The 136,993-nt window shown below is 55.0% G+C and overlaps 6 protein-coding genes across 16 annotated transcripts; all 6 read left to right on the top strand.

Moving 5' to 3' along the window:
* The first annotated feature begins 41,490 nt into the window (after positions 1-41,490).
* EEIG1 (estrogen-induced osteoclastogenesis regulator 1) lies at positions 41,491-75,964 on the top strand. Of its 3 annotated transcripts, none has more exons than XM_069476834.1 (11): positions 41,491-42,365; positions 64,747-64,867; positions 65,090-65,119; positions 67,259-67,375; positions 69,083-69,129; positions 69,241-69,398; positions 71,190-71,294; positions 71,382-71,577; positions 72,042-72,163; positions 72,261-72,330; positions 73,315-75,964. In XM_069476834.1, exons 1-11 carry the CDS (start codon positions 42,220-42,222, stop codon positions 73,358-73,360), a joined length of 1,158 nt encoding a protein of 385 aa, XP_069332935.1. In that variant the 5' UTR covers positions 41,491-42,219; the 3' UTR covers positions 73,361-75,964. The 3 variants fall into 3 exon arrangements, with proteins under 3 accessions (XP_069332935.1, XP_069332936.1, XP_069332937.1); XM_069476835.1 differs by lacking the exon at positions 41,491-42,365 and adding an exon at positions 55,098-55,602; XM_069476836.1 differs by lacking the exon at positions 41,491-42,365 and adding an exon at positions 55,098-55,626.
* A 2,188-nt stretch (positions 75,965-78,152) lies between these two features.
* Positions 78,153-80,894, top strand: DPM2 (dolichyl-phosphate mannosyltransferase subunit 2, regulatory). The gene is made up of 4 exons (XM_069474711.1): positions 78,153-78,187; positions 78,481-78,570; positions 79,342-79,444; positions 80,202-80,894. Exons 1-4 carry the CDS (start codon positions 78,185-78,187, stop codon positions 80,258-80,260), a joined length of 255 nt encoding a protein of 84 aa, XP_069330812.1. The 5' UTR covers positions 78,153-78,184; the 3' UTR covers positions 80,261-80,894.
* Positions 80,895-83,498: 2,604 nt separating this feature from the next.
* On the top strand, positions 83,499-91,189 carry PIP5KL1 (phosphatidylinositol-4-phosphate 5-kinase like 1). Its single transcript, XM_069474710.1, has 10 exons — positions 83,499-83,528; positions 84,297-84,500; positions 85,664-85,714; positions 85,924-86,078; positions 86,380-86,504; positions 86,879-86,913; positions 87,003-87,058; positions 88,190-88,302; positions 88,599-88,752; positions 90,922-91,189. The coding sequence occupies exons 1-10, from the start codon at positions 83,499-83,501 to the stop codon at positions 91,187-91,189; spliced, it is 1,191 nt and encodes a 396-aa protein (XP_069330811.1).
* A 669-nt stretch (positions 91,190-91,858) lies between these two features.
* On the top strand, positions 91,859-103,977 carry ST6GALNAC4 (ST6 N-acetylgalactosaminide alpha-2,6-sialyltransferase 4). Of its 3 annotated transcripts, XM_069474707.1 has the most exons (6): positions 94,720-94,950; positions 95,305-95,387; positions 96,881-97,063; positions 99,631-100,043; positions 102,216-102,323; positions 103,297-103,977. In XM_069474707.1, exons 2-6 carry the CDS (start codon positions 95,376-95,378, stop codon positions 103,484-103,486), a joined length of 906 nt encoding a protein of 301 aa, XP_069330808.1. In that variant the 5' UTR covers positions 94,720-94,950; positions 95,305-95,375; the 3' UTR covers positions 103,487-103,977. The 3 variants fall into 3 exon arrangements, with proteins under 3 accessions (XP_069330809.1, XP_069330808.1, XP_069330810.1); XM_069474708.1 differs by lacking the exons at positions 94,720-94,950; positions 95,305-95,387 and adding an exon at positions 91,859-91,870 and having other exon boundaries at positions 103,297-103,854; XM_069474709.1 differs by lacking the exon at positions 95,305-95,387.
* Positions 103,978-110,377: 6,400 nt separating this feature from the next.
* On the top strand, positions 110,378-122,168 carry ST6GALNAC6 (ST6 N-acetylgalactosaminide alpha-2,6-sialyltransferase 6). 6 transcript variants are annotated; one of them, XM_069474706.1, is made up of 7 exons: positions 110,378-110,392; positions 111,446-111,500; positions 113,198-113,288; positions 114,854-115,033; positions 116,808-117,214; positions 119,921-120,028; positions 120,703-120,968. In XM_069474706.1, exons 2-7 carry the CDS (start codon positions 111,475-111,477, stop codon positions 120,890-120,892), a joined length of 1,002 nt encoding a protein of 333 aa, XP_069330807.1. In that variant the 5' UTR covers positions 110,378-110,392; positions 111,446-111,474; the 3' UTR covers positions 120,893-120,968. The 6 variants fall into 6 exon arrangements, with proteins under 6 accessions (XP_069330807.1, XP_069330801.1, XP_069330805.1 ...); XM_069474700.1 differs by lacking the exon at positions 110,378-110,392 and having other exon boundaries at positions 111,463-111,630; positions 120,707-122,168; XM_069474704.1 differs by lacking the exons at positions 110,378-110,392; positions 111,446-111,500 and adding an exon at positions 112,088-112,241 and having other exon boundaries at positions 114,916-115,033; positions 120,707-122,168.
* A 4,815-nt stretch (positions 122,169-126,983) lies between these two features.
* On the top strand, positions 126,984-136,488 carry AK1 (adenylate kinase 1). Of its 2 annotated transcripts, XM_069474699.1 has the most exons (7): positions 126,984-127,027; positions 129,853-129,891; positions 131,455-131,490; positions 131,651-131,814; positions 132,541-132,657; positions 135,702-135,893; positions 136,150-136,488. In XM_069474699.1, exons 2-7 carry the CDS (start codon positions 129,885-129,887, stop codon positions 136,216-136,218), a joined length of 585 nt encoding a protein of 194 aa, XP_069330800.1. In that variant the 5' UTR covers positions 126,984-127,027; positions 129,853-129,884; the 3' UTR covers positions 136,219-136,488. The 2 variants fall into 2 exon arrangements, with proteins under 2 accessions (XP_069330800.1, XP_069330799.1); XM_069474698.1 differs by lacking the exons at positions 126,984-127,027; positions 129,853-129,891 and adding an exon at positions 131,087-131,141.
* The last annotated feature ends 505 nt before the right edge of the window (positions 136,489-136,993 follow it).

Raw genomic sequence — 136,993 nt, 5'->3', positions numbered from 1 at the left:
TATTCCTGGATAGGATATACTATAATTTGTTTATCCATGCAATCACATATCAATGTTTTAGTTGTGTCAATGGAAAAAAAGCCAAACTCTGTAAAATAATTTTAAAGAGATTTACTTTGAACCAAATTTGAGGACCATGACCCAGAGCCACGCCCAAGAAGCCTTGAGCAAGTGGACTCGCTGTGGCTGGGTTACAGTTTGGTTTTGTACATTTCAGGGAGACAGGGGTTACAGGTAAAGTCATAAATCAATATATGGGAGGCATACATTGGTTTGGCCCAAAAAGGTGGGCCATCTCGAAGTGGGGGACAGGGCTTAGAGGTTATAGGTGGGTTTAAAGATTCTTTGACTCGTAATTGGTTAAAGACATGAAGCTTTTTCTAAAGGCTTGGAATGTTTTAACATAGGAGCTGTTTATCAGAGATAGGCACATATATTTGTTGTGTAAATTGAGGACCTGTAGGTGTGTCTTGCATACCCTTAGGCCTGTCAATGGGTTACAAAGGATGTCCCCAAGAAGGGAGGGAAGCATGATAAGGCATGTCTGACCTCCTTCCTCCTGGCAGGCAATTTAGTTTTAGGATATTCCTTTGGCCACCAGGGGGTCCATTTAGTCAGCCAGTGTCGGGGGTGAGCCTTAAAATTTTACTTTAGTTCACAGTTGTTTCCATTATTTAGTGGTTATGAACCATTGTGTACAAGTCTTTATGGGGATACTGCTTTCGTTCCTCTTGGATAAATACCTAGGAGTGGAATGGTTGGATCATATGATTAGTGTATACTGAACTTCTTAGGAAACTGCCATTTTCCAAACTGGTTGTACTGTTCCCGGTGAGTGATCATCCTTGGTCCTTGTACTCAGAGACAAAGGATTGAAACCAAAGCAGAAAAGCAAAGTGAAATAAGTTTATTAAGCAAGTATACCTCTAGACCTGGAGGGGGGTGTCAAGGAAGATTAGCAAGCAATAGTACACTCCAGAAGGGGGCAGGAGTGGGCTCAGGTCCCAGCAGACAGTGGCCCTGGGGTCTCTTCGGGTTCCTCTTTTTCTTGCTTCTGACTTCCTCATTCTTGTGTTGCTGTGCCCCTCCCACTGAGAATGTTCTCTCCTCCCATCTGTCGGGGTGGGGGGAGGAGATTTTTACTTTATTTATTCAGACTCAGATGAATTGGCTTCCGAAATCCACGGGGGGCGGGGTGGCAGGGGGAGAGCAAGCTCTAATGCTAATTTATGGTAATGATGATATGATGAAGTCAGAGTCATTTGCGGACACTCTTGTCCCCCAACTGTGCAGGGGTCTCCAGTGGGACTTTCCCTCCATGGGAGCAAGCAAGGTATCTCTGCAATGGGTACAACTGCAGCTTAACCACTGCTTTTGTTTTCATTGACTGGTAACCTTAATTTTGTTCCTATTGCTTCGTGCCACCTGAATTCTTTTTGAGCCACCCGTGTTCCCTACCCTAATCTCCTGCCTCAGTCCCGTTTTACATTCTCACCAACAGTGTGTGTGAGTTCTAGTGGCTCCACGTCTTGCCAACATTTGGTGCGGTTGGTCTTCTTAACGGTAACCATCGCTCACAGGTGTGAAGTAGTATCTCATTGTGGTTTTAATTTAAGACTAATGGTGGCAGAGCATCTTTTTATTTGCTTATTTGCCATGTGTATATCTTCTTTGATGAAGTGTCTATTCTATTTAAATTACCTTTTTCTTATTAAGTGTCAAGAATTCTTTTTAGGGCGGGCGAGGTGGCTCACGCTTGTAATCCTAGCACTCTGGGAGGCCAAGGTGGGCAGATCGTTTGAGCTCAGGAGTTCGAGACCAGCCTGAGCAAGAATGAGCCCCCGTCTCTACTAAAAATAGAAAGAAATTAGCTGGACAACTAAAAATATATAGAAAAAATTAGCCGGGCATGGTGGCGCATGCCTGTAGTCCCAGCTACTCGGGAGGCTAAGGCAGTAGGATGGCTTAAGCCCAGGAGTTTGAGGTTGCTGTGAGCTGGGCTGACGCCACAGCACTTTAGCTGGAGCAACAGAGTGAGACTCTGTCTCAAAAAAAAAAAAAAAAAAAAAAGGCTGGGCGAGGTGGCTCACGCCTGTAGTCCCAGCTTCTTGGGAGGCTGAGGAGGCGGGAGGATAGCTGCAGCTGAGCAGTTCCACACCAGCCTGAGCACAGTGAGACCCCGTCTCCCGTCTCTAAAAAAGACTCAAAAAAAAAAAAAAAAAAAAGAAAGAAAGAAAAAGAATTCTTTTTATATCCTCTGTCACATATATTTTTCACAAATATTGTCTCCCAAACTGTGCTTGCCTTTCCATTTTTTGTGTGTGGTTTTTTTTTTTTTGGAGACAGAGTCCTGTTCTGTTGCCCGGGCTAGAGTGCCGTGGCATCAGCCTAGCTCACAGCAACCTCAAACTCCTGGGCTCAAGCGATCCTCTTGCCTCAGCCTCCCAGAGTGCTGGGATCACAGGTGTGAACCACTGTGCCTGGCCTGCCTTTCTGTTTTTCCAGCAAGCTCCACAGATGAATACACACAGAGTCCGAGAACCTCTCCTCAATGACTAACATCGCAGATTCAAACGATGAGGAGGGGGGCTTGTCCGTGGGACGGACAGAGCTAAAAGCAGGACCTGCAGGCATAACTGGAGATGAGGGTGGGGGCAACACTCCTCAGACTCTGTAAGAAGAGGTGTGAATTGGTGCAATAGTGCAGTAGGCCTATTTGCTAATGACTTACCAAAAAAATCTTTATTTTTATTTTATTTCTTTTTTTTTGACTCAAGTAAGTTCAGTTCTAGAAATTTTTCCTGAAAAAAATAAACAAGAGCAGTAAGTTGTCTGTCCCAAGATCTTTGGTCCTGGGGTTGTGCTGAGGGGAGGGGCTGCAGATGCGCTTGGCTGGCTGTCCTTGGGACCTTGGTCCCCTGCCCATAGGTGACTCAGAGCCCTTTTGCCGTCAAGCATGGGTGGAAGGAGCAAAGGGACCGGGGGAGGCCAGTGGGGCTGGAATTCGACCTGTCCCCAGCAGGGTGGGTGGAGGAAGGTGCAGTGCAGGGCTCATCCTGCTGCACCCAGAGTCCATGTCTACTCAGCCTGACTTGGCCTTGGGAGGGCTCCAGGATTCAGGCTGTAACTAGACACCACCTGTGCAAACTGGGAACTGGGGACAGGGTGACACAGCTTCCTAGGAACTAAGAAAAGACAGCCCTTTGCTCTCTAAGCACTCATAGTTTCCTGGGACTTAGGAAGGTGGGGCCTTGGCCAAGGCCTGGCCAGGACTCCTGGAGCCGGGTGCGGGAGGGAAGCCAGGAGCCTGGAGACCTGGGTTCTAGATGAGACCCCGCCTTGCTGTGCCACTTAAGGAAAGCCCCTTCCCCTTCCTAGGCCCCAGTTTCCTCAGCTGGACAGTGAAGGAGGTGGCCTTCCAGTGGGGATTGAAAGCATGCGTACTGGAATCAGCCAGACCTGAGTCCCATTTCTAGCTCCATCACTTTCTGTGACTTGGCATGTTATTTTTGTACTTCAGTTTCTTTCTTAACTTAAAGCCCTGCAATGGCTCTTCATTGTTTTTTTTTTTTTTTTTGAGACAGAGTCTCGCTCTGTTGCCCGGGCTAGAGTGCCGTGGCATCAGCAACTTCAAACTCCTGGGCTCAAGCAATCCTTCTGCCTCAGCCTCCCACGTAGCTGGGACTACAGGGATGTGCCACCATGCCCAGCTAATTTTTTGTGTATATATTTTTCGTTGTCCATATAATTTCTTTCTATTTTTAGTAGAGACGGGGTCTCACTCTTGCTCAGGCTGGTCTCGAACTCCTGAGCTCAAAAGATCCTCCCGCCTCGGCCTCCCAGAGTGCTAGGATTACAGGCGTGAGCCAGTGCATCCAGCCAGCTCTTTATTGTACTTTGGAGAAAGGCTGTGTATAATCTGCCCCTTCTCCCTTCTCCAGCTCCAGTGCCTGCCACCCTCCCCTCATTCATCACACTCCAGCCACGCCGCCTTTCGGTGCAGGGTGGGGGTCCTAAGATTCTACCTCCAGCCCCAGGGCTTTATATATGCTCTTGCCCCACCTTGCATGCTCCTCCGCCTCTCTCCCTGGCTGGCTCCTATCCACTCATCACGGCTCAGAGGCTGCTTCCTCTGGGTAGCTGTCCATGACCCCAGATATAGTCATCCTACTGCTGACCCCTGTCACAGCACAACTGTGATCATGGAACAGTTATGTCTGTGCCCATCTTTTGTTTGATGTCTGTCTCCCCTGTGGCACTCTGAGCTCCCTGAGGGCAGAGTTGAGTCATTTTTTGGGGGGCTGTGCCTCCTGCCCCTTGCACAGGCCTGGCATAGAGGAGGTACCCCAGGACTTGTGTTGAACAAGGTAGTTTTGACACCATATTTCATTCGTTCTAAGGTGTGCTCCCCACTACCCATTGAAACATTTCTGCAATCAGTTCGTATTTCATGATTGTAGTGGCTAAGTAGCAACTGTGACTTATTTGTCAATGCCAGCACGTGCACATCAAAACTTGCAGCTTGGAAGGACACTGGAGACAATGATGGTGTACTCTGAACAAAAGCTGCAACTCCTGTGCCCTCAGTGACACAGGGGACAATATTGTCTGGAAAAACACAGACTCGATGACTATGAATGAAAAAGTGATCCAGAAAAGTCAGACTCTGCATGTGCAGAAGTTTTAAGAATACCTTCACTAAATTACTTTGATCACAGTTTCCTTTTTATGTGTGCACGGTTGTGACATATTAATATGTTAAAAATCTGCCTAAAGGCCGGGCGCGGTGGCTCACGCCTGTAATCCTAGCACTCTGGGAGGCCGAGGTGGGTGGATCGCTCGAGGTCAGGAGTTCGAGACCAGCCTGAGCAAGAGTGAGACCCCGTCTCTACTAAAAATAGAAAGAAATTATATGGACAACTAAAATATATATATACAAAAAATTAGCCGGGCATGGTGGTGCATGCCTGTAGTCCCAGCTACTCGGGAGGTTGAGGCAGGAGGATCACTTGAGCCCAGGAGTTTGAGGTTGCTGTGAGCTAGGCTGACGCCACGGCACTCACTCTAGCCCGGGCAACAGAGTGAGACTCTGTCTCAAAAAAAAAAAATAAAATTAAAAAAAAAAAAAAATCTGCCTAAGTTTAAAAGTATGCCTTCAATAAATATAAAATAAAATTCCTAAGTGGTAAAGGAAGCGCTGTGTCATATTTTAATTGGAAATGGGTTTTTTGGTTTTCTTCAGTGGCACAAAAATGAGTGATGCATCTTTCAACTGAAGGTGTTGGATTTGATTCAATACTGTAATGTAGTTCCTGCCTTAGGGGTTGTGGTGTGGGTCAGGGGAGAGGGCTGTGGAGGGTGCAGAGCTCTGGCCTGGGCATACAAGAAATGCTCTATAAATGGGCACCTTCCCCAGCCAGGAGTTTCTGGAATCGGGAGCTCAGAGAAGCCATGTAGCATGTCATTCTCAGTATGTCCTGTAGGTGGTGCTAGAGAACCACAGTCAGGTGCAGCCCTGGCACAGTCCTGAGCGTTTCAGTCTGGAGGGTGGGGACACCAAGACCTGAGAGAGGTCTTAGGAGTGTCCAGCCCTGGTGGCGAGCAGGCTCTTTCCCCACCCCAGGGAGAGGACATGGCTGATTTTGCCAGCTGGTCTAGCCCAGAGGTGGCTCTGGGTGCAGAGCGAGCTCAGGAACAGAAGTCAGGGGCCCCTCCCTGCCTGGGCCCCCTGCCCTTTCTGGGCCTCTGTCTGCCCCGCCATGCAGTGAGGTCATGGAAGCCTGCCCACCCTGAACCCTGACAGTCAAGGCTCTGAGGTGGCTGAAAGGCCTCGACCTGCCCAGAGGCAGTCAGGAGCCAGTGACAGCCCTCTCCCTGCCTGAACTTGCCACCTCTCCCTGACATCATGGTGTTGTCTTTATTGCCTGGATGGGGAAACTGAGGCTCAAAAGGATTAAGTGACTTTCCCAAGCCTACACAACTGTGAGTGGTTGGAGCCAGGAGCAAAAGCTGGAGCTCTCTGCTCCTTCTACCATAGCCTTGGGATGGAAGAGGGTGCAAAGCAGGGTGGGAGAGAATCCTCCCATGAAGAAAATGAGCTAAGAGAACGTCCTCATTAATATGATGGAGAGGCCGGGCACGGTGGCTCACGCCTGTAATCCTAGCACTCTGGGAGGCCGAGGCGGGTGGATCATTTGAGCTCAGGTGTTCGAGACCAGCCTGAGCAAGAGTGAGACCCCCATCTCTACTAAAAATAGAAAGAAATTATATGGACAACTAAAAATATATAGAAAAAATTAGCCGAGCATGGTGGCGCATGCCTGTAGTCCCAGCTACTCAGGAGGCTGAGGCAGAAGGATCGCTTGAGCCCAGGAGTTTGAGGTTGCTGTGAGCTAGGCTGATGCCACGGCACTCTAGCCTAGGCAACACAGTGAGCCTCTGTCTCAAAAAAGAAAAAAAAATATGATGGAGAAATCATACATGACTAATTTGTCTTCCTACTAAAACTACAGGAAAGAGTTGTTTTTTATTTTTTAAAGCCACTGCTTTCTTGGAAAGGAAACGAAAAGCACAAACCATTTAAGAAAAAATCGACAGACTATCAAAATTTAAGAATTTTGCTCTTCAAAAGCCATTGTTCAGAAAATGAACAGGAAGCCACAGACTGGAAGAAAGATATTTGCAATACATATCTCTGACAAAGGACTCACGTCTCGAATACCCAACAACTTCTACAACTCAATAAGACAAACAGCTCAATTTAAAAATGGCAAAATATTTGAACAATTACTTCTCAGAAGAAGATATACGAATAGCCAATAAACACATAAAAAGATGCTCCGCGTCATCAGGCATGAGGGAAGTACAAATTAAAACCACAATGAGAGACCACCGCGTGCCCACTAGCGTGGCTAGAATCAAAAAGACTAATAAGTCCATGGGTTGGTGAGTGTGTGAAGCAGCTGGAAGTCCCAGTGTTACTAGTGGGAATGTGGACTGGAACGCCCACTGGCTTAGTCCGGTTAGTGCTGCTATAACGGAATACCCGAGGCCGGGTAATTGGTAACGAAAAGACGTTTGTTGGCCCCTGGTTTTGCGGACCGTACAGGAAGCATGGCACCAGGGCTTGCTCTGGGTGAGGGCCTCAGGCTGCTCCCGCTCATGGTGGAAGGTGAGGGGGATCTCCCCTCAGGGTGAGAACAGAGAGAGAGAGAGAGAGAGAGAGAGAGAGGGGAGGTAACAGGCTCTCCTCACCAACCGGCTCTCTCTGGAACAGGGTGCGAAAACTCACTCACTCCCGGGAGGACAGCATCAAGCCACTCATGAGGGATCTGCCCCCACGACCCCAACACCTCCCGTTGGGCCCTACCTCCAACACTGGGGATCAGATTTCAACCTGAGACTTGGAGGGGCAAATAACCAAACCACAGCGGCCACTTAGAGAACAATTTTGCAGTTCTTATACAGGTAAACCCACACTGTAGAGCCAGCAAATCCATTCCTGGGTATTTACCTGAAGTGAATGAAAACACATGGCCACCTGAGGACTTGTTCAGGAATGTTCATAGCAGCTCTATTCACAGTAGGCAGAGACAACCCAAATGCCCATCGACAGGTGAATGGCAGAACAAACTGGGGTGTGTCTACACCACGCGGATGCCGTAGCGCACACCTCTCAGCAACAAAAAGGAGTGAACTACTGATCCACACAGCACACGAGGATCTCAAAATAGCAAAGCCGAGGGAAAAGGAAGGAGCCAGACCAAAAAAGCACCTGCCGTGCGATTCCTTTTATATAAAATTCCAGAAAAGTGCAGACTAACCTCTGGTGGAGTTCGGGAGTGGGGGGGTTCGGAAGGAAAGGTTACCAAGGGGTGAGAGGGGCTCGGGGGGTGTGGATGGTGGTTCCCCAGCAGTCATGTGTATCAAAATTGACCAAATTGTACACTTGAAATATGTGCAGCATATTGCTTATCGATTACAGGTCGATAAAGCTGTAATAAAAAGTAATTTTGGGCCGGGCGCGGTGGCTCACGCCTGTAATCCTAGCACTCTGGGAGGCCGAGGTGGGCGGATCGTTTGAGCTCAGGAGTTCGAGACCAGCCTGAGCAAGAGCGAGACCCCATCTCTACTAAAAATAGAAAGAAATTATATGGACAGCTAAAAATATATATAGAAAAAATTAGCCGGGCATGGTGGCACATGCCTGTAGTCCCAGCTACTCGGGAGGCTGAGATAGGAGGATCGCTTGAGCTCAGGAGTTTGAGGTTGCTATGAGCTAGGCTAAGGCCACGGCACTCACTCTAGCCTGGGCAACAGAGTGAGACTCTGTCTCAAAAAAAAAAAAAAAAAAAAGTAATTTTGAACTTCAGGAAAAACAGGATAAGAAAGGAAATGCAATGCTCACCTACGAATAATATTTATATAAGAAATGTCATGTAAACACTGGAGGGATTTTTAAGAATTGAGGTATGATATATTAATACATACATAAAGAAGTGTACATCTGAAATGTGGCCAGTGATTTAGCCCCAATGGTCATGTGACTTCTGGAGGAGAGGAAATGGGGTGGGGTGGGGGTGGGGAATCCTCCTGTATCCTACCAGGTGGTCGGTAGATAGTGCAGGGTTGACAGGTAGACGGGTAGGAAGCAAAGAATAACTAAAACAAAGGTCTCAGAAGATAGCAGCATGTGCTTGTTATTTAGAAATACGAGATGTGTAAGGCTGAGAAAAACAACTCAAAGAGCCAGAAGTGGTTGCTTCTGGGGAGACGGGGGAGGCAGACAGGAAACCACGGTGTTCTCTGCCTTTAGGACAAGTTTATTTCGCTCTCCCTGCAAGTACCATATTTCACCAATTCGAAGATGTTCATTTATTCACATTTTTACATCTGTAAAATTAGGATGCATCTGTCTACAATCAATGGCGACCACTGTAACTGGCATGTTTTCTCTGGTTGGTGCAGGAGTCGTGCTGCATCTTACAATTGGCGATGTCTTACATTCACTGGTGTATGGCACTGTTTCGATGAAATAAAAATTATTTTAAAGAAAAAATGAGCTAAATGGAACAACTGCTCTATATTGACCTCCTAGTTTGGGTCAAATATTCCCTTTTAGTATTGTAAACAATCCTGGATTATTGTTCAAAATTTTGAGAGGAGGAAGCTGGTTTAGGGGGGTTAAGTAATTTCCTTTTTTTTTTTTTTTTTTGAGACAAGGTCTCATTCTATCACCAGGGCTACAGTGCAGTGGCATCATTATAGCTCACTGCAACCTCCAACTCCTGGGCTCCAGTGATCCTCCTGCCTCAACCTCCTGAGTTCCTGGGACTACAGGTGTGTGCCACCACACCCCACCCTGCTAATTTTTGTATCTTTCGTAGAGACGAGTCTCGCTCTTGCTCAGGCTGGTCTTGAACTCCTGGCCTCAAGGGATCCTCCCGCCTCGGCCTCCCAGAGTGCTAGGACTACAGGCGTGAGCCACCGCGCACGGCTGTAATTTCCCTAAGGTTGCCCAGCCAGTAGGCGATAGACAGAAGTCAAACACCAGGGGCTGTCTGACTCCTGAGCTCGTGGCCTTCGTTTTGACAGTTTGAAAGAGCTTCACCCCTTTGGTTATAAGGCCCAGAGAGAAGCAGGGGTTTGCTCGAAGCCACACAGTGATACTGAAGCTGAATTGGGCCCAGACACGGGCCTTTAACACCCGTTTTAGTGTCTTTCCCTTCAACCTGGACTCTCCCTTCCTTACTGTCATCCTGACACTTAGGACACCACTGAGAGCTAGGACTGTAGCTGCTAAATGCAGGTGACACTTATGGGGCTCAGGCAGAGCCCAGGAGGTGGGCTCTGGGAGGGCAGGGCAGGGCCCTTGCCTGTGCTGCTCATGTGAAGCACCTGGTACCTGGCAGGGGCTCAGCAAACCTGGTTCACATGAAGGCAGCTGTGAGCGTCTGGTCAGCAGCTGGGGCAGGCGGCCTCGGGACGGGGCAACCACAGGTGCTTCCCCAGGGGGAGCCTGGGGCCACCAGTGTGGAGGGAAGTCGTGGGGAGAGGCCAGGGCCTGTCTAGAAGCTGTACCTGCCCAGCAACCTCCCTGTTTTTACTCTATGGGGTGTGTGTTTGCGATGTCTCGGGAAGCGCGCTGCTGACGGATATCCTGAAAGGGAGGGGGATAAAGCCATTCAAGCCATTCCATTGGCTTTGTCTCCTCTTTTGGCAAAGAATTGCTCCCACCTCCCAACACTTGAAAGAGTCCTTGTCACCATGAGGCTGGGCGAAGTGGCTCATGCCCATAATCCCAGCACGTTGGGAGGCCGAGGCAGGAGGATCACTTGAGGTCAGGAGTTTGAGACCAGCCTGAGCAACATAGCAAGACAGCGTCCCTACAAAAAATAGAAAAATCAGCAGGCCGTGGCGGTGCACGCCTGTAGTCCCAGCTACTTGGGAGGCTGTGGCAGGAAGATTGTTTGAGCCCAGGAGTTCAAGGCCCCAGTGAGCTGTGATGATACCACTGCACTTCAGCCTGGGCAACAGAGTGAGACCCTGTCTCTAAAAAAAAATAAGAAAGAAAGAAAGAAAGAAAGAAAGAAAGAAAGAAAAAAGAGTGCTTGTCACCATTTACAGAGCACCATCCCACCATCCCTAACAACCTGTGTAGCAGGTTCTATTTGGAGGCCCAGAGAGGTCAAGTCGGGCATCTGCAGTCACACAGCCCCAGAGCCTGACTCGGAGCCTGTGTGCTAACCCGTTACCGGCACTACCTCTCCGTGATGCTCATGCGTGTCCAGTGGTACACGCCCATCTGGGGCAGTGGCCCCTTCAAGGGAAACCCACATCCTGTTTCCAGTTCTGCCTCAAAGACACGAAGATGCGACATCGGAGCATCAGGAGCTAACCTCCCGTGGGAGGCCCTGCCGCTTTCCTTCCTCCCTCCTCTGCCCCTGTCAGAGGCCTCAGCCGCCCCCACCTGCACGTGGCCACGCACTGACTCCTGTGTCGCGCCTGCAGCCTTGCACACCTCCCGTCTCAGAGCCTCACCCTCCTCTGCTGTCATGGGGGGAGGATAAAGCTCTGTGGGGCCTGGGCGCTGATGCAGGCTCCGTGCCTGGCCCAGCACCTGCCGAGAATCCAGGAGGAGGCTCTGAGAGTCGGGGGACATGGCTGTGACCCCTGGTTCTGTCACTGACCAGCTGTGCAGCCTGAGGCAAGTCTCTGCCCCCATCCTCTGTGCGATGGGGTGGTGGCCCAGCCCCACCTTTCATTTACCGGAAGCAGGTCCCGGTGTGAGGCCGGTGTTACTACCGTCCACGGTCATCTTTACTCCTCCGCTTCCATGCCCTCCACTGCTGTCAGAAAGCCCATCTGGAAAACTCACACCCCGGGATGGCTCTGTCTGGAGGGTGCTAAGAATCCTCGAGGACCCCTGTGCCCACCCAAATCCAGTCCCTTCATCTGCCAAATGGGCACACACGGCTGTGGCCGGTTCACCGGAACACGGCGAGAAGTCACAGAGCTGATGCTTGTGAACTGCCCAGGGGAGACCTCCTTCCACAGGTGTGCAAGGGAAGCGAGCGAGGATGTCCCCTCATGCAGCCGGGTTTGGAATGGAGAGATGTTCTGCCAGTAGGTGCCCGCGGTGGCCAGCCTCCTAGAGCCCCACCGATCCTGGCCTCCGGGTAGTCAGGGGCTTGGCAAGCCCCTCCCTCTTTGTGACAGAGTTGGGACCAATGGCAAAGTGGTTTGTCATTTTTGTCCTGTCTCTTCTGAGGTTAGGTTATGAAAGACTGTGGCTTTCATCTTGGGCTCTTTCAGTGCTGTCTCTGGGGGAAGCAGCTGCCACATGGTGGGGACAGCAAGGACCCGAGGCTGGAGCCTTCAGCAAGACCCCCATCCCCATCAGGAGGCTGCAGCCCCAGCCCGCAGCTTGACTGCACACAGCCCGTGAGAGACCTTGAGCCAGACTACCTGGCTAAACTTGACCCTCAGAATCTCTAAGATAAGAAATAGTTGCTGTTCTAAGCTGCTAAGTTTTGGGGTCATTTGTTACACAGCAGTGCATAAGGAATACACGACTCCATTAAATACATTTTAGTATTATACATATGTGCTGTGGGATGCCAGACCAGGGTTAAAAAAATGAGGCAGATTCCTGTGTCCAAACATGGAAAGATTTCCAAGGTTTGCTGCTAAATGAAAGGAAACCTTACAGAACAACAAGCATAGTACGATGCTTCTCGTATAAAAATGTGATGTGCATACACAGGAAACAAATCTGAAGGAATATATCCAAAGTATTGATAGTGGTTATCTCTTGTTGCAGAAGCAGAGAGGGCTCACAGGGAACCTTTGTTCATTCTGTGATATTTGAAACTTTTACAATGTTTGTGTCTTCATTTGGTAAACTGGTGGAAAAACATGATAATCTCTAAACTGGCTGGGTGTGGTGGCTCACACTTGTAATCCTAGCACTTTGGGAGGCCACGGTGGGAGCATTACTTGAGGCCAGGAGTTCAAGACCAGCCTGGGCAACATAGTGAGACCCTGTCTCTACCAAAAAAAAAACAACAACAACAAATTAGCTGGGCAGGGTGGCATGTGCCTATAGTCCCAACTACTTGGGAGGCTGAGGTAGGAGGATCACTTGAGCCCAGGAATTCGAGGCTGTAGTCAGCTATGATGCCACTGCACTCTAGCCTGGATGACAGAGATCATGTCTCCAAAAATATATATGAGATAAACTGGCTTCATTCACCAATAACCCTTGAAATCTCGGTATTTAACAGATAAGCAGTTTATTTCTCACTCCTCTAAAGCCCAAGCAGTAGCAGGCAGGGTGGGTGGGAAGCGGTCCAGGGATGCCAGCTGATGGAGGCTCCGCTGTCTTCATAAGTGGCTTCCCAGCATCCCTGGGCATAGACACCCAGCTGGCAGATGGGGTGAGCAGGGGGTAGAGGATGAAGTGGGAGGTTTTTTATGGGTCAAGTCTGGAAATTGTGCCCGTCATTTCTGCCACCTTCCATTGGCTGGGGGCGTGTTACCCTCCGGCCATGGCTGCTGCCCCTCAGCCCCCCAGGTTGGCTCACTTCATGTCCACGCTCATCACCGCTCTCCCACCCTGGAGCCTCAGGCACAGGAATATCAGGGCGAGGCCCTCCTGCTGCCCCCAGAGGCCAAGGCCACCCAGAGGCAGGCAGTGCTGACCGGCACATTCTAGCTGGTTCACTCTCCTCGGATAGAGGCCCCGCCTGTCCGGTCAGGCAGGAACACAGCCTTCTGACCCAGTGTCCCTGCTGCCCTCCCCTCCCCGGCGCAGGGGCCATCACATGGGGTGGGGCTGTTTGAGGATGGACTCTGGGTCATGGAGCCCCAGGAATTGTTTGCAAACTGCCGTGTGCATCTGTGTGTGTCCGCGAGCCAGCAGCGCCAGACCCACCGAGGTGGAGAAGCGCGATTGCTGCTGTTCCTGCCCACCGCCCCCACCGCCCCCACCGCCCCGTGCTGAGGCCCTGCCCCACAGGAGCCCGTGGAACTCTCCAGCAACTCTAAGGAGGCCCCAGATGGGGAAACTGAGGCTCAGAGAAGGGACATCACTCATCCAAGGTCACACAGCTCCTGGGGGTAAGGCTAGGCAGGGGGTGCAAGCAGGTCTGCCTGATCCCAAAGCCATGTTCACTTGCTCCACATCATTCATTCAGGAAGTGTTTATTTTTTACCCCCGCCACTATGTTCCAGGCTCTGTGCTGGGGATAGAGCAAGGAGCAAAACCCCAACCTGACACGCCCTTCCCCTTTTACAGCTTATGTTCAGGGGTGGTGGAAGACAGAGCATAATAATAATAATAACTAACAACGGCAAACATACATGCAGATCACTTACAACATGCCAGGCGTAGGCCGGGCACTTTCTATTTTCTCTCAATCCACCCAGCAATCCTATGATGTGTATTCTCATCATGCCTCCCTCACAGACGGGGCAGCTGAGGCCCAGAGAGGTTAGAAAGCTTGTTCAAGGGCAGAGCTCATGTGTGGCAGAGACAGGATCCAAGCCAGAGTTCAAGGCTCTTCACCACCGCACTCAACTGCCTGTCTGACTAAAAACAGAAACAAAAACCACACAAAGAGACAAGATAATTTCAGATAATGGTCCACGCTCTGAAGAAAACAAAGCAGGGAGATGCGACGGAGTGCCAGGAGGTCCGGGGGCAGGGGATGGGTGGTCAGGGCCAGGCTGCCCCAGTTGAGGCATCTGAACTGAGGCCTGAATGAAAAGGAGCCAGCAGCCATGGGAAGATGTGGGGAAGGACACACCAGGCAGAGATCATGGCATGTGCAAATGTCCTGTGGCAGGCTTGGGCAGGAATGCTCAGGGGCCTAGAAACCAAGGGGGATGGGAAACACAAAGTGAGAAAGGAGAGTGGGTAGGGGACACGCTGGGGGCCTTGCAAGCCATAGTCAGGGTTTTGGATTCTACTTGACGAACGGGGAAATGCTATTGGAGGATTTAAGCAGGGGAGTGATAACTTTCAAATTGTGGTCCCTAAGTTCTGTTCTGAGAATTACCAAGTTTTGAATTTTTATTTCAATAACCTATACTGGACTGTGTGGAGGCCAACACCCCAGAGCCTGGCCCATGTTAGCGTTTCTGTTGGTATCTCAGCCAAATAAGGCTAAGCCAAGGGCCCCAGGTCAATGAGAAAATAACGGAAAAGGGAGGAGAATTGTATTAGTTATCTATGGCTGCATAACATATCGGTCCCCAGAATTCAGCAGCTTAAAAAAATAAATTTTTATCTCCTGATTTCTTTCTTTTTTTTTTTGAGATGGAATCTGTGTTACCTGGGCTAGAGTGCCGTGACGTCCGCCTAGCTCACAGCAACCTCAAACTCCTGGGCTAAAGCGATCCTACTGCCTCAGCCTCCCAGGTAGCTAGGACTACAGGTGCGCCACCACGCCCGGCCTATCTCCTGATTTCTGTGAGTCAGGAATGCAGATGCCCTTCAGCTGGGTCCTCAAGGTCTCTCACAAAATTGCAATCAAGGTGTCAGCAGCGGCTGGGGGCCCATCTCAAGGCTCAAACTGGGGAGGGTTTGCTTCCAAGTTTACCCACCTGACTGTTGGCCGGATTCTGTTCCTCATGGCCTGTTGGACCGAGGGGCTTAGCTCCTCGATGGCTGTTGGCCAAGCATCCCTTAGTTCCATACCACGGGGCCTCTCCATGGGGCAGTCGTGATGTGGCAGGTGGCTCCACAGAGCCAGCGAGCGAGAGAGCAAGCAAGACGGAAGCCAGGGTCCTTTTTGTAACTTAGTGACATCCCATTCCTTTTTTCTTAATAAACTTTTTATTTTGGAATAATGTGAGATTTATAGGAAAATTGCAAAGACGACGCAGAGTTCCTGTGTACCTACCGTCACCCCGTTCCCCCATGATTATCATCTTAATTTCCTGCGAAACATTTGTCCAGGGAAACTGTCACAGTTGGCACGTCACTATTAACTAGCGTCGTTCAGATTTCACTCATTCTCACGCTAAGGTCCTTCTGTTCCCGGGTCCAACCCAGGCTAACAATTGTGCCTTGTCACGTCTCCTTGATTTCTTCTGTCTGTGACCGACTCTGTCTTTCTTCAGACTTTCTCAAGTCATGACCTTGAGTTTCGAGGAGTACTGACCGAGTATTTTGTAGACTGTCCCTCAATTTGTGTGTGTCTTTATTTTGTAGCTTGGCTGTAGGTTTGGGGGAGGAATGCCCCAGAGGTGCGCGAAGCCCTCCACGGTCCATTACGTCAGGAGGCACGTGAGGTCCTGGTGACGTCGCCCGTAGTATTAACCTTCATCCCTCATCCCTTCATCAAGGTGGCGTCTGCCAGGCTTTTCCACCGTGAAGTTACTATTTTTACCCTTTCTATGCTCTGTTCTTTGGAAGCGAGTCATTAAGTGCAGCTCACACGCAATGTGGGGAGGAATTGAACTCTGCCTCCTGAGGATAGTATCGGAAGCCATTGGAATTCTCCTGTAAGGGTGATCTGTCCCTTTCTCCCATTCAGTCATCTACTCAGTCACTTGCTCACGTGGGCACAGACGCTGCGTATCCACTTTACACTCTGACTTGTGATCCAGCACGGCATCATATACCTTCTTGCTCAAATTATTCTGGCTTTGGCCACTGGGAGCTTTTTCAGGTTGGTGCCTGTTCCCTGTGTGACAAGCCCTTGTCCTTTTCTTTTTTGAGACAGGGTCTCACCCTTTTGCCCTGGCTACAAGTGCAGTGGTGTCATCATGGCTCACTGCAGCCTCCAACTCCTGGCCTCAAGCGATCCTTCCACCTCGGCCTCGCACAGTGCTGGGACTATAGGTGTGAGCCACCGAGCCCGGCCGTCGTTTTGTTCTTTGTGTACGTCTTTGCTTTCTGGCACTACAGGCTCCTCTTACACTTTCCCCATCAGCCTTAGAATCAGCCATTTCTTGAAAGAGCCCTGATTAATTCTATTAGAGACTGGTATTTAGAACCTAAAATCGGGGCGCTGGGTCTACTTATTGTTACTAGGATGTCACTGCTTCTAGGCCCCCTTGGCCATCCCGTGACTTTGCTGTACTCTGTTCATTAGAAGCTGGTCACTAGGTCCAGCCGCTCTTGAGGAGAGGGGATTACACGAAGGCAGGCATGCCAGGAGGTGGGGATCCTTGGGGGCCATCGTGAAGGCTGCTTGCCACAGTGACTTAAACCTACGTGGTGCGGTTGTGAAGGTCAGAAACAACCCTCACGTGTATCAGCAGGGGCCAGGCAGGAACATGAGGCGACTGTGAGCAGGGAAGAGGAGGCTCTTTCCCACTGATAAGCTGGGATCTCCAAGATCCCGTTAAATGGGAAGAGCCAGGGATGTGGGGAGAGACACTTAAATGAGAGGAGGACATGGAATATATAGTTGTAATTGCATAAACTATCCCTAGAAATAAATATACACAAGAAGCTCATAACGTCGATTTCTAGAAGAGAGAGGTGGGATCTGTATAGAGGAAAAAAGTGCCGTTGTACCAAGTGAAGGACAAAGCTGACAATTTCCCTGTGGTTTGGGAAGAGAAGAGCAGTTGGCAGCCAAACCCCTGGGGAGCACATGGGCTGGACTCGAATGGCGGGGGGCAACCTCACTTCTGCAAAACGCCGTCATCTGTCACACGTAGTTTGTGTGGTTGTTTGAACGCTGTTGCTTTTGTAGTTCGGTTTGTGTTTAATTTGTGGCCGTGTGGCATAGCTGTCAAGAACGCAGGACTCAGGAGCCCAACTGTGTGTGTCCAAATCCTGGCTCTGACACTTCCCAGCTGGGCCACCATGGGCAAACTGCTTGCCTCTCTGAGCCTCAGTTTCCTCTTCTGTAAAATGGGGACAATAACAGTCCCTGCCTCACCGGTGGTTGTGAGGATTTGGCGAGTTTATACATGTCAGGTGCACAGAGCAAGGGCTCAGTAAACGTAAGCTAGTGTCATTATCAAGTTCATCTATATGTAGGGAGCAGAATAGTTGAAATAAACAATGTCACTTTAGGGGCTCTAAGAGATTCAAGCAGCAGGAATGGCGGGCTCCCATGGTGCCTGCATCTCATGCCCAGCCCAGCACTGGCCGCCCACGGACTGGCATTGTCTGCCTGCTCCCTGCTGTCCCATCCCTCCCCTGGCCCAGACTGAGATGCGCGCTCTGCTCATCCCAGTATCCCCAGTGCCCAGCTGGGTGCCTGGCACAAGCAAGTGTTCAGTAAACGTTTGGAGAATGACTGAGTGCAAGCAGGCAGGAATGAACAGAAAGTCCAGCAGTGTACGTGCAACCATGTGATTGAACTTACCCTCGGGTGATCAGGGAAGGCTTCCAGGAGGAAGTGTGGGAAGGTTGTGTTGGGGGGGTGTTTTAGGCAGAGGGGACAGTGTGTACAAAGGTTTGCAGACCAAGTGGCATTCTGTTCCTTTGGGGAACTGAAAGCAGGTTAATCTGGGGAGGAGTCAGAGAGTGAGGGCGAGAGGTATCAGGGCAGGCAGGTGAGCAGGGTCCACATGGCTAAAGAGGAGGTTGGATTCAGCCCTGAACAGGTGTGGAGACAGGGCCCCGGGTGGGGCGGCAGAAGCTAGACTAAGACTAGGAGCGAAGGGACTCCTGCTGAGCTGGAGCCGCCCCCCTCCCCACCCCCCACTCCGAGCTGCATACTCACTGTGTTGGCTGTGGGAGTCGCTTCTCCTTTTTGGATCTCAGTTCTCTCATCTGTGAATGGGCACCAGGTTCTTAGGAGGGAGGACACCAGACTGGGGCACGTCGTGCAATCCCCCCCTGGCTTGCCGGTAGGCTGACAAATCGATACCGTCTGCTGCAGGGCCATCTGGCGGAAGGTATTAGATCCTTAAAATGTTCCTAACCTTCCACTCAGCCCTTCCTTTTCTCAGCACTTATCCTGAGATCATAGTTTAGGATTTGTGAGAAGATCGGGCTTCTAGGTTGTTCATCAATGACAGAACGACTGGAAACGGGCTAAATGCCCAGCTCAGGGAATGGAATGTCGTGCCAGAGGACTACATCTAGTGACACAAAGGTTTTCACATTATTTTTTTAAAAGTTTATTGTAAAAAAAAAAAGAAAAGAAAAAAAATCAAGCTTAATGTAAAACTTGAAAAAAAAAAGGAAAAAAGAAAAAAATCAAGCTTAATGCAAAACTTGAAAAAAAGAAAAAAGAAAAAAAGAAGTTTATTGTAAAAATAATACATCTTCCTTTTAAAATATTAAAACCCTATAGAAGAATATACAGTAAAAACTGAAAGGTCCTCCTTTACCTACCCATTTCTACTCTTGAAATTTAAACAGTTAGCAGTTTAGTAAATTGTCTTTCAGACTTATATCAATGCATACGCAAACACATAAACATATATACATACATATGTGTATTATACAACATATATGTAATATTATATACTTTATTGAGAACATGCATGGTTTTTTTTTTAATTTTTTAAAATTTTAATTAGAGATGAGATGAGATCTCGCTATGTTGCCCAGGCTAGTCTTGAACTCTTGGGCTCAAGCGCTCCTCCTGCCTCAGCCTCACAAAGTGCTGGGATTACAAGCGTGAGCCACTGCACTCAGCCATGGTTTCTTAGTGAAATATGATCTTATTACATGTATAATGCTAGGTCGTTACTGTAATGGCCCAATGCATCTTGCCTCCCAGCACCCAGGCCTTAGTGTAAGCCTTCTCATGTTGAATTTGGACCTGGCTTTGTGATGAACCTTGGTCAATGGGACTTTAGTTAAACATGATGCAAGCAGAGGTTTGCCAAGGGCTTGCACTTTGAGGCCTGTTTCCTTAAAATACAATATTCATTCTTGGGACCCAACTACCATGCTGCAAGGAAGGACGAGCTGTGGAATGATGAGGCCACATGGAGACAGGCCCTGGAGGATGAGGCCACCTTGGAGGTTCCAGCCCCAGCCAGGCTCCCAGATGAATGCACCGCATGAGTGACCCCTGCTGAAGCCACGTGAAGCTGAAGAGCAGGCCGGTTTTGGGGTAGTTTGTTACTCAGCAATAGATCATTGAAAGACATATTGTTCTGCAACTTTTTAAAAACCTTAACAATACATACATGTATCATGAACATCCCATTCTTTTGAATGACTCTGTGGTTTTCCATGGGATCAGGGAAGCATTATTTACTTATCCATTTCCTGCTGATGTCCATTAGGTGGCTTCCGATTCTTCACCATGACAAACAGTGCTACAGTAAACACCGCCTCGCATGAATATTCTTACCGATTTCATGGATATTATAGCGTTTCTTTAGGATAAATTCCCAGAAGTGGAATTGCTAGGTCAACGGGTATGCACTTCTAAAGTTTTCACATATTACCAAGTCATCCTCCAAAATGGTCCTGCCGTACTCCTGCGAGGAGTGGGCAAGTGGGCCCGAGCCCCGAGCCTTGTCCACGCCTGGTGTGAGCCACCGTGAAAAGCCATTTAAATAGCAGTATTGGCCAGAGTGAGCGTGAGAACGTGTTACTGAGAGTGGCCAGGGTGGGGGCCAGACTCTGGGGAAGATCTGCTGTGGCCGCAGGGAGCAGGGTCTGGGGCCCCCGCCCGCCGGCCTCAGTTCCTTCCTCTTCTGCCTGGGCAGCTGTGCTCAGCACATCCTTTCTAAGGCGCTTCCCCAGCAGATCCGCCTCCCGGACAGGCCCAGGTTCCTCCAGCCTTGACCCCCACTCACAGTGACCCTCTGCTCAGATGGCCCGGCCCTGCATCCTGTAAAGAGGGAGCCCACCAAGTTCACCTGGTGACTATGAGCAAACCTCTGACAGTCTCTGAGCCCATTTCTGCTTTCGAAAAAATGTAGATGAGAACCAACCATTGGACCATATTCCTTCAGTAAGCAGATATTTATTTACTTATTTATTGTTTCGTCAAACACTTGCCATCCTAGCCTATTGGCCCCCACGACCTGGTCAGGAGGCAGAGACCACTCAGGTAACCACACAGATATGTATTTAAAGGTGCTTATGTACGGGGCCATGCCACCCGAAGTCAAGTGCAAGTACATACACAGGAACCTGACTTAGCTGGAGGGCAGGGCAACTAGGTGGCCACCGAGCTGAGACGGAGGTCGGAAGGGTTGTGCAGGTGTTGAGCAGGGTGACTGCACCCCCAGTGCATGGAACAGCTTGTGCAAAGGCCATGAGGTGGGTGGGGCGGTCACATTCATTTCTGGGACTGAAAGAAGCCAAGTGCAAGGGAGTGAAGTGGAGAGAGGTCTGAGATGAGGCCCGAGGGTTCAGCAGGGCCATACCTTGGAGCCTTGTGGGCCATTGTAGGGACGCTGACCTTTAAACTAAGAGCACAGGGTAACCCTTGACAGAATAGTGAGATTAAATGAGATATATTACATAAAGTTCTTTTTTTTTTTTTTTTTTTTTGAGACAGAGTCTCACTCTGTTGCCCAGGCTAGAGTGAGTGCCGTGGCGTCAGCCTAGCTCACAGCAACCTCAAACTCCTGGGCTTAAGCGATCCTACTGCCTCAGCCTCCCGAGTAGCTGGGACTACAGGCATGCGCCACCATGCCCGGCTAATTTTTTTGTATATATATATTTTAGTTGTCCATATAATTTCTTTCTATTTTTTTAGTAGAGACGGGGTCTCACTCTTGCTCAGGCTGGTCTCGAACTCCTGACCTCGAGCGATCCACCCGCCTCGGCCTCCCAGAGTGCTAGGATTACAGGCGTGAGCCACCGCGCCCGGCCCATAAAGTTCTTAACTCATGGTTCGTGCTCAATAAATGTTGCTACTATTTTTATTATTAATTTTATTATTTTCTTACTTTCTCTACCCTCTAGGTGTCAGGTCAGAGAATCCCCTTTGATCGCCAAAGGCCCCGATCAGGCTGGGCCAGCTGTGTTCCGTGACTAGGAAGAATCTCAGAAATGGCCCCATTGTTTGCAGGAAATGGAGCACAAATCCAGAGAGCGTCCGCAACTCGCCTCAAGGTCCTCAGATAGGTAGTGCTGGGACTTGCACCCAGGGGTCTTTCACCCCATCCCCGCTGCTAAAAGCAAGTCCTCATAATCTCCATGCTCTGTCTGAAGCCCTCTATGGCTCCCCACTGCCTCCGAATGCCACAGCCCGGCATTCAAGGTCTCTGCTTGCGGTTCTCTCTCTCTCCCCAGACGTCAACCCACACTGAAGCAAGGAGACTGCTCCAGGTCCCCACCACACATTTACTGGTGCAGTTCCCTCACCGCCATGCTGGCAGTGGCAGTGTTCCTGCAGCCGGTGGTGCCACTTTTCTTCCTATCTTAGCTCCTATCACTGCTGTAACAAATTCCCACCAACTTAGTAGCTTAATACAACACAAATATATTATCTTATAGTTCTGGAGGATGGAAGTCCAAAATGGGTCTCACTGGGCTAAAATCAAAGTGTCGGCAGGGGCTGCGTTCCTTCTGGGGGCTCTAGGGGAGGATTCCTTTCCCTTCCTTTTCCAGCTCCTAGAGGCCACCTGCATTCCTGGGTGCGTGGCCCCTTCCTCCACCTTCAGAGCCACCAATGCAGGCCTGAGTCCTTCCCACGCGGCGTCTCTCGGTTCTTTCTTCTGTCTTCCTCTTCCGCATGGAAGGACCTGGGTGATTCCATTGGCTCACCCGGCTACTCTCCCTGTTTTAGGTCAGCTGATTAGCAACGTTAACTCCATCTGCTCCCTCCATTCCTCTTTGCCGTGAAGCTGATCACATGATCACAGGATCAGGTTGTGGACGTCTCTGGGCAAGGTAATTATTATTGTTCTTCTGCACCACGCCGCCCTCCCCCTCCCTCGCCAGGGCCTCAGCATCCTCGCCAGGCAGGTGCCCTCGGGCAGGTGGTGAGGAGGAAGGGAGGAAGTGCGTGCTGCCCACGCTTCTGGGGAGGAAGCAAGGGTTCCCAACCACACGCCTTTGGGGGGTGTTTCCAGTTTACAAAGGGATTCCACATTCTTGGGGGTTAGTGTTATTTGTTCTATTCCACATCTGAGAAAAGCACAGTGAGAGAGGTCAAGTGGCTGGACCACGGTCACAGGGCAAGGAATGGACGTGAACATTGCTGGGTCAGCCCCAGGCCTGACCCCAGCTCCCCTCTTCCTTCCCCAGCCCTGAAACAGCCCATCGTAATGACTTTCCAAGGCCACTCCAAGTGAGTCCTGTGGCCAATATGCCCTTGTTTCTGGCTTCTTGCCAAAAGTCATGGGGTCACACTTGAAAGACTTCCTCAAACCCTGCAAGTGGTGGCTCTGGAGGTTTCTGCTTGAATTAGAAGCTGGAGCTGTTTCCCATGTGCTGCCAGTGGGGCTGTACTACCTGCAGGTTTCCAGGGGAGCTATTTGTCATTATGTTTCAAAAGCCTTGACAATATGCACTCCTTTTACCCATGGATGAAACAGGAAGGAAGTTGACAAAGGTGCAGAAATGAATGCACTAGGTCGTACTTCACAGTATGGTGTGGAACAGCAAAATATCCAAGCTACCCAAGGTGTCCATCCGCAGGGCCTTAACTAAATAAAATGATGCAGCCAGTGTTGTAGCACTACATACTCCTTAAAAATGACAACGTAGCTCCCCATTTATGAGTATGCCAAAGTGTCCTGAAGCACACAAAAATTGCTCCACTTCATTAGTCACCAGGGAAATGAAAAATTAAAGCCACAATGAGATACTACTACACACCTATTAGAATAGCTCGAATTAAAAGGACTGACCAGCCGGGTGAGGTGGCTCATGCTTGTAATTCTAGCATTTTGAGAGACCAAGATGGGAGGATCGCTTGAGGCCAGGAGTTCAAGACCAGCTGGGGCAACATAGTGAAACCCCATCTCTACAAAACATAAAAAATTAGCTGGATGGGATGGTGCGGTGCCTGTAGTCCCAGCTACTGGGGAGGCTGAGGCAGGAGGATCCCTTGAGCCCAGGAGTTCAAGGCTGCAGTGAGCTATGATTGGGCCATTGCACTCCAGCCTGGGTGACAGAGCAAGACTCTGTCTCAAAAAACAAACAAACAAAAGACCGACCACATCAAATATTTGCAAGGATGTGAAGTCCCTGGAACTTGTATATGCTGCTGGGGGAAGGTATAAAATGGTATAACCACTTTAGGAAATAGTTCGGTAGTTAAACATAAGCTTACCGTATGATTCAGCTGTTCCACTCGGAGGTATTTACTCAAGAGGAATAATGGCCCCATACAGAAACTTGTATAGAAATGTTTATAGCAGCTTTATCTGTAATGGCCCCAAATTAGAAACAACTCAAATGTTCACCAGCAGGCGAGTGGCTAAATAACCTGTGGTGTCTCCTCACAATGGAGAACCACTTAGCCATAAAAAGGAGTGAACTGTCAATATACTCGACAACATGGGCGAATCTCAAAAATAATCATGCTAAGTGACAGAAACAAGACAAAAAATACGTGTGATTCCATTTATATAAAATTCTAGGAACTGCAAACTAATCATAGGGACAAAATGCAGGATCCGTTGTTGCCAGGGAAAGTGTGTGGCAGGAGGGATTGCCAAGGGGTGCAAGTAAACTTTTGGGGCGCAAGGCTCTCTCAGTTGTAGAGATGGATTCATGGTGCACACATATGTTGAAATGTATGTACTTCAAATATGTGTGGTTTATTCCAGGTCAATTATACCTTAATAAAGCTATTTTTGAGAAAAGATGGCCTCTGGATACATTGCAAAAAAAAAAAAAGCAAGTTCCAACGGTATATACAGTTGATTTCCTTTCTGGAAAAAAAAGTGTTTGTGCATGTGTTTTCTGGGTGATAGGATGCGGAGGTGAAGTAGGCTTTTTTCTTTCAAGTATTCTGCATTTGCGTAATGCTCTTTAAAAATCACATGTCTGAGTTTATATTTATAATAAATAAAGCAATTTCCATTCTGCAAGAGGAAAACAAAACAAGTGCTCTAAGCAGGGCCTGGGCCCTGCTGACCTCATGAGCCTCCGCTGCGGAGGCTCGTCCTGTCCAACCAGAGACAGGAGTTGACACAGTCGCAAGGGCTTCCTGTGCTGGGGCGGCTAGGCTCTTCCCAGGCTCGCAGCAGGCCCCAGGGCAGTGATGGGAGCAGCTGAGCAGATGCTTCCCGGAAGGCCCGGGGTCAGCCTCAGCTAGACCAGTAAATCACCCGCTGGTGCCGCCCCAGCCCGTGCTGGCTGCTGCGGGGGCTGAAGCGTTTCCTCTGCAGAAGCAGGGCCAACGTGGCAGGGACATGCACGCAGTCTGTTTGGATGAGAGTGGGGGGCTCATTCACGCTTAGCTTTAAGGGGGTGGGGGATTTACTCTCTGGAGAAAGAGGCGGCTGCTGCTGGAGAGGCAGGCGGTATCACCCAGCTTCCAACAGAGAACTGGACCCAAACAGAGAACTGGAAAACCAGCAGGACCCTTCAGAGTTCTTAGTGCCTCTCTGGGCATGTGGCTACCCTTGGTGGGTAGTTCATATGCCAGTGAAGACTACTTCTGAGTCCAAATTCCCAGGATAGAATCTGATTGGCCATCTTGGGTTAGGTGGCACCCAGTCAGCCAATGGGATAGAGTCAAGTACACTAAGATACCTTCTAAGGAATTCTCCAGGGGTTCTCAGAGAAGAGGCAGGTGTGGGCTGGGTGGCTCCCTAAAGGCTGGCCACTACACTCTACAAACAGAGAAAATCTGATTGGGTGGTTAAGCTGCCAGACAACACGGTGCCTCCCTATGTGGCAGCTGTCCTGAGGGTCCCGACCATGGAAAGCCAGCCTGGCCCAAGCCCCCTCCCAGGGAGAGGTTCCCCGCCCAGGTTCTGTGCCATAGCACATCCCTGGTAACAGCTGCTTGCACATGTGCCCCAGGGCAGCAAAGCTCTGCCCCAACAGCGTGATGGCAAAAGTTCTCTAAGGAATCTGACCTGGGTTACACAGGGAAGGCCAGGCTCTTATCTGCAGGAGCAGGGGTGGAAAAATACACACAGAGCCAGCCACCAAGCCAGGGCAATATGGATAGTGGTGCACGCATCAGCTCCTAAGCAGCTTGTCATCACTGTCATCAGAACTACAATCCGGCCGGGTGTGGTGGCTCACGCCTGTAATCCTAGCACTCTGGGAGGCCGAGGTGGGCGGATCGTTTGAGCTCAGGAGTTCGAGACCAGCCTGAGCAAGAGCGAGACCCCATCTCTACTAAAAATAGAAAGAAATTATATGGGCAGCTAAAAATATATATAGAAAAAATTAGCCGGGCATGGTGGTGCATGCCTGTAGTCCCAGCTACTCGGGAGGCTGAAGCAGGAGGATCCCTTGAGCTCAGGAGTTTGAGGTTGCTGTGAGCTAGGCTGACGCCACGGCACTCACTCTAGCCTGGGCTACAGAGTGAGACTCTGTCTCAAAAAAAAAAAAAAAAAAGAACTACAATCCCATGGCTGCAACACTGACATGAAAACAACCATGACAAAAAGCATGCTTGCGACATGCTAAGCAATTCTCGTGCAGGAGGATGCTGGTAGCAACAACCAGTGCCTGTGACAGATGGAAACCTAGAGACCCTCATCTAACCACTAGCATGTAACGCACACATAGCGCTCATCCAGCACCTTCTACAGACCAGGCATCCATTCCAAGTACATATGTAACCCTCCTAACAACCCTAACAATAAGAAAGATATCATTATCCCCATTTTGCAGATGGTGCAACAAAGGTGCAGAGAGATGCAGTAACTTGCCTTAGTTGCCAGAGACAAGATTCAAACCTGGGCAGCCTGGCTCTCACGTCATGCTCATATCCACCGCGCTACACTGTCCCCCCGGCACTGGCACATGTCTGATGCTGTTCCAGGTACCGGGACACAGACCAAGACCCAGGTCCTGTGGACCTTACTGCCTGGAAGGGGAAAAGACATAAATAACAATGGCCCACATAATGAGCTGTCATTGTTTTAAGTGCTGGAAGTTGGTACCCTAAGAGTATCTAGAAAGGGAGCATCTTTCCCTGGAGGGGTCCGGGAGGGCTTCCCAGCAGAAGTGACTTGATGCTGAGGTCTAATGAGTGAGAGGGAGTGGGCCAGAGTAAGCAGTGAGGACGGAGCATGTGACAGAAAGAGGCCCAGGTGAGAGGAAGCAGCATGGACAGCACATCCGGATCAGGTAAGCCCTGTGCCGAAGGTCACGGAAGGGCAATGGTAACAGGGCATGGTAAGGATGCCTCCCTGGCCTCCAGGTGACTGGCCACTCTCTCTGTGACCCCACCCCACCTCCCTACCAGCAATCACAGTTGAATGCCCTCAGCTCTCCCTGAGGTGGCAACAGGACAAAATCAGATATGGTGGATGTGTCCAGGAGACGTTCGCTACCAAGTGGCCCGGAAGGACGTTAATCACTTCAGTGCCCGGTTTGCAGGAGTCATGATGATTCAGGGAAAAGGCTGCTCGCTGGACTCTGAAGGGAATTCAGCCGCCCGGCCACCCACGTGTGTAGATGCTAATCAGAGGCCGCGGGCTCTGCTCACCTCCAAAGTGGGGCCCTGGCGGTTTACGCAGAACAGCTCTGGCTTCTCTCCAACGGCTTATTTTGGATATTCTTGGCTTTCCTAAATGAGTTAAAAGGCAAACACTGGGGTTTTTAAGAAGTTCTTTGGCCTCAGCCACCCGATGAATCTTCTTGGCAAAAAGTCAATTTCTGGACCCTGATGGTAGCAGCAGGACTGTCATCATGAGAGGCTGAGCCACTCTCATGGTTGGGCACTGCTTGGCGAGGCAAGGCGACCACTGGGGCTCATATCTACCAGCTGAGCAAAGACAGCAGTGACAATGGCAATGGCAAGGGTAGGAGAACCAGCCCCCTCCTACCTCTGGACAAAGCTGGCTTTTCCCTCCTGTAGGGAACATTAAAAATGTTCCTGCCCTTTGGCCCAGAGGTTCTACTTCTGGAAATTTCCCCAAGGCCCTCCCCCCAGTGCAGAGGGAGCATTTACAAGGGTGCTTACTGCAGTGTGGCTTAAAATAGTAAAATACTGCAAACACCCCAAACATATCCTGGTGGAACTGGGTAAATCCAGTGTGGATGTCCACACCACGGATGACTGTACACTGAGAAGAGAATGTTCTGACAAGGAGAAGCCTCCAAGAGTCACTGGTAGGTAAAATAAAACAGAACAATGTGTATCATGTTTTCCCATCTTTGTTTTTAACACAAATAACAAAAATCATTTGCATTTTTATACACTAGCAATGAACAATCTGAAAAGAAAATTAAGAAACAATTGTGTTTACCATAGCACCAAAACAAATAAAATACTTAGGAATCAAGCAGGGCGGTGAAAGCCTGCACGGTGGAAACTACAAGGCACTGCTGGAAGAAATTAAAGAAGACATGAATAAATGGAAACATATCCCATGTTCATGGATTGGAAGACGTAATATGGGTTAAGATGTTTTTGCTCTCCCAAGTGATCTACAGATTCAGTGCAATTTCTATGGAAATTTCAATGGCAGTTTTTTCAGAAATGAAAAAAATCCATCGTAAAATTTATATGGACTCCCAAGGGACCCTGAATAGCCAAAACAATCTAGAAAAAGAAGGACTAAGCTGGAGGATTCACTTTCCTGATTTGAAAACTTACTACAAAGTTACAGTAATCAAAGCAACGTGGTACTGGCACAAAGACAGATGTGCAGACTCATAGAGTAGAACATAGAGAGCCCATAAATAAACCCTCACTTATATGGTCAAATGTACAATGGTATCAAGATAATTCAATGGAGAAAGGACAATCTTTTCAACAAATGGTGCTGCAAAAAAATGCAAATGGTACATACAAAAGAATGAAGTTGGACCTTTGCCTACCTAATACCATATACTGTACAAAAATGAACTCAAATGGATGAAAGACCTAAATATAAGACCTAAAACTACTGAGAAAAAAGTTTCCCAACATTGGATTTGGCAATAATTTCTTGGCTATGACACCAAAAGCACAGGCAACAAAAGAAAAATTAGCCAAATTGAACCTCATGAAAATTTAGTGCATCCAAAGACAATATCAATAGTGTGAAAAGGTGACCCCTAGACTGATAGAAAATATTTGCAAATCATATATCTGAAAAGGGATTAATATCCAGGATATATAGAGAACTCTTAAAACTCAATAACAAAAGACAAACTACCTGATTCAAAAATGGCCAAAGGACTTGAATAGACATTTCTCCAAAGATGCTCAACATCATTTAATGTAAATCAAACTACAATGAGATACCGCCTCACACTCATTAGGATGGTTACTATAAAAAGAAAACAAAACCCAAATTACTAATGTTGGAGAGGAGGTGGAGAAATTGGAGCCCTTGTACCCTGTTGGTAAGAACGTGACATGGTGCAGCCACTGTGGAAAACAGCATGGCAGTTCCTCAAAATATTGAAAATAGAATTACCATATGATCCATCAATTCCATTTCTGGATATATTCACAAAAGCATTGAAATCAGGATCTCAAAGAGATATTTGAATATACATGTTCACAGCGACACTATTCACAATAGCTAAACCATGGAAGCAACCCAATTGTCCATGGATGGATGAACAGATGAGTAAAATGTGGTCTATACAAACAATGGAATATGATTCAGCCTTAAAAAGGAGGAAATTCTGACACATACTACAACATGGATGAACGTTGAAGACATCATGCTAAGTAAAATAAGCCAGTTACAAAACAACAAATACCACTTCTATGAGGTGCTTAGAGATGACAAAATCATAGAGACAGAAGGCAGAATGGCAGTTGCCAGGGGCTGGGGGAAGGGGAAATAGGAGTTAGTGTTTAATGGGTTTAATGGTTAACAGAGTTTCAGTTTTACATAATGAAAAAGGTTTAAGAAATGGAAGGTGGTGATGGTTGCACATTATGAATGTATTTAATACCACTGACCTATATACTTAAAAATGGTTAAGATGTAATTTTACGTTATATATATTCTACTACAACAAAAAAATTGAGAAAAAATTGTGACTGTAAGCTTTGAGAAAATCATCTGAAAGAATCTACACCACACCGTTAACAGAAGTTATCTCTTGGTGGGGGGGCATTATAGGGGACTTTCACTTTTTAAACTTTCTGTAGTATAAAATGATACAATGCTTGAACTTTACAATGATGAACATGTGCTACTTTTGATTTGAGATCTTTCTCCTTCTCCTTCTCCTTCTCCTTCGTCTTTTTTCTTTTTGAGACAGAGTCTTACTCTGTCACCCTGGCTAGCGTGCAGTTGCAGTAACATCGTCATAGCTCACTACAACCTCAGACTCCCCTGCTCAAGCAATACTTCTGCCCCAGCCTTCCCAGTATCTGGGACTACAGGCACGTGCCACCACACCTGGTTAGTTTTTCTATTTTATTTTATTTTTTGTAGAAATGGGGTCTCACTCTTGGTCAGGCTGGTCTTGAACTCCTGGCTTCAAGCAATCCTCCCACCTCGGCCTCTCAGAGTGCTGGGATTACAGGTGTAAGCCACCGTGCCCGGCCTTTCTTCTTTTTAATGTAAGCATTTATTGCTATAAAATTCCCTCTTAGCACTGCTTTGTCTGCATGCCATAAATTTGGATATGTTGTCTTCATTTTCATTTGTCTCAAGATATTTCCTAATTTCCCTTGTGATTTCTTCTTTGACCCATTGGTTGTTTAAGAGTGTGTTGTTTAATTTCATGTATTTGTGAATTTTCTAGTTTTCCTTCTGCTATTGATTTCTAGTTTTATTTTATTGTGGAGCATGTGCTATTTTTAAAACCAGAAAAGCAGTGATTAAAAGGGAAGAAGAATATCTTGATAACATGGTGGTTAAGAGTTCAGGCTCAGAATCCAAATTGTCTGGATTTGAAGTTTGTTCCATTATTTACTACCCATGTGACCCTGAGCATGATGGTGCCTCTCTGCCTCAGTTTCCTCACCTGTGAAATGGGACATACCATATGAGGATTAAAAAAAAAATCATAATCAAAAAACCTTAGATCAATGCCTGGGGTGCATATTAAGAATTCGGCAAAGTGTTAGCTGCAATGATGGTGAGGAGGAGGAAGAGGAGGGGACAGTGGCCATAGTACAGACTGGGGGTACGGCCTCAAGCACATGCATTGAGCTCCCTGCCCTCCTGGGTTAACACTTACCCTGCGGGAAGGGTTAGTGCCAGTAGGGTTCAGTCGTTCATTTGTTTGCTCTTTCATTCAACAGTCACTCACTGGGCCCTGTTATGCGCCAGGCCCTGGGTTGGGGGCAGACTTAACCCTGCTGTGCCTTTACTCCTTTATCCATGAAGTGGGCTGACGGTACCACGGGAGGCTGCTATTGCCATTTGAGGAAACCTTGCCAGCACAGTGTGCCCAGGTATGGCTCCCAGGGCAAGGCCCATACAGAAGCTGTTGTAGGAGTTTAGAGAATTGGGAACATCACAATCTTCTTTAAAGCCAATCTGTGCCTCTGTTTCCTGATCTCTAAAATGGGAATAATCAGCGAGGTGTGGTAGCTCACGCCTGTAATCCTAGCACTTTGGGAGGCCAAGGCAGGAGGAACCCTTGAGGCCAGGAGTTTGAGACCAGCCTGGGAAACATAGTGAGATTCTGTCTTTATAAAATAATAAAATTAGCCAGGCGTGGTGGCGATCTTGTTTAAAGCCCATCCCTGAGCAGGAGGATGGGCAAGACCGCTCTGCCTTGCGGCTGCATCACTAAACTATTGAAGTGTTGACTTCTCCTCTGTCCCACCCCCAATAAAACCCAAGGAACCATTGTTACCTCTTCTCGTACACACCCAGTGTCTACAACAGTGCCTGGGACATGGTGGGCATTCAGTTTTTGTTTCAGTGGAACAAGAATTATTCTAAGCACTTTACAAATATCCACTCATTCACTACTCATAACCACTCTGTGAAATAGGTAGTATGATTATTCCCCCCCCTTTTTATTTGAGACAAGGTCTCTCACTGTCACCCAGGCTGGAGTGTAGTGGCACAATCATTGTTAACTGCATCCTCAAACTTCTGGGCTCAAGTGATCCTTCTGCCTCAGTCTCCTGAGTAGCTGGGACTACAGATGCCTGCCACCTCACCTGGCTAATTTTATTATTTAGTAAAGACAGGGTCTCACTATGTTGCCCAGGCTGGTCTCCAACTCCTGGCCTCAGGGGATCCTCCTGCCTTGGGCTTCCCAAGCGCAAGGATTACAGGTGTGAGCCACCGAGGCTTGCTGATTATTCTCATTTTAGAGATTAGGGAACAGAGGCATAGAGTGGTTAAGTAGCTTATCCAGGCCGGGCGTGGTGGCTCACGCCTGTAATCCTAGCACTCTGGGAGGCCGAGGCGGGTGGATCGCTCGATGTCAGGAGTTTGAGACCAGCCTGAGCAAGAGCGAGACCCCCATCTCTACTAAAAATAGAAAGACATTATATGGACAACTAAAAATCTATATAGAAAAAAAAATTAGCCGGGCATAGTGGTGCATGCCTGTAGTCCCAGCTACTCGGGAGGCTGAGGCAGTAGGATTGCTTAAGCCGAGGAGTCTGAGGTTGCTGTGAGCTAAGCTGACGCCACGGCACTCACTCTAGCCTGGGCAACAAAGTGAGACTCTGTCTCAACAAAAAAAAAAAAAAAAAAAAAAAGTAGCTTATCCAAGGTCACACAGCCAAGAAGTGGCAGAGCCGGAATTTGAATCCTGGGCCATATTTGTTGAATGAAGCAAGGAAGGGAAAGGTGGGGTGTGGCGTTTTGAGTCTTTAGGTCTGAAATGCAGAATCGGAAAGCAGGGCCCTGAGCAGGCATCAACCCCTGCCCGTGGCTCCACAAGTGTGGACTGAGCTCTGGGAGGGTAGGACCTGAAGGCCAAACAGGACATTAAAATCCAGGGTTCCCAGCTCCCAGCCCTGAGTTAGGAGTTCAGGATGTATGGGAAATCTTTGACAGTGTTAAATTCCCTACTGCGGCTGCACATCCCTCGTGAGCAGAAAAGCCACACACAAAACAGTGTGACGTTAACAGCCAGCTTTTGATGAGCACTTCCCGGTTGCCAGGGAATTCAGGAAGCCCTTTACACGGCGCATTGCTACCTCATCATGTCCTCAGAAGAATTCCGTGAAACTTGTATGGCCACTAAATCCACTTTACAGCTGTAAAAACTGAGGCTCAGAGATGCCAAGCAACTGGCTCCAGGCCCCAGAGCTTGGGTGGCAGAGGCTGGGACTCATAGCCTGGCCGGATCTCCAGTTCCCGTTGCTTACCTGCACCCCCGCTGTCCCCACCCCACCAAGGTCTTCCCACTAAATGCCACCTCTGATGCTTTTCACATTTAAAAACAATAGCTGTTGGGAAGGGTGTGGAGAGAAGGTGGTTAATGAGCACAGGAATATGGTTAGGTAGAAGGAATGAGTTCTAGTGTCCAATAGCACAGTAGGGTGACTATTGATACAACAATTTATTGTATATTTCAGAATAGCTAGACGGGAAGAATTGTAATGTTCCCAACACAAAGAAAAGATAAGTGTTTGCAGTGATGGATGTCCCAGTTAACCTGATTTGATCATTCCACATTGTATGCATGTATCATAATATCACATGTACCCCCAAAATAGGACTATGATATAGCAATAAAAAACAAAACAAAACAATGGCCGTTGCTGACAGTAATACCAGGGACTGTGACTAAGAATTCAGAAAGTAGGCAGAGCTCAGCAAGGTCTAAAGGGCTATGTGCATGCAGGTACTTAAGAGGGCAGGGAGGTGACCTGGGAACACCTCTCTTTGGTAAACACAGCCCTGATCACCGGGTGAAAAGTGTTGGGCTCCTGCCAGGTTATGTAAGCTCCGTGCCAGCCTGCTGACGCCTGGCCTGCTGGCTGGGGGGTTTGAGAAGGTCCAGAAGACCAGGTCTAGGCTCAGGAGGTATCCTTTCAGGTGCTCAGCACACGGTCAGGCTGTCCAAGAAAGGCCTCAGATGAGCCTCTCCTCCACTCCCGTCAGGGTCAGCGAGGCCCCAGGGACGCTCCCCAGAAATGGAACTTCTGCTCACCCTTTGGGAAGCCCATCTGTCTCTCTTTGTGGCTTTGGTTTGACCCTGCACAGAAGGAATTCAGCGCGACTCCATTTTCCTAAGTGGCTCCGTGCCGTGCACTTTTCCCTCATAATTTATGTAACTGTGTAAAGAAGGTGTCATTATCCCCATTTTACAGGTGAGGACACTGAAGGGGAAAGAGGTTAATGACTTGCTTGAAGCAATAGGGCCAAGGAGTGTCAGGGCTGGGATTTGAACCCAGGTCACCTTTGGCAGGAGAAAGGCCCTAGGAACTGGGTGCTCCTGAAAGTATTTTGAGACCCAGGTGGCAGGTAGAGAAGGGAAAGGTGAGAGGGCTAAATTCCTGAATCCCACGGGGAGGCAAAGGCCATGTGGGGAGCTGGTCCGGAATAATCACACCACCCTCTTTCTAATACCTTCCATGGCTCCCCATTACTTTTAGGATAAAGCACATCATTTATATGGCCTACAAGGCCCTGTAGTAGGATGGGGCCTGTTTACCCTTTGAGCCTTGCCCTTGCCTCTGGCAGACCTTGGGCTCCTGCATTCTCTCCTGCCATGGGCCAGCGCAGACTGTCCCCTCTACCAACTGCCCTCTCTCCTGGCTGGCTTCTACCCGTGCCACTTGCTCAGGGAAGCCTGCCCTGACCACCCACACCAGGTCAGGCCTCTGTGTTCCCACTGCTCCCTGAACTCCTGCCTCCCTCCCCAACCAGGTGTATCACCACAACTGTCATTGCTTGGGCCACATCCATGTGCCCCTCATTGTAGCTCCAGTCCCAGAGCAGATGGTCGGATAAACCCCTGTGAATGTAAAATGAACAAATGAAGTGAATGAACGAAGTGCTGGGCAGATCTTGGAAGGCTGAGGTAGGAGGCAGACACAGCGCGAGGATGGGGAGGCTGCTGGGGGCTGACCTACAGGTTTCACGAAGGACAGTAACGCCAGGGCAGGGCCAGCTCCCAGGGGTCAGGGAACAGGCTGAAGAGTTTGGACATTGCCCTGTGAGCGATTCGTGGACATTGCCCTGTGAGCGATTCGGAGTCCTAGGCTGAGAGCACGTTGGAGCCAAAGGCCTGGTTTAAGAACGGAAAGTTGGCCTCAAAGCTGAAGAGAGAGACGGGTGCAGCTCTGGGAAAGCCACCCAGGGGTGTCTGTACGCAACATAAACAGGGTGAACACACTGTCACATTTTGACCTGGGAATCTGGCCTGATTTTGCAGTGCTAGGGCACACACTCTCAAATCAAATCTGTCCAACGACCCCAGGAGGCAGGGACCACTGTGGGCCCTACTGAACAGGACAAACTGAGGCTTGGAGAGATGGAGTGTCCCGCCCCAAGTTACACAGGGACTCTCCAGCCCCTGCCTACTAACAACAATGTATTGCAGCTTGCTCAGAAGTATAGACAATCTACACCTGCACTGTCCAATAGGCTGGTCATTAGCCATGTGTGGCTACTTAAATTTTAAATTAGAATTAAATGAAATTTAAAACTCAGTTCCTCAGTCACACTAGCCACATTTCAAGTGCTCAATAACCCCATGTGGCCAGTGGTTACCATATTGGACTGCAGATATGGAACATTTCTATCACTGAGGAAAGTTCTATTGGACAGTGCTGGTCTAGACCACAGAGGTGGACAGGTCCTCAGAGACTAATTCAATGCTCATCATTAACAGATAGGGATAGTGAGGCAGGGACTGAGTGGTTCAAAGTCACATAGTGAGTCAGTGGCAGAGGTGGAAGTCAAAACCTGACTCCCAATCCAGTGCTCTCTCCATTGAAGTAGATTGACTCCTATCTCTTAGCTGGGGCTTGGTAAGTGGCTTCTGTAAGGCAAAAAGGCATCATAAATTGTCTAAAGACAATTGATTAAGTGGAAGCATTACTTTAACATATATAACAGAGCTCGACATCCACAATATGTAATAAGCCACTACAAAGAAATAACAAAAAGATGACTACCCCAATTTAAAAATGGACAAAAGACAGAGAGAAAATTTACAGAAGAAATTTAAACAGCCAAAAAATATGAAAAGATACCAATGAAAGAAATGCAAGCACTGTGGGATAACTTTTTTTATTTTGGTCAAACAGATTGGTAAGGATGGAGAGAGTATGGGAAGGGGCTGCTTTCTTATACTGTTGGTGGAATACAAATCTGTCCAATTTTTCTGGAAGGCAGTTTGGCAGCATCTCTCACCAATAAATATGTAAATACCCTTTGACTCAGTAATCCCTGGGCCGGAACCCAGGGCCACCTGACTCCAGATCTCGTGTTCTGAACCATGACTACCCTCTGTGAGTGATGGTCAGGCTTGGGTTGGAAAGGGCAGAGTTGGCTGATCAACTTGTGGACCTGCCCGTGGGAGGCTTAAGCAGGACGGATTACTGTGGGCGAGTTCTTTGCAGCCTTTATCTTTTCGTGTGACTAGCTCAGATATTAACAAGGAGTCCAGCACAAATCGATATGCCCTTGGTCAGCTGCTTCGGTGGCTCAGCTGCCATTCCAGTTCTGCAAATAATCGGAGACCAGTCACCAGTGAATCAGCACTGACTGCCCTTGGCAAGCGGGGCTGGGAAGGCAGCTTGGCACAGCATGGCTGTGTGAAGCAGTCTCTGTTCTACAGGTCAGGTGACCGAGAGAGCGGGCCAGCTGGGTGGTTGCCCTCCGGGTGATTTGGGCAAGTGAAAAGTCCTCGCCTCTGCCTCAGTTTCCCCTTTCTTTCTCTGCTGTTTTTTTCTTTTCTTTCTTTCTTTTTTTTTTTTTTTTTGAGACAGAGTCTCACTCTGTTGCCCGGGCTAGAGTGAGTGCCGTGGCGTCAGCCTAGCTCACAGCAACCTCAAACTCCTGGGCTTAAGCGATCCTCCTGTCTCAGCCTCCCGATACTGTTTTTTTTTTTTTCTTTTTCTTTCTTTCCTTCTTCTTTTCCTTCTCCCCTTCTGCCTTCCCTCTTTTCCTTACAACGAATGCCAAGTGTGCACCAGGTATTGTGCTGGGCCCTGAAGAGACAGAAAACAGAAGTCCAAGCCCTCATTTTCTCTGCACACAGGTGTTTGGTAACATAGGGGCACAGAGCAGGGAGTGGGCACTGTACCCAATGGGGGAGTAGGGGAGAGGGGTTGCTGGAGCTAAAGCTAGACCTAGCGTAGGTGTCACCAGGTGGGCAGGGGGGTGAGCCCAGGACCTTTGGCCAGCAGGAGCCTGAAGGAGGCAGGCAGGGGGAGGCTGAGCAGTTGCTTCCAGAGGGGTCTGAATGCCAGGCTAAGAACCTTGGATTTTATCCAGAGGGTAACAGAGAAGCACAGAAGGGCTTTTGTTTATAATAGCCTTATAATTATATATTGTTAAACTATAAAACTAACCCGTCCTGTTATTAGAGTCAAACAATACCTAAGAATATTCTTTAAAGTAAAAATTTCCCTCCAAACCCTATCCTGAAATGGAAGCCTCTGGTGTAACAGTTTTGGATGTATCCTTCGAGATTCTCCTCTAGGCATGCACAAACATATCCATTTTTCTTCACCAAAATAAGCTCATCCTTTACATACTGTTCTGTGATTCGCTGTGCATGGGAAGGTGGCTGTCCCCCACCTTGGTACACACAAATCTCCAGCTTCCTTCTTAACAGGGCCACATTGTCCCTTCACTGGTGCCTCCCTTCATTGGACAAATACCTGAACCTCATTGTATACCAGGTGCTGTTCTGTGTGCCAGGGATGGAGCAGGGAACAAAACACAGGCCCTGCCCTCAAGTCCTCCCTCTTCCTATGTTGGACATTAGGCTGCTCCCAATATTTTCTTATAATATACTATGGTGCAGGGAACATTTTGTACATGAATCTTTGTACATGTGTGTGAATATTGCTATTGGGTAATTTCTGTTAAAGGGACTAGTGCACATTGAATTTTGACAATTTAATATTGGCAATATTGAGGAGGTTTAAAGTAGCGGGTTATATGGTTAAATTTACAGTCATCCCTCCATGCACATGTACATACATACATGCAACTACCAAGTATACATGCACTCAGCTATGCAGTCACATGTGCATTCCTTTGACAATCATTTATGGAACATCTATCATGTGGCAGGGCCTGGACTGGACATGGGGACACCATGCACCATGCAGAAGTGTCTGACCCTGTAAAGCTCATGCTCCAAGGGAGAGAGTGGTAAGTAAGCAGCATGACAAGAGTTGATTCGGGGCCTGGGAAGGTGAGGATTCTTCAAGGCCCTCCCGCTTTTCTCCAGCTGTGACTGTATTCCGGAGGCTGCAGTCACACTAAATCCCTGCATTCCTCTCTAGTCCTAATCCAGTGCTTATGCTCACTTACCCCCCAACTTCAAGAACCTTGTGGCATTCAATCAGATTCAAATACTGGGAATATTCAAAAGGTTCTAAATCTTTTCTGGGCTCTTTAGCCCTGACGACACTCAGTAGCCATTATGGTTGCTCAGCAAGTGCTGTGAGCGCTTCCTCTGAGATGGGTCCCTTCCTCTTCCCATCGCTCTGTCTCTGCCCTGGTCAAAGCCACCAGAGACTCCTGCTGGGATGCTGTGATAGTCTCCTCACCTGGCTGCCTGCTTCTGTTCTTGCCCTCGCACAATCCATCCATTCTCTACACAGCAGTCAGAAGGAGCTTTTAAAAAAAATGTATTTTAGACCTTGTCACTCCTCTGCCCATATCCTCCAGTGGTGTTCCTTTGGGCTGTAAACTAAGCTTCTCCAGGGCCCACAAGGGCCCACGTGAGCAGGCCCCTGCCTACCCTGGCGCCTCTCTCTGCACCAGCTACTCACTCATTCCAGTCACATGGAGTCCCCCAAACATGCTAGCTCATGCCTCTGCCCCCAGAGCTTCCTATGCCTGGGTCTTCCTTATTATTTAGGTCTTGGCTGAGATGACACCCCATAGAGGCCTTCCGTGACCACTCATCTGTATCACGACCCCCAACCCAATCATCTTCTCCCATATTTCCCTCGGTTTCCTTCTCCAGACCACCTGTCGGAAATTATTTTGTCTGGTATTGGGCTCCTTATATGTCGGGGGGACAGGCCATGCTTGGGAATTTGGGGGGGCTAGAGAAGTGTGAAAGTGCTGGCCTGGAGCCCCTGCTGACCACTCGCTCAGTCCCCCATGTCCTGCCAGGCCTGAGCCATTCACAGGTACAGCCTCTTGAAGTCCTCACAACATTCTAGAAAGGTTGATTTTTTTTTTTTTTTTTTGAGACAGTGTCTTATTCTGTCACCCAGGTTGGAGTGCAGTGGTGCAAACAGCCTCAAACTCCTAGGCTCAAGTCCTCCTCCCTCAGTTTCCTGAGTAGCTGGGAGCAGCTGCAGGTATGTGCCACCACTCATGACTAATTTTTTTTTTTTTTTTTGTATAGTCAGTGTCTTGCTATGTTGCCCAGGCTGGTCTTGAACTCCTGGCCTCAACTGATCCTCCTGCCTCAGCCTCCCAAAGTACTGGGATTACAGGTGTGAGCCATTGTGCCCAGCCAAGGTTGGTATTCTTATTCCCATCTTACAGGTGAAGACACTGTGGCTCAGAGATGGGAAAGTTTAGGGTGTGCCCTTCAAGATTCCTTTCTATGCATACAAAACTACACCCAAAAGTTTGTGTGGCACAGGTGGCAATGGTGAGTCAGCCAGAGTTTGAACTTAGCTCTGTTGGCTCCAGGGCAAGTGGTCCTGGCCATACCTGACAGAACACCCTCCCCATTTGGAAACCCTGAAACAACCCCATGCTGGCAATACACAGCAGAGCCAGGATTCTAGCTCAGACTCACCTCACCCAAATCTAGCATCCTATCTTGGCGCCATGCTCTCTCTCTTCCCTGGGCACCATCTGAGAAAGGGAAGGGAAATTTTCTGGGTTCCCAGGGCACAGGGCACAGGGAGATAAATACCTGACCTGAGCTAAACCTGGCAGTCAGGCCCACTCTGCTTCCTGTTGGAGTAGCCTGAGGTTATTCATGTCCACAGCTGAGAAGCCAGCCAGGCCTTGGGTTGTCCTCTGCTGGCTCCCTCCTCTGAAATTCCCTCCTGGGATCAGGCAGCCACAGGCTCTTCCCTCGTGGAGCAGGCCCAGCCAGGATTAGTGAGAACACACTCCACAGTGTGGGCAGCAAAGCTTAACACTCTTTGAGCCTGTGCTTCAGGGTCAAGACCCCAGTCAAATGTTTTAAGTCCTCTAGGCCTCAACTTCCCTATCCATAAAAGGGAACACATCGTAGCACTGGGAGCTGCTATTATCATTTTTCTCCAATCTAATTGTGTTTTCTAAATTATGGGGCAAACTGGAGAGAAGCTTAGATCGCCACATATGTTATGGCTGGGAAGCAGGAAAAAAATCAGAAATCAGACTCACAAGTCCAGACCTAGCTCATCCCCAAGTCCAGAGTCAAATCTGTCTCTCAATGCCTCAGACCTACCCTCTCTTTCCGCCCCCCCCAATGCTGAGGTCCTGCTGTCATCATCTCTTGCTTGGACCACCACGACAGGCCCCTCACCTGCCCCTCTCCTACCTTCTCCCCTCCTCATTACTTGCAGCCAGGGCAAGCTTCTTATGTCAAAAAGCAAATCCGACCAAGTCACTCTCCAGCTCAATGTGTCAGTGGTTTCCTCTTTACTCTGGTCTACAAGACTCTGCAAGATCCAGGCTTTCCAGCCCCACCTCTTGCTTCTCTTTCAAATCACCACAATGTAGCCAGTTGGCGGTGCCAGAAACTTTCTGTGGGCATCGTGCTCTCTAGCCACCAGGCCTCTGGCAGCTCCCTCTGCCTGGACCCTGCCTGACTCAGGGCATGCATCCTGTGGGTGGCTTGGGTCACCTTGTTTCAGAAGCCTCTGAGTCCCCTTCCTCTCACCCCTATGGCAAATGCCTCCTTTGAGCTCCCCCTGTCCCCTGTATGTCTCCTTTTATAGCTCCTACACACCAGGTTTGCCGCTGTGTGCCTGCCTGCTTCGCCACCTGGTCTTGAGCTTGGTGCGGTTGCAGAGGGCAAGCCCACCAGGTTCCCTGCTGGGTCCCAGCCTGGCTCAGAGCAGATTGCCCCTAAATAGTTGGATACTGGATGAATGAACTGCAATATGCCGAGGGGCCTGGGAGGTGTGAGGCTCCCGAAGTGGTCTCTGGGCCCACAGCAGTTAACCTAGTCATTGAGACTAACCTTAACTAGGCAAGAAACTAAACGACAACAAAAGGCTTAGATAACAGCTTGGAACAATACAAGCTGGGTCACAAGGCGTGTAATGAACTGGTCCAAGTCACCTCCTCGGCTAAGACTTCCAAGCACTCCTCAATGACTAGGAGAACTACAGATCTGGAGGCGAAAGACCTGCTTGGGTCTTGTCTCTGGCTGTCAGTTTTCTGAGAAATGGGACTCACTACCTTCCGGGCCTGATTTAATGTTTAACGAGCTCAAGTCTGGCGGGACCCTGGAAGGCCATTCCAGCCATAGTTTTCAAATTGTTTCTCCTCGTCATTGTTTCTTCTTTCCTTCTGCTCCCGCTCTCCTCTCTGCCCTGCCAGCCCCGGCTCCCCGCCCCGCGACCTCCCACTGCCTTCCCGGGGCCCCTCTCCCTTCCCCTCCGCTCCGCCCTACCCGAGGAGGCGGGCCTAGCCGCGCGGCGCACCAATCCGAGCGCCCTGAGCTGCCTCCACCTCCGCGAGTCCCGCCCCACGCCGCCGTCCGCCAATTGCGCTCCGCGCCCGCCCCGCCGGGTCGCCCAATCGCGGGAGGGCCGGGCCGCCGGCGCCCCGCCCCTGCCGCTCTCGGCGGCGGCTCCGCGGGCGGCCGCGCGGGGCCTCGGCATTCTCGGAGCGGCGCCGCGCAGCGTCGGGCTCAGGCGAGCGCGTCGGGGGCGCAGGCGAGGGCGCTGCTGCTCGCGGGGTGCTGGGTAGAGGCGGCGGGTGAGGCGGGCGCCACTGGCTGGGCCAGAGGGCTTCTCAGCTCCGCCGGGGCCCGCGGCGCGGGTCCCAGGACCGAGAAGGAGGCGGCGCCCCCGCTGCCCGGGGCCGGCCCGGTGCCCGCCCGGAGGAGGCCGGTGGCCGGACATTCCCGGCCCACGGTGTCCCGACGCAGCCCCCGAAGAGGCCCCCAGAGCTCCTGGCCGCCCCTGGGGTGCCCTCCGCCTCACCTGCGCGGGCCGCGGGGCACCCGTGCGGGGGCGTGTGCGCGGCGAGGGCGCCTCCCCCGGCCGCCAGCGGGGCGGGGGCGGGGCCGCCCGCCACCCTCAGTCTCACCGGTTCGCCCGCCGCGCCCGGCCGCGCGGTGTGAGCTCCCCGGGGACCGCGGCTCGGGATGCTGCCCGCCAGCGCGGCCGCTCGCGCGCAGCCCGCCGCCCTTGCCCTTGCCCCCCGGGCCATGCGCCTCTGTTTACATGCCGGTGAAGCCCCCGGCCGCTCCGAACCCCTCCGAGCCCCGACTCCCCGAGGGTGAAGCCGGCCGGCCCGCGAACTGGACTGGTCGCTCAGACCTGGGGCTCCGGACTCAGATACCCGCCCGCTCCGCCGCCTCCGCCACCATCTGGGCGGGATCCGGCTCTGGTGTTTTGAGGAGGGGGTGTGGTGTAGGGAAAGGAATCCTGGGGATTTCTGGCCCCCCTTTTTTTGGCCTTCGGGGCTTCAGACTCAGGGAACTCGCTCATGGCTTTCTTGATGAAGAAGAAGAAATTCAAATTCCAAACCACTTTCACCCTGGAGGAGCTGACTGCAGTCCCCTTTGTGAACGGGGTCCTCTTCTGCAAGGTCCGGCTGCTGGATGGCGGGGATTTTGTCAGCTTGTCGTCAAGGTAGGAGCTCGGGCAGTATCGCAGGAGAGGGGGATGATCAGCGAGATTTAGTCGCTTGGCAAGTGTGGAAGCACCCCTTGGGGCCAGGAGAATCCGGGGGATTATGTGTGTCTGGGGCAAGTTTGCACAAGGCAGGACCGGGCCTGAGGAAGGTGGCAGGGTGCCAGGCACCCGTCTGCAGGTGACCAGCTGAATACCTGGGGGTCTCCTCTTTCAGCAGCCGTCTTGGGGCCCTGCATGCTACCCGCAGTAGGCCCATTCTGCCCATTCTGCGGACTTGCACATAGAGCCTAGGGGGATTTGTGCTTTGGTCAAGGGGTGAGTAGGGGAGGGGTGTTCCAGGCCACCTTGCACTCTAGCTGGCCACTCGGGCTGTCACGATTTAGAGCCCAGACCTGCCACTGGTGCTCCGGTACTCCCTGGTGCTTGGGAAGGCTGGGTCCCAGGCATTCCCCAGTCTGGCTGGAGGGAGGTAGCTGGATTTTGGCTTTCCCAGCCCCCTCTGTGTGACTGTCCTCTTCTAGCTGGAGCTGGACTGCTTTGCATTGCAAATGCCCTTGTCCTGGAGGCTGCTGCCCTCTCTGAAAGAGGCTCCGTTGAGTTTGGTTTTGTGTTCATCCCCATGCTGGCAGATCCAGCTGCCCAGCTTATTGCTGAGTTCCCAGGCTGCCCCTCACTGACTGGGCCTGTCTGGAGAGAGCCCTGGCGTCCGACACATGGGGGTGGGAATTCTGGCTCTATTACTTGCTGGGCTTCTGTGTCCTCTTCTGGAAAACGGGCCTAATGCAGGTCTCTCTGTCAGAGTTGTGGAGAAGTTTCAAGTAGCTAGAATGCTGGCAAGGCCTGGGGCACCTTGCTTCCCTGACCTGCTCTGCCTTTCCTCCTCAGGCCTCCTTGTGGGCCCAGTTAGCCAGAGCTGCCTCACCGTTCTGCGTTGGGGTGTGTGTCACAGATGGACAAACTGAGGCCCAGAAAGAAGCGTCTTGCCAGGGACTTCGATGGAGGCAGTTAACTTAACTCGGCCAGTATGGAGACTTGTTGGATGAATCCAGAGGTCCAATGCTTTGCTGGGAGGAGGGGAAGGGAGGGAAGCCGCACAGCCTAACCCAGATTTAGGAATCTCCAGTGCGGACAGGGTGGGGTGCCTTTTCTGTGCACTGGCTCCCTGTTCTGCTGGGAGCTGCTTATCTGAGGAATTTGGACAAGGGCTGCCCCTTGTGGTGGGGATGGTGGGCCATCCTTGGTTGCCTGGGAAGCCTGTGATCCCATAGCCACCCACACAAAAACCTAAGGTTTCAGAGAGAGGGGGCTGTGCTCTGAGCTAGGGCCTGGAGTCGGCTGCTCACTAGCTGGGTGACATTGGGTGGGTTACCTAACCTCTCTGATCTCAAGAATCAGCTATAATTGGTGCCGTGCTCCATTTTACTAGCATCTCTCACTTAACCCTTTGACTATGTCATGGTGGTGGGGTGGCCCATAGGATTATTATCCCTACTTTACAGAGGTGGAAACAGGCTCAGAGAGGGAGTGATTTGCCTCATTTGATACAGTAGAGCCCAGATTCAAACTCAGGATGTGCTTTTTTTTTTTTGTTTTTTTTTTTAAATTGAGACCAGAGTCTCGGCTCTGTTGCCTGGGTTACAGCGCAGTGGTGTCATCCTAGCCCACTTCAAACTCTTCAACTTCAACTTCAAACTCTTGGGCTAGCAAGTTCAAACTCTTGGGCTCAAGGATCCTCCTGCCTCAGCCTCCAGAGAAACTGGGACTACTAGCACACGCCACCACATCTGGCTAATGTTTGTATTTTTTTGTAGAGACTGGGTTTCACTGTTGCCCAGGCTGGTCTCAAACTCCCGGCCTCAAGTGACCCTCCTGCCTAGTCCTCCTAAAGTGTTGGGATTATAGATGTGAGCCACTGTGCCTGGCTCAGGATGTGCTTTTAACAACTATCCCAGGCCGGGCGCGGTGGCTCACGCCTGTAATCCTAGCTCTCTGGGAGGCCGAGGTGGGCGGATCGTTTGAGCTCAGGAGTTCGAGACCAGCCTGAGCAAGAGCGAGACCCCATCTCTACTAAAAATAGAAAGAAATTATATGGACAGCTAAAAATATATATAGAAAAAATTAGCCGGGCATGGTGGTGCATGTCTGTAGTCCCAGCTACTCGGGAGGCTGAGACAGGAGGATCCCTTGAGCCCAGGAGTTTGAGGTTGCTGTGAGCTAGGCTGACGCCATGGCACTCACTCTAGCCTGGGCAACAGAGTGAGACTCTGTCTCAAAAAAAAAAAAAAAAAAACAACTATCCCGTTGTGCCTTTTCCTGAGCCTCTGTTTCCTCCTCTGTAGAATGGGGAAGTCATATCCACCTCTAGGGTTGCAAGGGGGATGGGATAATGTATGTACCAGGTCTGGCCCAGGCAAATTGCTACAGCAGTTATGGTTACTATGGGCAGAAATGCCCAGGCCCCTCCTGGGTCTTGTGTTGGACCAGGTTGAGTCAGCAGGGGGCCCACATGTGAGCTGGGAGTGAGGAACAGGGTCCTGGATCCCACCAAAGAATTGATATTGAGGCCTGGGCCGAGGTCTTGCCTGGCCTCCCAGGCCCTGGAGCCACTGTCACCACTGTACCTGTTGGCCTTTCCATTGTCCTAAATCTGCTCTGTCATCCAGGAAAGTCTGCAAAGTTCCAGGTCTTAGCCCATACTGGATTTCACCTCTTCCTTCCTGGTTTTCCCTTCTTCCTTCCTGGCAAGGGGACTCAGATTCCCTGAACCAAGCTGAGCCCAAACAGCCTTTCCCAGATCTCATCCTGGATGGAACCTGAGTGGGGCTGGGGAGGGAGGAACTGACATTGAGCCCCCCACCCCAACAAAGGTGGGCACTTACTAGGCACTGGGTACCTGTTTGCTGCTGTGCAGGTGTGGCTGGAGAGAATAGACAGTGACGTTGGAACTTGAAGCCAGCTTAGAGCTACTTTGGCTTTTGTTGGGCTTTTGCTCAGTAGATGGGGGTTTTGGGGTTTCTGGGTTCCTGCTGCCTCCACCTCCGCCCCACCCACTCTGGTCTGCAGCCTAGGAGCCCCACCTCACAGCCTGCCGCTCCAGACAGCCAAGGCCCCATTGTTTTCAAGTTGAGGTAGGGTCTGGGGGCATTGGACGTAGTTACACCCTGGACTCAGATCCAGTAGCTATCTCCCCCAACCCCAGGGACCCCTGAGATGGCCCAGAGTTCTGGGTGGCAGCATGGGCCCCACCCCTGCAGCACCCGCCCTCCTAGCTGGAATGTTTCCCTGTGTGTTGGGTGCCTTGGCAACACCTGGGTACACAGCTTGCTTGACCCAATTTGAGCAGGTAGAACAGGTGGTACGTTGGGCTGTTCCTTAGCCTCATCTTTCTGGGGCTTCCTTACGAATAGTAATCCTCGCCGAATAGTAATCCTCGCCGCTGCTGTGTTCTGAGTGGCCGTACTATGTGCCAGGCACCATGCTGAGTGTTTTGTGAATGGCATTTCCATTAATCCTCTTGGCTATCCGCAGAGGCATGTAGGCCAGAGAGGTGAAGCCACACACCAGAGGTCACCGGGTGGCAATTGGGAAGTTAAGGCTTTTGACATTATGGTTTTAAACCACCTTTGATTGTGCACTTCATGCCAGGGACTTGTTGAGCATCTAAATGTATGATCGTTAGAGTCCCTTCAACCACCCATCCATGGGCTGATGGTGATCCGCCACTCAAGATGAGGGACCGGGGTCAGGAGAGCAGAAGTGACTGGGCCCGTGCTGCTCAGCTAGGGAGTAGCAGAGATATGATTTGAATTTGGGCAAGTCCAGCTCCAAAGCCTGTCTTGCCTTGATGGCAGTGGGTTGGAAGCAGCCACAGAACCATGTGACACCCCCACACCTTTGAAGAAGGTTCCTGTCGGCATGTTGGGTGGGACAGGAAAGTCCAGAGCTGGATAATTTGGAGGCACTGTACTAGGCTTTGTGAGGTCCAAAGAAAAGGGTCCCCAGGGCCATAAGGTGAGATGGAGCTGAAGTCACTGCTGTGGATTTGGGGGTAGGCCTGGGCTGGCACTGGTGCATTGCAAGCATCGGCCAAGGTTCCTGCCCAGAGACCTCCCAGGTGGAAATATTCAAGTGGCACCTGAGAGGCTTTCCTGGGGGTCCTGGGAGGGATGCAGAGGTCCTAGTCAAGTTGGGGAACAGCCAGCTTGTCCAAGGCGGTCCTCCAGCAGGAAGAATCCCAAACATTCCGAGAGGTCTCTACTCCCAGCTGGCACCAGTCCTGTGGCCTGCCTCACACTCGTGGCTGGCAGTGCCAGGGGAAGGGAGCACAAGGGAGGCACTGACTTACCTCATAGCAAGTCCTCTCTGGAGGAGATGGGCAGAGAGCGTTTGCTCAGCCAGTGGATGGAGAAACTGGGGCCTGGGGCACAGAAGTGACTTCCCAGGGCCACTTCATAGGAGGAGCTAATGGCATAGCTAGGCAGACTCTGATCTGGCCCTGACCTCTGTCGCCTGTGCCTCAGTACCCTTCTTTGCATGAAGGATGCAGGCTGGGCCAGAAGGAGAGGATGTGTCCCCCTGGGGGCTCCTCCACTCCGGTGCAGGCTGTCCAAGAAGCAGACTGTGACTTGGAGAGGCCCCTCCCCTGGCCTTTCTTCTTTGGTAGACTGGAGTCCTCAGTTGGCTTTCAGTGGGATTTTTACTTTTTTTTGTTGGAAGAGCGTGTGGCTACTCACCACACAGGTGCTGTCTGCCTCTCACGGGCGGGCACAGCCTTGTGCCAACCGGGATGGGCAGCCTCAGGCCACGTGTGGGATTCCTTGAGCACGAAGAAGGCCTTGGGCAGGTTGGCTCTGCGACTGGAGGCCCTGTGCCAGGCCTGGTCCCCAGGGAGGCCAGGCTGCTGGGTCTTTCCTCACACTCCTTACACTTGGCCAGGGCCTCTGCTTCCCCAGTCCCTCACCCGTCCTCCTGGGAAAAGGCTGCACAATGCCACTTGAATCCGCCACCCTGTGAGGCCTGCTCTCAGGCACTGTGGAGCTCCAGGAGGGCAGGATGGCCGGAGGTAGACACACAGTTCTGTCTCTCGGGGGTATGTGGAGGTGCTGTGGGACGGACCCCCGAACTGGGTGGAGGACAGTGTACCTGGTGGGCACCATGGAAACTTCAGGGCCAGGCAGTTCTGGGCAGGTCCTCCTGGATCCCATTATACCCTGGCAGACCAGCTAGGGAGGCATTTCTGTTCAGGCATCCCCCACTGGCTCGACAGCTGTTGATTGAGTGCCCATCTCAGACTGGGCATGTTCTTGCCTTCCTGGAACTCACCATCTCAGGATAGGGAGGGCTTCCCTGAGGAAGTGACCCTTCCTGGGAGGAAGGCCAAGGGGGATTGGACTAGCAGAAGGTTGGGTCAGTAGAGTCCCCTGGCCAGGAGGCACTTGGTCCCAGTGGTCCCGGCGAGGGGCTGGTGTGGCTGGGTGTGGGGAGGAGCCAGGAGGAGAAGGAGAAAGTGAAGTGGTGGATGGCCAGCTGCTCTGTTCCTGGCTTGGGAGTCCTGTCGAGGGGCGGGGGAGTGACAGGCCTGGTTTGCCAACTAGGATTGATGGCTCTCGCTGCCTGGCGGAGAAGGTGCAAGGGAGCCTGACCCGAGCCAGTTGGAGTTGGCTGGTGGGCAGTGCTGGGCCCGCTTGGCTGGGCAGTGGCAGGCAGAGGAGTGGGCAGACAGGAGAGAGGGTTGGCAGGCAGAGTGGGCAGGTGGGTTTCGTCATCCCAAAGGTCTGGCATCATGCCTAGTACTTAGTAGGTGCCAGAAGATAGACATTCAGAAGGTGCACAGTGGCCAGATGTAGCCAGGGTTTGGTGACCCCTGGAGTGTTCCAGTAGTTTTTGATTGAGTAAAAATCCAGACTTTCCATTTCTTTTAAGTTGGAAGATCTGACAGCAGTGCTACGTGGCAGTGTTTGGCTCTAGGGCCGTGTAGCTGCCTCTTACGTGGGCTGCCTGCTCGAGACTCCTCCCCGACCCCACTGCATGCCCTGGATCCCTGGCGTGGCTGCCTTCCGTTTCCTCAGGCCAGCCTGGTCCCCAGGGCACCTGGAGAAGGCCTTCCGTGTGCAGGTGGGGGGCACAAGGAGGCCGGGTGGCCTGTGGAGAGAAGCCCCAGCAGGAGAAGCAGGCAGGGCCATGCTGGGAGGCCTCAGAGGCCAGCCTGGGCAGCAAGGCCGTGGCACCAGGCCAGCTGCTGGCTCCCTGCCACGTCAGATTGTGCTTCTGGTGGCCGTGGTGAGGCCTGAAGCTGCCCAGCGTGTGCCTGGCCTTGGTGTCTGCTCTTTGGACCTGGCTTTTGCTCTTAGCTAGTCACACCGTTGGCAGGTGCCACCCTGGCAGCCCCTGCCTGCCAGCCTGGCAGCGGCTCTGACGTGCGGTGATCTGGCTCCACAGGGCCAGCCTGTTCCCCGAGGCCTGTTCCTCGCTTCAGGCTCTGTCCTGGCAGGTGCTCTGGCCAGGGGTTCTTGGCGGCAGCCACGCCATGTGCCTGTGGGCCCTGCTTGCCCGGGGGTGGCTGGGAGGCCATGTGTGTCTTTGAACCTTGCTTGTTCAGTACCTGGGAGTCCTGACTCGCATGTGGGAGGCCCTGTTGGGCACTGGGATGGCCACCATTGTGTCTGCTAAGGGACCTCAGGGGCTGAGGACTTGGTGTGTGAAGACTGGTGATGGCCGTGTGGTGACCTTGCAGTCGCTCGCCTGTGGCTGGGGATGGGCAGTATTACCTGAGACAACCAGTTTAGAGTCATCCTTCTCACCAAGGGAGCCACAGTAAGTTTAAGGAGGGGAGAGGCACCAAATGTGCTTAGAAAGAGACCTGGATCTAATGTAGGGTGGGGAGGGTGGTGTAACTCTTCATTATCCACTTGCCTGGCAAGCGCTTTAGATGTGGGGACACAGGACTTGCCCCAGGGCTCCAGGTGTGCCCTGTGACCTGTCAGCCTCCCCCACCCCCAGCCTGCTGGCTCCCTGCAAGGTCAGACTGCTGTTGATGGCTCTGTAAGGCCTGAAGCTGCCCTGCCTATGCCTGGCCGTGGTGTCTGCAGAGGGCTGTGGTGGCAAACCCTTGGTTTTCACTCTGAGTCTCTTTTGGCACCCGGGGTTTGGAAAAGCTCTCACATGCAGGCCAGGAGCTGCCCACACCTCGACCCTGCCCAATCTCAACTGGGAGCCGCCAGCCCGCAGCCCCTCCAGCCAACTTGTTTTGGTGGTTGGGAGGAAGAGCTGACAGAGGGCTTTCTGCCTACTTGGTTTCTGTCCTGCCCTTCCCCTGCCCCCAGGTCTGGGGGAGATGGTCCCGTCCTGTCTCTGCCACTTGTTGCCTTTAGCAAGTGACTTCCCTGAGTCTCTGACCCTCCCTGTGAATCGGGGCTGCTGGTGCCTGCCTCGTGGTGTTCTTGGGAGGACATGGTGAGATGATGCCTCTCAGACGTCTAGCTCGGCTCTTGGCACACACGGTAGACACATTGTATCTGCTACAGTCTATCCTTCTGTCCCCTGGCTGAGTCATGACTGTGAGCTGAATGGTGCATCTAAGTTGCCCCTCCATAGCAGCTGGCATTGGTGCTCCCTGTGGGCCAGGACTGATGGGGTGCTGCTGGGACCTCTCTGCTCTCTGCAGGCATGGGAGCAGGTGAGAGCGCACCTTGTATCTGAGCTCAGGATCTCCAATGGGGTCTGCGTGCTTTCTTGTCCCTGTTGGCTTGAACCTGCCCTGCATGGGGGTGCTTGGCTATGAGCCAGTGAGAGCCAGAGTGCTCCTGCGCTGGGGAGGCTTCTGCCAAGGAAGGGGCCCTCTCCACGGCCAGCTCTGGGACCCACTTTGGCATGCAGAAGACCGCTGTCCTCAGAGGTGGAGGGCACTGGCTGGCAGGTTGCTGGTAGGTAGGGGCACAGGTGAGAGAGCCAGGGGCCCCTCCTGGCCTCATGTCAGCTTCTACCGCTCCTTGCCCTTCTGGTTTCTGTGCCTTTGTTCCTGCAGTTTCCTTTTCCTCAAGCTCCCTCCCCCACTTCTTGACTTGCTGAACTGCTGCTCAGCCCAAGAGCCACCTCCTCCAGGAAGTATTCCCTGGCCTCTTTTGGCCTCATACACCCTGTGTGGACCTTTATCTCAGGGCCCTGCAATCCCTGACCATGTCTAGCTCTTTCCTCAGACTGTGGGCCCTTTGTGGCCTCTGTTACATCATTGCATCTTAGTCCTGGGGCTTCCTGTGGTGGGTTGGTGCTGCCCTGGGGCTGGAACTTTTTACCCGGGCTCTGAACCTATGTGAGTCTTGGCACTGGACCTCGAGGCAGCCACCACCAGCTGCTGGACCGGGCCCTGACCTCTCGTACCCGAGGTATCAGTCTGTGTCAGGAGCCGCCCTCACCCGCACACCAGGCAGCTGGGCTCCGCCACGGGCTCAGAGGCTGCAATTGACAGGCAGCTGGGGGCACAGATGGCTTGGGTTGGGTGGACCCCTGCGGAGAGTATGGGTGCTCATAGTAGGGTGGGGAGGAAGGGGAGGGGGCTGGGGCCTGACTCTGTGCTCTGTAGTTGGACCTTGGCAGCTGCTTAATTGTTCCATGACCATGAAGGGCCTTGGCCTCTCAGCCTCAGCTTCCTCCTCCGTCAAATGGAGGCGCTCACACGGGCGCAGAAGGGCTACCTGAGATTAGAGCTCCCTGCTTAGCACAGGGCCAGGCATCTGGCAGCTAAAAACAGACTCAACCCGCCGAGAGAGGAGGTGCATAGCCTAGTGCTTGGGGAGGGTGGAAGTCTGGGTTCTCTTCGCATGCAAGGTGCCCTCACCTCCCACCACTTCCTCTTTGCGCGGCCGGACGCTCTGCAGACGTGGGGACAGCACACCTGCGGTCCCCGGCTCCTGCTTGTCTCCTCCCCCTTGTTGCTCCATGACAGTTTCCTGGGCATCTTCTGTGTGTGGGGCCCAGGCTGGGCCCTGGGGATGCAGCCCCCACCCCCCGAATGGCCCTCCCCAGTGGGGGAGGCACAGGAATCCAATCAGTGCTGTGGTCACAGGCCCTGAGGAGGTGATGCTGGGTTCAGTTCCAGGGGAGGAGTAGGGTTAGCGGGTGGCGGGTAGGAGAAGAGCAGCCCGGGGTGGAGGGATGGCAAGATCGAGTTCTAAGCAGGGAAGAGCCCTTGGAGTCGGGAGGAGGGCAGGGGGTGGGAGCCACAGCAGGGTGTGACTCCAAGTCATATTTGTATTTTAGAACCTCAGGGGCGGCAGTGTGGTTAACTGGGGCTCCAGGTTGCAGAAGGGCAGGTGACGGTCAGCTGAGAAGGGCGGCTTTCCACCCTGTCATCACGGAATGATTCAAAACAAAACTCGAGGCGTACTATGCGGTGGTGAGTGAACAGGCTGCTGCTCTCAAGGACCAGCCTCACAAGCATGACGCTGAGCAAAGCAAGTCAGAGCCGGGAGTGTATGATGCCATTTATATAAAGTTCAAGAACATCCTGATACAAGTCAGGGTGAGGGTCACGTCTGGAAGGGGTTTCTGGGGGCCTGTAAGGTTCTGCTTCTTGGGGCTGTTCTCATGGGTTTGTTCTCTCTAGCATCTGTGAGCTCTGCATGTCTCTGTGCCAGAAACAAGCCTTGCGATGCCCCACACCTTTGGGCAGTGCTGAGCGGACGCCAAAGTCCTCTAGACAAAAATGAGCCACCTTTTTGTGTGCCTGGAAGAGGTCCTTGGATCTTTTCCTGGATCTTTTTGGTGGGGCAGCCTGAACCATCTGACCTGATAAGCATCGCTCTTGTTTACAAGGCAGTAACTCATCTTGGCAGCTGCGGCAGTCTTCTCTGGCTACGGGTTTTCCTTCTGCCTCTGGCAACCCCCAGCAGGGCCTGCTAGACCGTGGGCTTGGCAGTTCAGAGGGAGGGAGGGGCTCCTGTGCCGCCAGACGACTGGATCTCTCTGATCCTTGCTTGCTTTGTCTGTGAAATGGAATAATGCCTGTTACACACCTGTCCTGGCCCATGGCATGGAGCACAGCTCCGTAAAGGCTGGCAGTGGTTGGCATTAATCCAGGGCCGTTATTGGAAAGGACCCTGGGGTGGGAGCAGAGAGGAAAGGTCCATGTTCCTCCTTTTCTCTTTCTCTTCTGTCTTCCTGTGGTTCACCCATTTAGGAGACATTTGTGTTAGAACCAGGCCACTGCCCTGATCAAGACAATTGTGGTCCCTGCCTGGGGCCCATGAGCCAGGGGAGACTGTTAGGCACGTCCATCCCTCAGAGAAGTGCTGAGCACAGCAGGGGAGGGGAGGCGTCACCACCCCTCCTACTGTGGCCCTGAACCCTTTCTTTGTGGATGAGCCTTTGACAGACCACGCTCTCCCCGAGTGCCCAGAGAAGGCCTGACCCTGAGCTGCAGCAGCTCCTAGAGGCTTTGTGTTGCATGTTACAGCTGGCCCATCTTAGATGCAAAGAAGACCAAGGACCAGGCTCCTTTGGATGTATCCTCAGTATTCCATACAGGCCTGACTCGTAGTAAGTGCTCAGTAAGTTTGTGTGGAGTGAGTGAATGACAGGCAGGGATTGGCCCAAGGTTGGTCTGTGAGTCTGCAGAGATTCAGGTGTCTGGGAAGGAGGTGGAGACCAGTGAGTCAGGGCCTTGTGGTCCTTCCTGACCCCGAGCCCTTGGTCCTGTGGTCCTGTGGAATCTTGGGGAGCTGCTGAAGATGGCTGGAAAAACAGGTCTGAATCTGTGCTGGGCTGGGAGGAAAAGTGGCTCTGGCCGAGCAGTTCCTCATTATCACCTGGTCACCTCAAAAGTCCAGGGAGCCACAAGTAATGGGAATGCCTGGGTGACAGATCCAGCAGTGGCAATGACCCCTGACCCTAGCTGGGCAGCCCCTTTCCTGGAGGTGGTATAAGAGGCTTAGGGGCAGCCCTTGTGGGTGTGTAGGCACTCATTCAGTCATCAGATGCTTATTGAGCACCTGCTGTGTGCCAGGTGCTCTCCTTGGGACAGGGAATGCAGCAGTGAGTGAAACAGAGGCCTTGCCTCCAGCAGCTCCATACCCTGTGAGACAGGAGCCTAAGACCTGGGCCCGCCAGAGGAAGCCCACAGCGTGTAGGGTGCCCTCGGGATAGGCTTGGATGGAGCTAGGGGTTCAGAGGACAGGCATCCCTGTGAGTCAAGCCTAGCCATTCCAGGAGCCGGTCCCCAGGGATGTGGATCCCCCTCCCCTCTCTTCCCTTTCTTCTCGGGTGAATCAGACACCATCTAGGTGTGAGTCAGCTAGGAGTGGCCCCAGGCATGCCTGAACCACCTGCCAAGCCGGGGTGTCCCAGTGAGGTTCAAGGCCTGGGGAAATGTCCTGATCCATGGGCCTGGGACAGAGAAGTGGGCGGGGGGCTGGGTCAGGGGCTTTGCCTGCCTGGCTTCCTGCTGGACCATCTGCCTAAGAGGGGAACTCAGGGTCCCTCTCTGCAGTTACTTCTGGAGGCCTAGTCCCTGCTACATTCAGCATGGGTTCCCCATGTATGTGCCAGGCCTTGTAGCAACCCAGTGAGACAGGGACAGGGTGGTGACTGAGGCCTAGAGAGGTCAAGTGTCCAGAGTGGCAGAGCCTGGCCTTGAGTGCTGGTCTCTCTGCTTCCCCATGCTCACAGGTGGGCCTGCTGGGAGTCTGGTGGGTACAGGAAGGGAAGTCCCCTGAGTAGAGCCAGCCCCACAGCTCTGTGTTTGTCATGGGTCCTCAGTGGGGAAGTTGCTGCCACAGCCTGGCGTGATGCCCACTGTGTCTTCTGGGTTTTTTTCTTTTTTGAGACAGAGTCTCACTATGTTGCCCAGGATAGAGTGCCATGGGGCCAGCCTCACTCACAGCAACCTCAAACTCCTGGGCTCAAGCAATCCTCCTGCCGCAGCCTCCCGAGTAGCTGGGACTACAGGCATGCTCCACCAAGCCCGGCTAATTTTTTCTATATATATTTTTAGCTGTCCATATAATTTCTTTTTATTTTTAATAGAGACGGGGTCTTGCTCTTGCTCAGGCTGGTCTCGAACTCCTGAGCTCAAACGATCCACCCGCCTCGGCCTCCCAGAGTGCTAGGATTACAGGTGTGAGCCGCGGCGCCCGGCCCCACTGTGTCTTCTTGCTTTGTATTTCTGGGGCCTCTGGCTTGGCCCAGCCCTGGCATGGGAGCCCAGCTTGTGGCTCTGGGGTCAGATCACAATCCTCTCCAGGCCAGGAGACCATGGACAGGTGACTTCTCTGCTCTGGTCCTCAGTTTCCTTGCCTGTGACAAGCGAGATGGGGATGATGGTCCCTGTTTCCTAGGGCTGGGCTGCGGACATGGGAGGTCCAGCAGGAGAGCTCTTGGCTCAGTGCCTGACATGCAGCAGGTGTTCAGGAGGCGGGGAGCTGACATTAGGAGTTTTTGCCGGGCCTGTTTGCTAGGGAGCATTTTCCCACTTCTCCTCCTGACCCTGGATTGACCTAACTTGGTCCCCGACACCAGCAGATCTTGATGGGTTTGGCCCAGAGCCACACCCACTGACTCCACACTTTGACCAAATTTGACCATCCTTCCCTTGGCAGAAGCCTGGACTCAAAGCTGCCTCTTCCCTGGTACCGAGACTGGCAGTGAAGGGTCAGCCCACAAAGCTCAGGGTCCCAGGTCGCCTCACACTTATGCCACGAACCCCTGAGCGTGGCTGGGCTGTCTTGGCAGATTTCGCAGGGGTCCTGCAGGGTCAGGAGGTGGGGGTGGGTTCCTACGGGGGGCCTGGGAGTGCAGACCACCCCTCATCTCCTGTGTGACCTGCAGCAAGTGCCTGGACTTCCCTGAGCATCCGTTTCCTGATCTGTGACATAAAGGAATGAAGTTAATGCTTGAGAAGCCCCTGGCACATGGGAGGGTACCTGGGAAACAGGAGCCAGGCTGGACTGCACTGGGTGGTGGGGGCACCTTTGCTCAGGTGTGAGGGATTGGACCAGCACTTGGTCAAAGCCAGCAGTTTACTTTGGACCCCATCAGTCACCTGCTCTCCACTTGTGCTATAAGGGCAAGAGAGAGTGGCCACTGGCATCAGCTGGGAATCACATTCACAGGTGTTTGCCTGGGCAACCTGACTCTGGGTGCAGAATGCGGAGCAGGGCAGCCACGTGCCTCTGTCCGTAAAACAGGGTGTCTGCACCTGCCTGTGGGGTTTTTGAAGATCATTCTCACGGATACTTGGCTGGTGAGTGGCAAGATTCCGACCCAGGTATGTCTGACTCCAGAAGCCCTGCTCCTAAACCCTGACACTTGCCCAGCAAGCCTGAGTGACCCAGCCAGTCCCCCACTGCTTTTCCATCTTGGAGTTTCCGGAGCCCCAGTGGGCTGTCCGCTCTGCTTGTTTGGGTCACTTGCTGACACCAGCCTCCACTCCCAGCCCACCCACCAATCCCTGAGCCCCTCGTAGGGCTCCCTTCGGCAGGGGAGCAAAGAAGGCATCTTAGGGCTGATGGGTGGCTACTCTGAGCACTCCAGTGCCGGGCAGTGTGGCTTGGCTTCTAGGAACTTCTTGCTGCCTCATCGTGGGAGGAGGGGCTGGCCATGTCAGAACTGTGAGCTGCTTCCCCTGCACACAGCCCTGAACCCCTGGCAGGAGCCAGGCGCTGCTGGACTGCCACGTTGGCTCTTCACCCCACAGCCCCTGGACGGACGCCGTGGCTGCTCCCCTGGGTGGGCCCCTCCCCAGGCGGCTGTACTCTCGTCTCTTCGGGGAAGCACAGGCAGATGTTGTCGATTTAAATTGTTTCCTTATTAGACTCTCTCTCTCCAGCCTGGGCTGGGTTTCATCAGCTGGGAGCCTTGATTGCATCACTGCAGCGCCAGCTCCTCCAGGAACCAGGCCAAGGACTGTTGGAGTGGGCGTGGCTGAGGAGGGGCAGGCAGGACGGCAGGGGGAGGGACCTACGAGGTGGAGTCTTGCTCTGGTCACCTCTTGTTTTAGGGGCTGAGTGGGAGGCATCAGGGTGCCAGCCCCCTCAGGCACCCAGGAACATATAGCGAGGGCTGGGAGGTCCCTGGGGTCCCACACAGTTCTCACGGCTACGTTGACTCTTAGCTGGGTGCCCAGCTCCCTACGTCAGAATCTCCTGGGTGCTTGTTTAAATGTCTTTCCAAGGCCTGCAGTAGTGGTTCTCAACCACTGGTTCTCAACCACTGGTTCTCAACCAGGGGTGATTGGGAGACATTTTGGGTTGTCACACCTAGGGGCGTGCTACTGGCAGGATGCTGCTAACCCCCACAGAGAGAAACCCTGTCCTGCAGAGTCCGTCGTCCTGGCGGGCCTGCTGGGAATCTTTGCTTGCATCTGGGAAGCCCTGTCCTGCTGGGCCTCACAGCCCTCTCTTGGCTGTGAGATCGAGCACCTGTTCCTAGCCAGGCTGGGGCTCCATGCTGGTGATGAGACACGTATCCATGAGCACATGCAACTGGGAAGGTGCAGTGCTGAGGGTGGGCGTGGGGTCATGCTGGAGCCCTGTCATGGGGGCTGGGCTGCCCCAGTAATACCCAGGATTCCCTTTTCCTGACTTTCTGCCCCTGTGACAGTTGGCCGCCAGCCAGGCCATACACCTTTGCTCTGACTCCAGGGAGAGGCCCAATTGGGCCCATTTGGTTCTGGTCAGTAGGGACCCTGTGGGCCTGGCAGCCTGTGGCCGGGAGGTGGCTTCCATGGCACTGACTGCTTGCCACCCGAGTAATGGAAACCGGGGACACCAAGGCTCTGGGATCTTGTTGTTGCACTTAGCCGGGCAGTGATGCTCGCCATGCCTGGGCCAGGTACTGGGGATGTGGCAGCAAGCTGGGCACGGGGCAACAGAGCTCAGACTCTGGGGCAGCTCCTGCTGGACGGTGGCTCATTTTGGCCTGGCCTGCCACCCTTCACAGGCTCTGAGGCCTCTTCAGTAGCCTTCAGCTGCTGGGAGCCTGGGGGGCAGTGTCCCTTCCTCCAGCGTGTCCATCTGCCTTCCTGCTTTTGAGGGGAGCAGACATAGGGAGGGGGTGAAGGTGTGGGCTTGGTGTCATGACCCCTTGGGACGGCATCCAGCTCTGTTGTTCTGTGACTTTGGACCTGTCCTGCCCCTCTCTGGACCTCAGTTTCTTTTTCTATAAAATGGGAATGATAATGGCACACACCTCTTAGGACTATAGTAGAATTCAGTTGGTCATGCATATAAAACATGTGTCCTGCAAAACAAGCTCGAAGAACAGGAACTGTTTTTAATAGGAGGTATTGATTAATTAAAGATGTACTGCGGGGGCCAGGGACGGGTTCAAGAGCAGGCCCTGGAGGAGGACACAGAGAAAGAAGGTCCTGCTTTATGCTAGCTCTGTCCTGGGCTCTGGGGAGGCAGTAGTGATTCAGACAGAGATGTGGTCCCCATCTGCATGGGGCTCCGAGGGTGAGACATGGTGGGGCACATGCTAGGCAGATGTGGCCACACGGATGCAGTGTTGACAGAGTTCTTTGCATCCCTCCTCCAGCTGAGCAGTGGAGAAAGGAGCGGTGGCACCACATAGCCACGGTGACAGCCCTGTGTGATGGGGAGATCAGTCTTTGTAGAAGAATTTGAGACTTACTGAGATGAGGCTTCCTGGTCACTTGAGTGGCCTCTTCGTCAGCCTGATCCTGCCCTCCGTCTTCTCTTGGCTCTTCCTGGGAGCCACCTCCTAGCTTCTGGGTCTCCCCTGTGCTGTTCCCACTACCTGGGACATCCTTCTCCCTGAATCTTCACCTAGCAAGCCTCAGCCTGCAGGTCCCAGCCCTGACGTCACTGTCTGGGGAGCCTTCTCTGACTCCGGCCCCCAGACCCCAGGTCAGGCCCCTTCTACTTCCACGGAGACTGGCAGCGATTGTCGGTCGTTTCCTGTGTCATGTCTGTCTCCGCCACTCCACTAGGGGCTGCCCCACGCCTGAGCCGGCGCCCACAGTAAGTCTTTGTGGAGGCTTCACGGAAGCTCTGGTCAGGATTTGGGACATAGGTCCCTGTGTCTCCCACACTACAAGGTGCGGCTGCCAGGACGGGGCCAGAGGTCACTGGGCTGGCTGGTCTCCCCGGGGCAGGAGAGCTCCAGGGGAGTTCTGCCCGGCGGAGGACACGAGCATGTTGGGGGTGCTCTGCTCTATTTCAGGACAGCCCAGAAATAGCTGAATTCTGCCACTGTGCTGGCCACAGCGGCTGTGGTAGGTGGAGGGCTCACCCTGCCTTGCTGAGATTTGCACGTCTAATTGTATATCTTAAAGCTAAAAACGAAACCCGTCCCTGTAATTACCTGTCCTTGGCAGTGGGGAGCCGAGAAGCACGCCCTGAAAGCCCGGGCTGGGGAGGGCTGGCCGTCGTCGGCTCTTTGCTGCGGGGCGCCCAGTCTCGCCAGCAGGTCCTGCGCACCGCACAGGCTGGCCCTATTTGTCAGTGCCTTGAGAGGCGAGTGTGGTCCAGGCCTTGAGCCAGGCAGCTGGGGGTTCAAGTCCCTCTTGCTTGTGACCAGCCCTCCTATCCCTTTTCTCATTTTCAGTTTCAATTTCAATTATGGAAACAACTCTTAGACAGAAAAGAAGAAAGTGGCCCTGGTGACCCCTCTCCTGCCTCAGACCTGCTCTGCGCCCCTCCCCTTCCGACCATCATCCATCCCCTCACGCCAGTGTGAATGAGCCACTTGGCCATGCATCCTGGAGTCTGGGGTTCTGGGCCCCCTGGGTTAAAGCCGTCTCCTTCTCTGGGCCTTGGTTTTGTCATCGTTAAGTTCCAATTTGAGCCATGTTAGCCAGGCAAGCTGGGGGATGCACAGTCTTACATTTTCTTAATAAACATTTAGCATTTTTCTTCATAGCTGCTCATCTGTCTTAGTTTTTTCACCCTTTCCCGCTTTCTGAGGCGGGCGGCTCACTGTGCCTCTGGTCACTGCAGCCACACGCTCGGCTCTCCGGAGCCTCAGACACTCGTCTGGGTGCTGCCGTGCTGGGCTGGGCTCTGCTGTTCCTGGGGGACGTTCCGAAGGGTGGCTCTTCGGCCTCGGACCACGTTGCAATCTCCAAGACTCCAGAGGAGTTAATTCCCTCTGCTCGGCATGCTTTAAAAAAAAAGTTTCAACTGATACTTTCAGTTCACAAAGAAAAAAAAGACATGGTCCCCCCATCCTCATCCTTTCTCTCTGTCCTTCCCTACTTTTAATCTCTAGACACTCCAGTGGCCAGAGATGGCCTTCATTTGTGATGTCACTCAGGTACCTCCGATTTTCTCTGTGCATATGAACATTTATATAACTTACTTTCTAAAAAATAAAATGGGGGAATGGGATCGTACTGTAGCTTCCCTTCTGCATATTGCTTCTCCTGTGGGTCGATGGGTCTTTCCCTGTCAGTGAGCACAGACTGCCCTCCCCCCCGTCCCTTCTTCTGGCAGTTGTCTGCTTGGTGCCATTTGAGCCGTCCTCTCATGCACATTTGGGTTCTTCCTGTTTTTCCCCAACTGTAATCGCTGCTGCCGTGGCCGCCTGTGCACACGTGAATGCCTGTGGTTGCCGGCATCTCCACGGGGCCCCTTTGTGAGCTTGGGGCCAAGACTCCCTCTCCTGTCTCCCTGCGTACCATGTGCCATGCTGGCTCCTTGCTCCTCCTTACACATGTCAGGTGTGTTCCCACCCCAGGGCCTTTGCACATGCTGTTCCTCAAGCATGGCTTGCTCTTCCCTCAGGTGTCTGTGGGGCTCACTCTCTCCCTCCTTCAGCTCTTCGCTCAGGTGTCACCTTCTCATTAAGACCTTCCCTGGCCATCTTTCCCTCATGCCCCCTCACCTGGGCATTGCCTACCCCCTTCCCCAGTTCCTTTTTCTCCATGGCACCTACGACCTCCTGGCATGCACTTGCCTGGTTTTGCCTGTCTCCTAACCCAGAGTGTAAGCCCCTTGCAGGGGACGGTTTCTGTCCACTTCGTTTGCTGCTTATGTCCCTAGGGCCTTCGGCAATGCCTGGCAGGCGGTGGGTGCTTAATGAAAGGTTTCTGAGTGAATCAAGTCCCTGAGATTTCCTCACACCTGGCCTGGCCAGCTCCAGCCTGGGGCTCCTGCTGTCTGCTTTGCACCCTCCCCCCTGCCCCGGCCCTGAGTCTGTGTGCATCTCCCCTCGTTGTCCCTGGGACCCCTGCCACCCACCTGAGGTACACAGCCGCTTTCTACCAGAGGAGCCCTGGGTCTGGTGGGAGGCTTGTGGGCCCTGAGGTGGCTGCAAGCTGTGACCTGGGTGTGGGACATGGGCTGTGGCCACGGGACGGCCTAGAGTCAACACTGGCTCTGCTGCCAGCAGCTCTGTGACTCTGGGGGAGCTACACGGCCTTTCTGAGCCTCACTTTCCTCATATGTAGAGTGGGCCACAGTGACTGACAGCCACCTTGCTGTGTTGAGTTCCAGGTGGGACACAGTAGGCCCTCGGGAAGTAGCCACTGCTGCGGTGTTTATTTCACCCTTGCTGTGACCTCCTAGGCTGGGCCGGCAAGGCTGCTAGCTTCTTCCCGAGGGTGTGGTGGCATCGAACAGGTGATTGTTAGAGCCCTGTGGAGACAGGGCTGCCGGCAACGATCCTGGGATCCGTCCCAGGCTCGCCTTCCCGAGGGAGAGAACGTGCCGTTACCTGAGCCTGAGGGGGCTCCACGTGGCTTTCTCTGGCCTCAGGCTTTCGGCATTCCCACGGCAGACTCTGAACGGGGAAGGGCAGAAACCCGCAATTCACCATCAGCTTTTGTTCCCAGATACTAATCCCAATTCCTGAGTATTTCAACAAACCCAGAACAGCAAGCTTCCTCCTTAGGTCTCCAGCAGCTGCCCCCAGCTCCTAGCTAGGGTGGGGGTCTGAGGGTCCACATGGGAGCCGTGGCGGCTCCCAGCTACCCTGCTCTCAAGCTTGGCCCCTGGCTGCCTGGGAAGTGTCTGTTCTTGCCCTTCTACCCACCTCCCCGATGGGTGCTCTTAGCCTCTGCCTAAGCCACAGTCCACGGGGGCCAGATGGAGCTGCTGTCAGAGTAGCTGCAAAGTCTTCACTGCGCCCTGGGGCCAGGGCCCGGCAGGCCCTCACCCCTGCTCCCCCACCTTTATCTGCTCTGCTCTCCCCTCAACTCCTTTTCAGCCACCGGCCTCCCTGCTGTGTTTCCATTTGCTGAGCATGAGCTTGCCCCTACCACAGGGTCTTTGCACTCCTCTGGATGGCTCTTTCCCCCACTGTTGCTCAGCTCCAGTCCTCACTTCCTTCCGAGCCTTGCTCAGATGTCACTGCCATGAGGGCCATCCCTAAGCACCTGTCTGAAGTAGCACTCCGCCTTCTCATCTCTACTCCCACCCGCCTTTCCTGCTGTGTTCTCCATTTTCTGTTTATATGACCTACCAGGTATTTGGTTTTTGGTAACAGTTTTATTGAGATATAATTCACATACCATACAATTCACCCATTTAAAGTATACAATTCAGTGGTTTTTAGTACCTTCACAGAGTTGTACAACCATCACCACAACCAATTTTAGGACATTTTCATCACCACAGAAAGAAACCCCATGCCCATTAGCAGTTATTCCCATCAACTTCCCCGTCCCCTGGCCACCAGTGTACTTTCTGTCTCTGTGGGTTCGCCTATTCTGGGCATTTCATATAAATGCAGTCCTCTCTGGCTGGCTGCTTTCACTTAGCATAATTTTTCAAGATTAATCCACGGTGTAGCATGTATAAGCATTTCTTTTTATTGCCCAGTAACACTCCACTGTATGGCTAGACCACATTTTATTTGTCCGTTCACCAGTTCTCTAGCCCTGACCTTTCCGCTTGTCCCCATCTTGGACTGCGGGGGGTTGCTGGAGCTCAGCCTCCTGACAGGGTGGCAGCATTCTGGTGGCTGAGTTCCCTCCATCCCCAGCCTCTTCGTCAGATGAGGCACATCTCACAGAGACGCCAGGCCCCTAGCGGGGCTCCCCTCACTGCACACTCCCAGGTGCCCGAGAGGGAGGGTGCTGTGCCCAGTGAGGGTGAGGGCTGCAGCCCAGGTCTGCCTGACCCAAGTGCTGTTGCCCCTTGTCACAGCCTTGGCAGGAGCACGGGATATCCCTTGGTCACGTCCTCAAAGCCTTGTGGAGCCAGGCGTGGTTGCCTGGAGGGGGCTTCTCACAGAAGGTGAGGCTGGGGGGGCTTTCATTGGCCGAGGAAATGGGACTCCCTTCTTGTTCATGCTGTTCCCTCTCCCTGGAACTGCCTCCCCAGCCTGGCTCCTCCCCACTTGTCATTTGGGCCTGAGCTTGAATGTCACCTCCCTGCAGCGGTCACCCTCCCTGACTCACCCCTTCCCCTGCCCCGTCCAGGTGACACTGAGTGAGTCATCACTGGGTGGAGGTAGTCCGCGGCAGTGGCTCACCGCCCAGCGCCTGCTTGGCACTCAGAGACCTGGGCAGGGCCTCGGGTGCCTGGCAGGCACTGCTGGCCCCACCAGCGCCACGAGTTCCACCTGCCAGGCCTCCCCAGGCTCCACAGCCTGTGAGCCGAGGTGATGGCTGAGGAGCCGTGACTCCGAAGTCGGACAGTCCTGGATTCAAATCCCGTTTTGCCAATCACTAGGGATGTGAGCTTGGGTGGGTGTGGAGTGGCTTCCTCTTAGTGCCCTCAGCCCTAGAAGGGGGCGCAGAGAGCCCATCTTGCACGGCTGCTGTGAGAAGCAAACGCCGATGCTCAGGAGATGCTTGACTGCCACCCTTTCTGACCCTCCACCCTTGGGCCACCCAGGGTGTGAAGAGGTCACTTCCTAAGCTGTCCACTTGGCCTTTCCGGTTAGGTGGGACGAGCTGGAGATAACGTCTCTCACAACCTCCCCTCCCTTCCTTAGCACCGGTTCTGCCAGGCGAGCCGTGGGGGGACTGTGGGGGGACGGGAGCTGCAGGGATGCAGAGCTCTTCTGTGCCACGCGTTGCTGCCACCCCCAGATCCTGCCAAGGCCTCTGCAGCAGCTGGAGAGGCTTGGCTGAGCCGCTCCCACCTGCTCCCACTCACCCCAGGGCACAAAGCACCGCCCCATTAAAGGGGTGCTGAATTCCTCAGCGTGGTCATGGCTCCCAGCCCCAGGAGGAACTTGCGGGTCGGGGCTGGAAGGCCAGACGGCCAGTTAGTGTCAGGGAAGCTGAGGGCCCTGGTTGCTGTCTGCACGGAGCCAGGCTGCTTGGGTTCAACCCCTGTCCTCTTCCTGGTGATGGGCCTTGGCGAGGGTCTTCACCCCCAGCGCTCCTGGTTTCTTTGAGTGTGGAACTGGGCTGAGATGGCAGCTGTCCCGGACGGTGTTTGCAAGGGTTTGGCACGAGCGCCTGTCCCTAGCACTGGGAGCAGGCTCTGGGGACGGCTGGCTTTTGTGAAGTTCTTTGAGCAGTGCCGGCACACAGGAGGTGTTGTGTGCATGTTAGCCATGGTGGTAACTGTTGTCATTGTTACTAGTGGTGAAGAAGGGGGCCCTGGAGTCAGGAGGAACTGGGCTTAGAGTCCAGCACAGCTGTTTCCCCGCTGGCTGATGCTGGGCAGTTTGCCTCAATCTCTTCACCTGTGAAATGGGTTGAGCGTGGTCCCGCCTGGGAAGACTGTTGTGAGGGTCACCTGAGGTGGTTGGCAGGAGCATGGCTGAGGGAGGTAGTGGCAGCGGAAGGAGCCGCCCATGGTCACGGGCCAGGGTGGAGGGGGCAGCGCTGGGAGCAGAGGGCAGCTCAGCAGTTTATTAGCTCCCTGGGGAAGCCGGCCTCACCCTGGCCTTGTGTTTTGCATATTTTTTGTGACAGAGTCTCACTCTATTGCTCGGGCTAGAGTGCCGTGGCATCAGCCTAGCTCACAGCAACCTCAAACTCCTGGGCTCAAGCAATCCTCCTGCCTCAGCCTCCCGAGTAGCTGGGACTACAGGCATGCGCCACCATGCCCGGCTAATTTTTTCTATATATTTTTAGTTGTCCAGCTAATTTCTTTCTGTTTTTTTAGTAGAGACGGAGTCTCACTCTTGCTCAGGCTGGTCTCGAACTCCGGAGCTCAAACGATCCACCCGCCTGGGCCTCCCAGAGTGCTAGGATTACAGGCGTGAGCCACCGCTCCTGGCTGTATTTTGCATTTTTTATTACATGTTTTTTTGTTGTTGTTTTTACAATTACACAAGTCCATTCTTGTGAAAATACAGTTACTTTGTGACACAAAGTGAGAAGTGAGAGCTCCCCTCCTCCTCACTCCCGCCAGCAGTGGCACTCTGGCAGCACTGTCTCCCTGTCCCAGGTACCTTATGGGGTCCCCCGGCAGTGATCTGTGCTCTGTACTTGCGCTCACCTCTCCCCTCTGGCCCGCAGGGAGGAGGTGCAGGAGAACTGCGTGCGGTGGCGGAAGAGGTTCACCTTTGTGTGTAAGATGAGCGCCAACCCTGCCACAGGCCTGCTGGACCCCTGCGTCTTCCGCGTGTCTGTGCGTAAGGTGAGGCCTGCCCAGGGTGAGGGTGGGCTTGGGGCCACTGCCTCCGGGGCTTTAGGCCCCTCCCCTGAATTGTCCCCCCTGACCAAGGAATAGCGGGGGGTGGGGGGGGAGTTGCTCTGCCCCTTTTCTGTCCCTGCCTCAAATTTGGGGAGATTTGGGGAGACACATGAGGTCCCCAGGACTCCCTAGTCACCCTGCTGCTATATCTCCTTCCCTGTGCAGGAGCTGAAAGGCGGGAAGGCTTATTCCAAGGTAAGAGGGGCTGTGTGAAGGGGCGGTGGGATGGGATGGGGCAGCGTGGGATGAGCATGGGGGAAGCTTCCAGAAAGACTAACAGCCCCGTCTCTGCTGCAAACAGGAGACAGCCCTGCATGAGATGTATTTTTTTGGAAATATGTTTATTGATGAGTCTTTGCAGTCCACATAAAGGTAGCACATGCTCGTTGGAACACAAATGGTACAAAAGTTCATAGAGTGAAGGGGCTAGTTTCTGTCCCCTTCCTCTCCCCAGGACCCCACCATTGGGATATGTTAGGATCTTTCCAGACCTTTTAAGAAAAAAAAAAATTATGAAATTACCATACCTGCAGAGCAGTGAATTAAAAATATATGCATGTAGTTTAGAGAAATGTAAAATGAGCAGCCTTTATGTGTATTTCTGTACACGCAAACAATAGGATTTTTAAAATACACAAGTATACAGATTTGCAGCTTGGTTTTTTACTTAGCCAGTACATCATGGGCATCTTTTTGTGTTATCACCAATTTCCATGTGCTTTCTAATGGCAGCAACATCCCATTGCATGGCTGATGACGGTGACTCAGCCAGTCCCCACTGTGGGACATCTGTGTTGTTGCCAGGGTTTCACTGCACCCACAGACAGTCCAGCCCTACGTAGTAAAATCTTTTCTACTGGGTAATGAGAGAAGACAGCTCTGGCTTTGAACCAGCCTGCTCTGCCCTCAACCCCTCATCTCTGTGGGGAACCCTGGGCCTCCCCACTTCCCCTCTTGGCTGCTGGGAGGCTAGCCCCATGGCAGGAGCGGGGAGTGGGCTCCCTCCGACGGGGGGACGGGAGGGGAAGTGCTGTTGTCTCACCTCTCACCCTGCGTGGAAGGCCTGTGGGAGGCGCTGCACAGGGCGTGGCCCTTCCCGCTGGTAGAGCTCAGGAACTCGGTGGCTGGGCTGTGCACTCTGCCCTGGCCCCCGGTGTGACATCCCTTTCCAGAAGCAGAGGGCAGGGTGGTTAGAACCGGGCTTGGAGGGTGGTGAAATGGAAATTTCTCCTCCTGTTGATTCACGTGGGTGAGGACAGCCACCCAAGCAGGAAAGAAAGAACCGGGGAACAGCTGAGAGCATCTTATCTCCACCAGCAAACGCTTATGGGGCACTAGCACCCGTCAGATGCTGCCAGGCCCCTTCCCGTCTGCTCTGTAATTGAACTCCTGCTGCCGGCTTTACTCCCATCGGACAGAGGAGGAGACCAAGGCCCAGAGAAGTGCTGGGACATGGCGCTGATCTGGCCTAGTTTCAGTCCTATCTGTCGGGTTAGCTGCGTGGCCCTGGGCAAGCCTCCTCCCCTCCCTGAACTTAGTTTCCTCGTCTGTAAAACGGTCTGAGTCAGTGGCAGAGCTGGGACCTGAACTCAGTTCCCGGATTCTGGACCGTGTGCCCCTAAACACAGCAGTAGAGACTTGTACACAGCAGGCCTTGAAAAACATCCCTGATTGGTTTGGTTTTCCCCAACGTCCCCAAGCCTGGCACCACCTCACCTCGACTTCAGTTTCCCCTCCAGGTCTGGCAGACTTGGCTGCCATCTCAGGGCCTTCCTAGCTCCTGCCTGCTTGCACTTTGTCCCACTTCCCTCGCCACCCCTCGCGCCTCTCCTGGACTCGGCATCAGAGGACGCCCCCTCCAGCCCGTCACTCTGGCCTCCACCAGGGGGACTTCCCTGGGGTCCGTGCCCCTCCCCGCATCATGCCACCCCACCATCCAGTTCCCACGGGCCTTCCCTCCTTCCCTGCCTGCTTGCCTGGCAGCTCCCGACAGCACGGCCTTGTTTCCCAGGGAACAATGCATCTGTGTCACGGACAACAATGTCCTTTCATGTCGGGCGAGCTGGCCCCAGTGCACGCTGGGACACGACACAAAGGGTGCTTTGTGCAGCTCAGGGATGTGAGCTCCTGGCTTTGCCACGTCGGTGTTGCCGACCCGGGCCGTCTGTCCTTGGGTCCCAGTTATGCAACAGTCAGTCAGGGCTGTGGGGCGGGTCCAGGAGCTTTGCCTGTCTTCCCCCTCCCCCCACTTCTGCCAAGTTACCCCTTCTGGGAGTCTGCCAGCCAGGAGCCCACACTCCGTGCAGCATCCCACACGCTCTTCTTCCCTCCTAGCTGGGCTTCGCCGACTTGAACCTGGCTGAGTTTGCGGGCTCGGGCTCCACGGTGCGCTGCTGCCTGCTGGAGGGATATGATACGAAGAACACCCGCCAGGACAACTCCATCCTCAAGGTACCAGGGCCCCTGCTGCCCTTCTGCCCGCCACCAAGGGGTGGGGACAAACCCAGCTCCCCGTCAGAGTCTCCTGGAGGGTTGCTGGCAATTCAGGTTCTCACCTGGGCAGGCAGTGAGAGACCCTGGGATCGGGAAACCACTATCAGAGGCCTGGCTGGGCTACTGGCCTCAGTTTACCCATCGTGGTCAGGGGGTAGACCCCGACAGTCTCTTCAAGGGTTTAGTGAGCACTTTCAGTGAGGTCAGCTGTGCTGAGGGCTGGCCATTCCTGACCTTGTGATGTGCCGACGGCAGCTCCGTGGGTGTGTATGTGTGATTAGTCTTGGCTGTGCACAGGGGAGAGTTGAGGCACAGAAGCAAAGTCATTTGCCTGGGGTCACACACACAGCTGGCCCTTGGTCCCCAGCCCCTTTGCCTCCTCGGCCCAGCTCCTAATCATGCCCCATGTGACACGGGGCAGCCTGGCTCCTGTGGAGGATTGGCGAGCATAGCAGTTGCTGAGGGCCTGGCACAGGCCCACCGTGGCCGGACACCTGCAGGTGTCCAAGACAACTGTTGCCCCTATAACCCTTGGGAACAGAGATGTCTGGGTGTCCGCTGCCAGCATGTCTATCTTCCTCTGTTTCCCCACCCTTCCACCTGGTTAGAAAACAGACCTGTCCCGACACCACTTCTGCAAGCTGACCCAGCAGGAGCGTGTTGTGTCTGGAGCAGGGCTGGGCAGAAGGTAGTGGGCAGGGGCTCTGGGACCTTCTAGACCCTTTGACCTCTCACAAGAGGTCCAGGCTAATGGTTGTGGTGGCCAGAGCCTTTCAGCCTCCCCTACAGTGGCCCCTCAGTCAGGCCAGATCAAGGGGGTGGGGGACAGGTGGCATCGGGTTCAAGCCAGCTCCCCCGTGTCCTGTCTGCAGGGTCTTTGGCTATCGCTTCCCTTCCCTGAGTCTTGGTTCCCTGGTCTGCAACCTGGGGCTGTCGTCTACTCTGTAGGCTGTGGTCGTGGCCAAGTGAAATCATCCATAAAAGGCCTCAACCCAGTGGCCACCGTGTGATCAGCGGTGGGAGCTGAGCACCTCTTTCCTGCCCAGTCCCCCTTCGCCTGTCGCTCCTCCCAGCCCAGATTTTGGGATCCAAACCTTGCCATGTTTGGGCCATTGAAAACATCCTTGCCCAAGTGGATGCTAACTTTTTCATGGCTTTGTGCTTTGCTTTGTGCGTCAAACTTTCACCAAGCCCCCCCCGGCCGGACTCGTGAGCCCCCACTCCACCCACCTTGTCAGGTGCCTGAAGCTTCGTCACCACAACCCCATGTGGGGCTTTTCGGGCCCCCTCCTGCCTGTGCCCCTCACACAGGATGGAGGTGAACGCGTGGCCCCGTGCCTGAGGTACTCTCCGTGTCGTCATCATGCTGAAATGACTGTAGCTGACTCTGGCTGCACTGTCACTCCCCGGGCACCGGGCAAAGCTCGGGCCTCATCGTCTCACTGCGTCCTCCTCACCACCCTGCCAGCAGGCCTTGGGGTCATCTCCATCCTCCACAGGAGGCTCAGAGAGGTTAGGTTACTTTGCCAGGACCCTCCAGCCAGGAAGGTGCAGAGACGGGGTTGGAGTCCAAGCCCTCTGAGGCCAGGCCAGGAGGCTGCTGGGGGCTGTGCCTGGGCTGGGTAGGGGTGGCCGGGATGTAGCTGATTCCTCCCCTTCCTGTAGGTCACCATCGGCATGTTCCTGCTCTCTGGGGACCCCTGCTTCAAGACGTGAGTGCTGGCACAGGCGGTGGGAGGGCTGGGGGATAGGGACTCTTGGGCTCCCCTGTGCATCTGGTCCTGAGCTGGGGCCCCTTGGTCATACCCATCTGTCTTCTCAAGGCCACCGTCCACTGCCAAGTCCATCTCCATCCCGGGCCAGGATTCCTCCCTGCGGCTGACGTGTAAGGGTGGCGGGACAAGCGGCGGTGGCAGCAGCAGCACCAGCTCCCTGACAGGGTCCCGGCCTCCCAAACCCCGGCCCACTATCCTCAGCTCAGGTACCGTCCCCTCTCTCTGCCCGCCTCTCCCCCACCAGCAGCGGGTCCCCAGGGAGACACTTGCTGAGAGGAGGGAGGTGGTGGGATGGTGTTTGTGTCTGTTCGTGTTCCCACTGGGCCGACAGGGTCTGAGCACCTCGTGAGTGCTGGGCCTGGGGTTGCAGCAGTGCCTTGAACCCAGAGTGACGTGGCCTCCTCGCCCATGTGGTCCTCACTCTAGCAGGAGAGACAGGCATTAATCAAGCCATAAATAAATCACATGCATGTCCATGTACAGAAGTGACCAGAGGTGGGGGAGACAGGCACAGAAGCCGCCACTGAAACCTGAGGTGGCTTCCCTGAGGAGGTGGCACCTGGGGGCTGAGAGCTCTTGCTCTCCCACTTGCTGTGTGACCTTGACTGGCCGGTTTGCCTCTCCGAGTTTCAGTGTCCTCTGGAAGATGGGATTGGGAATGGCAGTTACAGCTTAGGTTGCTTTGGGGCTTAACCAAGCTAATGTACCCGCTGGCTCATTTTGTGTTAAAGTATCATCATTACTAATGTGGTTATGAAAAAGCCCAGATCCCCAGAGGAGACAGTGCAGCAATTAGGAAGGAGGTGGTGCTGGCAGGAGAGGAGGCTCTGGCCGCCCCCAAGTGTTTGCTGTGCTCCGCAACCCGAAGCAGGGCCCCGAGCTGATGCGTGAGCGAGCCAGCGTGCTGATGCTTGCTGGGCGATTCCGCCCTGGGGGTCGTGAGGGACCTTTAGCCATTGGGGCCTGGCCGTCCTCCACTCACGTTTTTCCTGCAGACGCAGCCAGGGGAGGCCCCAGGCAGAAAGCATGCGGGCGTGGGGCTTCCCCGCAGTTACTCTTCCAGCTCCAGGGTGGGGGGCCCCAGAGGAGAGCTCCGTCTGGGGACCAGGCCTCTCCCAGGCAGGTGGGATTTAAGCACCCACTTACTTCTGTGGCTGGTTCCTGCCTCCCCCGAGTACAGAGAGCCTGTTGGGGACTTGCAAAGCCACGTGGCTGTGGTGGGCACACGGGAAGGCCTGGGCTCCAGCCTGGCCTGGGCTTCTCTCTGAAGAGGGTGAGGATGGGCCGCCCTTCCTGTGCTGGCCGGCAGGGCTGGCGGGAGGGCTGGCAGGTGGGGATTCAGAGTACTGGGTGGGTCCTGCTGGGGAATGCCAGGAAAGTTTGTTTTGAAGTTGGGCTTATGGGTGACTTGGGACAGGGCTGTTGACCTGTCCTTTCAGGCCAGCCTGCTCCCCTCCCCCTCCCCACGTCCTTTCCCCCTGCTCAGTCTACTCCAGCTACACTGACCCCAGCTCATTCCAGCCACAGGGCCTTTGTGCTGCTCTCTCTGTCTTGAAGGCCTTTTCCCTGATGCCTTATCTGGCTCCCTCCCTCCCGTGTGTCCTGAAGGGCTTGGCATTAAGGCCATGTCCTTGGAGAAGCCTTCCCTGCAGGTCCCCGGACTGGGCCAGGCCCCCGACACACACTGCTCCCTGCTCTGCTGCTCACCACAGGTGTCAGTGACAGTGGCCCAGGTTTTGCTCAGCGTCCTTCCTCGGAGCCTCAGGCACTCCTCACAAGGAGGTCCCCAACTGGTATCTTGGGAATGAACAAAGCTGGGTTCAGAGGGTGACCTGTGGCTCAGGGACTCAGGCAGGTTGCTGCTCCTCTGAACCTTAGTTTTTCAGTCTGTAAATGGACATACGTGGTGCCCCCATAGGAGGCTCAGTAAGGGGACAGTGTGAAGGGTGAGGTGGCACCACTGGGTAAGCCCTGCGCCTCCCCCTTTCCGCCTCCAGGGCTGCTGGAGGAGCCAGACCACAACCTGTCCAGCCCTGAGGAGGTGTTCCACTCGGGCCACTCCCGCAACTCCAGCTACGCCAGCCAGCAGTCCAAGATCTCCGGTGAGTGGCTGCCTGGCCCTGCCTTTGCCACCTACTGTGTCCCTGGAATCCCCCATAATGACCCTCCCTCTCACCTCCCCCCGCCAGGGTACAGCACAGAGCACTCTCGCTCCTCCAGCCTCTCTGACTTGACGCACCGCCGGAACACGTCCACTAGCAGCAGCGCCTCTGGTGGCCTCAGCATGACCGTGGAGGGTCCTGAGGGCAGTGAGCGGGAGCACCGGCCCCCCGAGAAGCCACCACGGCCACCACGGCCCCTGCATCTGTCAGACCGCTCGTTTCGGTGGGTCCCACTGCTCTGCTCCCTGGGGACAGACCCCTCCCAGTGGCTCCCTGAACCTCTCCTGCTTTACCTGTGACACAAGGACAGTCAGAGGATTGGGTGGTGACGATTCAACCAGTTAGGGCTCAGCCCTGTGGCTGGCATGCAGCAGATGCTCAGTCAGTGGTTGCCGTTTGTCGAGAGTGTGGTCTGTGGGCCAGACAGACCTGGGCTTGAGCCTTAGATCCACCGCTTACATGCTGTGTGGCCGCTGTGTGGCCTTGGCCAAGTTACTCAGCCTCTCAGTGCCTGGTGTCCTCATCTATAAAACCAGATAACAGCCCCCTCACCCCAGCATGGTTGTGAGGGTTGAATGAAACGCAATGTGGAATGTGCATAGAACATTCCAAGTGCTGTAGCTCTTCACTGTTGTTGTTTTGCTGTGCTTGTTGCTGCCTTACTGTTGTGACTCTGCCCCACCCCAGGCGGAAGAAGGACTCAGTGGAGAGCCACCCAACCTGGGTGGACGACACGCGGATCGACGCAGATGACATTGTGGAGAAGATCATGCAGAGCCAGGACTTCACGGAGGGCAGCAACACAGAGGGTGAGCTGCCTGTGCAGCGCGGGCAGGGGACAATGTCGCCTGCTCCAGGGGCCGCCCTTGCCCTGCTCAGCCTCCATCCTCCCTTATGTCCCCACAGACAGCAACCTCCGGCTGTTCGTGAGCCGTGACGGCTCTGCCACGCTGAGTGGCATCCAGCTGGCCAACAGGTAGGGGCAGAGGCTCGGGGAGGGGTCACAGGGCAGCCGTGGGGTGTGGTGGTGAGAGCTGTCTCCGCGGCTCCCTGCCCTGGCTCTGATGAGCTAGTGCTAGGGTACAGCTGTGGACGACACAGGTTGCACCCACGTGACAGTTTGTAGTGTGCCCGGCTCACTGCATCCTCTTGGCTCATTGGATGAATGAATGAGGGAGGGAGGGAGTGAAGGAGCCTTCCACGTGCAGGCTGTGCTGAAGGCATCCCCCGTGTTCCTGCGGGCCGGGTGGGGAGGTGCCATTGAACATCCGGACCCAGAGCAGGACGGCCTTGGCCAGGGTCTGGGGAGCTGCCCTGCTGCCCCACTGCCCCCTGCTGGCCGAGGCCTGACATTGCAGCCACCGCCTCCCAGCTCGCCGCCCAGGCTGCTCCGGGTAGGGTGGGCAGGAAGAAAACAGAGGGCGCCTCTGTGGAGGTTTGTAAACACCCCTCCCCAGCCCCTCTGAAAATGAGGAGATGGGTTCAGGGGAGGGAAGAAACCAATCTGGCTGCAGCAATGTCATAGCAGAGCTGCGAGCTGAGCCCCGGATGTCCCAGCAGGCAGGAGAGCTGTCAGGTTCCCCAACTTTCCACTGTCCTCTTGGCAAACCTCACAGTCCCTGTGAGCCTCAGTTTCTTCATCTGTCAATGGGACACAGCACAGTCCCTGCCTGCCGGGGTTACTGTGGGGTAGGGGTGCACACCCGGGTATGTAAGCTGCCACTACCCTGGAAGGGCTCAGGCACAGCCTGTGCCAGCTCTGCGGCCCCCATGGACTCTGATACTTGCCACTGTGCCACCCCAGGCAAGTGACTTCATATCCCTGCGCTTCAGCTTTAGCCCCTGCAAAATGAGGCTGGGTAACAGTGCCTGCTTCCATGCACCTCCAAGGGCCTGGCCCCTGGGATGCTCGGTAAGTGGAGCGTTGAGGGGGACAAGCTGACCCATCTCTGCCCCGCAGGGTCTCTTCTGGGGTCTACGAGCCAGTAGTGATTGAAAGCCATTGAGGAGCAGGTGTCCAGGCTGGAGAAGGATCCTGTCCTCTCGGGTGTCCAGACCTGCGTCATTCCACGAGGAACCTTCCCATTTGGATCACCATCCTCACTGCATCTCTTCCGTGCCTCTCCACTCCAGCCCACACCTGTCCCCCAGGCATCATTCCATTGTCCTCCCATCCATGCCCGGAGCCTCCTGGCCTGCCTGCCAGGGCCCAGGCACCACTGTGAATATTCTCCGCTGAACCACTAGAGGGCCGGACAGGCTGGCCCGTGCAGCCCGTGGGCAAGACAAGAGACTGGCCTGGCCCCCTCCGCCACGGACATGCTGCAGCTCCTAAACGTGGGGGTGTGTGTGGCTGAGGGCCTGTCCACTCCAGGAGCACTGGCTTCAGTCATGCCCTGGCAGGGTCTTGCTCCATTGCCCTCTTTCCCTGGGCGGGCCAGACCACCCCCAGAATCCTGCCACCTGTGACCCTTTGACTGCTTAGTGCTTTAGCTATCCCTTCCCTGTATCCTGGGGGATCTGCTGGCGGCCTCCTCCTGGGAGCCACAACCTCAGACCCTACCCACACTCCAGATTGAGAGCCCCACCGCCCCCAACAAATGTTCTGCTGCCCTGGCAGCCTGCACTTTGCACGTGCTTGTCCCCAGCACAGCCCCCCTGGCCTCTCCTCCCCTTCCTCTGACCCCTTCCCAAGGAGTCCTGGTCACTGCCCGCTGTGCAGTCAGAGGCCCAGGGTCTAGCAGCCCGGCTGGAACGGGCTGCTGCCTCTCCTCCCTACATTTAGCTCCAGCTCAGGCCTACGACCTGTGCTGACAAAGGTCTGAGCACCGACGGTGCCCTCTGCCCAGGGCTGGGTCCTGAGCAGCTGGTTTCCCACAGCAAGGTTGGGGCAAGCAAAAGTCCCTTTCTCTGCCCTCAGGGTCAGCTGGCCCAGCTGGGGCGGATGCCAGAGAGGCAGGTGGGCTGTGACTGGACCGCCTAGAGCTGGCTTCCTGGCCGGAAAAGCCTCAGCCTTCCTCTGGAAGCATCCCCCCTCTGGGCAGGGGAGAGGTGGGGTCCTTTAAGGGGTGTGCTTTCCCAGCGTGGAGCAGTCTGGCCCTGCCCCTGGCCCCTTCCCTTACTGAAGCCCCTGCTCTGAGCACTTTCCTCCCCGGTCCTCGTGACCTGCTTGAAGGTGGGTTCCAGCTGCCAGCCAGCCCCTGGACAGATGCCCTTAACCCTTTTAAATTTTACTCATTTCGTATAAACCCAGCAGGCTGGTGTTTACTTAGCCCTGTAGCTTTTTTTTCTTTCCTTCGTTCCTTTTTTTTTTTTTTCCTTTCTTGCTTTCATTGAGTTCACAGTTCAATATTGCCTCCTCCCCCAGGTCAGGGGGGGCGGTGCTTCTCTTCTCTGCCCCACCTGCCGGCTGGGTCCAGCAGGGCTGGGGACCCAGCTGGGGACTGGGATGCCGGTCCTCTCTGGGGGGTGCGGGTGACCTCCCCAGGCTGGGAGCGGTCCCGTTCCCCAGCTGCCCCAGCTGGCCAGAGTTAGGGTTCTTGGTCTGAGAACTCCCTAGCATTGGGACCAGAGCATTTCTGGGGTTTTTGTTGTTGTTGTTTTACTTACCTAACTCTTTCAGAAAACGAATGTTAGAAGGTGCCTGCCGAGGCAGGATGGAACATTCGCTCAGGCTGGAGAAGGCTCTGGTCAGCCCCGAGAGTCCCTTTCTGCCCCACAGATACTGGCACTTTAAAAGGAAGCGGGCCACACAGTCTCCAGATGAATTGGCCCCTTGAAGATACGGGAGCGCTGTCCTTCCCTTCTGTGTCTGCGTCACCTCACCCAGCCCGGTGGGGAGGTGCATTCAGGGTAGATTTGGGATCTGATTTGAAGTTCTGGGGCTACAGGCACAAAACAGCTGGCTTTGGTGCTGTTGGGGGACTCTAAACCAGGAGTCCAAGCCCCACCCCTGCCAAGGTCTGGGCCTAAGGGTCATCCTAGAAGGACACATCCTCCCACACAGGCCCTGGGCCAGGGTAATTGGACCAACTGAGAATTTGGCCACAACCAAATTGTCACTGGCTGGAGCAAGAGGCCCAGAGCCCTGGCCTTGTCCCCATGAGGGACACCTTTCTTCAGCCCTGTTGTCCTCTCGAGCTCAGAGAATTCCCACCAGGTGCCCACAGCTCCTGGACTTCAAATTCTATATATAGAGAGATGGAGAGAATATATTAGAGATATTTTTGGAAAGGAATTGGTCTATGCAATGCCAGTTTGGAATCTTCTTGAAAGTTTAACGTTTTTACTAGGAAATTTAAAGAAAATAAAGGTCTACAATATTTTTAAGATTTTTTTTTCCTGTTAAACCCCACAAACTGACCACATGGCATGATCTGCCAGGAGGGGAATGTCCATGTTTTCCTCTGTCTTTAGGGAGGTGATTGAGGAGATGGGGAGGGGTCCTTTTTTTCTTTAATCCCCCTCCTTTGTGAGAGAATGCTGCCACCACTACTTTTAGTTCAGTGGGCTGTGTTTGTATCTGTGTCCCAGCTTCTATTGTAGAAAATAACATTGTAAGGGGAAATCAGCCTAATGTCAGTGTCTTGGTTTGGGGAAAAAAAATTAAATATTGCGGATTTTGTTTTGCTGAGTTTTTCTTTTTTTTTACCTTGTTACTTTACCACGTTGACTTCGGGATCAAAGACAACATCAGAAGGAAACCAGATGTATAAGGTGACATTCCACGGGTGGGGAAGATGTAGGTGGCCAGGTTTCTCCCAGTCCTGACTGCAGTCACAATTATCACCACCTTTATTGCTCCAGACTCCTGGGGGAGGAAACAGTCCCAGGTGGGCAATTACTTTGCCACACCTAGTGACAGCTTTGACCTCCGAACCCAAGTTCTATCCACTGCTCCGTGGACCTTCCCTGCAATCAGGTGGCCTCTGAGGAACATGTCTGAGGACAAATAACTGTGCCTGAGTTTCCTCAGCTGCAAATGGGGTTATGGATCAAATGAGAATGTGGGTATACAGCCTGTACTACAGGAGGTGCTGGGTGTGTTCCCAAACTCTAAAGCCTTAGGCTGGCACTGTCTACAGCTTGGTCTGGGCCCTCACCCCTTCTCCTGAGGGTCTCAAGTTACAAAGGAGCTCAGTGGCTTAGCCAAGCTTTGGGACAGCCAGGTCACTCTGGGCCTTTAACAAGCTCAAAGGTGGCAGGAAGCCGCAGTAGTTTTGGCCAGGCCACCAGGCCTCTGTCTCTGCCCCCAAACAGCCATTATCCCCTAAAGTGGCGAGGAATAGAATTGGGCTGTAGGAGAAAAATGGTTGCTCGTGTCAGCTTTGGGAGAACAGCCCCCATAGTGAGGGGTCTGATGACGAGATAAATGCTGCTGGCGGGAGCAAACTATGCCAGGCCCAGACAACAACTCTCCCCTGCCCTCTCAAGCAGGGACAGCAGGCCAAGGGGCTCCACGATCAACTCGGGGCATTCCAGGATCTAAAAAAAAAAAAACAAAAAACACTGACTCTTAAAGCTGGTTGGTTGATTCAAAGCTCCTACTTTGTGCCAATCCCCTTTCTGGTGCTGGGGATACAGCAGTGACCACAGACCCTAGCCTTGGGGCACTTACAATATGGGCCAGAGCAACTGAGTAAATCAGCTGATCCAAACACATAGGGGGCCCTGGCGGTGGTTAACACCTGTAATCCCAAATGCCTGTAATCCTGGCACTTTGGGAGGCTGAGGCCAGCCTGAGCAAGAGCGAGGCACCCTCTCTACAAAAAATAGAAAAATTAGCCAGGTGTGGTGGCACTTACCTGTAGTCCCAGCTACCGTGGAAGCTGAGGCAGGAGGATCGCTTGAGCCCAGGAGTTTGAGGTTGCAGTGAGCTATGATGATGCCACTGCATTCTAGCAAGAAAGCGAGACCCTGTCTCAAAGAACAAAAAACGCAGAGGGGAAGAAGCCCCTGTCTCCAGCTGCTAAGGCGGCTTGCGGGGGTGCGGAGGTGGCCCCCCAGTGAGACCTGATGGGTGAGGCGCAGCCGGCCCCACGCGCTATAGGAAGACAGTTCCAGGTCCTGGTGCTGGAGAAGCGTCAAAGATCTGGCCCTGCCTCCCCTTGTTCTCAGAGGAAAGGGCCTCCAAGGCCATGGGGCTTCCCACGGGCCTGTCCGAAACCTCCGGTGCTGCGACACCCAGGGCTAGAGAGGCAGACGGTGAAGAGAGGTAGAGGAAACCCGAAGGGTCGCCAGGGAAGCCAGGCCATGGGCAAGAGGGCGCCCTCTCTCCCGCAGTCGAAATCCTCCCCATCCATGCGGGCTCGGCCAGCCCTCCTCATCCCGCCCCAGGCCAGGCTCTGCACCCTTCCCCTCAGCAGACAAGGTATGGCCTTGGGATCAGGCAGTAGGGCTCCCTGTCGGGTTCCAGCGTCAGCTTCACCGCTGACTCCTGTCTCTGAGCCTCACTTTCCCCATCTGAAAAATGGGACTTTGGTCCTCCACCCCCATTCCGCTCTGGCTTTGGGACTCTGGGATGTTTAGAGATGGGCTTTGGTAGGAGGCGGGGGGAACGATCCCGCAGGACTGTGGCCACGAAAGCCAGGCAGTCCGGGTTCCCAGCTCGGCCCCATTCCCTAGTTTCGGGGAGCAATCTGCCCCATGACTCCCTCGAGAACTACATTTCCCGACTTGCAAAGGGAGGCGGCACCTGCCGGTCTCGGACCACGTGTTGCTGGACCAGCCTGGGAACTACGACTCCCGGCGTGCTTCGCGCCCTAAAGCCAGAAGGGCCCGGATCCGGAACCGGATGTGGCTTGGTGCTCTGGTGGCGGAGCGCCGAGGCAATGGTGAGGTTGGGGCTGAGTGCTTGGCTGTGGGCGTCTAGGGTGAGGTCTGGGGTCTGTTGGGGAGCTGGGGCTTGGGCACTGGGAACCGGGAGTGCTGTCTCCCGCCTGCTCACTGTACGCGTGAAAACGCAGAGGCCTGTCACTCTGCCAGCCTGGAAACTGATCCCTAGTCAGCCCTAGCATCGGCTGAATGAATGGGAAGCGTAGAGCGTCATCCGGCCGCGACGGCCCCCGTCCGTTAGTGCCCCTTAATGGAGGGTCACTTCGTCAGCTGAGCCCTCCCTTTTCTTCAGGCCACGGGGACAGACCAGGTGGTGGGACTCGGCCTCGTCGCCATTAGCCTGATCATCTTCACCTACTACACGGCCTGGGTGATTCTCTTGGTATGTCTGTTTCTCCCGCCCTCGGCTCGCCTTCCCCATCCTTAGGTCTTCACACCGACCCACAACACCATTTAAGCAGCTATCAAGTGCCAGGTGCTGTGCTAGGTGCTATACCTGCCAGAGCTCATGGAACATCCAGAACAGTACTACAAGGAAGATGCTAGTGGTGTGCGCATTTTGTAGATGAGGGAGCTGAGGCTCAGGGAGAAGGGTCTGGCCCAAGGTCACATAACCGCTGGACTTAAAGCCCTGTGCCCTGTTTGCTTTGCCTTTTGGGGGAAGTTCTGGTTCCCGTTAGCCTGCCAGCTCGTGGGGATGGCAGGTACCAGTGGATTTTATGAGGGCCTTTAGGATGTTTTTTTCTTGTGGGAAAATTTATTGGTCGTTGCTTAAGAAGTGCAGTGTGTTTGGAAGGCAAAATCTTGCAGAGCTTGCTATCCTTTGGAGAAAGATGTTAGTAAAGAAGACCTGGGAGCCCAGGTTGGGAGTCACTCAAAGATTCCTCATGTACCTTTTGCTAGACTGTGAGTGCCTTAGGCCAGTTCTCTTGGCTTCTGTTCACTGCCAGGTTCCCAGCACCAACATAGGGCAGGCACCAAGCAAGTGCCCAGTAAATAACTGTTAAATAAATGAATGAAGGAAACAAAACATGGCACCACAGATGCCATTGTCCTAAAGATCCTAAGTCCCTTAGATGGAGGGGGTGGGGTGTTTGGGCTGGGGGCTGGACGAGGCGACCGTTGCTCACCAGAGCTCTGCCCTGGCTGCCAGCCGTTCATCGACAGCCAGCATGTCATCCACAAGTATTTCCTGCCCCGGGCCTATGCTGTCGCCATCCCACTGGCGGTGGGCCTCCTGTTGCTGCTGTTTGTGGGTAAGTCACCCCCTCACCGCAGCCCCGACCCTGGGCAGGGTGTCTGGAGGGCCCCACCTCTGAAATTACTTCCACACTTTGACACTTGCTGTACATCTGTTTGAGGTTCCTTGCCCCCAGCTCTCCCCTGGGGTTTTCCTGTTCCTCCTTCAAGGCCATGGTCAGTAACTCCTCTGGGCTTCCTGATGCCTCAGGCTTTTTGGACTCTAATGGTGTGTCTCCCTTTTTCCTGCTCACCCCATCACTCTGCTCACACCTCAGTCACCTCTCACCCTCTTGTCGCCCTGCCTCCTAATTCCTGCACCTCTTTATCTCTTATGGGTTCACAGGGATGGGGACTATGTCTCTATTGTTACTATGGCCTCAGCACTCAGCACAGGAAAGCAGTTTTGACGAGTCAGTCAACAATCAGATGCCTGGATGATGGGGTAGATGGGTGGGTAGGTGGATATTGGGTGGGCAAGTGGTTGAGTGGGTGATGGATAGATGGGTGGGTCTTGTTGCCCTTGGAATCTGAAACACTAAATGCAACATTTTGCCTGAGGTAGGGACTCAGTTGGTGTTTGTTGAATCAATGTGAGTGGATGTGTGGCTTGAATGACTGGGGAGACGGCAGATGCCTTCGAGGGTGGTTGGGTAGGCGCATGGCCTTGCACGTGGGTTGGGTTGCCCTGCCCTGCCCTGCCCTGCCCTGCCCTCCCCTCCCAGCATCCCTGAGCCCAGATCTTACCTGGCCATTCTGGTTTGTATATTCCAGGATTGTTCATCACCTACATGATGCTGAAGAACCAGAGAGTGACCAAGAAGGCTCAGTGAAGGCCCAGCAGGGATGAGGCTGCTAGCCCCTTCTCGGCCTCCTCTCCAGGGCAGGGACCAAGGGTGGGAGCCCACGGGACTGGTCCAGGCACTGTGGCCCCCTCCAGCCTGGCTGCCCTCCAGACATCCCTGTGGGACGGAGCTGTTCAGGACTCACCCCTGACTGACCAGAGCCCCGCTCCTCCCCTGCTCACCCTTCCAGAAGCCAGGAGGGAGGAGCACCTAGGAGACCTCTCATCCCCTCTGGCTTGGGCATGAAAGACGCTGGCTGGTTCTCCCTACCTCACCGTCAGACTTCCCGTCACTTTTTCCTCTGGGTTCTACCATCTTGCCTCAATTTCCCTCCTTTCACATGCTGATATTGGACTTAGCAGGTTCTGAGGCGGCACATGGCCTCTCTGACCTCTCCCCACAAGTCCTGCTCCTCTACGAAGGCTGCTTCCTTGGCCTGACACAGCCCCAGACCCCACAAGGACTTCTGGACCTGGAAAGCCTAGGAGGATTGACCGCAGAGCCGCCACCACGTCTCGGCACACAGAGCCGCCACGCCGGCCTCCTGACCAACCAGTCCTCATGGAGGCCCGGGCCCCAGCCCCAGGGCTGACCTGTGTGGGGAGCTTACCAATAAACACTGATTTCGTGTTTGTCTCTGTGCCATCCTTACCAGAGAGGGGGCTGGGAGGTGGCCCCTGCATTGGTCTCAGGTCAGAAGACCCTGGTTTGTACAGTGAGGGTGCCTCAGGTGCCTCCTCTGCCCTGCCCCATGCTGGACACTGGAGACAAAGCTGGGACTAGGACAGATGTGCTTCCGACTCAGTGGAGTTCACAGCTCTGAAGCCCGTGGCGGCCCTGGCATTGCCTCTGCCGTGTCTCCCCTTTGGCAGCGTGGCCAGGATGGACTTACTATTTTAGGGATCCTTGGGCCACTTGTCTGAAAGCCCCGTCATCATCCATCTCTTGCACGCAGCAGCCCAACTTAGCCAAGCCCTGAGTGACAAAGGCTGCTACTGAGTCAGAGCAGGGCTGCTGTGTTCAGGGTAGCTGATCTGACGCAGGCCCTGGTCTGTAGGCAATCCCGCTGTGCCTGAGCAGCCTCTTCCGTCCCCGACAGCACCCAGTGTGAACCTGCCCCCGAGCCTGAGACGTTCACTTTCCCCCCAGTTAGCGGAGGCTTCTCCGTCATCACAGAGAAAAGGGGCCAGCTGCAGACACGCCTGCCCTCCCTTGCCTGTGTCACCTGTCCTCTGTCCTCCAGTCCAGGCGGAGCTGCACACTTGGGCTTTGGGTCCTTTCTCCCCAGTGCTGTGGCAGGAGCCTGTGTCACCAGTGGTGCCTGTCGTGGGAACAACCTCCACCTCTCCCATTGTTTCCTGAACGCGCTCCAGGCTCCACTTCCAGGACCCTGCATTAACCCAGCAACTCCCTCCCAGTTCCCCCTCTCTCCTTCACTGCCAAACTTCCCCGGAAGGGTGTCCACACCTCCCTTCCTGCTGTTCCCGGCATCTGCCCTGTCACTCAAGGGAGGCTGCACCCCATGAGGCCACCAGTGATGCCCATTCTTTAAATCCAAGGGATGTTTCCTTGACCCTCTGCCACATTTGGCACATGACATCCCCTGGACCTGCCCTCAGACACTCTCTTGGTGTCTGTGATGAGCGTTCTTGATGCCTCTCTCATGTTCTCTTCTGCCATGGGCTCCCGAGGGCTTGGTCACAGGCCTTGTCACCCTCACCCTTCCTGGCGATCCCGTCCTTTCCCAGGCTTGCCTCCAGCCCAGCTCTCCCCTTTGGGCCCCAGCTGTGCACCTGACGTCCCCATTGGATGTGGTGGGACCTTGATACCTCCGGTTGTGAGCTGAATTCTTAGACTTTCCCAACTCTGGCTCTCTTCTCCTGCCTGCCCCCTCTCATGACTGACTGGCATCCTGTGTCCCCGCTGTAGCTTTCTTCCCCTACACCCCAACCACAAGTCCCCAAATCACATCAATTCTCCCTTCCTCCCAGCCACTTTCTGGATGCACAGCCACTACCCTCTGCCCTAAGTCAAGGATGGCTTCTTCACCGCTCCCCCACGCCCCACCTGCTCTGGCCCCTTCCAAACTATGCACAAAAACCAGTGGCCTTTCAAAAACCCATATCCAAGCATCTTTCTCACACGATGTTTTTCTGGGTCCGCACCTGTCTTCCTATGACAGCCTACAAGGCCGTGGCTGCTCGCTCGCTTTCTCTGTCCTGTTCACTCCAGCCACGCTGGCCTTTCGCTTCCTGGGACTGGCCCAGGCCCTTTGCATACTCTACTCACGTTGTTTCAAAATGAGACCGGCATGCTTCCTGCCCCTGTGGCATTTCCATTCTAGGGGGGAGGTGCAGTAAACAAATAAATGAACAAGACAATCTCGGACAGTGTATACGGGGATAAAGAAAATAAAGGTGATGTGATCAAGAGTGGGGGGGAGGGGACACCTGGTTAGAGCAGACGAGATAACTGGAAGGAAGAAGGCAACTGAAAGTCTGGGGAAAAGGATCGTGAGGGTTTGGTGGCCAAGGAACTGTAGGGGCCTGTGTGGCTGGGTGGTGGGTGTAGGGAGAGTGGACAGACGGGCCTGGGGCCACGGTGAGGAGCTTGGATTTTGTTCCATTGCCCTGAGAAGCCACTGGAGGCTCCAAGCATGAGAGTGACGAGTGACATCATCTGATTTACGCTTTTAAAAGATCACGCTGGCAGATGTGTCCCTCCCTCTCGCTCACCACTAAGTCCCCAGGGCCTAGCACTACTGGCTCAAAGTGGGCGTTCAAAACATGTGTGTTGAATGAATGGATGCCCTGACTCCCGTGTGACCTGGAGGCAGTCGCTTTTTTCTCTGCATCTTAGTTTCCGCACATGAGAAAGTCAATGGGAATTCCACGGCAGAGTGGGTGGGCGGGACAGAATTTAGGTTACTCGCTTCTAGGCGGCCCCCAGACCCGAGTCCCCCACCCCAGCGGGGAAAACGGCGGGCTCGCCCTCCCGGGACCGTAGCCAACGCCCGGCGGCTCCGCCCCGCCAGGACCGCGGTCCCAAGGATGCTGCAGCCGCGGGGGCGGGACCCGCCGGCGATCGCCGGCGCCCCCCGCGCGGATTGGGCGCTGCCGTGACCGGCGCCGCGCGATTGGTCGGTCGCGAGGCAGGGGCGGGGCCTGGCTCCCGCAGCGGGGCAACAGGGAACTCGGCCAAAGCCGGGAGAGCTGCAGCGGGGGCGATGGCTGCGCCGAGCCCGGGGCCCCGCGAGGTAGGTGCAGACCCGAGAGAGGACAGGAGAGGGCAGGGGTAGTGGGCAGGGGCAGTGTCTCCTCTCCGCGAGTGGCGCGGACACGCCCCCATCCGAGCGGGGAGGGGCCCTGCCCTGGGCAAAGACCAGGACACGCCCCGCGTGGGGCGGCAGGTATAGAGGGGGCGGTCTGGCGGGTATCCCCGAGGACTCCCGCAGTTTCCTCGTCGCGAAAACGGGGACGATGATAAAAAGCCCCTGCCGCGTGATCCCAGCGTCGCGCTGACCCTCGGCGGGAGCCTGGGGGGCTCAGCGTGCACGAGGGGAGTAGATTGACTGAATGGCAGCATCTCAGCCGCTCCTGTCAAGGGTTCCTGTACAAGGAGCTCAAACCAACAGCACTAGCAGCTAATGCCTGCCAGGAAGGAGTTACAGTTCTCATGTGACAGCTGAGAAAATAAGGCACGGAAAGTTTAGGCGACTTACCTAAGGTCACACAGCCGGTGAGAGACGCTCAGTCTCGGCCAGGTTTGACTGCCGCAGCATGCTCTACCCACTGACCATGTAAGAACCATCACTCTATGTGGGTGCCGGCTACATGCCAGGCACCATGTGGCCCCTCACAAACACCTGGTGAGGTGGGTACCAGCATTATCCCGACTTTACAACTGAGGAAACTGAGGCAGAGAGAGATGAGGGGAAGTCTCACAAGTAGAGGGAGTGGCCCAGGGTCTTTCCCCTCTGAGATGCTGCCACAGGGTCTTTGATTCCTGTGTCTACCCCCACCAGGTCCTGGCCCCCTCCCCAGAGGCTGCGCGCAGAGCACCCACCTCCAGCTCCAGCTGCCGCGGGCTCCTCTGGCGCCTCCGAGACAAACAGTCTCGCCTGGGCCTGTTTGAGATCGGCCCGGGGCACGAACTGCATGGGATGATGTGTATGATGCAGGCGGGGCTGTGGGCTGCCACCCAGGTCTCCATGGATCACCCACCCACGGTGAGTGGCCAGTCTGTCCCATGCATCCCCACACCAATGCCAAGACTGGCCTGGTGCCCTGCCTTGCTAATACTGCAGACCTGGGGATCAGAGAGCGCTATCCAGGGCAGAAGTCAGGGAGGGAGGAACATTCTGGTGGAAGCTGGAAAGCCCAGGGTTGGGGGTGTGAGGACCCCCTGACTCAGGTGGTTGCTGTGTGACACCAGGTGGCCCTCTGCCCATCTCTGAGCCTCAGTGTCTCCATCTGTATAATGGAGGGGGATTGTACTCTGTGTTTTCTGAGGCTCTCCTTGCCCTGCCAGAGTATACGGTTGAGAAGGGACCCCACCCCCACCCTGCCAGCCTGGCCTGTCCTCTCTGGAGCTCAGGCTGGGGCCAGGCTGGCTCAGCAGAAAGGGTCACCCAACTGCAAGCTCAGCAGCTGGGCAGGCTCCGGTGAGCAAGTGTGTTGTGTGGTGTGTGTGCATGTGTGCACAGTGTGACCACATCCCACAGGCCAAGTCCTGGCACAGGAACCTGGAAGTCCAGGGAGTATAGGGGCCTGAGAGGGTCCTCTAAGCCACAACCTGACCTCATCACCTGCTGAAAATCTTCCATGGCTCCCCAGTACTCAGCATGGCCTCAACAGCCTGCAGGCTCCAAGGGTTAAGTGTCCAGCCTTGCTCATACACCGCCTCCTTTACTTGCTGCAGCCACTCAGGCCCTCCTTCCCTTGCTGGTGGCCACCAATGCTGTTTCACTGCTATGAGCACCCTGCTCCTCCCAGAGGTTGCCGCCCCTAGGCAGCTTCTCTGATCCTGCCCCTCCCAGGCTGTGTCAGGAAGGTCAGTGGCTTCAGGACCATCCCCTTGTACTGGGATGGGATCTGGCTTCACTGGGCCAATGTGTGTGTGGGGGGGCATGTGCCAGGCTTGAACTCAGAGCCAGGTGCTGGAGACCCAGCGGTGGGTGAGACACACCACACATACCTGCCTCAGGTCACCCTTGTCCTCCCTGCATCCCATCTGCCCACCTCAGACACACCCAGAGACAACTCAGGTTCCTGTTTGCTGAAGGAATTAAACCAGAGGAAGGGGGCAAGGCCAGGTGCAGGACAGTCGGAGATCCTGGGGCAGGCAGTGGGGGACGGAGACTTGCCCTGAGCTCTTCTACCCTCCCTGCAGGGGCTGCCCTCCCAGGAGGACTTCTCCGAGGTCCTGACCCAGGTTCACGAGGTAGGAAACCCAAGACTCCTGTGCGGGAGGGGGCATATGCCGGTCTTAGCTCTCTCTCCTCCTCAGTTTCCCCACCTGTGCAGGGGTAGTGATGGCTTGCCTAGGAGCTTTGCATGAAGCGTGTGGTCATCCTGACCCTCCAGCACCAGGGCCAGCTGTGCACCTGGACCCACGTGGACACTCTTGGGACTGCTCTTCCTCCCCCACAGGGCTTCGAGCTGGGCACTCTGGCTGGTCCAGCCTTTGCCCGGCTGCGCCGCTGCCTAGGCCTGGCGGAGGAGGACTATCAGGCTGCGCTGGGCCCGGCCGGCCCCTACCTGCAGTTCCTCAGCACCTCCAAGAGCAAGGCCATCTTCTTCCTGTCGTGAGCTTACGCGGGCTGGGGCAGGGGTGAGGGTGGTGCCCCTGGGGGAGGGAGGGCAGAGTGGTGGGGACTGCTCCTTGGGGAGAGAACCAGAGCGACCAAGGCCAGGGAGGGTCTGGGCAGGATGGAAGTCCTATCGGGGAAGGAGAGACTGAGGGCGAGGGCCGCAGGCGAGAGGGGCGGTGGCGAGGCCGGGAGCTGAGACTCGGGAGAGAGATCCACGTGCACAGGCCAGGGCAGGGGTACCGGTGGGAGTAGCTGCAGCCCAGCCTGGGCAGTGACCTCTCTCTCCCGCCCCCAGCCACGACCAGCGCTTCTTCCTGAAGACCCAGAGGCGCCGGGAGGTGCGGGCGCTGCTGGCCCACCTGCCCCGCTACGTGCAGCACCTGCAGCGGCACCCGCACTCGCTGCTCGCCCGGTTGCTGGGTACGGGGGCTGGGGGCTGGGGTCGGTAGGGTCTGCTCCTAGGTGGTAACGCACTAGGGAGAGCGGGCGCCTGTGGGCGGGGCCATGCTCTGGGGAGGTCCCAAAGGGGTGGGTTTGGGATTGGACGTCCCAGGGGAGGGAATGTGGGCGTGCCCATGAGTGTGGGCGGGGCATCACTGGGCTGAGTCTAGGGGTGGGGTCCAGTCGCAAAGGGACTCTAAGCCAAGGAAGGAGTCTGGGAGCGGGGCCTGGAGGGGTGGGCTCGGGATGCGGCGGATCTTGAGAAGGAGGTGTGGCCCGGGGCTGGGGCTGGACCCGGGTGGACCCCGGGTTATGGAGTTTGGGGCCCTCACCTGGCTCCCTCTCCCCTGCAGGAGTGCACAGTCTGCGGGTGGCCGGGGGAAAGAAGGTGGGTGAGGCCGAAGCGAGGTGGCTGGGCGGAGGGGGCGGCTGGAGGGTGAGAGCCTGGCTTCCCTCACTCCCTATCCCGGTCCCCAGACGTACTTCATCATCATGCACAGCGTTTTCTACCCCGCCGGCCGCATCTCCGAGAGGTGAGTCCACGGCAGCAGGCCTCAGGGCCCGACCCCACCCGGAACGTGCCCTCTGAAGCACCCACACGCACTAGGAAGACAGCGAAACTGAGGCCCAGGAAGGAGAAGGGACGATCCCACGATCTGGCGGGAGGGAGACAGTGACACCGAAAATCAGCATCTCTTGAGCACTCAGTATGCCTTAGGCGCTGTGTCGAGCCATTTGCGTTGTTTTTCTTTTCTTTTCTTTTCTTTCCTTTTTTCTTTCTTTCTTTTTTTTTTTTTTTTTTTTTTTTTTTTTTGAGACAGGGCCTTGCTCTGTCTGCTAGGCTGGAGTGCAGTGACGTCATCTCAGTTCACTGCAACCTCCAATTCCTGGGCTCAAGTGAGGCTCCATCTCAGCCTCTCCAGAAGCTGGGACTACAGGTGCACGCCACTATGCCCAGCTAATTTTTAAATTTTTTGTAGAGAGGGGATTCTATGTTGCCTAGGCTGGTGTTGAACTCTTGGCCTCAAGGAGTCCTCCTGCCTCAGCCTCCCAGAGTGCTGGGATTACAGGCCTGACCCACTGTGCCCGGCCCATCATCTTCTTAACTCCCAGAACGATGCTGAGGGGTAGCTGTTGTTCTCCTCATTTTATGGAGAGAAGCTGAGGAAGGTTCAGAAGGCCACACAGCTAATTTGCGAGGAGCAGGGATTGAAACCCGGCCTCCCTGGCTGCACAGAGCCTCTGTGCCTTTCAGTGCTGTTCTGCCCACGCGTTCCTCATTGCCACTTCCTCAGGGCCATCAGCTTCCCTGGTGCTGCTGTCTAGGGTTGGAGCCCTGTGTCTGGGACACCCTCGGTGATGACAAGGTGCTGAGAGGCAGGCACAGGCAGGGCTAAAGCCTCAAAGGCCTGTGTTTGAATCCCTGCTCTTTACTTACTGTGTAGCTTGGGCAAGTCAGAGGAACTCTCTGAGCCTGTTTATCTTTACCTTGGGGACAGTAATGGAGCAGGGATGTGCTGAGGACTAGGGACAGTACAGGCAAGGAGTTTAGTGCATATGTGAACAGTCACCAGTGGAAGCTCTTGTTTCTAACTATTACCTTGCGAGGTTCCCTGTCTGCGTCAAATCTATGAAAAGCTGAATTCTGCACCCCCATCTCCCAGGTATGACATCAAGGGCTGTGAGGTGAGCCGCTGGGTGGAGCCAGCCCCTGAGGGCAGCCCCATCATCCTGGTGCTGAAGGACCTCAACTTTCAGGGCAAGACCATCGACCTGGGTAAGCCACAGGGAGGCCCCTGCCCACTCTTCGTCCATGCAGGGTGAAGTTTAGACAGGTGCCCACACAGCCCTCTTCGTGAGTTGTTAAGAGCCCAAATTCTGCAGTCAGACAGAGCAGGGTTCAAATTCTGGCTCCACCATTCCTAGCAAGGTGACCAAGGCAAATTACAGATGACTTTCCTTATTTGTGAAATGGGGACAGTAATGACACCTGCCTTTGTGGGGCAGAAGCGTGTGGAGCACCGTGGCTGGCCCATGATGGGTGCTCAGGTTGGGGCACTGATGCTCTGGCAGGGCCCCAGCGGAGCTGGTTCCTCCGCCAGATGGAACTGGACACCACCTTCCTCCGGGAGCTCAACGTGCTGGATTACAGCCTCCTGATGGCTTTCCAGCATCTCCAAGAGGATGAGAGGGGCCCAGGCAGCAGCCTCATCTTCCGCATGGCCAGGTGAGCAGCAGCAGAGTGAGGTGATGAGAGTATGGGAAAGACAGGTGTGGAGGGGAGGGAGGGCCTTCTGTGTGTGGGGGGGACAGCATGAGCAAAGGCTCGAGGGCTGGAGAGTGCAGAACGCGCGTGTGTACACATATGTACACATGTGTCTGTGTGTTTAGAGGGAAGGCCAGAGAAGCCCGTCTCGTAGGGGCCGGGGCCACAGGTGGATCACAACAGGGGACAGAACACATGCGGTCCAGTGGCATTTTGAAGAATCTGTCCATTTTCCAGCAGGGGATGTGGAGCCATTGAAGCTTTCAGAGCAAGGGAAAGACCCGTTTAATTTTGCCTTAGAAAGAGCCCTTGCCCCTTAAGCCAGTCATTCCACTTCTGGGACCCTGAGGCCATTGCCATTGGCACCATCATCATGTCCTCGCCTTTGTAGTAGTAACCATCTCTCCTTACATAGCAACCATGAGCTTCATTCAGAGGGTGGACTCATTCCCATTTTAGAGATGTGAAAACTGAGGCTCAGAGAGAAACACAACATCAGAATAACTTTCTGATGACTCTTGTTAATACATAGTTACTTGGATTTTAACTCTCCAAGACCCGCCTCTGTGGCTAAACAGAATCACATAGGGGTTAAGCCAGAAACTCTAGGACACGAAGCCCATTGAGCCAGGGGGTGGACAAGGGAAGTGAAAGATGAGGTCCACTCATCCAGCCCCCTGTTCCTGCCCCTTGGAGGAAGAACTTGGGTTGGGTGAGGCTTAGGCAGAATCCAGAGTAATGGCTCCCTGCAAAGCCTGTGGCTGGGCTGGGCATGGCCTGGGATGGTGGCATGTTTGTCATGGGGCAGAGACCCCCAGATCTGCCCATCCAAACTAGGTCAGCTTGTCCCTTACCCTCCACCCCCATCTGGTGCTTAGGTCCCTGCTGTCCTTCAGTCAGTAAGTTTTGGCTTTCATAGAACAGTGTTGTGATATTGAAATATTTTCATGTTGACTGTCCCAGCCCCATCCCCACCCAGTTCCCAGCCCCCCACTCAGAACACCCCTGTCCCACATCTCCCCATCATCCAGGTACCCCTGGCACCCCAGAGGGTACCGGCATCCTGCTCCGGCTCTCAGACCTCTGTGTTCTGATTGGTTGGCACCTGGGCAGGGCTTGTCTCTCATTGGCTTATTTTGCCACCTTACCCCACAGGACAGGAATAAACACCCTCAGCGACGCTTGCAAGACAAAGTTAGGGAATTGAACCTGCTTCTGCTGGGGGATTGGGGAGGCGCCCGCCAAAGGCATCTTCTGATTTGTAATACAGTCTGAGGCAAAGCACACATGTACCATTTACAAACTGAGGCTGTTGAATTTTGTTTTACAAAACTTCAGCTCTGAGACCCTGAGACTTCCAGGGTTGGATGACTACAAACAGAAGTTTAGGAATTAAACAAATAAGGGACTTACCTGAAGTCATGTGACAGCTAAGTGCAGAGCCAAGGTCTGTATGACCCAAAAGTGCTAGACTAGAGCTACCCAATAGAAACATAATTCAAGCCACATATGTAATTTGTTTTGTTTTGTTTTTTGAGACAGGTCTCACTCTGTTGCCCAGGCTGGGGTGCAGTGGCGTCATCATAGCTCACTGCAACCTCACACTCCTGGGCTCAAGCGATCATCCTGCCTCCATCTCCCAAAGTGCTAGGATTACAGGCGTGAGCCACCTTGCCTGGCCTACGCCTGCAATTAAATTTTTCTAGTAGCTTCATTTTAAAAAGTACAAAGAAATAGGTAAAATTAATTTTAATAACACAATTTAGTACTCAATACATCCAAGATTTTATCATTTCATCTAATCAACGTAACAATTGATGAGACATTTTACATTCTTTTCTTCATACTGTCTTCAAAATTCGGTACGTGTTTTACACGGACAGCATATCTCTGCTGGGACTGGCTGCATTTCAGTGGCCACATGTGGCCAGTGGCTAAGACCAGGGCAGTGCACCTCTAGGCCTTCAACTGCACCTTACTCGGCCTCCGAGTTTACCTGACTTCAAAGACCCGGGCACACAGGTGTGGGAGGGAATGAGCCAGAAGTGAGCAGCCTGGCCGGGCTTGCAGGCCAGACTGGCTGGTGTTCCCTGAAGGAGGCGGCAGCCTCACCCCGCTATCGGCCCCCAGGTCTGTGCAAGGGACACAGAGCCCGGAGGAGCCTGTTGCCCAGAACCGCCGGCTGCTGCCAGACGCCCCCAACGCCCTGCACATCCTAGACGGGCCAGAGCAGCGCTATTTCCTGGGCCTCGTGGATCTCGCCACGGTCTACGGGCTCCGCAAGCGGCTGGAACACCTGTGGAAGACACTGCGCTACCCGGGCCGGACCTTCTCCACTGTCAGCCCTGCTCGCTACGCCCGTCGCCTCTGCCAGTGGGTGGAGGCGCACACCGAGTGAGGGGCGCCGGCCTCGCTCTGCGCTTCTGGGCCCGGGACGCTCGCCTGCAGTTCCCCTGCTGGCCATCAGGAGGCAGCATCTCCTAACTAATCCCATAACAGCGCTGCCCCATTTGGTGGTGGTGCTGTGCTCGGGATCGTGCCAAGCACGCCCCCTACTTTAGCTCATTTAATCCTCAAAAAATGCTATTATTCTCTTTTTACAGACCATGAAATGGAGGCTCAGGGGGTGAAGGGACTGAGCAAGATCATTCAGCAATAAATGCTGGAACCAGGAGTCGACCATGCCTTTTGGACTCCGGAACCTGTATTCTTAATCACCAACTCCCGCAGCCCATCGTCCTACTCTGGGGAAGGGGGTAGGCTGAAGGCTCCAGCCCCCGTTTCATCCAGATGGGGAAGCTGAGGCCCAGAGATTTTAGGGGCTTACACATGGGTAAGTGGCAAGGTCAGCCAGAGAACTCAGGCCTACCGACTCCCTACTCCTGACTTGGGGCCCTACTGGCCTCCCTCTGGGATGGCCCCTTGCTCCTGCTCCTTTAGGGGTGCAGGTGGGAGGATCTGGGGTCGTAGGGGCTTCCTGGAGCTCTGGGAGGCATTCTGATGGGGTCCATTATTGATCTCACATGAGTTCTGCCCTCCTCTGGAAGTCACTTTTCTCATCTGTGAAATGGAGGCAAGGGTCAGTGGTCAGACCAAGGCTGGCTGCACAGACGTCACCAGGAGCCTGCATAGCCCTGATCACTCCTTCTCCCTCCTCCAGGACACTCCAGCCTGGCCTCTGACCCCAGTTCAATCCGACCATGCCCAAGCGGGCTTTTCCTCCAGAGCTACTCTAGGGCCTGGCTGTGTGACCAGGACAAGGTGCTAAACCTCTCTGTGCCTCAGTGGTCTAATCTGTAAAGTGAAAAGGATGAAAATGGACCTCATTAACTCATTAAATATTTATTGAGCACCTGCCATGTGACAGCCCCCCTGCTGGGCCATGGGGACCTGGGGATGAAGCAAGATACAGAGATTCTGCCTTCACAGAACTCATGGGACTCACAGTCTGGGGGCACTCACAGACTGGGTGACAAAAGCAGCCTGGAGTGACAAAGCCTCAGGGAGAAGCATGGGGTCATGGAGCTGGAGGAAGGGCTCCCACCGGATCGTTTGATGGATGGCGTTGGGAGAGGGCCTTTAATTTCTACTCTGGGACCAGAAGAATCAGACACAACCCTACGAGGGTCCCAGACCAGGGGCACAGCAAAGGCCCAGGATGACAGAAGCCTGGCATTTGAAAGAAAGAAAACATATCAGAGGGGGAGGAGGCTGTGTGGGCCAAGAACAGCCCCCCAGGACTGCACAGTGCAGGACCTTGGGAAAGCCACTCAGCTGCACGAAACGCTGCTGTTTCCACTGAACGTCAGATGCCCCAGAGAAAGATGGCTGCCAGGGAGGGGACAGCTTATGCTGCAGGGCTGGAGTGTGGGTTCTGAGAATATATATTTGTAAAATATTGACATCACTCCTACTTGTCTGGATGACCTTGAGTGACTGCTCAACCTCTCTGAGCTGGCATGAGTTAAGTGGAAATTTCTTGCTCTTGCTTAGCAGGAAGTTAAAACAGAGTACGTAAGGTCACACTCAGGAGGTGGAAGGCCAGAGAGACTCGGGGTGGCAAAGCATCGTGGCAGGAACTGGGGTCTGGCTCCGACAGGCTGAGTCAGAGCCCCAGAACTGCGCTCCGATCTGTAGGGATGACTCAGCCCCCTCTCCGCCCTCACGTCTGTGGCAGGGCCTGAGGCTGGAGGGGGAAGTGACTTGTCCAAGATCTCGGGGCACCCAGGATGCCTGGCTCTCCTAACTCGTGCATTCAACAGACATTATCGAGGACCTAGTGTGTGCCAGGCACTGTGCAGGTGCTGGAGGTGCCTGAGAACATGGCTGGTCTGACTCTGCCCACACGGAGCTCATGGGCATGTGGGCCATGAGCAAGGAAACCAGTTAATAAAGAGGGTGATTTCAGAGTGTGACAAATACAGTGAAAAAACTAAACTGGAGTGAGACAAGGGGGATGGGGTGCAGAATTGGATAGGGTGGCTGGCAAGGGCTTTTCTGAGGAGCCGATGCTTGAGCTGAGTGACAAGAAGGGGCAGCCATGTGACTAGACTGTCCAGAGGAGGATGCAATGAGCAGTAGGACTGAGGGGCGGGGCAGGAGGTCACAGCGCGCAGGGTCATGTAGGCTGGGGGAGAGGAGAGTGGGTTTTTGCCAAAGCCAAACTGAAGAGCTTCATCTGGGACTGTGGGACTTCCTGCTCTTGGTTACACTGTGAACTTAGGATCCTCATCTATTCTGGGAGCCCAGGCCATTTGGGCATGTCCCTATCTCCGTGTGGCCCTAGTGAGGAGGGAGTTGCCTCTCTGGGGAAAGAATCATCACCTCACCAGCCATTGAGGGTGAGGTGAACTTGGACCACTGAACGTGGACCACTGCTCCCAGGCATGTCCAGGCTGGGGTGGGAGGGACAAGAGGCTTGTGCTCCAAGGAAGTCCCAAAAGGGCAGGGCCACTGCAGCCGGTTTGCTCCTGGCCCCTGAACAGGATGGGGGAGGAATGGAGGCCGAGAGCACAGGCTTAGGAGATTGGGCTTTGACTCTGGAGTAGTGTAGAATCAGAAGGTTGCTGAGCTGGGGATGGACATCATGGAGTCCTGACCATACCTGAGCCTCTGAGAAAAAGGAAAAAGGAGTTTGCAGTGGGGGCCAGAGCAGGGGCCAAGGCTGGGGCCAGGGCCTGCATGGGAGGTGGGTGTGGCAGGGATGGTTAGATGACCTTTCTAGGCAATGCAACATTTTGCAAAAAAAGTTCTCAGACGGGAAATGTGCTTTTCACCTCACCACAGGCTCCTCCTCCCACTGTTCCACAGGGGGCCCTTTCAGTGCTTGCTGCCACCAGCCTGGCGCCTGAGGGCAGCCGCCTTTGAAATCCCCAAGGCACCCCATGTTTACCTTCCAATGGGACGCAAGTCAGCAACTGCTGGGCCTAGGCCGAACTGATTGGGATTTGGAGAACACTGGCAAGGAGGCGTTTGGGAGGTAAGAGTAGGTGGTCAGAGCCGAGCCCAGTGTCCTCTATGTACTTGCTAGATCTGGCAACCCTAACAGCTTGAAACCCAGGGCTGCCGGACCCAAAGCTCCTGCTTAACTTCCCTACCCACGCACCAATTTCAGACATGGGGAAACTCAAGTCTGGACGGCCACGCAGCACCGCATGGTGGCTCTGACATCGTCTAGATCCCCTTTCTCTGCCGCCCCACCACCGCCACCCGGAGCACGAACCCGCTAGAAATGCCAAAAGGAAAAACGGGTGACGCGGGGCTCAGACTCCGCCCCCGGCGCCGAGGCCCCGCCCCCAGCCCGGAGGCCTCGCCGCTTTTCACGCACGTCCCGCTCCGCCCAGGCCTCGTAGGCCCCGCCCCCGCCTCCGGCCCCGCCCCCGCCTCCGGCCCAGCCGTTTTGTCTTCCAGCCTCCAGGAGCCGCGGCCGCATCGCCGCCTCCGCCCCAGGGATCCAGCTTCCAGCTGCCAGCTTCCAGCCTGGTCGGCCAGGCCCTCGGGCCATGGAGCTCCGGGCAGCGGATCGCGAGTCTCCTGCGCGCCCCAACTTGCCCGCCCGGTTAGCGCCCGGCCGGGAGAGGGAGCGGTGGAATCTGGACGGGCGGTGAAAATCCCACGTTCTGCCCGCCCAGGCCTCTCCATTCGTCCTCCGGTAGAGAGGTAGGATGGATGGGGTGAAATCCAGGCTCCTGGCTCCTGGCTCTATCTGCCCCAGACCGGATGGATGACCTTGAGCCGAGGGCGCCCCCTCCCTGCTGCCTCTTCTTCCCCACCTGCACAATGGGGATTGGGTGGGCAGGAAGTCCCCCCAAAGTCACCGATTCCGGCTCCTTTAGGATGGGGACACTGCTTTCCGGTGTTAGGAGACTTTAAGGCGCTGAATTCCCAGGCACCCTCTGCCTTGACCCCGGCCCGACCCTTCCTGCCTCAGTTTTCCTCACAGCCTGGGACCCTGTCTGCCTTATCCCCCCCCCCCCCGCCCCCTTATCCCTCTGAGTTTCTGCGTCCTGGCAGGTGTCCGGCTCCCACTCCGTCCCAGCCCCAGCCCTGGAGGCAGCCCGGGCCTACTGACGGACAGCGACAGCATGAAGGCTCCGGTGAGTGGCGGAAGGAGGAAGGTTCCCAGGGGACTTGGAGGTAACTTCCACAGCCTCAGCAGCCTCTCCACCCCAGGACTGACTGTCACGCCTGACCCCACCGCTCTGGCCTCAAAGTCCAGCCCTGTTCGTGCAGACTCTGTGGTCCCAGGCAGGTGCATTCCTTTGTGGTTCAATGCCTTGCTCTCCTCCCCTGTAGAATGGAGGAGACAGTACCTGGGGGTGGATATGGTGAAAGTTCAGTTTGGCCGCTCTTGTCTTTGTTCAGGAGCCCCTGGTTGTGGGAGAGAGACCTGGATGTTGGGGGCAGTTAACCCCACTGTCTGAATCAAGGTCTCTGGGTCTCTGGTTCCTCTAGGCAGGGGAGCAGGTGCTAGGCAGAGCCTGAGGCCTCAGGGGCTGAACCACCTCTGTGGAACAGCTGGCCACACAGAAGAGACTTATTTTTAGAAGCTGATGTAGCTGTGGGCTGAAAAACAATGGGCCTCTGAGCAGGATGTGCAGCGGTCCGGGGGGTGGGGTGGGGGTGGCTGCTTTCACACTTCTGATTTTCAGAGAGCACCAGCCAACTGCTAGGTGGTTTCTGAGGGGTGGCCTTGCGACTTGTGCCTTGGGCCTAGAAATTGGAGCCCAGAGAGACACAGGTGGTGACTGGGTAGCTCAGCACACAGTGACAGACCCAGGGTTCTGTTCTCCACCAAGCCCCTCCTGGAAAGCTAAGTCTGCCAGCAGGTCCAGCCCCAGGCTGGGCCCAGGCCAGAGGGCCAGAAGGGCTTCCTAGTTCAAATGGCCTTTGGCACTAGGTTTCTGGAGGTGGGAGGCTCTGGGCAACAGCTTTTCAATTATTGAAACCATTTCCTGAATGACGCTTCCCTGAATCCCTTTCTGCCTGCTGGGCCGCTGACCCAGCTGGGGGTGGGACGGAGGCGGGCCATCCCAGGTGGCCCTGGTCCATGCACTGAAGGGGCTGGCAGCCCTTCTGATGTGCCACTTTCCTGTCCTCATGTGCATAGCACTCTAGAGCGTACAGAATGCTTTCACCACTGTCCTTGCTGTAAGGTCCCACTGTGGGCATTAACAGGGGACTCTATAGAGGAGGGATTTGTAGAGGAGGAGATAGGCCCAGAGAGAGGGATAGCCACTCCCAAGGCTGCACAGCACCCAGGCTCTGGTTAAGAATGTGGGCTCTCCAGCCCATGTTTAAGGCCCCACGTGCTGTTTCCTTGCCATGTGGCCTTGAGCTGCACACTTCACCCCACGCTGGTTTCCTTGTCTAGAGTACAGGGATAGTGACAGCATTATCCCCAGGAACAGCGTGACCAGAGCCTGGAAGCCCTGAGTAAGGTGTGGTTAAGGGAGACTGCGCCTTCTACTGCTATTCTAGGAGCTGGTGAAGTGGGGTCCAGGCCCAGGAAGCCGGTGCAGCCCCCTGCAGAGGCTCCTGGGAGTCCCCCTCCCCACATATACACCCCCCTGACCACTGTCTCCCTCAGGGCCGGCTCCTGCTCATCCTCCTGTGCTCCTTGGTCTTCTCTGCTGTCTACGTTCTCCTGTGCTGCTGGACCTGCCTGCCCCTCTGCCTGGCCACCTGCCTGGACCACCTCCCTCCGGGCTCCAGGCCTACTGTGCCGGGGCCCCTGCACTTCAGTGGCTATAGCAGCGTGCCAGATGGGAAGGTGAGTCTGCCAGGCAACATGTCAGGGGTAGGCCTGGCTCCCGCAACTCTAGGGGGTATTGAGAACTGGGCTTGTGCCAGGCAAGCCTGGACCCTGAGCTTGGCCCCTCTGCTCACCTGCTGGGTGATCCAGGCCAGTTACTTTACCTCTCTGAGCCCTGAGCTATAGGAAGAAATGGGTTTCTTATTGAGCAAATATTGTCTGGATGCTGGGGTAGAACGATGAGTTGGGGTGGCTGCCCACCTGGGACTCCCAGTCCAGTGGGAGAGACAGACACAGACACAGCACAGTGTACTCTGTGCGTTCTGGGCATCTCCGATTCATCTGTCTACCCACACCATCCATTCAGCAAGTGTGTACTTGGCACCTGCCATGTGTCTGGCCTGGTGCCAACGGCTGCTGAGGATAGGATGTGGGGGCCCGGGGGTGATGAGGCAGGCGCAGCCCCTGCCCCGTGGTGCCCGCCGCTCCATGCTCGCTTTGCCTGGCAAGGTGCAGAGCCCTTTACACCTCTCACCCCGACTTTGGTGGCTCCACCCGGTAGGTTCCTCCTCCAGCGAGTGCCCTCAGAGGAGTCTGTGTTGATGCAGGGTGCGGCACGCTCCCAGTCTGAGTTTGACGGTGCTCTGAGTGGCCGGCACGGGAGGCTGCTCGGGGACACTGGCTTGGAGGAGATGTGGTTCGGGTCTTCATCCGTCTGAGTCTCCCTTGCCTCCTCCCTCGTCTGTCAAAGCCGATCGTTGCAGTTCCTGCCTCTGGAGGGTCGCGGAGATGATTCGGCTGGCCGATTCGTGGACAGTACACAGAGCACACGCTGTACAAATCTTTGATGAAGAAACAAAAACTACTCAGGGGCTCAAACTCTCAAGCGCCACAGAATGGCCAAGTGGGACAAATGTCGGGGTGGGCTGGGTGGACGCTGTCCCATCTGCCACGTGGTGGCCAGGGTTCACTTCAGACACACAAACCTCACAGGGATGTGAGCCCAGGGAGGCCAGGTGTTTTCCTGAAGAGAAGCGGCCAATCTAGATTTTGAATGTCAAAAGGGCCAATTCTTATAAATCAAGAATTAATGAAAAATTTTAAAGACCTTGTGAGGGACAAGCAGAATACCTCCTGGGGCTGGTGGTGACGTTGGATCAGAACAGGTCCCGGTGTCAGGGCAGGCCCAAGGCGAGGGCAGAAGAAGGAAGCCTTGTTCTCTGTTGCTGTGGTGTGGAAAATGCGCCGAGTCTGTAAATCAAGATTATGTCGGCTGTAAAATGTCCCTGAGTGGGATATGACAGTGCGCTTTTTATTGGCTGGAATTAATGTCCCTGCCAACTTTCCTTGCCTCTGTAAACCTGGGATCTTCCAGGAGGGCGGGAGTGTGGAGGGAGGGGCCGTCTTTCTCTGGGAGCCAGGCCCCTGACCACCAGGGGATCTTGTGGGCTGTGGCTCAGCTTCTGCAGCCGGGGCAGGGGGCGGGGGAGGATGACAAGCTGGGTAGGGCCCTGTCCCTGCGCAGGGTCTGTCAGTCACCCTCCAGGCATTTGGAAAAACTTCATCAGCTTTATTGAGGCATAATTTACATACAAGGAAGTTCACTGATGTTAAACAGACGTTTTAGCAAGTTTTGGCAAATGTATAAAGTTGTGTAACAACCACAACCGTCATGTATAGAAATTTTCTGTCACCCCCCAAAGTTCTGTCGTGCCCTTTGGCAGCCTCTCCAGGCTGATTTTCAGAAAATTTTTTTTTTCACTTCTGTATTGTGTGCTAGGTTTTCAGGAGTTTTGATAGTGGATTATTGGCTGTCATGGGGGAAAATATCATAGGCTCCATGAGACTGGAGCACCACGCGCGGCCCCTTGCTCTTTCTAACTCCTTCACCTGCGTGTCACCAGCTCCTTATATTCTCCAGACATTTGTCGTTGGAACCTAACAAGTAGGACAAGTAGATGCTGTTTGCATCCCATTTTACAGATGGGGAATTGAGGCTCACGGAGGCCGAGTGACTTGGCCTCAGGCCACACAGCAAGGAAGGGGCAGAGCCAGGATTCAGGCTCAGGACCAGAGAGTCCCAAAGCTGTCGTGGGCCTTGAAGACCCCGTTTTTACTTAGAAATGGGGCACAGCATGGGTGGGGCTCGGGCAGCAGAGGGCATGGCCTAGGCGTGTGCGAAGAGCTGAGGCTTGTGTTTACTTAACAAACACTTACGTGGCATCCAGTCTGTGCCAGGCACTCTTGTAAGTGTTTTATAAATATTTGCTCATGTAACCCTCAAAGGGCTTGATATAGGGACTGTTAGGGCCTCAGAGATGGCAGCAGGGACAAGGGCTATGAATATGGCTGAGGAGGAAGCCAGGGCTCTGAGTGCAGAATCTTAGCTCTCCCACTTGCTGTCACTGTGACCCTGGGAAAGTCACCCCACCTTCCCAGCCTGCAAATGGGTTAATACCAAACAGTCCTCCGAGCTGATACCTGATCAAGCAAAGTCCTCGGGTGTTCCTGGGGGGGGGGGGCCGCAGGGGTGGAAGCTGTGTGCCCTCACCTCTCTCTCTTTTCCCCTCTACCTCCCGCTGCAGCCACTGGTCCGAGAGCCATGCCGCAGCTGTGCCGTGGTGTCCAGCTCCGGCCAGATGCTGGGCTCGGGCCTGGGCACCGAGATCGACGGTGCCGAGTGCGTGCTCCGCATGAACCAGGCGCCCACCGTCGGCTTTGAGGCAGACGTGGGCCATCGCAGCACCCTGCGCGTCATCTCGCACACGAGCGTGCCGCTGCTGCTGCGCAACTACTCGCACTATTTCCAGCAGGCCCGAGACACCCTGTACGTGGTGTGGGGCCAGGGCAGGCACATGGACCGGGCGCTCGGGGGCCGCACCTACCGCGTCCTGCTGCAGCTCACCAAGATGTATCCAGGCCTGCAGGTGTACACCTTCACCGAGCGCATGATGGCGTACTGTGACCAGATCTTCCAGGACGAGACGGGCAAGAACCGGTGAGCCTGGGGCCTACCTGCCTGCTGGGGTCTCCCTGGAAGCTGGGGGCCTGCCCTCTCCAGCAGCCTCTTGTCCATCAGGGGTCTGCTTCGCCAGGCCCTGGGGACCCGCAGTGATGGAAGCAGACGGTCCTGCCCTCCCATGGTGGGGCAGGAGGTAGAGGGACTGTCATTCATGGAACTTGCACACAGATCCCAAATGGTGTGGTGAGGGGCACTGGGCCTTGTGAGCCCCTGGTGAAGAGCACTGGCCAGCGGGGGAGGCATTAGGGAGCACCGCCATTTGGAGGGCGTGCTCTGAGATCTGACTTGGTCTCTGACATCCTCTTCACACACCGGGCATTGGGTTAAGCACTCTGCGTTCAAGATCTCATTTTATCCCACACCCAGCAGAGCACCCCTGACCCCTGCTGGCCCCTCCTTCATGCCCCTGCTCCTCCCCCAGCCTCCAGAGCTCAGGAAATAGAACCATCCACCTTGGCATTTTAGCCAAAAACTTGGGCTGAGCCCTTGACTCCCCTTGTACTGTCATCTGTCACATGCAGTAGCCCTGAGTGCCACCTTGACCTACGTCTCCATCTTCTCCCACCCTCAAAACAGCCCCTGGCAGGTCTCCCTGCCACTTCCCTTGCCCCTGCCATCTGAGCTCATCTGCAGTGAATTCAGTCCCATGAGTCACCTGCCCGCAACCTGCCAGCAGCTTTGTACCACAGGGAGAATGAAGTCCAGTCTTCTCACCTCCTCCCCTCCTGTGGCCTGCAAGTGTGTATGATCCAGCCCCTGCCTACCTCCGTGGCCTTGGCTCCTTCACTCATTCTGTGCCAGTCACACTGGCCGCTGGGACTTCTCGGACATCCCTGCATGTTTCCACCTGCAGGCCTGCACGTGCCATGAATGTTTTCCTCCCATATCATCTCGTGACGGGTTCCTCTTGCTACTCAGGTCTGGATGAAATGTCACCTCCTCAGGGAAGCCCTCCCTGGCCTGACTTCTAAAGGAGTATGTCCTGCCCTGACATTCTTTTTGTTGTTGCTGTTTTTTTGAGACAGAGTCTCACTCTGTCTCCTGGGCTAGAGAGCCATGGCATCAGCCTAGCTCACTGCAGCCTCCAATTCCTGGGCTCAGGCAATCCTCCTGCCTCAGCCTCCAGAGTAGCTGGGACTACAGGTGCCACTACCATGCCCGGCTAATTTTTTCCATTTTTAATAGAGATGGGGTCTTGTTCTTACAGGGGTTGGTCTCGAACTCCTGACCTCAAGCTATCCTCCCACTGTGGCCTCCCAGAGTGCTAGGATTACTAGCGTGAGCCACCATGTCCGGCCTTGACATTCTTTATATTACTCTTTTGTTTCCTTGTCATGGCAGCAGGTGTCACCCTCTAACATCATCTTCTTTACATATTTGTCTCCTTCCCTTGGGAATGTTGGCACCCGGTGTGGCAGGTCCAGGGCCCGCCCGCATAGGGCCCAGGACGTGTGAGTTGGATGCGTGAATCAGCTCATGCCCGCTCTGTGGAGGTTGAGGTGGTGGCCCTCAGCGGGGAGGGTACCCAGTGCTGCTGCCCCAGAGAGCTGAGGCCTGGGGTCACACAGCCCCTCACTGCAAGTGGGGTGTGGGGGCTGGGCTGGCAGTGTTCCTTCCCCGTAACCACCTGGAATTATCCCCATTTCACAGGTGGGTCTTGAGGCTCAGAGAGGTTAACAAGCAAATCCGATGCCCCACAGCAGAGTCAGGGTTTGAACAGAAGACCATCTGGAAGACCACACAAGTCCCCCAACTTTTAACCACTGTGCTCTGCTGCCTACTGCTCTCTCCCCAGGCCTGGTCCCTTAGATGAGGAGAGGATGTGACCAGAGCCCCTACACCCATCATCCCGGGCTATGCTCAGGCCTTGAAGCACAGCTTGGCTTAAGCCCTGCTTGGGTGGTGGGGAGTTGATTGGGCCTGGGTTGTGTCCAGCTCCACCTTTTGTCCCCTGCTGCCTTGGGCCGGCTCTGCCCCGACCCTGGCTCCCCCGGGCACCCTCTGTAGAGGTTGAGGTGAGGGGCCCTTGGCTGGGAAAGTACCAAGCCCGGCTTCCCTGAGAGGGCTGAGGCCTGGGGCCGCCACAGGGCCCCTGCCCCCTGTTGGGTGGTGGAGATGGCCGGCTGACGTGTCCCTCCGCCCCACCAGGAGGCAGTCAGGCTCTTTCCTCAGCACCGGCTGGTTCACCATGATCCTTGCCCTGGAGCTGTGCGAGAAGATTGTGGTCTATGGAATGGTCAGCGACGGCTACTGCAGGTCAGGCCAGCCAGGCCCCAGGCTGGGGGGGTGGGTGTGGGCCCCTGCCCAGGCCTGAAGCCAGAGGATTTAGGAGCTGGGGGGCACAGGGTGTGTGGGCTTCAGGGTGGGTGGCCGAGGCACAGACACCCCTTGGGCACCGGGCCCTGGGACGGAGCTCAGTCCTTGGAGCAGGCTCCCGGACCAGTCCTAGCGCTGTGCTGTGGCCTCGGCCGGTCCTCCCGCCCCCAAGTGCCTCCAGTTCCTCATGTGTAAACTAGGGAAAAGCGTGGCAGCTTCCTCAGACGATTTTGAAACATTTAGGGAGAGAATAATCTACAAAAGTGCTTACCACAAATCAGGGCACATCAGTGATATGCTACAGGCGGGTTTTTACATTGAATATTGTTTCAACAGCATATAAAGTTCAGATATAGTTACGGTATTATAACATTGTTATATTACTATACTTCAGTATTATTGTAACTAATGAGTTCCGAAAAGTCCCATGTTTTCACCCTGTGTTCTTTGGAGCCGGGCTGTCGCGCACACGGCTGAGCTGGCAGGTGCCTGTGTGCCCCGGCCGTGGCCTTGGCCTCACCGCCAGCCTCCGTGATGCTGACCGGGAGGTGGGAGTGCAGGGCTGGTGGCTCTGTGCCGTGGGAGCCTGGTACCAGCAGGGCACTTTGCAGCCTTTATCTTTTAACCTACACTCTCACCCTGCAAGGTGGGTGTCACCATCTCCGTTTTATAGGTGGGCTCTTGAGGCTCGTGAGATACACCTCCGGCCCAGAGTCACCCAGCTTGTAAGAGGCAGAGCCCAGGCTTGAATCCTGGCCTTTGGGATCTGCAGGCTGTGCTGCGCCTTCCGTGTGTCCTGGCCTTCCCTGGGACCAGGCATGGGTCTCTGTGGTGGGGGCAGGGTCTGGTGGGAGGTGGGTGGGCTCTGGTGTCCCACACCCATCCCACAGCAGCACTGGTCCCCACCCCACAGGGAGAAGAGCCACCCCTCGGTGCCTTACCACTACTTCGAGAAGGGCCGGCTGGATGAATGTCAGATGTACCTGGCACACGAGCGGGCACCCCGAAGTGCCCACCGCTTCATCACTGAGAAGGCTGTCTTCTCCCGCTGGGCCAAGAAGAGGCCCATCGTGTTCGCTCACCCGTCCTGGAGGACCGAGTAGCCCCTGTCACCCAGCCGGCCACCATGCCTTCGCCAGGCCTCTGCCCCATCCCAGGCCACCACACTCCACCAAAAACATTTAATTTATGGATCCTGACTTTTGCCACCTGTCCGGTGGACCTAGGATTCCTTCTTGCCCTGCCCTGAGGACATCTGGAGGCATCTCCGGCCTCACGACTTGAAGGGGAGTGGAGAGGGGTGCCCTGTCTCTACCCACTCTCCAAGCAATCCACAGCACTTTGGGGTTCATCCCACCTCCTGGTCTATCAAGTGGCCTTTGTCCCTGGGGCTCATGGCCCACCACTCACCAGCATCATGACCTTGTGCCAGTCCTGGTCCCCCCCGCCCCCCCAGCCGCCCTTGGTGCCACACTTCTCAGGCCAGTTGCCCTGGTTAGGGCAGTGCGAGCCTGGGTCTGTTGGATGAAGGGGCCTTTGAGCCTGACTGCCAAGGCCATGTCAGGAGTGTACGGGTAAACGTGTGTTTTCTGGACACCATCTCTAGCGTGGTGATGTGTCTGGGGGTGGGGGTTGTGGCTTCTGTCCCTGTCACAATCCCATAACCTGTTGACTACAAGCCCCGAAGCCCTTTCCCAGCAACCTCCGACGGATGGTGCCAGCAGGTCGGACTCCTCCAGGGTCTGGCTCCTTGGCTGCTCTGGCCCAGGAAACTGACCCCAAGTCAGAGGCTTCTTTGGGACGCCAGCTCTGCGCCCAGTGGGAGGGGAGGCAGGACCTGGGAGGAAGCGACTTCCTGGTCCCGTGGGTTAAATTCCAAAGAGGTAGCCAGTTAAATTCCTTATTAACTCTGGGGTCGGTCCCTCTGCAAAGCAGGAAGGTTTGGAGTGGTGGGCGGGTGCTGGGAGAGGCTGCCCGGAGGGGAGTCAGTCCCGCCTCCTTCTCTGAGCTTCTCTTTCCTCACCTGACTTCGGCTTCTGCACCTGTTAATGAGGGTGTGCCGCTGCCCTGGGAGGGGGCTGGTGTCAGCCCGTTTTACGGATGGGGCGAGGCCACTCGGCTAAAGCCCAACAGCCGTGGAGCGGCTGAGCCAGATGCAATCCCAGGTCTGCGAGCTGCAGCCCGGAGGGAGCCCACAAGGGCTTGACCCCTGCCTGTCCCCTTGTTCCTTTCTCTGGAGACCAGAAGACTAACAGAGCACCCCGGCCTTGGGCTCTCAGCTGGGATGGAGCGCTGGGGTTCTCGCTCCCAGCTCCAGGGGTCAGGCCCTGTGCTTAGCTTAATGCTCTGCTGTCCCCAACTTGAAATTCTTAATTTTTGTTAACAGGGGGCCTTGCATTTTCATTTTGCATTGGACCCCACGAATTACGTAGCCAGTCTGGCCGGGGCCCTGGGTGACCCGGCACACTCTCCCTCCCACCCCGGCCTTCTCAGGAGCGGCTGGAGCCGTGGCACTGGGCCCACAGCACTGCCTTTGCACCCTGCCTCCCCCTACCCTGTGCCAGGCAGGCCCAGAAGGCTCCACAGGCGTGGGAGGAGGGAGGAGAGCCTTGAGCTGGTGAAGGGGGAGCCGCTGGCAGCCGAACCCAGCTGCTGGCCTGGGGCTGGCTGGGCTCTGAGCAGGTGTTGGGCCAAGGAAGGGTGGGTGTAACCTAGCAGGTGGGGGATCGGGATGGGAGGTCTCCAGGCTCAGAGGGAGGGCCCTTGAGTCAGCCGGGGGCCTTCCTCTGGTGCCACTTCCTGCTGTGGGGCCCTGGTGGCTTAGCACCCCTCCCTGGGCCTCAGTTTTCTCATCTATAAAAGGTTAAAATATTCCCTACCTCACGGATTCTATGAATTCAGAGACAATGGACTGTCCCTGAAGCTAGGACAGGGTTGGTACTTGATATGTGGAGCTGTCATTTTAAATGGGGTCGTTTGCCGCCACCACCCCCACCCCCCACCCCCGCCTGGCCCCGCCCTGCCTCGGTGGTGACAAGCAGGAAGCACTACCGCCCCAAGCGTTGTCTCCCTGCTCACAGCCTCATCAGGCGTCCAGGGCCTGGGGGCTGCTGGGATTCGAACTCAATCCCCTCCTGGGAGGGCACCTCCTCTTCCTCCATCCTTCCCAGGAAACGCTGGCCACAGCCGGGACAGAGTCTCCTCTGTCCCTGCCCTGCCCCCGGATGGGGTGTTTACTGCTGGGTTGGCCCAAATAGTGTGTCTTTCTGGGAGTGGCGACCTGGCAGGAGTGATGCATCGGCCACTTCCTCTAGGCAGACGAAGATGACCCCTAACAGGTCTGGTGGCTGGTTTGGGGTCTGCTGAAGGCTCTTCCGACCTCCCGACGGGGAAACTGAGGACTCTCTGCCTTTGCCACAGCGGGCCCTGCAGCTGCTGGGAGGTGAGTGGGGGGCCGGAGCCCCCCCACAGCTCTAGGGGGCACCTCCATGCGCAGCCCCTCCTTGGGCTTCTGTTTTCCTGTCCACACTCTGGTTCCTTTGCCCCTCAGCCGACTTGCTGGGGACCTGCCTACTTCCTCCCGAGCCCAGAGGGAAGCCAGGTGAGCCGCACAGCCCGGAGGTGGCATAAGGGGCCCCTTGCTCAGAAGGGCGTTGGGGCCAGGCCAGGAGCTCATGCTCAAACCTCACGTATGTAGGTGAGGAAAGGAACATCAGGCCTTCTGGGTACTGGTGTCCAGTGTCCTGTGTCACCTGGGCCTGTCACCACTCCAGCCTCTGTCTGTGAAGAACCAGGTACTTCTTCATTCCAGACCCACTGTGCCTCTGCGGGAGCCCAGGTCTTGGGGCCAGGGGGCTATGGAGCAGCTCCTGTGTGAGGCCCCCACCTGCAGCCGCCCTCACTGGCCTGTCCTCCAGAGGAGAGAGGCTCCTGGCCTGCCCTGCCCAGGACCTGCTGTGGTATCTTGGGCAAGTTCTGTCCTCTCTCTGGCCCTTGATTTTGGTTTCTGTAAATTGGGAACTGGGCAGCAGGGGAAGAGATCTTTTAGGAATCCCCAGAATACCATGGAAGGGAAAAATCATACTGTTATGGACCAGAGTGAGAAAGTCAATCACGAAAGACTGATTGAAATGCAGTGAGTCTTTATTAGCTGGCCAGTGGCACATTTTTTGGCAGGGAATCCCACCGAGTTCGGCGTGTGGCCCTGAGTATGGGTTTTGTGACAATTTATATATTTTTTACCATTGTACTATATGGAACATTAAATATATACACCTTGGGACATTTTAGGCAATAATTTTTAGCTTTAAGGTTATGAGATCATTTAAAGACCCTCCGGTCCTATCTGATTATCTATTTTAAACAATCAAGTAAAAAGTAAGTAGCTTTACAGAAGTAGATAGTATCAGTTAGAATAAAGTATAATTTTTTATAACAAATAAGTATTGTAAAATTTAATTTTATATAGTTGGGCAGTATTGTTAAATTGACTTTCCCTTCCCTTGGACCTAGGACCTGTCTTAGGTCACTTTGATTATTTACCCATTGTACTATGTTAGTAGATAGTCATTAGCACAATTAATAATTATAAGACCTTTTTCTTTTCTCTGCATCTGAGGTGGACTCACCTTTCTGCCTAACTGGAGAGACCAGAATTTACGTCTGCTTATCATAATACCAGCTTGAAGAAGTTTACTAAGGGACAAGAAGAGGGGGTCATATGCCGGACCACGGGGCTGGAGGGAGGGACCACAGGATTGTCCATAGTCACCATCCATGAATGTCTTGTTTGGCCTTGCCCAGCTCTCATAGGCCTGGGCCCTCAGTATAGGACAACTTGTGCTTATTAGGCAGGCCTAGTGGAATCCCAGCCCTGCCACCCATGTGTTCTCTGAGCCTCAGTTTCTTCATCTGGAAAGTGGGGTAACAGTGGTACCCATCTCATAGGTTATTTTAAGGATTCAATGAGGTATGTTTGCAAAGTGCTCAGCACAGGAGTAAGCTGCCCTTTTTCTCATCCTTATTATTACTGTTGACTTGGTGGTCATTGTTCTTGGGGCTCAGCAAGGGAAGCAGCCCTAAAGCAGAGCCTCCTGGGGTGAGCCCGGGCCCAGGGTCATGGCAGGTCTGAGTGGGCAGCTCCAGGTCTCCCTCTCACTTCCCGGTTTCAAGTCACTGACCTGGGTTAGGGAGGACTGGGTTAGATGTCCCCATGCCTGGTGCAGCCTGCTGGGTGGCCTTAGGCTAGGGGTGCTCCTTCTCTGGGTCCCAGCAGTCAGGTTCCTCAGGCTCCCCGCCTGACCACTCCGCTCCACTCTGTGGTGTTCCACCCTGTGCCTGGAAGGGCAGGGCCAGGCTGTCCTGTGCCAGGATGGGGATGGGGCTGAGGCTTACGAAGCGGATGTGGGTGGACAGGGGCCGGCAGGAAGGGCCACCCCCCTCCCCTTCCTGAGGGCCGTGCCTTTATAGCCTGGAGGACCTTGGAGGACTGCTCACTTTTGTTTTAACTGAAAACAAAGTGTTATTAACTTACCATATTAGTACAGTGCAAACAGCCTAGAAGTTTATAGAGGGAAAAGTAAAGGTGGCACCTATCCTTCCTGTCCCACCTCCACTCTCCAGGGGAAACTACTGTCAATAGTCCCGAGTAGATTCTTCCAGACACTTTATGTGTACATTTGCAATTATCCACAGATGGTTCTATTTTTAAGAGACAAGCAAAAAAAAAAAAAAAAAAATCATGGTATATATGCAGTTCCTTTTTAGAATTTTTTTTTTTTTTGAGACAAGAGTCTCGCTCTGTTGCCCAGGCTAGAGTGCTGAGGCATCAGCCTAGCTCACAGCAACCTCAAACTCCTGGGCTCAAGTGATCCTCCTGCCTCAGCCTCCCGAGTAGCTGGGACTACAGGCATGCGCCACCACGCCCGGTTAGTTTTTGTTTCTATTTTCAGTTGGCCAGCTAATTTTTTCTATTTTTAGTAGAGACCAGGTCTCATTCTTGGTCAGGCTGGTCTGAAACTTCTGCCCTCAAACAATCCTCCCACCTCAGCCTTCCAGAGTGCTAGGATTACAGGTATGAGCCACCAAGCCCAGCCCTTTTTAGAAATTAAAAATAATGTTTTTAAATAAACATCATGTGACTGTGATTTTAAATTTTTTAGAAAATGCAGCTAAGCTAAAAGAAAAAAAGCCCTAAATCCCATCATTCCAGAAATAACCACTTTAATCACTATGATAGGCAAAAAAGTATTTCCTTATTTTTTTGTTTTATCTTTCCTCTTTTTCTTGTACCTTTCTTTTAAAATATTATGATACACACAAACGACTGTGTATCATCTTTGTAGGTTATAAAGCATAATGATAGCATGAATCTCTTCCCGACTTAAAGACCAGACCATTACTTGCACACCTCCTTTCCTCACCTAGAGACATCCCTGTGCTCTTGACTTTTGCTTTTAAAACTTTAATTAGTATGAGAGGCAAAAGCTATCCCATGTCCTTGGCTGAGAGAGGTGGGCCACTGCCTGCTGAATGCTTAAACAATAACTCATGTAGTTTGATTTGTCTTCCCAGACTTGACTTTTTCACTTCTGTCTCTAAGATTCAGCCACGTAATTGTGGCTTGCTCATTTTCCCCTGCTATATATTATTCCATAGTGTGAATGTTTCATCATATACAAGAATTCTCTTCTTTCGTTGGTGGATATTTGTGCTGTTTCCAGTGTTGTATTATTTCAAGCAATGCTATTATGAACTTTGTTGTGTATATCTGCAAGAATTTCTCCAGGGTATATATACCCAGACGTGGAGTGCAAATGTTTACAACTTTGTTTTCCAGAGTGAACATACAAGATGCAGTTCTTTTTTTTCTCTTTTTTTAGTTTTAAAGAAATAAAGTTTATTTTACTTCCCAAGGGAGGGAAGGGCATGGCACAAGAGAAAGAAAGAAGTGCCAGCCCAGAGGACAAGCGGTTTGGGCTTTTATTGAGGGTAAAAGGCAAAGAAAAAAGGGAATAGTTATTGTTGCCAGCTTATAGCAAGAGGGCTGTGAAGAGGGCTGTGTCTGTTTTCCCTTTTTTTCCCTTCTCTGTGAGGTTGGCTGATCTGACTAGGGTCCTTGAAATGTAGTCTGGCAGGAACTGGGAGCTCCCACTGTCACAGCTCAAGATGCGGTTCTTTAACTTGCTTTCTTCACTTAAATGTCCTGTAAATATCCTGGCTGGCCGGCCAGCCGGCCTTTCCAGTTAGGGCCCATTGACCTGAATCCTTCATTTCAACAGCCTCCCAGTGCACCTTGGGCTGGGCTTTCGTTTATTTAACCGTTCCCCCCGCCCCGCCACGGCTCCTTCAGTTATTTTTCACTATCATGAATACCCCGGCAATTATAAGAAGGAACATTTTTAACCCTCACAAGCCTGAGTTGTCCTTGCCCCTCCTTTCCAGAGGCAGGGAGAGGGCAGTGGTGTGCCAAGGCCGCACGTGTGTGTGCCAAGGCCGCACGGCCAGTCCACAGCAGAGCGCGCCTTGGATCCAAGGATGAGCCCTGCGTTCACTCGGGGTGACTACTGGTGCAAGGCTCTGGGCAGGGAGCCTTAGGAGAGCGCAGGGTGCTCTGGGACTCAGTTTCCCCATCCGGGGTCGTGGTGACAATAAAACGAGGTAGAATTGGGCCTGACCCACAGTACAGGGCTCCGAAAGTTTGTTGTATTTTCGTGCTCGCTATAGGCTGCCCAGTGGGGAAACTGACGCGCTCACCGGGCCGCGGGATCCGGGCCGCCAGCCCCTCACCCTTTCCCGCCGGCACCGCCCAGGGGCGGAGCCACCGCGGCCCCCGAGGCTCCGCCCGCCTCCCAGGCCTGGACCGCGCTGCGAGCGGCGGCGCTAGGACCCGGCGGGCCGGGACTGCGGCGGGGCCTGGCGGCCTGGGGAGCGCGGACCCCGGCTCTCGGCTCCCGGCGCCATGTGAGGGGGCTCGGGGGCCGCGGGGGGCCGGGCGCTCCCCGGCGGAGGTGAGCGGGCGCCGCGCGGGGCGGGGGCGGGAGGGGCGCTGCCTGCGCCCCGGAGGGGGCATCGCGGACTGCTGGGGGTGGGGATGGATGCGGGGGCCCGGGGGCTCCCCTAGACCCACTCCTCCTAGGTGATCGCGCCCCGAGGTCCCGGTCCTCGCGCACAGAGGTTGTCGCGGGGTTCTCTGGGCCTCTCGGCGCTGACTATTCGGTTAGAGCTGGGGACCCTGCCGCTGTCCTGCCTGTCTTCTCTTCCCCGTTGAGGTTAGGGCTCTGGACCCCCGAGTGTGGGAGTTGGGGAGCGGGTCGGCGCGAGGGGGGCACAGGGGTGAGCTCCCCGGTGAACTCACGGGCTTGGCGTCCCCATCATCTCGGAATTAGGACCCCCTCCCCCTTCTCGCTGGAGCCCTCCTCCCACGCGGGCTCGTGGGGGCGTCCCGACCCCGTGGGAGGACGAAGGAAAGCCCCCAAACAGAGGGCAGGGTGTGGCCCCTGCCCTTAGCTCTGGCTCAGCCCTCTTGCACGTCCAGCCCTGGGGCTGAGTCCAGGCTCCTGGGACAGCTCGCCTGGGCTGTCGCTTCCCCTGCCTGAGCAAGCCACTCTTCAACAGGCCTGCTCGCCGGCCAGGTGCTGCACACACTGGTGGCCTCTCCCCCTCCAGCCCAGGGGGATCCTCAAGGGAGACCCTGTCAGGCTCAGCCCTGGGCTGGGCTGCTCCCTGTAAACAAGGCTCCCCACAAAGGCTCTGGGCGGCCCTGCAAGGCACTTTGCCTCTCTGAACCTCAGTCTCCTTATCTGTGAAATGGGGAATAAGCATGCGTTGCCAGGAGGATTGAGCGATGCTTAGCACACTCCCCCAGGCTTTCTTGGGTCGGGGTCAGGGGAGGAGTATTTCCCGGGACAACGGAGAAGCGGGCCTTGAGCAATGAGTAACCACCAAACTAACAGCTGCTGGCACTGACAGCATTGTCAAGACCTGTGTGTCCCTTGCCACATCCGCTTGAATCCTTCCAACGACCCTGTGAGTTACCTGCTGTTATTATTCCCATTTCACAGATGAGGAAACTGAGGCTCAGAGAGGTCACATGGCTTGCTCGAGGCCCCCCAGCCAGTAAGTGGTGGAACCGGGATTCGCACTGGCACCTGACATGCTGTACTGACCATGGCCTTCTCAGAGCAGGATTGTGACGGGGCTGGCCAGGGCGACGGTGGTCCTGGCTGAGGGCACTGCTCAGGCAAAGGTGGGAAAGTGGGGGGTGGGCACTGGAGTGCTCTAGTGTGTCTGGAGCATGGGGCCGGCGCAGGAAAGGGTAGTAATAAGACGTAATAAGACCGAGGCAGCTGGAGCCCTGAGGCCTTGAATGCCGGAGGCGGCAGGGCTGATGGGGGACCCTCGGATTCTAGGCTCCTGCCTTTTGCCCTGACGGTCTGTGAGTCCAAAAACAAGCCGCTCCTCCCTCCTGACGAGCCTCAGTGTCCTGGTCTGCACCGCGGGGCCTGGACTGGGCGAGGTTCCGGGGTCTCCCAGACTGGCTGTGAGGGGCTGGCCACGCAGAAACCTGAGCCGGGCTTGGTGGGGGGGAGGTCCCCGCGGGGAAGGGGCGGGGCTGGGGAGGGGCGGAGCCAGGACCTGACCAATCTGCAGCGAGGAGTGTGGCGCCTCCTTTGGCCCGAGGTTCCCTGGCTATTCCCGGTGACAGTGTAGGAGTAAACAGTCGCGAGGTCAGGGGGTGGAGAGAGTGGCCGGAGCTGACAGGCCCTGAAGGAGGGGGCCGGGCTGAGGGTCCCCCTGAGCCCTAGTTTTCTCCCTCTGCACACCCTCCCCACCGCCCTCCGGCCGTTTCTGTTGGAGGTAGGCTGGACACGGTACTCACTCCCCTTTCACAGGTGGGAAACTGAGGTCTGGAGAGAGCTGCTCCTGGGTGTGGGGTGGGGGTAGTGGCTGAGGCGTGAGGAGCAGAGCTGGGCTGGTCCCCTCACTGCCAGGCCTCCGGGGGGCGGACGCAGGAAGGAAGGCTTCCCAAGGCTGCATTGTCGCCCAGAGGTCCCCCATCCAGCCCCCAGGGTGGGGCTGTGATTACAGCCATTTGGCACAATGAGTCTGAGCCCCTGAGCCCCGGCAGAGACTGCGGAGCCGGCACTGGAACCCGGCCTTTCAGACTCAGCCTGTGCCCTCAACTCCCCGGACCTTACCGGTTAACGAACTGATTCCGTCACCGGTATTCCGTGGCTATGGCGGCAGAGAGGAAGCGATTGAGGGCCTGTGTGGGCTGCGCCCCCAGGCAGCTCAGCCTGGGGTGGGGTGAGGACCCAGGGAAGCTCCTGGCCCACCCCCGGCTTGCAGGATGAGTGGGAGCCAGGTGGCCGTAGGAGGGCGGTGCTCCAGGCAGAGCCGAGGGGAGTAAGAGCAGAGGTATTTGGGACCTATGAGGAGTGTTGCTTTATTCTGAGGCCGGAGGGACCCAAGGTAGGGTTTAGTGCAAATGGGGCTCCCTCTGAGTGGGGGTCAGGCCCCCCAACAGGGGAGCCAGCTTTAGGTCTGCCAGCTGCGAGGTGTGGACCAGCTCCTGCTCAGGGAGAAGAATGGGCAGGGAGAGGGGCAGGTCTCTGCCACTATCAAGCTGTGTTACCTCAAGCAGATTCCTGCCCTGTCTGGGCCTCAGTGTCTCCGTTTGCAAAGTGGATGTGGCCCTGAGCTGTAACATTCTGGGTGCGTAGGAGAGCTCGTGGGGGGCATAGGGTGTAGCATTTGACCAGCTGAACCCAGAGGAGGGTGCCCAGGCCATAACCTTTTCTGGTGAATTGCAGGTGTGACCCCACGTCCCTGCCCTCAGGGCCACCTGCAGGACACCAACCCCTACCCCTCAGCAGACGCCGGAGAGAGATGAGTAGCAACAAAGTAAGTTCTCCTTCATTTCTTGTCCCCATTTGGGCCTCCCACTTCCCTCTGTGGAATGGGCTCCTTTGGATCTGCCTCAGACCCCTGCCACCGTGAGTCTCTCTCCTTCCCGCCAAGCAGCATCAGAGGCTTGGGGGCCCAGGTTTGAGCCCTGCTTTGGCTACTGAGTCGCCGAGTGGCGTGAGGCAAGCTCCCGCCAGTCTCTGGGCCCAGGGTCAGCTCTGCCCTCCTGGGCTTGACTGGTCTGTCTGTGGTGAAGGACCAGCAGAGGTGACTGTGGAGTGCTGTGCAGGGGGTAGGGGTGGGGAGGTGGAGGTGAGCAGGAGGCAAGGGGAGGGGGCAGTGGTCAGAGTCAAAGGTGATTCAACATGAGCATCACCTTGAGGACATCAGGATTCCCCACCATTCATTCACTGACCTACTCTGTGCCTGACCCTGCACACTCCTTCCTAGGGTCCACTGCAGCCTTGGCAGAGCCTGAGGTTTGGAGGTGGGGTGGGCTGGCTGTATTAGTCTGGGTCTAATCAGGAGAGAGAAGCCACACAGTAATGAAACAGGAAAAGTTTATACGAAGATTTATCAACTATAACAGGACACTGGGATAACAAAGGATTGGAACTCTAAGGAACACAGGAATAACAGATATAAAGAGCAGACACCCCCCTCCACCACCACCACCACCAGGGCTGAGATCCAGGCCTTGCTGCAGAGGGCATGGCTATGGCCCCTTGGTGGCTGCAATACAGAACTGGCCCAGGGCGGGGAAGCTGCTGGCCTCTGGGTGCAGCATAAGGTTGAGTGCTCTGCAGTCGCTGGACTTTGGAGAAGCTGTGACCACAGCAGGAGCTAGAGGCATTCTGCCTGAGGGAGGTGCTGGGTGCTGCTAGTGCCAGCACTGTCGGCCTCGGGGCAGTGGAGAAGATGCCCTTGTTAGGGAAGCCACGTGCCCTGCAGGAGCCTCCCTAGCAAGTCCACCAGAACTGAGAAGCACTTTGCTAGTGCAATGTCTCTCTAAAACCTTCCACGGGGGAAGCTTAATATACAACTAACTAGTGAGGGAAAATATTTAAAGGGCCCAGATCCATTTCCACAGAACAGACAAAAAAGATAAACTTGGAGCTGAGAGGCAACTTAGGTAACTTATGGAGAGTTACTGTTGGGGGAAGAGCTGGGCCCTGTTGCTCAGATGTCCTGCCTGTTTCTAGACAACCTCTTGGCTGCAGCTGTAGAGAATCCTGACGCCCACATCCAATCTAGTCCAGAACTCTCTCCAACCCCAAGGAAACTTCCGTGTTCCAGGCCCTGCCTGGGATCTGGGATACGGTAAGGTGTGAAGCTGACCCAGGCTCAGTCCTCAAAACTCATGGTCTACTTAGAGGGATGGCAGTTTGGATGCAGCGTGATCAGTATTGTGATGGGGGAAACGAGGGGGCTGAGGAAGGCCTTCCTGGAGGAGGTAGTGCGTCAACTGGCCTGGAATGAAGAGCAAGCATTAGCCAGGTGGCAAGGCAGGGGGCTCTGAGCCTGCTGGGTGGCTGGGCCCTCACTGGCCTCTCCCTCTCCAGGAGCAGCGCTCAGCAGTGTTCGTGATCCTTTTTGCCCTCATCACCATCCTCATCCTCTACAGCTCCAACAGTGCCAATGAGGTCTTCCATCACGGCTCCCTGCGGGGCCGCGCACGCGGGCCTATCAACCTCAAGAAGTGGAGCATGACTGATGCCTATGTCCCCATTCTTGGCAACAAGGTAGAGCAGCCCCTTTGAGGAGCTTCCTGGAAGCGCCTGGTGGCAGATCCTGCCCATTGCCCACCCTTGCTGCTCCCTCCTCCTCCTCCTCCTTCTTCTCCTCCTCCACCTCTTCTCTCCACCACCCCCAACCCTCCTAAAGAAAAGGTGGGTCCCAGGAGTCAAGGCCCTGACCCCCTGTGACTTTGTCCCCTTGCTGACTGCATGACTTTGTTAAGTGTCCTGCCCCTCTTTGGGCCTCCTGAGTCAGAATCCCTTTGGAAACATGTCTGGTTTTCAGTGCTGTCTGTCTCTGCCGGGAAGTCTGCAAGGCTTAGGAGCAAGACACGTGTACGTGACAACACAAAAGCAGTAGTGATAACAGCTGCCTTTATCAAGGGCCTGCCACGTGCCAAGCACCGTGGTCACCAGTAATCCTCAGACAAATCCTGTGAGGTCAGCATCATTCTCTCTCTTGAAGAGATGGGGTAACCAAGGCTCAGAGAGGTGAGGTCATTTGTCCACAGCCACACAGCAAGGAAGGGAAGGACACAGGTATTTTCCTAACCTCTACTAAGTTGCAGCTACGTAGAGAGGCCAAAAGTCCTTCCTGGAGACTTAGGTTTTCCTTGGGTAGCCATGAAATTCAGGTTGTATTTCTGGGGTTCACCCTCTAGTACCTTTCCTTCCTCATCGACCCTCCTATATTTTCTTTAGGGCATTTGCACACAGTGCAGAGCCCTGGGCTCCAGACATACCCTCGCTGGGAAAGGGCCTATTTGTGGGTGTTTAGAGACAGATTAACACCTGAATCTTTCTCTACCCTAAGAACCCTTGAAAGAAGAAGAGAAGTGGGACAGCCCGTGCGTGGGTGAGGTGGGAAGGAGTGAGGCAGAGCCAGGCTTGTGGAGCTTCCGGCCTGATGGGGAAGCCAGAAAACGAGAGCTCAGGAGGGTGGGAGAGACTGTCGGTCAGTGTACATGCAACATATTGCTGGATCCTGGCGTAAGTGCTCAGGGAAGGCTACCTGTAGGAGGTGGCGTTTTGAGCTTAGCCTTGAAGGGTGACTGGGAATTCCATGGGCAAAAATTAGACCCAGAGAGCATGTGGTTTGAACCTATTCATTTCACCCACAGAAACACAGAGGCCCAGAGCAGCTTTCACAGCCTTCCTTGATAGTAAGGTGGGGTCTTGTTTCTGGGAGATGTGGAAATGCCCTGGGTGCATTTGGGGAGATGTCCTCTTTGGGGATGGGGGAATCTGTGATCACATAGACCTGGGTTCAAATCCTGGCCCTGCACTTCTCCGCTGTCTCACCTTCTGTTCTCTGCCTTGTTGATTCTGCCCCAACTGATGCCTTTACTCCCGCCTCAGAGTCTGTGCTTGCTGTCTCTCCTGCCTTCAGTACGTCTTTCCAGGTGGTTCTTTCTCATCCTGTAGAGCTCAGATCAGAAAGGCCTCCCAGGCAACCTTTCTAAAGTCGCCCCCAGTCCAGTCACTCGTGATCACCTGCCCCTATTTCATGTTTTCCTGGCATGTGTCACATTGTTTTCTGTCTCCCCGACTGAGGTCCTTGAAGGCAGGAGCTGGGTCTGTTTCACTCATTGCTCTGTCCCACGTACCTGGCCATTAGCCAGCTTGCTAGAAATGGTTGTTGAATGGCAAATGAATGGGCTTTACTTTCCCTGTCTTTAAAATGGGCATAATAATTCCTGGCTCCTGGAGGCCTGGACGTATGGAACACAGGGCTCCACAAGAAGTGGCCTCCATAATGTTCACTTTCTTTGCCCCCCAGACGCTGCCCTCCCGGTGCCACCAGTGTGTGATTGTCAGCAGCTCCAGCCACCTGCTGGGCACCAAGCTGGGCCCTGAGATTGAGCGTGCCGAGTGTACTATCCGCATGAACGACGCACCCACCACGGGCTACTCAGCCGATGTGGGCAACAAGACTACCTTCCGCGTGGTGGCTCATTCCAGTGTATTCCGTGTACTGCGGAGGCCCCAGGAGTTCGTCAACCGGACCCCTGAAACTGTGTTCATCTTCTGGGGCCCCCCCAACAAGATGCAGAAGCCCCAGGGCAGCCTTGTGCGTGTCATCCAGCGGGCAGGCCTGGTGTTCCCCAACATGGAGGCCTACGCCGTCTCTCCCACCCGCATGCGTCAATTTGATGACCTCTTCCGGGGTGAGACGGGCAAGGACAGGTACCAGCCTCCCATCTGTCCCCTCTGGCCAGTCCTGTGCTCCCTCTCAGCATGTTCCACCCAGAGCGCCTGTTGTTCCCAGCACGTGCTGCTCTGAGGGTGTGGTCAGGTTTTCTGGGAGAGTTCTCTTCATATCCAGCTGTTAACATGGGTGTTTCCAACATGCTCTGCATGGCCTCATCTCCCCAGGAGGGCTTCCTCCCAGCATGCACTACTCTTAGGGCACAAGGACCCCCAGCATGCTCTGCTCTGAGGTTGCACAGTCACTCCTAGCACCTTTCTGGGAGAAGCTCCCCATAGCATACCTAAGGTAAAGTCTTCACTACTTCCAGCATGTCTTGCTTAAGCACACAGTTGCTCCCAGCGTGCTCTATTCTTGAGATACATCATTCCCAGCATGCTGTGTGGGAATGATGTGTCCCTAGATAGGGATACATCTGGGCCAGTGCTGTCCAATAGAAATATGTGAGCCATATATGTAATTTAAATTTTTATAGTAGTCACATTAAAAAAGTAAAAGAAACAGATGAAATTAACTTTAATATATTTTATTTAACCCAATATGTTCAACATATGGCTCCTGTAAATATTTTTTTAGATTTATACCTAAATATATAAAAAACTTTGGAGCCATAATATGTGACTATAAAAAATTTTTTTTGATTCCCAATTATTCATTGCTAATATATAGAAAGAATATATAAAAATTGATTTTTGTGTGTTGACCTTGTATTCCGTAACCCTGCTAAACTTAGGTATTGGTTCTAGAAGATTTTTGTAGATTCTTTGGGATTTTCTATGCAGATAATCATGTTGTATGCAAATAAGGACAGTTTTATTTCTTCCTCTCCATTCTATATGCCTCTTATTTCTTTTTCTTGCTTTATCACATTGGCTAGGATTTTCAATACAATGTTGAAATGTATTGGAAGTGGTGAGAGTGAACATCATTGCCTTGGTCTCAGTCTTAGGGAGAAAGTATTCAGTCTTTCATCATCGAATATGATGTTAGCTGTAGGCTTTTTGTAGCTACTCTTTATCAGGTTGAGGAAGTTTGCCTTCTCTTACTAGTTTCCCGAGAATTTTTATTGTTACTGGATATTGAGTTTTATCAAATGCTTTTCTGTAGCAATTGATGTGATCATGTGATTTTTCTTATGACTATTAATGTGATGGATTATAATTGACTGGTTTTTGAATACTGAATCAGCCCTGCATTTCTGGAGTAAATCCCACATGGTTGTGATGTATTTATAGATAGATAGATATGATTTGCTAATATTTTGTCCAGATTTTTGTGTCTGTGTTCATGAGAGATATTGATCTGTAGGGTTTTTTCATACTGACTTTGCCTGGTTTGGCTATCAGGGTTATGCTGGCCTCAGAGAATGACTTGGGAAACGTCCCCTCTTCCATTTTTCTGGAAGAGATTGTGTAAAATTGGAATTATTTCTATTTAAATGTTTGGTAGACTTTGCCAGTGAAACACTCTGGGCCTGGAGAGTTTCTTTTCAGAGGGTTTAAAACTATGAATTTGTCTGGGCACGGTGGCTCACGCCTGTAATCCTAGCACTCTGGGAGGCCGAGGTGGGTGGATCGCTCGAGGTCAGGAGTTCGAGACCAGCCTGAGCAAGAGCGAGACCCTGTCTCTACTAAAAAATAGAAACAAATTATCTGGCCAGCTAAAAATATATATAGAAAAAATTAGCTACTCAGGAGGCTGAGGCAGTAGGATCGCTTAAGCCCAGGAGTTTGAGGTTGCTGTGAGCTAGGCTGATGTCATGACACTCACTCTAGCCCAGGCAACAGCTCGAGATTCTGTCCCCCCCCCCCCAAAAAATAAATAAAACTATGAATTCAATTTCTTGAATAGTTACGGGATATTCAGGTTATCTATTTCCTCTTGGGTGAGTTTTGGTAGTTTGTGGGTTTGAAGGAATTGGCCTGTTTCATGTAAGTTGTCAAATGTATGTATGTGGTTGTTTGTGGACTTTTCTTGTTATTCTTTGAATGTTTACAGGGTTTATGGTGATTTCCCCTCTTTTATTCTTATTATCGGTAATCTGTATCTTCTCTTTTTCTTTGTCAGTCTTCCCAGAGGTTTATTTTTTTTTAAATCTTTTCAGAGTACCACCTTCTACCAAATACATGCAAAATATTTTCAGTTTGAAATGTAATCAATATAACAAATTATCAATGACATATTCTACATTTTTTTCATACTAAGAAATGCAGTGTGTATTTACACTTACAGCACATCTCAACCACATGTCAGTACTCAATGACTACGTGTGGCTGGTGGCCACTGGGGTGGAAGCACAGCTCCAGGTTCTGGGCTACACTCCCAGGCCTTGCTCTGAACTGCAGTCATTCCAGCACGAGCACCTCTGATTAGTCTCCCCTTAGGGCACAGCTGCTTTTAGCATGCTCTCTCCCAGCCTGCCCGACTGTGACCGGTCTCCCTGCAAGCACATTCTCACTCTTGCCCTCAAAAGCACTCCCTCCACACCCCTGCCTCTGCCTGGACAGCCCTCTGCCACAGGCCTTGCTTCCAGAGCAGGGCTGGACTGGGGTAACCGAAGTGGGGGTGGGGCCCTGCTGTGTGGGTGGAAGGAGTTCCAGGAAACTCCACGTGGGTTGGCCACCCCTCCCTGCCTGTGCACCCCCTCTGCCTGCCCCCTCATCATGACCCCTCTCTGTCCCCAGGGAAAAGTCCCATTCGTGGCTGAGCACAGGCTGGTTTACCATGGTGATCGCGGTGGAGTTGTGTGACCACGTGCACGTCTATGGCATGGTCCCTCCCAACTACTGCAGGTGAGCCGCTTAGCCAGTGCCCTCCCAGGACAATGCCCTGTCACTGGCCGCAGGATGGGGCTGGGGGGCCTGGAAACCTTGCCTCTGCTTCATGGTATTCAAACTGCTCTGCAGAGATGGAGGCTTCCCCGAACTCCCTCAGGGGCCTCCACCCCAAGCTCAGCCAGAGTTTGTTTATTAATAATAACTATTATTAGAAGTATGATATGAAAAACCCACTAGGTGACAGCTATACTTTACGGAGTACTGACCACGTACCAAGCGTGGCTACGTTTATTACCTCACTCTTCACAGCAACCCTAAGGGACAGGAACCGTTACTCTCCCCGTTTCAGAAATGAGAAAGACTAAGGCGGATGTTTTATGAGTGGCCTACGGTCCTCCAAACAGTAGGAGGTGCGGCCAGGCCTCGCGCCCACAGTCCTGCCTGTACTCCACACTGCCTCCCTCTTGGGGAAAGGAAAAGGTGCCACTGCATTAAAAAAAAAAAAATCTGATGGTTACAAACCGAGTCCACCCTAAACTCACTTTACAGAGGGGAAAACCGAGGGCTGGGGAGGGCCAGGGATTTCCCTTACTGAGGTACCACAGCAGGGGGGGGGGGGGGGGGGCAGGCAGGGCAAGGACCCTGCTGGTGCCCACCCTGCCACGATGACCCCACCTGCTCTGCCCCAGCCAGCGGCCCCGCCTGCAGCGCACGCCCTACCACTACTACGAGCCCAAGGGGCCGGACGAGTGTGCCACCTACATCCAGAACGAGCACAGCCACAAGGGCAACCACCACCGCTTCATCACCGAGAAGAGGGTCTTCTCATCCTGGGCCCAGCTGTACGGCATCACCTTCTCCCACCCCTCCTGGACCTAGGCCACCCTGCCTGTGGGACCGTAGGAGGGACACAGAAGTGGCTCTCCGCCCAACGACTCAACTGCGTCTTCTGGCCAATCAAGGCTGGCTGGAGTGTCTCCCAGCCAATCAGGGGCTTGACGAGGATGTATCCTCCAGCCAATCAAGGCCTGGGGTATCTCTTGACCAGTCAGGGATTTGGGAGTCTATGTGGTTAATCAGGGGTGTCTTTCTCGTCCTGTCAGGGTCTAAGCTTAGTCAATCAGGGTATAGGGGTGCTTCTGAGTCAATCTGAGGCCAAGGACATGTCCTTTCCCATGAGGTCTTGGTTCAGAGCCCCAGGAATGGACCCCAAGTCACTCCCTCCTGGGTTGGGACAGTGGGATCCCGTCCCAAGGAACTGGGAACTCGGTGTTGTCCCCTCAATTCCCAGAATCAGAAAGAGATCATGTGGGGGTGGAAGCTGTCTGGAGGCCAGGCCAGAGAATTTGTGGGGTTGCGGAGATTGTGGGGGTTTGGGGAGTCCCCGAGAGGGAGGCCGGTGTCCAGGTCTTGGCTCTGCCCTGAGTGACCTTGGGTAAACTCCCCTCTCTGGGTGCCCTTTTGCCTGTGTCAGGTTCTGGGGTGGTCTGAGACCCTTTCCCACCGCCCCACCCACCGCCCTACCCACCGCCCTTGGGTCTGTTCTCCCTGAGACTGGGTCCCCAGCCACTGTCCCTTGCTGGAGGCTCAGCTCCTTGGTAGTCTGGGGTGCCCACTCCACCTCCTGGAAAACCTTAGGGTATTTTTGCACCAACTGCCCCAGGGTTGGGGGACTCTGATGGCAATGGGACAGCCTTCAGCTGTTTTCTCAGCCCCTCAGCCCAGCTGCCATCAGCTTGGCTCTTAAAGGGCCAGGCCTCCTCCTCTGCCCTCCAGCAGGGAGGTTTCCACCTGTTCAAGGAGACTTTGGGGCTGAGAAAAGCCACACTGGGGTTTCACGTGGCCCCTTCCTGGAGCCATTAAGGGCTTCTGAGGGTCTCCCCCGGGCCGGCCTGGGATGGCTGTAGGGAGCTGGGAGCTCTGTCACCCCGGCTCCACATCAGGCACTTTATTAAAGCTGGGCCTCAGTGGGGTGTGTTTGGCCCCTGCCCTTCGGGAGCCTGGAAGGGAAGGGCTTCTGGAAGGAGGCTGTGGGGTGGAAGGGACCAGGCAGGGAGGCCAGCAGCGAGCCATTGCACATTGGGGTGATGGGGGGGGGCAGTGACTGCCCCAGACTTGGTTTTGTAATGATTTGTACAGGAATAAACACACCTAAGCTCCAGCCTCGTGTCCCGTGTCTCCTGGGCGGAAGCTCAGCTGGTTGAGCGCTGCATGCACCAGGCACTGTCAGGAGCCATCAGGAGCATGGAGACCTGGGGGCTCTGGGGGTGGGGGTGCGGAGCCAAGCCCACCTGGCGTTTCCTGTCCCTGCTTTACAGTACCTGTGTGGCCTTGGGTGAGTCACTTCACCTCTGAGAGCCTCACTTCCTTCATGGACCAAATGGGACCAGACGCTGTCCTCAGGGAGCCCAGGTTCTAGGGAGGAGAGGCCCCCATGACTCTGCGAAGAATTCCTGCAGAAGTTGGGGAAGAGTTCCGGCAGTGGGAGAGTTCGGCAGGAAGTGTGGGAGGGGTGTGGGGGGACGACATCCCTGCCACAGGGCCAGAGGTTGGCTTGGCTCAGCTCAAAGGCTTGGGGGCCTGATGGGCAGAGGGCTGAAATTTCCTGCTAAGCTCTGCAGCGGGGAGGCTGCTGTGGCTGGGACCCTGGCAGGTGTGTGGTGAGCAGGGGACCCTGGCAGGGGTGTGGTGAGCGGATTCCACCTTGCTGCCAACCTCTCACAGAAAGGCGTTTAGGGCCGGGCGCGGTGGCTCACGCCTGTAATCCTAGCACTCTGGGAGGCCGAGGCGGGTGGATCGCTCAAGGTCAGGAGTTCAAGACCAGCCTGAGCAAGAGCGAGACCCCGTCTCTACTAAAAATAGAAAGAAATTATCTGGCCAACTAAAAATATATATAGAAAAAAAAAATTAGCCGGGCATGGTGGTGCATACCTGTAGTCCCAGCTACTCGGGAGGCTGAGGCAGTAGGATCGCTCGCTTGAGCCCAGGAGTTTGAGGTTGCTGTGAGCTAGGCTGACGCCACGGCACTCACTCTAGCCCGGGCAACAGAGCGAGACTCTGTCTCAAAAAAAAGAAAGAAAGGCGTTTACTCCAGGTTGGCAGGAGGCAGCGGGTCTGTGACTCCGAGATTACAACCTGTTTAGGCAGATAAGATGCCCTTGGGAGTGAGGCCTAACAAAGGGTGACTGTGTGAGACAAGGGCAGGCGGCCTGCTGGGATCTCCCAGGGCCCCCGCGCTGCTGCGGACAGGAAAGAGAGCTTTCCCCAGGCACTGGGCACCGGGCCAGCCGGATGGTGGCACCTTGCATTTGTCTCTCAGTTCATGTAGTCAGTCAGCAGCCACAGGCCATGTACTGTGCTGTGTTAGGCCCCATTGACGGGGGAGGGCATGTTGGGGGTGGGGGGAGGAATGGCCCCAACGAGCCTCAGCCTCATGTAGGCGGTGAGGCCACAGCGGGAGGCAGCAGTGAGAGGCCAGACTGCTTGGGGCCAGATGGCAGAGGGCCTTGAGTGTCAGCCTGAGGGGTCAAGGCCTTGATCCTTTTTGCTTAGAGAAGTCCAGTGGGACCCAGTGGGACCAAGTGGGGCCGCAGCAGGATGGTGGGTCCCGGGGACTGAGCAGATGCAGTAATGATGGCTGTTGGGAGAGGCTACCGGAGGGACAGAGACTCCTTGCACAGTCCTGACCTGGGGAGCCCAACGCCCAGCGTGGCTGTGGGGATATGGGAATATGGCGCATTTCCGGCCCCAGGCTGGGCGGGGAATCTGGGCCCAGGAATAGGTTTTGGGTAGAATTTCTCCCAGAATGCCGTGGCTCTTCTCTCTGCCCACCTGTGGGCATGAAGGCAGGTCCGGAGGAGGGTGTCAACAGGAGGTCTTGCTGGGGTGGACCCTGGGGAAGTTCAGTTTAGCATCAGGAGGTGGGACTATGGTGGGCCTCGACCCCAACTCCTCAAACTCTTACCTCCTCAGATGGGACCCCTTGGGGACTGGTCCACTTGCCAGAGTTAGCTTCCCAAAGCCCCCTTGGCATGGCTCTCTTTGCTATGAAACCTTCCCTGGCTTCCCATTCACTGGCCAGGACCAAACCCACCTCCTCGTCTGGTGTTCTAGGTCTCCCACACCCACACCTGCACCCCTCTACCAGTTACCCCTGCAAAGCCCGTGAGGCCCCACCTCTGTGGAAAGGGCCCTGCACCTCCCCCTGGCTGCAGCCCTAGTGAGGGCAGCCGCTCCTCTCTGGGTTTCCTGTCCAGCTGTTTCCTACCTCCAGCTGTTGCCTGCGGATGCTCAGGGGTTCCGCCAGGCCCTCCTGGGGCAGCCCCGTCCCCCAACCTGGGCTCCCCCAATGCCCTGCGTGCTGACCCGTGGATCTGGCTGTGAACTTCAGAGTGAGGAGGCCCCAGAATCCTCCGCCCTGGCGCTGGTTTGTTTTTAAGCCTTGGAATTCTTTCCTGAACAAAAATATTTTTTAAATGTGTTCAAAAATTGGTTTCATTTTTATATGTTTGTGTTTTTAGATTTTTGGTTATAAAACAACTTAAATTGTGTGAATGATATAGGGTAGAAAGGGAAGGCATCACCCAGCCCTATTCCCTGTTAAAAATGTAGGGTATAATCTTCCAGATCTTTCCTCCATGCAGTTTTTTCCTTCCCTTTCCCTCTTTTTCCCTCCCCCTTCCCCCCTCCTTTTTTCTTTCTTTAGGTTATAGCTGGGAGATAAAACCCTGAAACTTTAATATCCCAGCATTGGTGGAAAATCCATCATTCATATACAAATGAAATAATTAAAACGGGTACTTAAAATTTTTTTATTTAAAAACTTTATTTTTAAATTGTGGTAAAAATAACTCATAACATAAAATTAACCAGCTTAGCCATTTTCACACTGTTGTACAACAGATCTCCAGAACTTTTTCATCTTGCAGATCTGAAACTGTCCCCATGAAACAGGGGCTCGCCCTGTCCCTCTCCCCAGCCCCTGCAGCCACCGTCTACTTTTCTGTTTCTGTGAGTTTCCCTCCTTTACATGCCTCATACAAATGGAATCATACGCTGTTTTTCTGTTTATGACCGGCTTATATAACCAGCATAATGTCCTCAAGGTTCATCCATGTTAAAGCTGTTTTATATAAAGTAATAGATGCTTGTTGTATGGACGAACAAAAAAAAGCCTGGGGAAGCCCTTATGTAGGAAGTGAAAGTCTCGCGTATAGCCAGGCGGTCACACTCCCTACAGCCGCCTTCTCAGCCCTGTTTCATTTCATCAATTCGAAGATATTATCGATTTGAATGTAAAGCAACATGATTTTAACTTTGCAGAATTAAAATGCCAAAAAAATATATATATCCGGGAATAGATTTTACACACACATACAACACTGCTGTGTAGCTCGAGTCATTTTTGTGCAGGTGGGATCGGACCAGCACAGTTGGGCTTTTTGGCAATTTCTCACCAACGCTGGGTGTGTCAGCACCTCTTGCACCACCAGCTGCGAAGAACGTGGGCTTCCTTTCTCCCTCGGACTCTACGGCAGAGTCACCACCTCTCCACCTCCCCTAGCTGTGCCACCAACCCGGTCAGTCCCCACCGGCACTAGAAAACCTTCCTGTGTGAATTTTGTGCCCACATGTGTTTATTTGAAATGAATTTCTAAAAGTTGAAGGGCACATCTGAAGTTTTGATTTACATTGTCAGTTTGCTTTTCCCAAAGGTTGTGCCAGTGCACACACCCATGAGAAGGCCTCAAACAGCTTCTAATGCAGAGCCTCTGACCCACAGCGTCCACCCCCAACTACGCTCCCAAGAAGTAAGGACTTGTCTGGCACCACAGGTAGCAGAGCTGGGACTGGATGCGGGCCTCCTGGTGTCTGGCTGCTGTTGTTGCTAAGGCACCGCCACCTAAGGTTGTCTCAATCTCCTGGTAGTCTCACTGTCTTGCTCAAACACCTTCCATGGCTCCCTAGAGCCTGTAAGACAAATTCCAAATTCAGTCCACCCTGCCATCTGGGGCTGCTGCCTTCAGGGTCGTGATGTGATCTGGTGGGTGTTCCGGTGCTTAAGTCCTGAAGCTTGACAGCCGTGGGCTCTCATTCCTACCCTGCTACACTATCGAGGACCTCCTGTTACGTGCCAGTCACTCTGGAAAATGCTGGATAAACACATGGCTTTTTACAGGGAAGCTCAGGCAGGCAACTGACATGCCGGCTTCACATTCCTCCCCCGTGTTTAAGGGGCACCTGAGTGCTCATTAGCCAGAGCTATTCTTTTCCTCAGGATTATCCATCCCCCGCCCGGGTACCCACAGCATTCTGAATGTCCCGCATCCCAGCACTCACTCACTGGGAGCTGCCTTGCAGCTCCATGGGGACAGGGCTGTTTTGTAATAATCTTCTACATTATATGGGTAGCCTTTGTGGCCCTGAGGAGTTTCAGTTCCAGAGCAGCTTGAAGGGCCCCTCCCAACAGGGGAGGAGGAGTCCCAGGTGGGACTGGCCCCAGAGCCTCTGGGCCAGCAAAGCCCCAGAGTCCACGCCTCCTGCCTCCCTCCCCTCCCTCCTGGTCTGGCTTCTCTCTGCCACCAATGCGCTGTGGCATCTTATGCAAAGAGCTTCTCCTCTCTGGGCCTCAGTTTCTCCAGCTGCCATCCAGAAAGCCTGGCCTTGTACCCTGGCGTGTACCCTGGCACAGTGGCGGTAACAGAGGAACGGAGAAGCCTTGGCAAACTGTAGAGTGTAGTGCTCATGTGTGGGCCCAGCCACCAGGGGGTGCACGGAGAGGGGGTGCCAGCCGCGCCTTGGCTTCCCATCGGTTCGGGCTCTGGCGGTCTCCGCTCCATTCCCAGTTTCCCGTCCGCTCTCCCTCCCCCTTCCCTCCCTCCCTGCCCTCGCTGGGAGCGCTGGCTCCCGGCATGCCGCGCGCTGACAGCCTTATAAATAGTCGCCTGTGCAGGCGGCCGGCGAGGACAGGCAGGGCACGCACTGGCCCCAGCGCCCACCCGCACCCCTCCCCAGGTCAGTGCATGGCAGGTGGATGTCTGGGGGGAGCGCCCCCTGGGGGGAGGCTGGGGCGTGTTTGTGTCGCTGTCCTTGGGGGGGGGTGTGTTTGTATCCCTGGGTATGATCCGTGTGTATGTATGTGTGTGTATTCCCCTGGCTCTGGGTGTTTGTGCCTCACTGCCCGTGCCTTTGTGGATCCGTGCATGTGTGTGCGTGCGTGTGTGCATGCGCTGCAGCTCCTCCCAGCCTCGCAGACAGTCACCAACCCTTCCTCACTCCTGGGGCTCCAGGTCCCTGCCCTTGGCGCGTCCCAGCTGGGGCCCAGGGAGAGGGGACTGTGGCCTGGCTCCCTGCCCCAGAGGACCAGGGCAGGGGCAGCCTATGTGCTGGAAGGGACTCTCCTGTCACGTCACTTCGAGTGTTGGGGGAACTGGAAGCCCCCGATGCTTCGCCCATGTCCCAGCCTCCTGGCAGGAGCCCCAGGGCCAGCACTTGGGACCTGCAGCACCACTCCACTGCCCACTCAGCACTGTCCAGCCATGGCGGGACAGGCCCAGAGAGGGGACTCTGGCTGCCCAAGGTCACGCAGCTGAGTGGTGGAGCTGGGATTTGAACACCAGTTGGTTGCCAAGTGCTGGGAAGTCTGCTCTTGGGCAGGAGCTGGGATACCTGGGCCTTGCCCTGGCCTTACCTTGTAGTTGGGGTTAAGTCATTGTCCCTCTTGACCCAGGCTCCCCAGGCCAGTTAGCAGGCCACTCAGTGATGCTAGGAGTGGCTGGGGCCTGGCCCGGGGGCCTTATAAGGCCTGATACTTCGCCCGTAACCCAAGTCTGTCCTGGACCCCTGGCCTCTGTGAGGTCTCCTCACAACCCAAGTTATTTTGGGTCAAGGAAGTGGCAGGTGCCAGCAGGACGGAGGGGCTTAGGTTACTAGGAGGGGGTGGGGCAGGGTGGAGCCACTTCTCAGGGCTTCACCGTGGTTGTCCCTGGCTGGGGACACTCCTCCACCCCTGGGCAGCTGCTGAGGGGTGCTTGGCAGCTCCTAGCCCTCCTTGAGCACACTCAGCAGGAAAGGGCTATAACTCATGCCCCGCAAGCCTCAGAGGCCATCAGTAAAGGTGCTGAAGGTCCTGCCAGGTGCCAGGCCCAGAGCAGCAGAAAACCAGACCCCAGCCAGGCCCTTGAGCTAGTCTGCCTCTCCGAGCCTCCATTCCCTCCCAAGACGGCAGCAGGGTTGGAATGGGCTCCCCACCCCTGGCCCAGACCCAGTCGGTGAGGACACAGGCCCACAGTGTAGTGAAGAGGCCCAATACGGTGAGGTGTGTGCAATGCCGGGGGAAGGTCAGAGGAGGCACCTGCCAGTGTGGGAGTGAAGGGCAGAGTCCAGGAAGGCTTCCTGAAGGAGGTGACACCCGAGCTGAGTCCCAAACAATGTTGAGGTGGGGATAGGTATCCAGGCATTGAGTATACCGTCTGCCAAGGACTGAGGGGACACCATCATGGTGGGTGAGCGAGCTCCAAGCAGTTCCAGTGGCAGCTGAGAAGTCTGCAGAGGGTGGAGGGGCCGTGTCGGCTATGTTAAGGGGCCCAGACTTTGTCTTGGGAGCCGAGAGGGCCATGCATGGAAAGTTGTGAGCAGGTGTGTGACACGATCCAATCCTCTGCTGTCAGAGAAGGTCCTGCAGATTCCCTGGTGGGGTATGGTGGCCAGGAGGCCCCCCATGCACAGGTGGGAAGAGTGGCCCAGGCCCCTTGTTTAGGACGTCGTGGTGAGGTCATGGATTGGAGTGAGCCTCAGGAGCAGGGAAGTTGGGAGGTGGGCGTGCAGGGGTGTGGGATAAGAGCCTTCATGCTGACCAGTCTCTTGCCTGGTGATCCGGGCCTGGAGCCGGGGGCTCAGTAGGGCTGTGAAGTAACTGAGGGATCTATGGGGCCTTTGGGCATGGATGTCCTGGGCTTGGGAGGGGGGCCCGGGCTGGCTGCACAGGGAGCCTGAAGCCAAGAGTGAGAGGGCGGTAGAGGGGTCTGGGGTGGGGTCCCAGAATCAAGGGTGGAGCAAGCTTCAGGCAAGAGTGGCTGTGATGGTCACTAGTGGCCTTGGAGAGGGCTGGTGCGAGGTGAAGACATGGAGGCCAAAGGTGTATGGAGGGCAGCTCTACAGGACTGCTGGGAAGGGGGCCACGGGTGGTCCCGGGGGGCTGGGGAAGCACAGCGTGGGGACACAGCAGCGACGGGGTCTCTTTGCATGCTGAGGGGAAGGCGGGCAGTGAGGCTAGGTGAGAGGGTAGGCGTCAGCGGCCCTGTGCAGCCACTGGAATATGGACCCGCACAGGGCCAAGAGCCTGGGACCACCTCACTTTGAAAAGTGCAAAGGACTGTGTCCCCGTGAGCAGCTCCTGCAAATCCCACCCCTCAGGCCTCTGTGTCCCCTGGAGCATCCTCATCCAAACCTTGTCCCAGATGAGGACACACGTAGCTCCATCTGCCTCCTGGCAGCTTTCCCCAGCCCTGGGGAGCGTTGTCAAGGCATCTGGGTGACGCTGGACCCATGCCCTGTTTCCTGGGAGTGGCTGGGAAGCAGCTCACTGCCCTCACCCTCCTTGTCCCTCCAGCGGGAACTGAGGGGGTGGCAGTGGGCGGGGGTTACTGCTCTCCTGTGACAGGTGAAGCAGTGGAAGCCAGAGAGGAAAGGTGACTCTTCCAAGGTCACCCAGCCTCCTGGGCCTTCCCTGCCCCAGCGGCCCCTCTGCCCTCAGAGGCATGTGGGGCCCGGGTGTGGCTTGGCGGGAGCTGAGTCAGGGTGGGGAGGAGAACCCCCCAACCTGTGCCCTTGTCTTGCAGAGCACTGACTCGGCTCCCGGGACCTCGGCAGGATGGAAGGTACGAGGCTCCTCTGGTCCCACTTGTTGCCCGGCCTCAGTGTGCCTGTCCATGCAGAGGGTGTGCTCGCAGGGCATTCTGGGGGTGCTGGAGGAGGCTCCGGGGCTGCCAGAGCAGGCCTGTCTGGGAGCCACCAGCATCCTTCTCTGGCCTCTCATGGGCTGTGCCAGCTCCGGGATTCATTTTAGAAGCAACAAGGCCTCCCTGAGGCTCCCGAGGGCCCCAGGGCTCCCCTCTTACGCTGGTATTTGTGGAGATGAGTCCCTGCCTCTTTCTGGAGAGGGGGGTGTGGGGGAGGGGAGGCCTGCCTCGTGGAGAGGCCCTGAGTACGCAAAGTGCCAAGCCTTTAGGATGAAGCAAGTTCCTGTTCCTCTCTGGGACTCAGTTTCCCTGTCATCCAGTGAGGCCTTGAGGAGGCCTTGGGCCCTCCTGGCTCCTGTGGGCGGGAGGGAGATGTAGGGCAGGCAGAGAGCCCAGAACGGGCCGCCCTGGGCTGCTGGCAGCCGCATCTGTCCAGGCCCTGGCGCTGTGCCTTGGCCTAGGCAGCTCTTAAAGGAGCTCGCGGGCTTGGCTGCTGCAGCTGCCTGGAGCCAGTGGTCGCCCTTCCACCCCGAGCTTCAAACACCAGCCACCACAGCACTGTGGCCTCCCTCTACCCCCAGCTTGTGCCTTCCTCCGGGGACGGGAGCCCAAAGGAGAAGTCATTCTTCTGACAGCTCCTCTAGGCCTCCAGCCTCAGGGCCAAGAGGGCCCTAGGAGCTGCCAGCCACCTCCTCAGTGGGCCAGGGACAGAGACTAGAGGGGGACAGAGGCTTCTTCCCTGAGGTCACACAGCAGGGTGGATTACAGCCTGGTCCTCTGTCTCCCTCAGAAGAGGGGAAGCCTGGGAAGCCGGGGGCAGAGACCTGGGTTCTGGTTCCGGTTCTGACATCCCTTGTGCAGGCCCCTCCCTCTCTAGGCCTCAGTTTCCCTCTGCCCAGATCTAACGGCCGGCGCGGCGAGGCAGAGGCTGGAACGCAAGCTCGCCTCCCTGTCTGGGCAAGAGTTCCACGCGCCCACCGCAGCCCTCCTCCCCGGCAACCGTCTCCACAGCAACATGTGTTGTTGCCAACTCCACGTTAGCACTGTGGGAAGGCGGGCGATGGGCAGGCCCAGTCCTGGGAGGGGAGAGGAAGGGCCATAGCAGGACAGGACCATGGGCTGCTGTGCGTCCGGTAACCACGTCAGCAAGGAAGACCAGAAGGCCAGAGGTGACCAGACCCTGGGGCCCAGCCACGCACAGGGAGGCCCCACGAGAGTTGCCTCCCAGCCTCTTGGGCTCCAGATCTCGGCCTCTGACGGCCCCTCTGCCTGGAACACCCACCCCTCCCTGACCTCTCTGACCTCCGAGCTTTCGAGCACGTACTGCTCACTCTGGGCTGGGACTTGTCTGCCTCCCTGATAGGAGCTCGAGCCATGTCTGTCCCCTTGTCTGGGGAGCAGCACAGGCCTGGCACTCCAGAGGTGCCTCTGGCCATTGACCAAGCGAGTGACTGAGCCCCGCTCCCCTTTTCTCTCCTGCAGAGAAGCTGAAGAAAACCAAGATCATCTTTGTGGTGGGTGAGTCGCAGGCGGGCAGGCGGTGAGGCAAGTGGGGAGGGTCTTTGCAGGTGCCGGTGGAAGCCAGGGCCTGGGGCTGCACCCTGGGCCCTGGCCCTCCCTTGCTGGGGTCCCTGGCAGCCCCCCATCTCGGGGTTTCTGAATTGGCGGGCCCTCGCAGGCGGGCCTGGCTCGGGGAAGGGCACCCAGTGTGAGAAGATTGTGCAGAAGTACGGCTACACCCACCTCTCTACCGGGGACCTGCTGCGGGCCGAGGTCAGCTCAGGCTCGGCCAGGGGCAAGAAGCTGTCAGAAATCATGGAGAAGGGGCAGCTGGTGCCGCTGGTGAGTGGGCCCTGGTGGCATGACGGGAATGGGTGACGGTGACCCTGAGTGGGCACGTGCCAGCAGAGCCCATGGCATACTGGCAAGGCTGACCACAACCCTCCCTGGCTCCAAACCCTCCGGTGGCTCCCACTGCTTGTGACACCAAATTCCTTCTGGAAGCTCCCAAGACCCTGTAGGACCCTGCCCTGCTGCCCACTCTCCCCTGTACTCTGTCCTCTGGCCACCTTGGCCTTTGTGTCGCTTCAAAACTGGCCACACTCCTTTCTGCCTGGAATGTTCTTTCCTCTTCAGTTTTCAGACCCCCCAACTCCCCAGATTTGGGCTAAGACCCCCCCCCCCGATTTTATATTCCATTAGCTTCCCTTCTTTGCTCGTACACCCTGTGTCATGCTGGGAAATTGATGAATGCACTGTGGAATCGTGGGTCCCTCGTCAGACCCTAAGCTTCCCCAGGACAGGGAAGGTCTGATCTGCCCACAGCGGTGTCCTCAGGGCTCAGACCGGCACCTGGCTGGGAGGAGGGCTCAGTAAACACCTCGGTGTGACGTGATGAATCATCCCGTCAAGGGCTCCACAGTTCTGCAGAGGCTTCCTGGGGTGGGAGGCCTGTTTGGGACATTTGTGTCAGAGGGGAGGGGCGTTTCAGGCAGTGGGACCAGCACAAGCAACGGCCTAGAGAAGCGAAGGGGAGGCTCACGGCCCCTTCCTCCTGCTGTGCCCCAGGAGACAGTGTTGGACATGCTCCGCGACGCCATGGTGGCCAAAGTAGACACTTCCAAAGGTTTCCTGATCGACGGCTACCCACGGGAGGTGCAGCAGGGAGAAGAGTTTGAGCGGCGGGTAAGGCAGGGCAGAGTTCGGGGTGTGGTTGGGGAGAGGGAAAGAGGCTGATTCATGGGGTGTGGGTGAGGAAGAAAACCAGGAAGACTTTCTGGAAGTCTAGAAGGAAAGGTCTAGAAGAAGGGAAAGCCCCAGGCTGGAGAGGTCACAAACCTGGGCTCAGGTTCCAGCTCAACATCTTGAGACCTTGGGCCATTCGTTCTATATCTTGGAACCTCAGTTTCCCAACGGCAGAATGGGGGTGACAGGTCACAGCTCTGTAAAGGGCAGCATGGGGATTAGGGAGGATGCTCCCTTCCAGTGTGGGGCTTGGTGCCTGGTAAACACACAGTTGGAGCAGCAGGGAACAGCATTGGCAGGGTGGAAGGGTACAGCCGGTGTGGGGAGAGCACGATATGTGGGCAGGCCGACCAGGGGTGATGCGCGCGAGGGGGTTCAGGCCTGGCTGGAGGACTCGAATGTCAGGGAGGGGCGTCTGGTCTCCTTCCAGGGGGCCACAGGGAGTCTGGCTGGAAAGAGCAAGCCCAGAAGATAATGGCTCTGAGCTTCCTAGCACGGTGCCCACCAGGAGCACCTTGCACAAGGTGGGGGCACCTCACACAAGCACACACATGGACACAGGCACATGTGCAGCACACACACATGTAAACACATGTATCTGTGCGCACGTCATGCACAAACACATGGACACAGGTACACACACATGCACGGGCCCACAAGTTTGCATACACAAGGCCACAGGCACGTGCACACATGTGCACACATATTTACACAGATACAGTGCACATATGCACGGGGATGCACATGTGTGTGAGCACGCACAGGCACACGCACACGTTCATCTCTACCTCTGGTGTCACAAGGCCATACAGGAAACAGATGGGGCCGCAAGTGCCTAGGAGAGAGGCCGGCAAGGGTGCGTTGGGGCTGGCCGTGCATCCCAGTGGGCTGGGGCAGGACCAGATCCCAGCCCACTCCCCGTATCTCGGGGGCCGTCTTTGGGCTTCCTTAGCTTCGAACCTCACTCAGGAGCAGGAGGCTATCTTTCTTAACCTCTAAGTGGCTGCAAAACCTCAAGAAAGTGTCTGCCCAGCTCCGGACTTCGGTTTCCCCTCTGTGACATGGGGTTGGCTGGCTTCCTTCAGACCCCGGACCCTGGACCCTGTGGTCAGATGCCAGGCCGCACATTCCAGCTGTGTGACATCACCTGCGACCCTCAGGGTCACATCTAGAAATGGGGTTAATGGAAGTCCCCATCCTTCCTGGGGCTGCTGTGGATGCTGCTGAGGGCCGCAGGCTCCGCACACGGCCCAGCCCTGCGGTGGCCTCCAGGCGTCCCGGCATCTGGTCTTCTTGGCTCTGGACACCAGGGGGCACCAGGGCTTCACCAAAGGAGGAAGGGCTGCCTGGAGATGTGGCTGGCGCGCCTGGCTAAAGGGCCAGAGCTTCCAAGGGCCAGAGCTTTCCCAGAGCTGTCTCTCCAGGCTAAGTGCCCACTGTCCTGTCCAGAAAACTGAGGCCCCACGGCCAGAATCTCAGCCTGGGCCTTCCAGCCCAGAGGCTAGGCTGGCACTCGTGGATTTATCACCTCCACCTGGGGTGTACTTACCGTGCGTGGCCCTGGGAGACTGTGGGTCTGTGGCCTGGAGGAGCTCAGCAGATGATGGATGAGGGGTTGGTGGTGGCCTTGGAGGTGGTCAGACTGCTGGGGCCAGGCCCAGCCTTTGCCACCACGGTCATCTGTAAAATAGGAGCACCAGGGTGGCTTGTGTACGGTCATCGGGAAGCAGGAGCCACCCTCCCTGAAGGCAGCTGACGCTGTCCCCCTGAATCCTAAACATCCAGGAGGTAGGGACAGGCATCAGGTTGGGTATTGCAAGCAAGGAAACAGGCCCAGCAAGGGCAGGTGTCTCACCCGAGGTCACACAGCTGGACAGGGCAGAGTGAGCCTGGGCAGAGGTCAGCCTGGAGGTCAGGCTTCCTCCCGCCGAGTCCCTGTGACAGGCAGCACCCGCAGGACCTTAATGAGGGGTCTGGGTCGACAGTGACACGGAGGCCCTTGGGGACTGGCCCAGGCAGTCAGGAAGTGGGAGGCAGGGCTTTGAGAGTCCCAGTCCCAATCCTGAGGCTGCAGCGGCCGCGGGTGGCTCCTTCCCTAGCTCTGGTGAGAGACCCAGGGCCCTTCCACACCGGGCATGCTGGGCTGGGCCGTGCCAGGCCTGGCAGCCTGCTCTCGGGGACTCGTGGTCAGGCTGCAGGAAAGACTGCCATCTCCTCGGTGTGGAGGCCAGTCTGGGCAGGGGACACCGTGGAGAGGCACTGGTGACCGAACTGAGCAGGGCAGGGGCTGCGGGGCCTTATTCTTTGTTGTCCTTCCAAGTCATCCTGCAGATGACACACTATTCCAACAACAGCAACCTGGCTCAGAGTCCCCCAGGACTCAGCAGCCCCTCGCCCCTTCCCTTGTCCCTTGCCTCTCTGTCAAGTCCTTATCCAGCCAGGAAGGTGTATAACAGCTGCCTGCCTGCCCTCAGGACCACGCTCAAGGGAGAAATAAACGGGGCCCCAAGAGCCTGTCCCCGAGGCCAAGAGTTGGGGGGGGGCATCCGGGAAGACAACCCTGAAAGAATGAGGTTTGAGCTGGACTCTGAAGGACAGGCTTGGTGTTGAGGTCAAGGTGGACTAGACCAGGGTCGAGGGAGAGGGCTCCTAGCAGGGGGAGCAGCAGGAGCACAGGCCTGGCGTGGGCGGAGGCGGATGAGAGCCTAGAACAGAGTCTGTGGCTGAAGCAAGGAGAGCATGGGACGGTGGGGTGGGCGAGCCCCAGCCATGCAGGCCCTGTAGGTCTGGTGAGGAGCCATGGGAGAGGTTTGAGCAGGGGAGTGGCAGGGAAGATTGATTTTAGGAACATCCCTCAGGCTGCCCTGGAAAGGGACTGAAGGTCTGAGTGAGTCTCGAGTAGGGCCTCAGAGGCTGGAAGATGGAGAGGAGATGGCCCCAGGGGGCAGGATCTGGGTCCCCGTGACATGGTGCCCCGCCCGCAGATCGGACAGCCCACACTGCTGCTGTATGTGGACGCAGGCCCTGAGACTATGACCAAGCGGCTCCTGAAGCGCGGGGAGAGCAGCGGGCGTGTGGATGACAATGAGGAGACCATCAAGAAGCGGCTGGAGACCTATTACAAGGCCACGGAACCCGTCATCACCTTCTATGAGAAACGCGGCATCGTGCGCAAGGTGCGCCCGCCTCCGCCTGCCAGAGAGGAGCCCCGGAAGCCTGGGTCCTCGCCTGGCTCAGCCTCCACTCACTGTGTGGCCTTGGGCCAGCTCCCCTCTCTGGGCCTCGGTTTCCCAGCCGGTTCAGTGAGGGCTGCTGTCCACTGAGGCTGGGCTGGGGGAGCCAGGCCTGGCCTCAGGCAAGGTTGTCCTTCTGCCTCGGTGGGCCCCCCCAGCCCTCCCGGCGTCGCAGCCCTCACGGCCCGTCTCCCTGCAGGTCAACGCCGAAGGCTCCGTGGACAGTGTCTTCTCCCAGGTCTGCACCCACCTGGATGCCCTGAAGTAGCGACGCCGGAGCCCCTTCCCCAGCTCCGAGCCCCACCCCGGCCCTGGGCTGGGTCGAGGCCCTCCTGGCCCGTGCCCAGCGCCTCCACCCCGCCTGGCTGCGCACAGACAGAGAGGAAGCCACTTTATCCTGTTTTCATGGACAGCCCAGCACTAAATGAATTTCCAAGGACATTTAGTTTTATTCCTTTTTCTTTGCTTCCAATCGGAGTTGATTCATGTGGTTGTGCCTGCCCAGCCTGGAGTCCCCAGCCCCTTACCCTTCCAAGCATCCTAGGGCCCCCGAGCCCACCCGAGCCAGGTGCTCCAGCTCTGGCAGGAGCCCCAGGGCCCTTGCTGACGTGGAGCGTGCCCAGCCGCCTGTCTGGGCCTGGGACCTGGCTAAGGCTGAGCGGCAGGACCCCTGCTCTCGGGGTCTCGTGTTCAGGCAGAGCTGGGCCCCAGCCTGGGTTCCCCCGCATCCCTGCTCTGTGGCCTTGGCCCTGACCTCTCGTCTCTCTGTGAGTGTGTTCCATGCCTGACTCCGCCGGGGCCTGGGCTGCAGCAGGCAGCAAGGCCATGGCTGTGTGGGCGTCCTGGGCAGGGAGGGTGGCACACGTCGGCCTGCTGAGGGGGCAGCGAATTGGCTTCATTGGTGCAAAAAGCTCTGAGGGTCTGAAAAGGTCATCGTGGTTGAAAGCAGGAAGTCAGGGTCAGGGTGCCCCCTGCAGCGGTGGGACCTGAGCGTTCTGTGCCGGGTGGCCCTGGCCGGGCACAGCCTGCCCTCTCTGAGCCAT

Source organism: Eulemur rufifrons, chromosome 7, assembly GCF_041146395.1.
Source record: "Eulemur rufifrons isolate Redbay chromosome 7, OSU_ERuf_1, whole genome shotgun sequence".
Lineage (NCBI taxonomy): Eukaryota > Metazoa > Chordata > Mammalia > Primates > Lemuridae > Eulemur > Eulemur rufifrons.
The sequence above is the reverse complement of the archived record's forward strand: the minus strand, read 5'-3'. Positions and strand labels throughout refer to the sequence as shown.

Excerpts from the sequence above, each read along its gene's own strand:
- EEIG1 (XM_069476834.1), top strand. The coding sequence starts at position 42,220 with ATGGCTTTCTTGATGAAGAAGAAGAAATTCAAATTCCAAACCACTTTC. Across the intron at positions 71,295-71,381 it reads CCAGCAGTCCAAGATCTCCG|GGTACAGCACAGAGCACTCT; the intron begins GTGAGTGGCTGC and ends TCCCCCCGCCAG. Across the intron at positions 72,331-73,314 it reads GGCATCCAGCTGGCCAACAG|GGTCTCTTCTGGGGTCTACG; the intron begins GTAGGGGCAGAG and ends TCTGCCCCGCAG.
- DPM2 (XM_069474711.1), top strand. Across the intron at positions 78,571-79,341 it reads CGGCCTGGGTGATTCTCTTG|CCGTTCATCGACAGCCAGCA; the intron begins GTATGTCTGTTT and ends CCTGGCTGCCAG. Across the intron at positions 79,445-80,201 it reads CCTGTTGCTGCTGTTTGTGG|GATTGTTCATCACCTACATG; the intron begins GTAAGTCACCCC and ends TGTATATTCCAG.
- PIP5KL1 (XM_069474710.1), top strand. The coding sequence starts at position 83,499 with ATGGCTGCGCCGAGCCCGGGGCCCCGCGAG. Across the intron at positions 84,501-85,663 it reads CCATGGATCACCCACCCACG|GGGCTGCCCTCCCAGGAGGA; the intron begins GTGAGTGGCCAG and ends CCCTCCCTGCAG. Across the intron at positions 86,079-86,379 it reads AAGGCCATCTTCTTCCTGTC|CCACGACCAGCGCTTCTTCC; the intron begins GTGAGCTTACGC and ends TCCCGCCCCCAG.
- ST6GALNAC4 (XM_069474707.1), top strand. Across the intron at positions 100,044-102,215 it reads GACGAGACGGGCAAGAACCG|GAGGCAGTCAGGCTCTTTCC; the intron begins GTGAGCCTGGGG and ends CCGCCCCACCAG. Across the intron at positions 102,324-103,296 it reads GTCAGCGACGGCTACTGCAG|GGAGAAGAGCCACCCCTCGG; the intron begins GTCAGGCCAGCC and ends CCCACCCCACAG.
- ST6GALNAC6 (XM_069474700.1), top strand. Across the intron at positions 117,215-119,920 it reads GGTGAGACGGGCAAGGACAG|GGAAAAGTCCCATTCGTGGC; the intron begins GTACCAGCCTCC and ends CTCTGTCCCCAG. Across the intron at positions 120,029-120,706 it reads GTCCCTCCCAACTACTGCAG|CGGCCCCGCCTGCAGCGCAC; the intron begins GTGAGCCGCTTA and ends TGCCCCAGCCAG.
- AK1 (XM_069474698.1), top strand. The coding sequence starts at position 131,087 with ATGGGCTGCTGTGCGTCCGGTAACCACGTCAGCAAGGAAGACCAGAAG. Across the intron at positions 131,142-131,454 it reads GGAAGACCAGAAGGCCAGAG|AGAAGCTGAAGAAAACCAAG; the intron begins GTGACCAGACCC and ends TCTCTCCTGCAG. Across the intron at positions 131,491-131,650 it reads CAAGATCATCTTTGTGGTGG|GCGGGCCTGGCTCGGGGAAG; the intron begins GTGAGTCGCAGG and ends GGGCCCTCGCAG.